General features: G+C 43.1%; 1 pseudogene; it reads left to right on the top strand.

Moving 5' to 3' along the window:
- Positions 1 to 76708: 76708 nt before the first annotated feature.
- Positions 76709 to 76826, top strand: LOC126299941 (5S ribosomal RNA; annotated as a pseudogene).
- Positions 76827 to 144179: the final 67353 nt, after the last annotated feature.

Genomic DNA, 144179 nt, shown 5'->3' with positions numbered 1-144179 from the left:
CTGTTCAGCGGAGGTAATCTTTAACATTAAAGTCCTGACACAGTACTTCAATGGCTCGTTGATGCATTTATGGTTGTACAAGGACGGGACACGAAGTCGATGGTACCATTATCCCAACAGCCACCTGAGGATCTGTGTTCAGTGATTTGGTGGACTCACAGAAAACATAAAAGCTGAATACCGGAGGGGGAGTTGGCCACTGCTGGTCTCGAATGCGAATCAAGAGCCTCACTTGGAGAGTATGCTTCCTTCACATTCACCGACACTTTTTCTTCTTTGTGTGTGAGTGATAAAGTGTATGAGTTTTAGTGTAGATAACTGCTGCAATGCATAAAAAAAAGAAGGTCGACCAAGCCATTAGAGACAGAGCACAAGCTTGATTTGGCAAGGCTGGGGAAGGAAATTTTTAATTATTTACTAGAGCCGGTGTTGTCCGTGGACGGTGTTGTCCGTCTACGTACCTCTTCCAGTCTTCTATTAGCCCATCTCCCCCTTTCCCGTCTCTCTATCCATTTGCACCATCCTCCCTCTCAGTCCATCTCCTGGAGTCATAGACTGCGAGGCTGGTCCCGGCGGAGGTTCGAGTCCTCCTCGGGGATGGGTGTGTGTGTTTGTCCTGCTCCTATCTGTGTTTATCTCTTCCTTACCTCTCGCAGTCCTCTTCTTTCCTGCTCTCTCCATGTTCTCACTTGCACCCCAGTAGAGGACTGGTGGATCTTACCCCTACAGTATGTCTTTCCAGATCGTAATTGATATGGGTACCAAATTTAACAGAAATCGTTCCAGGACTTTAGTATGAGATTTTTACCCGTGCCTTGACAGCATACGCACGTGTCAAATACATTTCCCACATATTTAACAAATTTCATGCGTATTTATACACGTATTTCACGTGTATATCTCGCTGATTACACCCTGTAGTTTCATTTTCACACAGCTCAATGTTTATGACGTCACATCTCCTGAACTATGCGCTGCACAATGATACAATTTTGCAGGTACATCCAGAGGTATATGTGCCTACTTTCTGCGAGACGTTTTGTGAACGGTATTAATAGTAAAGAAGTTATAAATAAAAATGTCATGCGCGATGCAACAGTTTCTCACGCACCTCATTGTTTACAACGTAATATGTCTCTTGAACTAGCAGTCGTACAATGATATATTTTCTAAGTACATTCAGCGCCATATGTGGGTACCGTCTGCGAAATGGATTGCAAATAGAGTTGGTAGTAAGGAAATAATAAATTTAAACGTCTTGCAAGATGCCTCAGTTTCTCACCTCTCATTGTTTATGACGTCATAGCTCCTAAGCTGTGTGTCGCAAATGATATTGTTCTTCTGGCACATTCAATGGTGTATGTAAATAGTGTGCCAAATTTGTTGCCAGTATATTTAGTGGAAGAGAAGTAATAAATTAAAACGTCATCCTTCATTTGATAGTTTTACTGCATGAACAACGAAAATGTAGTACGCGATAAACATTTTTCCTTTCATAATTTTATGGGGGTTGTCAGCGAGAAAAAATTTCGTAAAGATTTGAAAACATGTGTAAAGTTTCGTGCAAGCCTCTAAGTACTCAAATACTCGGTGACTATAGTATGAGTATTCTAGCGTCGTGGGCAACACTGCCTTCTCACCCCTACCCCTTTGATAGTTGGATGGATCTTACCCACAAGGTGAGTCTTTCCAGGTAGCATACGATATGTCCTTTGCTTTGCTGTCTCTGACAGAATTAAGGACATGGAAGAGCAGTTGAACGGAATGGACAGTGTCTTGAAAGGAGGATGTAAGATGAACCTTAACAAAAGCAAAACGAGGATAAAAGAACGTAGTCGAATTAAATCAGGTGATACTGCGGGAATTAGATTAGGAAATGAGACACTTAAAGTAGTAAAGGAGTTTTGCTATTTTGGGAGCAAAATGACTGATGATGGTCGAAGTAGAGAGGATATAAAACGTAGACTGGCAATGGCAAGGAAAGCGTTTCTGAAGAAGAGAAATTTGTTAACATCGAGTATAGATTTAAGTGTCAGGAAGTCGTTTTTGAAAGTATTTGTATGGAGTGTAGCTGTGTATGGAAGTGAAACACGGACGATAAATAGTTTGGACAAGAAGAGAATAGAAGCTTTCAAAATGTGGTGCTACAGAAGAATGCTGAAGATTAGATGGGTAGATCACATAACTAATGAGGAAGTATTGAATAGAATTGGGGAGAAGAAGAGTTTGTGGCACAACTTGACAAGAAGAAGGGATCGGTTGGTAGGACATGTTCTGAGGCATCAAGGGATCACAACTTTATCATTGGAGGGCAGCTTGGAGGGTAAAAATCGTAGAGGGAGACCAAGAGATGGATACACCAAGCAGATTCAGAACGATGTAGGTTGCAGTAAGTACTGGAAGATGAAGAAGCTTGCACAGGATAGTAACATGGAGAGCTGCATCAAACCAGTCTTAGGACTGAAGACCATGCCGGCCGTTGTGGCCGAGCGGTTCTAGGCGCTTCAGTCTGGAACCGCGCGACCGCTACGGTCGCAGGTTCGAATCCTGCCTCGGGCATGGATGTGTGTGATGTCCTTAGGTTAGTTAGGTTTAAGTAGTTCTAAGTTCTAGGGGACTGATGACCTCAGATATTAAGTCCCATAGTGCTCAGAGCCATTTGAACCTTTTTTTTAGCTCCATTGTAAATAGAACGAAAATCTGTTTCAGATGTCCCGATGACTTATTGTCTGACGGTTGCGACAGCCAATAGATCATCAACACATCTGAACTGGATTTTCATTTTCTTTTCTTTTAGAATCTTGCGTTGAGGTTTTCTCGAGGAGAAGGATATTTGGCTCTGAGAACTATGGGACCTAACATCTATGGTCATCAGTCCCCTAGAACTTAGAACTACTTAAGTCTAATTAACCTAAGGACATCACACAACACCCAGTCATCACGAGGCAGAGAAAATCCATGACCCCGCCGGGAATCGAACCCGGGAACCCGGAGAGAAGGATATTTAAAACTTGTATCTACTCTTACTTCATGACTGAATTTGGTGTTTGTTTTAATGAGAAGAGGCGAGAAAGCATTCAAAAATCTAATAATACAATCAAATTATCTAATAATATAATCCAATTTTTAAGAATCAACTTAAATCTTGTACACAATTTTTGTTATTTATCCTCTATCTAAACCAGTGTTTTCAGCGTGTGCGCTGTTAAATTATTTCATTCGGGAGTGATCAATGTCCATCGCCAAATTCATGATTCATGTATCACGTAAAAGTGAACTTACTTACGCATTATGAAAGCTAACGTCTCTCGGTCTCTCTGTCTGTCTGTTCTCGAGCTTATAACATGACAACCAGTTGTAAAATTAACGTATTTCTTCCTTAATTAATAAATACATCCCGTGGCCAGTTTTTAGTAGTTTGCTACTTTAGGTACGGTACAAAATGTCTAGAAGTGATAATAGTGAACAAGGTAATGAAAAAGTTTGCTGGCAATGTGCTTTTTTACAATATGCTGCCCTATCCTTACGAGCTACGCGAAATTGTAAAGTACTCAGAAAGACCTAACAAACAGTCTGCGAGACCGTATCTGTTACGGTTCGCCTACAATCACTATTTTTGTTCTTTGATTCGCTGCTTTAGTTGACGTCAGAAAATCGCAACGTTTATTGTTTTTTATTTTTTTGAATCTACAATTTAGAACCATACCAATTGGACGTAGCTGTTATGATTTGGGCAGTATATTTCAAATCAGTGGATTGTTAGCGAACTTTTTGCCGCCTTTTTTCATTAACATCGCATCTTCTTATTCTTTGATTTACTTAAAACAGAAACATATTTGTATGTACTAAATTTTAGGCAGAGAATGTATCTTTCGATTAAAAAAAAGAAATAAGTACGTGGAATGACTAGTTCGAGAGTAATAAGCGCCTATCACTAAATGAGGCTTGGACTGTCATTTAGATTCTTCCGTGACGAAATGAGTTTTATGGCGAATATAGGTTATTACAAGTTGTAACTGAGCGACATTCAAATAAAAACTAATGAAGGTAAAGTAATTAATGTCATCTAGAAATACTAACGAAGGAAAAATACACTGAAGTGCCAAGGAAACTGGTACACTTGCCTAATATCGTGTAGGGCCCCCGCGAGCACGCAGAAGTGCCGGAGCACTACATGGCATGCACTCGGCTAGAGTCTCAAGCAGTGCTAGAGGGAACTGACACCATGAATCCTGCACGGTTGTCCATAAATCCGTAAGAGTACGGAGGGGTGGGGATCTCTTCTGAACAGCACGTTGCATGGCATCCTAGATACGCTGAATAATGTTCATGTCTGGGGAGTTTGGTGGCCAGCGGAAGTGTTTAAGCTCAGGAGAGTGTCTCTGGAGCCACTCTGTAGCAATTCTGGAATTGTGGGATGTCCCACTGTCCTGCTGGAACCGCCCAAGTCCGTCAGAATACACAATGGACATGAATGGATGTAGGCGAGCAGGCAGGATGCTTACGTATGTGTCACCTGTCAGAGTCGTATCTGGACGTATCAGGAGTCCCATATCACTCTAATTGCACACGTGCCACACCATTACAGAGTTCCCATCAGCCTGAACAGCCCCCTGCTGACATGCAGGGTCCATGAATTCATGAAGTTGTCTTCATACCCGTACACGTCCATCGGTTCGATACAATCTGAAACTAGACTCGTCCGGCCATGCTACATGTTTCCAGCCATCAACAGTTCAACGTTGCAGGGCCCAGACGAAGCGTAAAACTTTGTGTCTTGCAGTCATCAAGGGTACACGAGTGCGCCCTCGGCTCCGAAAGTCCATATCGATTATGTTGTGTTGAATTGTTCGCACGTTGACACTTGTTGATGGCCCTGCATTAAAATTTGCAAAAATTTGCGGAAGAGTTGCACTTCTGTCACGCTGAACGATTCTCTTCAATCGTCGTTGATCCTTTTCTTGCAGGATATTTTTCCGGCAGCAGCGATGTCTGAGATTCGATGTTTTACCGGATTCCTGATGTTCCCGGTATACTCGTGAAATGGTCGTTCGGGAAAATCCCCACTTCATTGCTACCTCGGAGATGTTGTGTTCCATCGCTCGAGAGCCGACTATAACACCTTGTTCAGACTCATATAAATCTTGATAACCTGCCATTGTAGCAGCATTAAGCGATTTAGCAACAACGCCAGACATCTGTAGTCTTATATAGACGTTGCCGACCGCAGCGCCGTATTCTGCCTCTTTAAATATCTCTGTATTTGAATACGCATGCGTATACCCGTTTCTTTGGCACTTTAGTGTATCTTTGCTCGATCCTCCAGGAGGCATGAATAAAACATGCTTAAACAATTTATTCTTACCGAAAGTAAGATCTACCCTGAAACTGCTAAAACTTTCGCACTGACCAGTACTGCACCTACTGCTATGAAATGATTCCCAATTACTCACTTGTTTTACTAAATTCTCCTACGATTTTCTAATGAGATTACGTTTCTTTTTATCGTCCATTTGAGACAAAACTGAAATTTAAAACTAACATCATATTTTTAAATTGGTTGAATAGACACGTTTTTGAGATTTTTAACTAAAATTCAATGACGGTCAGGAAACAAATAACAATTGCAGAGTTAAACTCGATAATCCATATCTTTGCACTTGCATTTACCGTGAGTCTCTAGCCCAGCACTAAGTCCCAAGCGACTGGGAAGAAACGCAGGTGACTCCAGTATATAAGAAGGGCAAAAGAACGGTTTTGCAAAACTATAGACCGATATTCCTAACTTCGGTTTGCTACAGAATCTTTGAACATGTTCTTAGTTCAAATATAACAAAATTTCTTGAGACTAAGAAGCTTATGTCTAGGAATCAGCATGGTTTTAGACCGCATTGCTCGTGCGAAACTCAGCTTGTCCTTTATAGCATACTGAGAACAATGGGTGAAGGAGAACAGACAGACTCCATGTTTCTAGATTTCCGGAAAGCATTGGACACAGTGCTACATTTCAGGCTGTTAAAGAAGGTACAAGCATATGGAATACGTTCGTAGATATGTGTGTGGCTCAAAGACTTATTAAATAATAGAACCCAGTATGTTACCTTAGACGGCGAGTGTTCATCAGAGACAAGGCCATTGTCAGGAGTGCCTCAGGGAAGTGTGATAGGACCGCTGTTGTTCTCCATATACATAAATGATTTGGCGGTCAGGGTGGGTAGCAATCTGCGGTTGTTTGCTGATGATGATATGGTGTACGGTGAGGTGTCGAAGTTGAGTGACTGTAAGAAGACAGGTAAGACTAAATTTCTATTAGGTGTTATGAATGACAGATAGCGGTAAATGTGTAAAACTGTAAGTTAATGCGAACGAATAGGAAAAATAAATCTATTACTAGCGTCCAGCTTGACACAGTCAACTCGCTTAAATAACTGGGCCTAACGTTGCAAAGCGTCATGAGATGGAACGAGCATGTGATAACTGTGGTAGGGAAGGCGAATTGCTTCGGTTTATTGGTAGCATTTTGGGAACGAGTGGCTTACCTGTAAAGGAGAGTGCATAGACTGCATATAGGACGCTAATGCGACCTATTCTTGAGTACTACTCGAGTGTTTGGGATCCATGCCAGGTCGAATTGACGGAAGACATTGAAGCAATTCAGAGGAGAGCTGCTAGATTTGTTACCAGTAGGTTCGAACAACACACAAGTGTTACGGAGATGCTTCAGGAACTCTAATGGGAATCCCTGGAAAAAATGGTACTGAGAAAATTTAGAGAACCGGCATTTGAAACTGACTGCCAAAAGATTCTACTGCCACCTACATACATTGCGCTTAAGGACTACGTAGGCAATATTGGAGAAATTAGGGCTCATATGGAGGCATAGAGACAGTCGTTTTCCCCTTGCTCTATTTGCAAGTGGAACAGGAAAGGAAATGATTGGTAGTGGTACAGGGTACCCTCCACCACGTACCGTTCGTTAGCTTGCGGAGTATCGATGCAGATGTAGATGAATCAGTCGATAACATACCGTATCACTAGCTTATTTCAAAAGAGAGGACTATTATGTCACCTACTTACGAGACAGTAGTGAAAGTCAGTTCCTATATTCTTTCTACAATCCTTGAACGAACGGAACTATGATGTCTGTGGATTTCCACGAAAACGTGCGTTATCTGACACACGTTTTTAATTTTTTGCAATCTCCTAGTGGTACGAGGAATGTCACTTATTACATTACCAAAAAACCGTAAACAATCCAAGCTGTCTAAGAGAACAAGAGTGGTATTTTGGTTGAGGCGTACATTTTTGACTGGTTATAGAACAGAATTAATACCGCGAAATCTTATGATAGTCCCGTACATAGCTTTTGAATTTAAGTGGCAGTTCTCACAGAGGGTATCGTTGGATGTTACTATTAACAAGGCACCAGGTCAAACAACATGGAGGACAGCAGTAGGTTTTAGTACTGAGTGCATTTCACAGACGACTACATGTAGACCTCTAATGTCTGATCTCAGAAAATAGTTTCTTTTCAGGAAAAAAAGCACTCAACATTGCACACGGAATATTCTTCAGTTTCTGAAAGAAGTTACAATGTGGTGCTAGTGTAAGATAAAAAGAAGAAAAACGTATCAAGCTTGGGAATGATGAAACCCGCAGTCAGTAATTTCGCCCCGAGAAAAGACTGAATGAACAGTTCAGTGGTTGCTACCTCAAAGTCAACAAGGAAATCTTGGGTTCGAAACACATTCCTTTGAACAATCCTGTTCAGCGCAATCCAGAACACTAACGTAAGTTGCCATCTTCTTAGCCTTCAAAAGACAGAAAGCCCATCGCATATAAATTCTATCGCTATGCTATTGTAAACAAGCAAGAAAAATTTTGGAGCGTAATCAAACGTGCCGTGCTTCAAATCTATGTCCTTTTCACACAAGTAAGGATCATTGGATTCCGTTGAAAAAACTGTCGAACCTGTGTCAGGATCATTTTTCAGTAAAAATTCTTCATCTTTTTCGCTTTCGTCTTAGCAGACAAGTTGATTTCATATACTAATTTCGACAATTTCGAATAGCATATAAGTCTTGTGCTGTGAGCATTGTTCCTTACGTATCTTTTACCTCGATGAGTCAACACGCTGACCAAATCGCTCCGCTCCTGCAGCACCTTATTAATGATTTTTGCCTGGCGCTCGTCGATATCTTCGGTAGCTTTCTTTTTTATTTTATTCGTCATCGATTTTCTTCCTACGTATTGTACTAAATGTGGATAATGTGCATAATTTCCTTCGCACACAGATAAAACATGATCACTAACTACTGAAAAAATTTTGGCATGACGCTTCTTGTTAGAGCATCTCCAGCCCTGTTCGTCAGTAGATTTCACCTCTCTTTAATATCTTATATAAAAACGTTTTTATAAAGGAGGTGTGTCTGGCTCCTATTACTGTATATTACCTTCACGCTCACCTCCAACTTCAGTATCACTGTACAAGACGTTGTATCTGGCTCCTTTCACTGTATAGTACCTTCACGCTCACCTCCAAGTTCAGTATCACTGTACAAGACGTTTAACAAAACTTTTCAGAAAAAGTACCTTGGGACTAGGTTGATCACTTCTACGCTCTTCACTGCCACTGCCAGCAGATACAAGCTGTCGGTCGCACCTATTAGGCGAGAATGTGCTCTTCTACCTCAAGGGAAAGCTCCGGAATTCGTGTATGGGAATTAGTGATGCCGATCTCAACCTCATCTGACTTGCGAAGTTCGTGTCTGCTCGTCGCAGATTACACTGATAAACAAGCTGTAGATATCTAATGTGATTTTTCCTTATTATAATGCAACTTTTCATGCTGATATCTAACCTGCAAACCGTGAGGTTCTGCAGATATAGACAGACTTTTATTTTCCACGCAAGAACATTCCTTGGAAATTTTTTTCATCGTTTTCGACAATTTTTCAAGCAAGGGCATAAATCACCCTGGCTAGAATTCCAATGAAATTGTCCTTTCCTATATATTGAAACAAGAATGCTAAGGTAAGTCCTGTTTTGGAAAATAGTGCTAAGGCATGACGGTTGTTCGTGAACTCGTCTAAGACAGGTTTATTACACAACGGAAATATATTTACTTTAGTACCGGTTGGAAAGACACCTACGAAAGCATGTCTCTACTTCTTAAAAATACACACGGTCGAGACTGCAACTTGCCTGTCTCAAGTGGTTTGAAAGTAAGCACTTCTCATGTCAGTGCAGACAGTATACGGAAATACTGTTATTTTAGTTGCTAGTGGAACAGCTGAGATAGAAAACACAAATGCATGAAGAGGAAATGACCAATCAGAAATTGAATGAAGCGAGGAAGAATAAACGTCCTTCGTGCGCCGATGCTTAAGGTTGTAAAAATTATCATTCCGCCAGTTCATATACAGCTGTGGGTCATGAAAAATTGTGTAAAGGCATCGAAAAAGACACGGATACTTTTGAGTACCTGTGGAACAAGTTTCCGCAAATGAATTAAGTAAAAGTGAAAAGAGAGTGTTCGAAGAACCATAAATAAGGAATATCATTACCGACAGTAACTTCCAAGAGTTATTCAACTTATTTGGAAATGATAAATCTGCTGACTATGTGAATATTGTGCGGAAGTGTATAAGTGAGTAGTGAAAGCTGAGATGAATAATTATTTTATTTATTTACAAGTGACAGGGGCCTTATTGACTGCTCCACAGGCCTCTTCCATTTGCTTCTTTTGAGTGCTCTGTTTGTCCATGTCCATCCTAGTTTTGTCCTCCCGGATGTTGTCTCTCCACCTATTTCTGGGAAGAGGAGAGGAAGCCTCTTCCTCTCGTTCCATCTGTTGTCCTTCCGAATGCTATTTTAGGTAGTCTGTTTCCTGTGATTCCTGCTATATGGCCTGTGCAGTTCAACCTTCTCTTCTTTAGCACATCTACGATGTTATGGTGTTTGTACAGCTCTCTTAATTCCTCATTTTTTGTTATCCTCCATTCCATGTTATCTTCATCATATACTGGACAAAAAAAATGTCTTACTATTTTTCTTTCAAATATTAACAGTTTTTCATCTTCATCTTCATTTCTAAACATAATGAGGGAATTTGAATTACCATCAAAGAGAATCAGATTAATTAAACTCTGTACATATGAAACTTTATGCTGTATCAAGACACCTGTAGGAAAAACAGAAAAATTTAAGGTGTTCACTGGACTGAGACAAGGACACGCCATTTCACCTATTTTATTTAACCTTGTCTTAGAGAAGATCGAAGGAGAATTTAGTAAAACAAATCTACAAGGGGTCCAAATGCAGGAGATGATGTAGCATTAATAAGTAATTCCAAAACAGAATTAATCAAAATGATGCAAAATTATTACAAAATTGGTAAGAAAGTAGGATTACATGTTAATGAAGAAAAGACAGAATATCTGGCCATAAGTAAGAAAAACCAAAGTGATGCACCTTTGGCTGAAGATGGGTTCGCCTTCAAAACAGTTGACCATTTCAAGTGTTTAGGAACAATAATGGAATGGATACAGAAGTAGATGCCTGTCTAGCAACAAAGAACAAAACACTCTTTAGGTTTATCAAAATCTTATGGAAAAGATCACTTAGCACTAACTTTAAAATCCGCTTATAATAGTCGACCATTTACCTGTAACATTGTGCGGATGTGAAGCATTAATTCTTCAGTAATTGGGATCAGTCTGTTTAATAGGCAGGTCGATAGGGTTTCATAAGTAACATAAAGCAATTCCTCTATAGCGGTCGCACACAAGGGGATCATTCTTCTTAAATATGGGGCATGTAACTGCGGTTTTCCAGTCTGCAAGTATGGTTTCTGTATACCAAATTGTTTCTATTAAGGATTGTAGTTCCACTTCCAGTTGTGGCCTGCTGTTTTTTAATAACTCAGCGTATATCTGGTCTTCACCACGAGCCTTGTTATTCTTTAATTTCTTTATAGCTTGTTACATTTCATTTACTGATGGGATGGTAACTTGTACGTCAACTGCATCAGGTTCTTCAAATTTGAAGTAAGACTGTGGATCATTGCAGGTGAGTAATTATGAAAAGTATGTCTTCCCTATTTTTTGTATGTCATGGTTGTTGGTCAGTATTTTCCCACGCTGATCCTTTATAAACTGTTCTCTTTTAGTAAATTTACATTTTTTAATATTTTGATACATCTTCCTTGCTTTGTGGTGCTTGAAATCATCCTCTGCTTCTTTTATAATGTTGTTATAGGATTCCCTTTTCTCTTGTCTTAGGGTTCGTTGTGTTTCTTGATGGATTTTGTAATACCTTTCCTTCAGTGTCATATTGTTTCTTTCTTTAATCCACACTTTTCTCGAATTTATTCTCTTCAGAACTTTTTCTTGGAGCTTTTTGTTTAACTAAATTTTGTTAGGTCGTTTTCTTTTTCCTGTAACTTTGGAAGATACTTCCTGAATACTGTTCTTCAGGTGTCTCCATATGCTTTCCACATCTTGTTGTTGCCTGTTGGACAGTCTAGTTTTTGCTAGGTTGCTTTCCATTTATTTGGTAAAGTTTGTTTTGTAGTTTCTTTACCCAGATTTCATAAGTTATATCTAGCAATTTCCGCTCTATTTCAATTTATTTTTCTTTTTAATTTTATGTTCATTTTGGATATGATTAACATATGGTCTGTGTACAAATCGGAGCCTCTAAAGGCTCTAATATCTTTAATACTGTTCTGGAATCTTTTTTGGATAGCCACATGGTCAATCTGATTCACTGCTTCTCCATCTGGTGATATCCATGTCCCTAAGTGTTTGCGTTGAAATTTTAGCATGAGATCATTTGTTATTGCAAAGTTTATAAATCGAACCCCATTGTCCAAACTTTTTTCGTGTATTCTGAAACTGCCAGTGGTTGATTTGAAAATCCTCCTTTCTTACTGTGGCATTAAAATCTCCTAACACTCCCTTTACTGCGTTTAGAAATGTAATATCTAACCACTGAGTCTGAACTGCGATATATGATATTCGATTATTGACATGTTTGAATTCCTTTATTGAGTCGTTTATTGATTTATGAATATAGAATCCAACGCGAAATTCTTGGCATCGACCGCATACTCAATACATTATAGTGCCGTCTCCTATTTTCAGTGAGCCAGTTCCTTGTTATCTTACTTTTTGGAGATCTACCAGTTGTACCTTATATTTTTGTAGTTCATTTATTAGTATTTGGGCACTTCCAGGGCGCTACAGACTTCTGATATTCCAAGAACCAAAAGAAAAATCCTTGTAGATTTTCCAACTTTTGTTCCAGTATATTCTGTCCTGTTTCCGAGGCATAGCTGAATATCTTCTTTTTTTGTGGTTTTAGGGCGCACAACTACAATGGTCATTAGCACCCTAGCCGAATATATGACCGGTCACCATTCTTGCACAACCCCGAACCTGGAGGACCAGAAGTCTTGATTTCGGGGTGCTTCCTCCCTAGGAGAGTTGCCTTTACCACGGTTTGACAAGACTCATCTGCCCTTGCTAGTTTTGGTCCACCTCGGGTATTTTATTTCCCCAGTAACCTACATACCTGGAGAGCTTCCCCTATCCGCCACTTGGGGAGGCGTCCGATGGGGGAGTAGCAAACCCCACACGGGAAACTGAAACATGCGCCTTAAAATTCATCTTCGCGAATCACATCTTGACTTCTTGCCCGAGAACCAAGGTTCAAGCGGCTACGAACAGGATAAACGCTTACATCAGGACATCTCGTTGATGGAATCAGGGTCGATGCAGTGATGCGATGTTGGTTGCCTACCGTTGTGCGCTTCAGCGTGACATTCCAAATGTTGAGCACATATGCAGGACTACACCTAATAAAATCAGACCTAAACACCTTAAATTAAGTAAATTAATTACATACGTGTGTGTATGTGTTTCTGTGTGTACTATAATTGAGGCCACCATCATTAGTACTTTATCTAGTAATAAACGATCTAATGAAACTCAAGCCTGTATGTCGCTTGGCCTCATTCAGTGTTACATAGGGGGTGGTACGAAACAGCCTGAAAAGCTTGTAAGGGTGTTGAAAGGGTACGTTGTGCTGAGAAATAACTGTTGAGAAAAAATTCGGTACGTTGCACTGTTTCCGAGTTAATTAGAACTGAAGTTTGCCAATCAGGTCGTTGCGCCCGCAAGCGGCTAACCAGATACATTTAATATCAGTTGTTCTCATAGCGTAGATGATACCGCACGAGATTCCTCAGCTTTTGGCTCGGGTTCGAGCTTTTCCATTGTCCTATGTCCAAATTTTGTCTCCCTTTCTTATTTGCTTTTAACAAACCAAAAGAAGTACATATTTGGTGACACCGTCTCTGGCAGGGCGCTTCAGTTTATGCATGCACCGACCTGATTGTCTAACTTCAATGCTGATTAACTCGGATACGGTGCAACGTATCGAATTTTTTCCTTAACAGGTATTTCGTAGCACAACATATCCTGCAACACACTTACAAGCTTTTCGGACTGCTTCTGATCACCCAGTTTATAAGCACACCCAGCAAAAATAAGTTATACCTGGAAACGTGGCACTAATAATCTATAACAACCCCTCTTGTTTTGATAATGACTTTAATTCGGAGAGGAAGAAAATCCACTAATTCCATCACTTATGCCATAACAGCTGAATCCACTCGTTGGGTCCCGTATATCTATCAAACTGCGGGGATGTTGACTGCTACGTTTCACCCACTATTCCATGTAGTCGCAGACACTTTCTATTGGATTATGATCGGATGATTTAGCGGAAGAGTCGATGTGCGATTGGTTGCCACAATATTCGTCGAACATATGTTCGCAGGCCCGTGAACAAGACTGTCGTCATCTTGTAATTCGGGAATGCCCACAGTACACTAACCATGAAGATAAAGGAAGAAGAGCAACACCCAATTACCGAGAGTACTGAAATTAGTATCCTCGTTCACGCTCACGGTAACGTGAATGGGTGAGACCAAGTCATGGTACGAAAGAGATTTTGGTGCAATCCACTTCACGCATAATTTAAAAAGAGACGAAATCGCGACTGCATGCCTCCACTCAGCTACTGTCCAATTTCTGTGTTATTTGGCCAATTGGAAACGTGCCGATAAATGTGCCGCTACTAGTAAACGGCGATTTGCAAGGCAACCGACTGCAAATGTGCATTGCAATCCTTTCCCTTCGTACTGTTCGCTCGGAATCTGGTTGACATGGACCTTAAAACCCTGACACCAGCAATTCTTGTCAGACTTGAAACCGATTGTCGTTGAATCCTCTCCGGTCACTGTCGGTTACGATCTTTTTACTTTCACTCCCCTTACGCCGTGTTACACGGATTGGAGTTACGCTCCACTGCTTGAACATATTGGACAGTCGGCGTTGATATACCAATGAATCAGACAACTTCATTCAAGTTGTTGTCATGGGCACAGACAAGCGCGTGTCACGTCTCCATGTGGACCCATTTCATTGCGCTGTACATTGATGAGCCAAAACGTTATGACCATCGCCGATCGCGAGGTTGAATGCCTCCTGGTGGTGTTGTGGCCACGTGACGCGGTAAGGAAAGAATGTAAGAGAAAGAGATACGAAAGGGCAGTCATTATAGCGAAGATACGGGCCGCAAATGTGGAAATCCACTGATATAAGGAGTTTTGACAAATGACACATTGTTGTGTCACTGTCTCTAGAAACGAGAAGCTTTGAAACGGCGAAGCTGGTCGCCTGTTGGCGTACTTCTGTCGAGAGCACCTGTGGAAAGTGGTTGAAGGATGGTGAAATAACGAGTAGACCGTATCGTGTTGGACGACCACGTCTCATCACAAAACGTAGAGATCGGCGGATCTTCCACTTTGCAATCCAGGATAGGCAGCGATCTGTGGCAGATCTGACAACAGAGTACAATGCTGGTACAGGCACAAGTGTTTCGGAGCACTCCCTTCAAAGGCCATTTTTGAAGATGTAGCTCCACATCACACGACCCCTACGTGTTCCAATGTTGACCCAACGACATTGTCAGTTATGATTTCAGTAGACACATCATCACTTAGTTTTCACCTTGGACAAATAGAAACGTGTCGCCTGTCGAATGAATAGCATTTATTGTCACATCAGGTCAATGGAAGGGTCCTTACACGCTATCATACAGACGAATGGCTGCACGAAACGTACCCTGAGCCACAGATTCAGGGTCGTGAAGGCAGAATTATGCTATGGGGTACGTTCAGATCGGCTTCTATGAGATCTGTGGTGGCAATCGAAGGCATTATGACAGCAGTGAACTACGTGAACATTTTTGCGGGCCACCTGCATCGCTTCATGCTTGATATCTCCTTCCACGGCAATGACATCTGCGAGCAGAATAATTGTTCGTGTTGCAAGGTTAGAATCGTGCTACAGAGGGTTGAAGGACTTTACAGTGAACTCACATTGATGTCTTGGCTAGCAAATGTGCCTGATCTGTACCCATTGCAACACATTACAAGTTCCTAATCAGGGCCAATTATTTAGTTTCACCTGAGTGCTTCGGTAGTTAGGTTTTCGAATATCCGCGTATTACTAGACACAGTTCGTGCATTTTCGCCAGGGTCTGCAGTAGAGTTGCGCAGCACATGCCGATAGTCCGTGTATCTGCTGAGTTTAGTATTCCACGGTCTTTAGTATGGACAGCGACTGCGATTGTTGTGTGCGGATGCGAGCCGAGTTGGTTACACTGTGATGGCTTCGGTTACACAGCTTGAGGCTGCAATGGATGGGCACCATTGTTGTGGGCCGGCCGTGGGGATCCAACGGACGCCCAGCACGTCAGAGTCCTTCGATCGGTTCTCACCGGTGGCCAACCCAGTTACTGCTCCCCCTCAGGCTGACCCTCCACCTGTGGTCGAGTGAGAGGTCGCCCCGGGGCGAAGCAGGCGGCGAAAGACTTCCGAGGCTGCCGCACGTAAGGCCTCCCCGGTTTGTCTGACAAACAGGTTCCAGGTGCTGTCTGTGGCTGACACTGTCGCTGAGCCAGATGCTATCGCCTGTCCTGTTTCAGAGGAAACCACTCAGCCTGCAAGATCCGAGCAGTCGCAGAGGGTGGGATTATTGGTAGTTGGGAGCTCCAACGTTAGGCGCGTTATGGGGCCCCGTAGGGACTTGGATGACAAGAAGAGTAAGAAAACAAATGTGCACTCTGTGTGCATACCGGGTGGAGTCATTCCAGATGTGGAAAGGATCCTCCCGAATGCCATGAAGAGCACAGGGTGCAGCCAGCTGCCGGTGGTGGCTCACGTCCGTACCAATGATGTGTGTCACTTTGGATCAGAAGAGATTCTCTCTGGTTTCGAGCAGCTAACAAAAGTGGTAAAGGCTGCCAGTCTTGCTTGCAAGATGAAAGTAGAGCTGACCATTTGCAGCATAGTCGACAGGACCGATTGCGCACCTCTGATACAGAGCCGAGTGGAGAGTCTGAATCGGAGGCTCAGACGGTTCTGCGAACGTGTAGGCTGCAGATTCCTCGACTTGCGCCAAAGGGTGGTTGGGTTTCGAGTTCCGCTGAACAGGTCAGGTGTCCACTATACGCAGGAGGCGGCTACACGGGTAGCAGAGGCTGTGTGGCGGCTTTTTAGGTTAGAGGGTCTCGGGAAAACATAAGAAGGGCTTCGGTCACAAGGGGTGCAGGCTGAACACAGGAAAAACATAGATACAGGAAATATTGGTATAGCAGTTGTAAATTGTCGTAGCTGTGTTGGGAAAGTACCAGAGCTCCAACCGCTAATAGAAAGCAGTGATGCTCAAATTGTTATAGGCACTGAAAGCTGGCCAAAGCCGGATATAAGCTCAGCCGAAATTTTTGCGAAGAACCTAACAGTGTTCCGAAAGGATAGGCTAAACATGGTTGGCGGTGGCTTGTTTGTTGCTGTCAGAAGTAGTTTGACTTCTCGTGAAATTGAAGTAGAAACTTCCTGTGAGTTAGTATGAGCAGAGGTCATTGTTGGTTCAAAATGGTTCAAATGGCTCTGAGCACTAAGGGACTCAACTTCCGAGGTGATCAGTCCACTAGAACTTAGAAATGCTTAAACCTAACTAACCAAAGGACATCACACACATCCATGCCGAGGCAGGATTCGAACCTGCGACCGTAGCGTACTCGTGGTTCCAGACTGTAGCGCCTAGAACCACACGGCCACTCTGTCCGGCTCATTGTTGGTAACTGGAATAAATTTATAATTGGATAAAAAAAAATGGTTCAAATGGCTCTGAGCACTATGGGACTCAACATCTTAGGTCATAAGTCCCCTAGAACTTAGAACTACTTAAACCTAACTAACCTAAGGACATCACACACACCCATGCCCGAGGCAGGATTCGAACCTGCGACCGTAGCAGCCTCGCGGTTCCGGACTGCAGCGCCAGAACCGCACGTCCACCACGGCCGGCTTATAATTGGATCCTTTTACCGACCTCCAATTCAGATGATACAGTGCTGAAAGGGTCAAAGAAAACTTGAGTTTGATTTCAAACACGTACCTTACTCATACGATAATAGTTGGTGGTGACTTTAATTTACCCTCGATATGTTGGCGAAAATACATGTTTAATTCCGGAGGTACGCATAAAATATCATCCGAAATCGTTCTGAAGGCATTCTCTGAAAATTATTTCGCGCAGTTAGTTCATGTACCCACGCGAATAGTAAATGGTTGTAAAAACACTCGTGACCTCTTAGCAACAAATAATCCTGAGTTAATAACGAGCATCAAACCCGATTCAGGGATTAGTGAATACAGGGTTGTCGTAGCGAGACTGAATATCGTAATCCCCAAAGCTTCGATAAATAAGCGAAAAATTTACCTGTTCAAAAAAGCAGATAAAAATTCAGTTGACGCCTTCCTGTGAGACAATCTCCACTCCTTGGTTAAAATGGTTAAAATGGCTCTGAGCACTATGGGACTTAACTTCTAAGGTCATCAGTCCCCTAGAACAGAACTACTTAAACCTAACTAACCTAAGGACATCGCACACATCCATGCCTGAGGCAGGATTCGAACCTGCGACCGTGGCGGTTGCGCGGCTCCAGACTGTAGCGCCTAGAACCGCTCGGCCACCCAGGCCGGCTTCACTCATTCCAATTTAATAATATAAGTGTGGACCAGATGTGGTTTAAATAGTGTCGGCAGCAATTGAGAGATTTATACCAAATAAATTAACAAACGACGGAGCCGATCCTCCTTGGTACACAAAACGGGTTAGAACACTGTTGCAGAAACAACGAAACAATGTGCATGTCGGGATGTGGCTGAGGTGGAAGTGGGGTCTAAAAAAGAACAAGTGCTAATTTTTCAACTCCGGTCGGCAAACTGCCTCCCTTTTATTGAGAAAACATTTACTGATTGACCTAGCCGGGGTACATTATGTGAGTTTACGGCCCTAAGGCGCAAACAGATTGAGCCGGGGCTCGAAAAGTGCAGGAGGCAACCGGCCAATGCGTCTGATCCCGTCAGAGGCTTGTCAGTAAAAAAGAGCGATCCACACGCCTCGTCCGCGCAGCTGGGCGCGGTGGACGCTCACACGTGATCTCCAGGACCTTCCTGATTGGCTGCTGTAGGAGCTCTGCCTAGGCAAGCGACGCTTACCTAAGCGTCACCCCGTCAGCAGAAAGGTTGTTTGTCGAGCACGTGAACAAGCCGTGGGATAGCGGTATATACCGGAAAAATCTGATGTGTTGCCAACCCAGGGCCCGAGCACGGCTTTCTGAAGATCCATCGCCATCTATAGCTCACGCATTAAAAAAAAAAACCCTTTTCTTTTATTGAAAATAAAGGACTTCCGTACTCAATCTGTCAGCACCTGTACATCTCCTTCCCCTTCCGCGGGAGCGAGGTTTTATGGTGAAAATTAGTTGTTGCTCGTTGATAAAAGAAAACCTTGGTCGGGTGTGCTAATATTTGCAAAAATGGGGGTGGGGTGAATCTAAGTTTTACAAAAACATCTATGTATACTGGAGTGGTTTTACAACAACATAAAAAGAAAGTCCCTTAAAAAAAACGATATTATACAGGAAGATTGTTGTGAGTTTGGTGATCAAAATCATAAAACATTTAGAGTCATTGATCTTATCACACATAATTCAATACGATAATTTCCCATCATCATTACTGTATCAGAATGCAAATCTTAGCACAAAAAGTTAAAAGTATGTCAAAAGTTTCATAAGATTGGAATGAAGTATTACAGATTCTGTTAATCATATATACTTGCAACGCTAAACTCGGTGTAGCAGAAATGTAGATGCTGGCCGACTGAACCAACACTGATCTTTTGAAGATTACAGGCGCCTTTGGAAATGTTTAATTGTTTGTGTTGTTTGGCAAACGTTAAACTAGTTGCTACATAGTGGAATCAGTTCCAGAATATAAACTAAAATATGAAGATATTAATTGTAACAAATTAGGTAAGTCCATAAAATTAAAGTATTCAAATGACAAACATAGTTAATATAAACAGAATATGAAGATAGTAAATAATTAGATAAAACATGGAAATTCTCAAACTGAGAGGTAGTTTCTATGATCAATAGCTTCAAAATAATAATTAAAGACTTATTGAAACACTAACAGCCTAAACAATTGCTTCATATACAGATAACAGAAAGTTAAAACATGTTCATAATGTAACATAAAAGGCATTTCCTTCTGTGTAGGGACACTGATTGCAGTTGGTTAAACACAATAGAGTTAAAGTTCTAACTGTTGATGGTATATCTTCCACATATAATATAGACAATCATTGAAAAATAAACAGAATGAGAATCTTTGGGTCAGATGCAGCGCTGAGATGGGGTGGCCCATGTGCCACTGACGGAGAGCGAGGCAGCACAGGGCGCCGTGCAGCGTTGGATACACTGTCGTTCCCTCAGGTGGGGACGGCGGGAAGGAGGGACATGGTGGCAGCTGCTTATTGTGTAGGCAGGTGCTGAAACACTCCACCAGGGATTGTATCAGCAAAGTTCGCAGGGGTCGGCTTCGTAGCAAATAAACTAAGGTTTCCTACATTCAGTGGTCATCTCTAGTATCTTTACCCAAAATATTAGACCCCAAAAGATAATTACACTACTCCCTGAGAACAATGCTAGAACAGTAGCTATCTTTCCCAATAGTTTACACGATTAGATACATTGATACATGATAACAATAATAGTACATGACCATTAGACAATACAAACTTTATTTCAGTCAAAGAGTGTATTTCACTATGGTAGACCATGCCTGACATTACTCTTGTCGAAATTCACCCTCGGGCTGCTCCTCGGGGACAGCTGGTTGTGTTGACTTAATGTGTTTATAATATCCTTTCTTATACAGGCACCCAAGAACGGCTCCTGCGACAATCAGGGTTGGAACAGTCAGGGCACTAGGCAGAGTAACCGTATGCAAATGTTTGTGTGTCCGCCAGGTAGCTATGTGAGCAACAGCTCGATCCGGGGCGATTTGGCCCTTTTCGTGAGGTAGTAATTCGTCAATTGACTGAAGTAATCGAGCATCGAACTTGTTGGGTAGCCTGGGTACACTATCGGGTGATGGTAGTGCCACGGGTACCTCAGGTAAATAAAGAAAAAGCGGTCCGAGGCTCAAATTTTTCACTTGTGTTAGGTATGCTGACAGTTTGACAGCAGCTGTTATTAAACCACAAGTGGACATGTTGAACAGTAATCCACTGTCTTCTAGTGCGAAACGATACGTCCGAGACACGAAAACATGGTCATAGCATATTAAAACAATTGTAGATGTTTGAGGTACAAAATATAATAAAGTATTCCCTACTGGTTTAAACCAAGGTCGATAACAGGACAGGGGGCAGGGGTTGTTTCCTCTAAAAACAAGGCCACCTCACAGTCCTTAGTTCCAGTATGAATGGATAAGTTTGAACACATATACTAATTAGTGTGAAGGCACTGATGGAGGTCAGTCAACTGCATGACAGAATGTCTTTGGCGATCTTTGCTAATAGCTAATATATAATTAGTTTGAGAAGTCACTTGCTTTCGTAGGGCAACCCAAGTAACCGGAAAGGTGAGTAATCGGTAGCATTCAAACTCGCAGCTGGAGCATGTGATGGGTAGAGAAATAGTGCTCACAGTCCTTGAGAATTTGCCACAAGATGTACTGTAGCTGCCGCATAATAATGGGGTAGCGAAGATTCCCATACGGAGTAAAGCATTTGCATTGGCGATGCCAGATGAAACGAAACATTAGCCAGAGTTTGCAGGAACATTTCTGCAGGCACTAACGTATGGCTAAGCTTATGCTGTAGTCCTAGCATGGTAATAGTATGGAAGGTGCTAATATGTAACTGAATGGCATGGGTGTTGTATAGTAAGATCTGCAGCGCTCTCGTTATCTCCAAAGTGTAAGTCACATTAGTTATGGTATGATGTAAAAACTGAAGGTCCCGTTGGATAACATTCCTGAATGTTTCGTATGGGTACACAAGGTCAGTTGCCACGACACGAATTTGCCTAGTAGCAGCTAATAAACTATCTTCAATATGGGTGAGGCGTAATTGCTGGCGGACCAGTACGTCCAGTTTTTGGTTAGTAGTAAAAGTTACTTGGCGAAGGGTTTGGTCCCAGCGGTTAGCGTCAGCATGGTCGGGGTTACCAAAGATAGTTTTGAGTGTCGCACCTCCGGCATTGAACCAGGCTCTCTAAACCTGAGTTAGGGGCACAGTGTAGAAGATGCTTCGTAGTTGTTCTTGAGTGTTTAGCAGTGCCTGTTTTAAATCCCACAGAGTGCGTAAGGTGGAAGTCTGCCCTGATTGTTCAAGTAAAGGTTCACAGGCCAATAGGCGATTGATAAGTTGTTGTAAAGCTAGCTCTTCTTCCTTAATGCAGGTTAGTTGTATCGGCACGTATTACCGCTTGATGGGGGGTATATAGAAAGTTGTTCAAACGTTCAAACATGATGCCTGACGATGACGGATGATTACTAAAGGGTGGGAGACTGACAGCTCCAGTAAAAAGAATCAATAAAGCACAGCATCTCATGGTGTAATGTCTGATCGATATTCTCCTGGTAGTTATTCAACAACTCCAATGGATTATGACTGACACCGCCGAAGTGGCCGATGAAAGGACAGAGTGTAGTAGTGTCCTGCATTCAGAAGAGAGAGAAGGCGTGAGAATATCCCTCTGCGACTGTATGTAGCAATGACGACAAAATATGTCACAGCAGTGCGTAATAGTGTTTCGTTAATATTTACCGTGCAACGGAGTAGGAGAGTAGTATGTTCCGATGAGCCGGATGCAACTTCACTGTTAATACTGAACTGGCCAGTAAGTGAGCGCTCACGGGTCTTTCTATAATAGCAAGTAGCCAAAAGAGGGTTGCCAGCATTGCTGACAAGTACTTATAGTCAGCGATCACGTGTAGAAGACTGACACGGCAATTTCACAATGTGACCGAGTGAATTAGTCAGCGGAATAAGCCAGCGGCTATGTAAGAAGTGTGACTGAAAGGGGATCAGCAGCGCCTACGTGTTACATGGGTCTTCACCCAGAATATTGGTGCGATATCAGAGAGAGTCTTTCTGTTGAGGTGGAAGGTTTCTCAGCCACTAGATGCAGATAAACGGTTAAGCGTGTTGATGGAAGCATTTAACTATGCGATAAAGTACATGACTGCTTGTTTCCTTTACAGAGAAGCTTACACATAGGTAGAGAATGGCGGTAATTACATTTTGTAAGTGATAACAATTTACAGAAAATTCCGTAGGCTCTTTATCTACGGAGTTTTTATTTCTGGGATGACTGTTCAGATCGCTGCAGCTACCCTGACAGCACATTGCGCACTATGTTGAAAAGCGTTTTCTGCGCGAACTGTAACAGGTTTTCCCGGTGAGAAGTATTTAACGAATAATTCTCTCCAAATAAAGTGAGTAGATGCAAAAGCGATAACCAGATAGAGGGTTTAACCGCCAGAAATGCAAACAAAACAAGTGCAGCGGAACCCTTTTAATACATCTCCTGTAGTAGAGTTTATACTCTCCCTTTCAGGGTGGGGTGAGTATGACTGTGTATACGTATCATGTGGATGAGGTGTCTGTGAATGTGTAAGGAACGTTGTGCGGGTGTTCATGAAGCGATAACATGTAGGTCATACACTATGTCTGACAATATGTGGCTATTCTTCGCTATGGGTTGCCAAAGCGAGATGGGACTTCATCATCATAGAAGCACCAGAGGTAATGAGAGGAAAAACCGATGATAGCGGCCGTGAAAGAGATTCTGGTGTAGAAGGCTGCGATTGCCAGATGGGCTGAATAGTAACTAACTTGAAGAAGGACTTGCTACTGCTGTTATTGAATGGTCGAGATTTGAGGATTAAGCAAACCAGTGCATGTTTACGAGGATAACAAAATGTTTCCCGGCATCAGGTCAAAGTAAAGCAGAGCATGGCAGAAAAGGATGAAATGGCAAGCATTTGCGGGGAGATGGATACGTGAGAAGCATTGGCAACAACCAAGGACCACACTCGTTATGATATCAAGGCATTAAGCAATTAACAGCATGACTGAAGTGGTTACTACACCCCGACTGCTTCAGGCAAATTGGGAACAGCAACTTAACAAAACAGATACTTCGGCTCTTTACTCCTATGAAAACTCGAGATTCGCTGACGTGACTGTTGGAGAAGAAATGTGCCAACACGTGGCATAATACTCGGGTTCTAAGAAGGCAGCGAAATAGTGCAGTATGTAATGACCGTAATACAAGAAAAGGCGGATCAACATTGTAATAATGTATAGCATTTTAAAGGCCAGAGTGACTTACTGTCCATTCTGTGGATAAAGACTCTGAGAGGTGAAGCGTAGCTGAACAGTAAGGTTTACCGGTTACAATACGTACGCGCGTAGCTGCGGGAAACCTCATCAGGCCTAGACACTGGAAGGATTGACAGATTGATAGCTCTTTCTTGCTTCGGTGGGTGGTGGTGCATGGCCGTTCTTAGCCTGCTAACCAGTCGCGTGACATCCTTCGTGCTGTAATTTTCTTCTTAGAGGGACAGGCGGCTTCTAGCCGCACGAGATTGAGCAATAACATGTCAGTGATGTCGTTAGATGTTCCGGGCCGCACGTGCGCTACACTGAAGGAATCAGCGTGTCTTCCTAGGCCGAAAGGTGGGGGTAACCAGCTGAACCTCCTTCGTGCTAGGGATTGGGGCTTGCAATTGTTCCCCAAGAACGAGGAATTCCCAGTAAGCGCGAGACATAAGCTCGCGTTGATTACGTCCCTGCCCTTTGCACACACCGCCCGTCGTTACTACGACGCTATGTGATACGCGTGTCTACCGACCTGGCAGCTCGGGCCCGCACGCACACGTGTGTTGCGCGCTGCACTGCTTCACAGTAGTACGCTCGGGGAATAACACTTCCCTCTTACACGTCCGAGTATTGGCGTACTTAGTTTAGCGAGTTACGCTGAGAGATAATTTATGTCGGCACTAAGAACTGTGTGGTGGCTCTTCCAAGTACGTACCGTATCGTTGCTACGACGCAAATTACGCGTCGTATATGTGTTTAGTGTCACGAAACGTCACTAGCAGCAAGGAAAAGTGAAAATGCGAACACGATGATCGTATTTATGTACTTTTTTCCATTCAGGAAGTGGTTAGGAGCTCTTGCGACAACTTATCGTACTATTTGAGCAGATATCTCCTCATCGAATATAATTATACTGCCGTTCCAACCCATACATCCAGCACTTTGCTTGCTCGCTACTTACTCTACACTTTGCACTTACATATTGGTAAGCTACACTCAAGGCTACAGCAGCGCATGCAACTGAACAAGTATTACATGAACCTAAAATGAATATGAGTTAACAGCTACGCTTGATACACTACAAAACAAGATACAAACTTAGTCTCTTGACCTCAATGCGTAAGGATGCTTGTTCCGTAAGGAATATCTAGGTCTGACAGGTAAAGGTTTTACCTTCTTTTCCTTTAGTCACAGTAAGTCCTGGCATAGTTGATACACTATTAGGCGATGGATTAGGCAAAACTGTCGGAATGGAAGGTGCTTTTCCATAAAAGGGTTGCAGACGATCAAAATGTACTATCACTAATCGATCTGGCAACTGGATTTCAGCATTTACTGGAGAGGTTAACCGAATGATAGGGTATGGTCTCTTATAATGAGGTACAAACTTCTTTGTTCTTCCTCATCTTACTGTCGGGTTATGCAACAAGATTAAATCTCCAGGCTCGTAAAGGGGCATTACTGCATTCTTATTACTCCGCTGTAATTGTTTCTTGGTGGCTTTGGAATTACTGGTTTGAACTTTTTTCCAAATCGACTTGAAACGGCGAGCTAACCTCTTGACTTCAGTTATGTCCATACCTGGGGGCAATTTGTCCAATTGAAAAGATGAGTTCATAGGTTTGCCAAAAACTATCTCATAAGGACTATAGCCTGTTGACTCATGGACACGGCTATTATAGGCTGAAGCGACTATATTGATATAACAGTCCCAATCTGAATGCGTTCTGTTTACATAGTAACTTAACATTTACCTAATTGTCCTGTGGACACGGTCCAGGCGGCCATTTGCCTTTGGATGAAAGGGAGTGATTCTCCACTTTTTGATTCCTAGAAGCTTGCACACTTGAACGAATAAAGCAGACAAAAAGTTCGTCCCTTGGTGTGTTAGAACAACATCAGGCTGCCGAAAGGGAAAACTAAGTGATTGACAAATTCTCTAGCAACTGTCTCTGCTGTCATAACAACGAGAGGTACCAAAACAAGGTATCGAGAAAATGGACAGGATATATTTATTGTTTTGATTGCTTTGCGGAAAAGGACCGACCATATCGAGGGCAATATTCTGGAATGTTCTCGTCGCCTCTGGAAGGCTTTGTGAACGTATTTTGGTCCTAGGAGGGGGTGCTCTTTGAGCGCAAGGTAAACAATTTTGAATATACTTTTGAACATCTTTCTTTCTGTTTTTCCACCAATACCGTGCAGCTATCCTTGCATTTGTTGCTCTTCGCCAATTATGGCATGCTTGCGAACTATCATGACATTGAGCTATTATTCTGGACTGCAATTCCTTAGGAATTACAACTCTATTACCACCCGGAGTCTTTCGGTATAAAATACCATCTTCAGTAATGAAATCTACACTGGTAACATACCTATGCCATTCAACATCTCGGCTTTGCGCCTCTTACAGTTCTTCAATCAAAAAACCATTTGTTTGAACTACCCTTACTTTACGACTCAGGGAGTCAGCACTAGAATGCAGTCTACCAGGTTTATGCTTAACCTCGTAGTCATATTCGGAAAGTTTTAAAGCCCATCTAGTTAAACGACTGCCAGGATCTTTCAGATTCAACATCCAAGTTAATGCCGCGTGGTCTGTTATTACTGTGAACTTTCTACCATACAAATAACATTTAAAATAGTTTACCCCGAACATAAGTGCAAGCAATTCCTATTCAGTAGTACTATAATTTATTTCAGCCTGATTCATCTGGCGGGAGGCATTCCCAACAGGGCTTTCCTCTCCGTTATATTCTTAGCTAAGGACTGCACCCAGAGCAAAATCTGAGGCATCGGTTGCAAGAATAAAAGGTTTTCCAAAATCTGGATAGACTAACAGAGGTGATCTTGTTAGTGCTTCTTTAATCTTCTTTATAGCTACTTCACATTCTTGTGACCACTCGAAAACTGTACCTTTTTTCAACAACTTAGTTAATGGCTTAGTTATGGTGGCATAATCTTTCACAAACCGGCGATAGTAATTATATAGGCCAAGCAGTGACTGTAACTCTTTTACATTGGTTAGGGAGGGGAAAATCTCTCACAGCCTCAGCCAACCGAGCATCTGGTTTGACACCTTCAGCACTAATGACATGTCCCAAGTACTGAACTTGTGACTGTGCAAATGAACATTTTTCTATCTTCAGACTTAAATGGGCACTCTGCAAACGTAACAAACCACACCTCAACCTTACTGCATCTTCTTCAATAGTTCTAGAAAATACAATAATATCGTCTAAATAAACTAAACATATGGTGGGCTTTAAACCGCGTAACAATAAATCAGCAAATCTTTGAAAGGTTGCAGGAACATTCCTGAGACCAAATGGCATGCGTAAAAACTCACACAAACTCACAATAAAGGCGGTTTTAGGTCTGTCCTTGGGAGCTATAGGAATCTGATGATACCCTGATCGCATATCTAAAGTGGTGAAATACTTGCAGTTTCCTAATTGATCTAGGGTTTCGTCATTACGAGGCAAAGGATAAGTATCTGGTGATGTTACTTTATTCACCGCTCTCATATCAACACAGAGCCTATAACTCTTCTCGCCATTGATTGATTTCTTACGAACCAGAACGATTGGGGACGACCAGGGGCTGGCAGAGGGTTGAATAATCCCTGCTGCCAGCTGCTTTTTAACTGTGTCTTCCACTACTGGTTGTAGATGATAAGGGATCCTATATGCCTTTTGAGATATAGGTCTAGCATCCCCGGTGGGAATCTGGTGCTGTATGAGGTCAGTTGCAGGCAAATATTGCCTTTCCTCAGACAACCACGCAAATTCTTCCAATACGGGCCATATTAGCCTCTGCTCTGCTTTACTCAAATGCTCTAACTTGTCATTAAATTGCTTTTGCAAAGAGGGTATCAGGGTACGCACACTTCTAACAGGGAACTGATTCCTATTTTGACTCTTACCTTCATTTATCACTGAAAAATAATCATCTCATATTTCCTGACCACTTACTAAAACTGTTCCACGTGGAATCTCTGTCTTTCTCAAAACAAAATTATCGACAAATACACGGTCCGAACGCCGCCGAGAAAGTGAGTTTCCTCACCAAATCGGACGGTGTGCGTCTTATAATCGATTACCCCTTGGTACTCATTGAGGAAATCATTGCCTAGAATGATATCAAAGTCCCTTCTATGTTTCCGTACAACCTCCATATTAAAACCATATTTTTTTTTACTTAACTGAAAACTAACGAAAGATGACACGGCAGGAGTGGTCATTCCCTCACCCAATCCAGCAATATGATAGCGGGGCGGTTTCAATCTCCTTTTATCGTGATAGGGGACAAACAGCACGCCAATTTCTGCTCCCGTATCTACTAACACTCTAATTGTTCTACCCCTGAGTTTACCCTCTAGCAAAACATTTGCCACCTCACCTTTCTGCTGTTTTTTATACACCGGTTTCATTACTTTTATCGGGGGCGAGGTTCGGTGGCTGAGCCTGCCCCCCGACCATTTCCCTGTTGGTAACTACCCCGTTGCCTGTTTGTCTGTGGAACATTTTGCTGCCTTTGTCTAGTTACATTGTTTTGGGGGCATGTGGCATTACTATGCTCGATATTGTGGCATCTGCCACAACACGGTGCGTGGCAGCGCACGGCAGTATGATTAAAATTCGCGCAGTGCTGACATTTTGCATCATTAAGAAACACGTGCCGCGACTCATTGCTTCGCGATAGGTTAGAAACAAATCTCCCTGCTTCCTCACGTAGCAGTGCAATTCACACAGCTTAGTGCAATGTAGTAGGGGAAGCCATTTTCACTTCTGGCCCGGTTTGCGGGTTAATCCCTCGAATGAACACGTCTATAGCCCTTGCTTCTGCTTCTTCTATTTAAACTTTATTACGGGCCTGGCAGTTGCTAAGCACATAAGTGGGACACGATACCGTGCGGATTCTGTCAGCAAATACTTCTAAATCTTCATTGGTTTCTGTTCTAAGGTAAACAGCAAATCCCGATAACAACTGACACCTCTCTTATCGGAATAGCGCTCTGCTAACCCTTTAGCGAAGGCTTCAGAAGTGATAGCATCTCGCAGAGCGTCGACTGACTCAACATACACTCCTGGAAATTCAAATAAAAACACCGTGAATTCATTGTCCCAGGAAGGGGAAACTTTATTGACACATTCCTGGGGTCAGATACATCACATGATCACACTGACAGAACCACAGGCACATAGACACAGGCAACAGAGCATGCACTATGTCGGCACTAGTACAGTGTATATCCACCTTTCGCAGCAATGCAGGCTGCTATTCTCCCATGGAGACGATCGTAGAGATGCTGGATGTAGTCCTGTGGAACGGCTTGCCATGCCATTTCCACCTGGCGCCTCAGTTGGACCAGCGTTCCTGCTGGACGTGCAGACCGCGTGAGACGACGCTTCATCCAGTCCCAAACATGCTCAATGGGGGACAGATCCGGAGACCTTGCTGGCCAGGGTAGTTGACTTACACCTTCTAGAGCACGTTGGGTGGCACGGGATACATGCGGATGTGCATTGTCCTGTTGGAACAGCAAGTTCCCTTGCCGGTCTAGGAATGGTAGAACGATGGGTTCGATGACGGTTTGGATGTACCGTGCACTATTCAGTGTCCCCTCGACGATCACCAGAGGTGTACGGCCAGTGTAGGAGATCGCTCCCCACACCATGATGCCGGGTGTTGGCCCTGTGTACCTCGGTCGTATGCAGTCCTGATTGTGGCGCTCACCTGCACGGCGCCAAACACGCATACGACCATAATTGGCACCGAGCGACTCTCATCGCTGAAGACGACACGTCTCCATTCGTCACTCCATTCACGCCTGTCGCGACACCACTGGAGGTGGGCTGCACGATGTTGGGGCGTGAGCGGAAGACGGCCTAACGGTGTGCGGGACCGTAGCCCAGCTTCATGGAGACGGTTGCGAATGGTCCTCGCCGATACCCCAGGAGCAACAGTGTCCCTAATTTGCTGGGAAGTGGCGGTGCGGTCCCCTACGGCACTGCGTAAGATCCTACGGTCTTGGCGTGCATCCGTGCGTCGCTGCGGTCCGGTCCCAGGTCGACGGGCACGTGCACCTTCCGCCGACCACTGGCGACAACATCGATGTACTGTGGAGACCTCACGCCCCACGTGTTGAGCAATTCGGCGGTACGTCCACCCGGCCTCCCGCATGCCCACTATACGCCCTCGCTCAAAGTCCGTCAACTGCACATACGGTTCACGTCCACGCTGTCGCGGCATGCTACCAGTGTTAAAGACTGCGATGGAGCTCCGTATGCCACGGCAAACTGGCTGACACTGACGGCGGCGGTGCACAAATGCTGCGCAGCTAGCGCCATTCGACGGCCAACACCGCGGTTCCTGGTGTGTCCGCTGTGCCGTGCGTGTGATCATTGCTTGTACAGCCCTCTCGCAGTGTCCGGAGCAAGTATGGTGGGTCTGACACACCGGTGTCAATGCGTTCTTTTTTCCATTTCCAGGAGTGTATGTTCGAGCGTCTCCTGCTATTTCAGCTTCAGCACACTCAAAAGGAAACTATCAGGCCAGCCACAAGTCCTGCCTACATCTTTGACACACTGCAAAAATGTCGTTACATTTTCGTTAGCTGTACCCCCGAAAGTCGGGATGAAATTTACGGCAGGGAAACTGCCAACAAGAGTGGACATAGGCGGAACTGCAGAGGCACAACTAGCGCTTGCAGCTGCTTGTTCAATTGTAACTTTTTTGTTGCTCTCCGCCGCAAGCGTATTGCACTGCTCTTGCAATTCTATCTTTTGCACAGTTTAATGTCTTATCTGTTTTTCTAACATAGTGACAGGGTCTGCGCCAGGAATTTCGGCAGCAGCTCCTGCTTGCTTACTTGAATGAGTGTCAGGTACGTTTACAAAATGACTTCACAAATAATTCAAGGAATTGCTACAAAGATAGCGAGGCTAGGCTACTGCAATTGCTCGCGACGTACACTACTTCATTATGCTGGAGGCGACGACGTCGGCGGCGGCGGCGAAGGCGGCGTAGGCAGACGAAGCGGCAGCCGGGCGTTGACTGCAGGCTGCGCAGCGACGCTACAGCGGCGGTGCGAAGTGCTGCATCTCATACAGTGGCATCCGGCTGACTGCAGCTTGGATGGAGGCGTGATGGTCAACACGCGGCGATGTCGCTGTATCGCGTGTGTTAATGCTGGGAAAAAAAAGAAAAGAAAACGGGCCACCAGGGCTGACGCGACGGCAACATGGACAGCTGCATGCAATAATGCAGTGTCGTATCGGTGCTTCCAGCACCACAAGAAGTTAATTTACTTCATGGCCCTCAGGTCAAAGAAAACGTCCCGGCATCTAGCGGTAATTTCAATACTTGTAAGACCACATGGAGTGTCAGAACCCACTTCACTGACACCAGTTGTGTATGTCTGGATGTGGCTTTGTGAAGATCCATCGCCATCCATACATCACGCATTTAAAAAAAATTCCTTTTCTTTTATTGAAAATAAAGGACTCCCGTACTCAATCTGACAGCACCTGTACAACAAAGATGCCAAATTTAAAGAGACGCAAAATCCCCAAGATTGGCGATCTATTACACAAGCTTGAAATTTAGCGCGGACTTCAATGCGAGATGCTTATAACAGTTTCCACAACGAAACTTTGTCTCGAAACCTGGCAGAACACCCAAAGCGATTCTGGTCGTATGTGAAGTATGTTAGAGGCAAGAAACAATCAATGCCTTCTCTGCGCGATAGCAATGGAGATACTATCGAAGACAGTGCTGCCAAAGCAGAGTTACTAAACACAGTCTTCCGAAATGCCTTCACAGCAGAACACGAAGTAAATATTCCAGAATTCGAATCGATAACAGCTGCCAACATGACTAATGTAGAAGTAAATATCCTAGGAGTAGTGAAGCAACTTAAATCACTTAATAAAAGCAAGTCTTCTGGTCCAGACTGTATACCAATTAGGTTCCTTTCGGAGTATGCTGATAAATTAGCTCCATACTTAATAATGATATACAACCGATCGCTCGATGAAAGAGCCGTACCCAAAGACTGGAAAGTTGCACAGGTCACACCAATATTCAAGAAAGGTAGTAGGAGTAATCCACTAAATTTCAGGTCCATATCGTTAACGTCGATATGCAGCAGGATTTTAGAACATATATTGTGTTCGAATATTATGAATTACCTCGAAGAAAACGGTCGATTGACACACAGTCAACATGGGTTTAGAAAACATCGTTCCTGTGAAACACAGCTAGCTCTTTATTCACATGAAGTGTTGAGTGCTATTGACAAGGGATTTCAGGTAGATTCCGTATTCCTGGATTTCCGGAAGGCTTTTGACACTGTACAACACAAGTGGCTCATAGCGAAATTGAGTGCTTATGGAATATCGTCTCAGTTATGTGACTGGATTTGTGATTTCCTGTCAGAGAGGTCACAGTTCGTAGTAACTGACTGAAAGTCATCGAGTAAAACAGAAGTGATTTTTGGCGTTCCCCAAGGTAGTGTTATAAGTCCTTTACTGTTCCTTATCTATATAAACGATTTGGGGTACAATCTGAGCAGCCGTCTTCGGTTGTTTGCATATGACAATGTCGTTTATCGACTGATTAAATCATCAGAAGATCAAAACAAACTGCAAAACGATTTAGAAAAGATATCTGAATGGTGCCAAAATTGGCAGTTGACCCCAAATAAAGATAAATGTGGAGTCATCGACATGAGTGCTAAAAGGAACTCGTTAAACTTCGGTCACACGATAAATCAGTCTTATCTAAAAGCCGTAAATTGAACTAAATACCTAGGTATTACGATTAGGAACAACTTAAATTTGGAATGAACACATAGAAAATGTTGTGGTGAAGACTAACCAAAGACTGTGTTTTATTGGCAGGACACTTAGAAAAAGTAACAGACCTACTAAGGAGACTGCCTACACTAAGCTTGTCCGTCCTCTTTTAGAACACTGCTGCGCAGTGTGGGATCCTTACGAGATAGGACTGATAGAGTACATCGAAAAAGTTCGAAGAAAGGCAGCACGTTTTGTCTTATTGCGAAATATGGGAGAGAGTGTCACAGAAATGATACAGGATTTGGGCTGGAAATCAATAAAAGAAAGGCGGTTTTCGTTGCGGCGGAATCTTCTCACGAAATTCCAATCACCAACTTTCTCCTCCGAATCCGAAAATATTTTGTTGACATCGACCTACATAGGGAGGAACGATCACCGCGATAACATAAGGGATATCAGAGCTCGTACGGAAAAATATAGGTGTTCATTCTTTCCCCGCGCTATATGAAATTGGAATAATAGAGAATTGTTTTGAAGGTGGTTCGATGAACCCTCTCCCAGGCACTTAAATGTGATTTTCAGAGTATCCGTGTAGATGTAGATGTAGACATATCGGGCACCAGCTGCTTGCATGTAAACAACAGTCCCGTAATTTGTGGGAATTGCTTGGCCTGTGCCTAGACATCTGGTGCCACATACTGCTGGACTCCTGTGAAGGACCTATAGAATCCATGCCAAGCAGAATCTCTGTTGCAATGTGTTTGAAAACCGGAACAACTATGAAACGTCCCCTTAGAAAAATTATACATGACTGCGCTTAAACTGACACACAATATTTTTAGCACAACGCAATCTGACTTTCAAAAATCCCTGCAAGAGAATGGCCCTGGCTAAATTAACCTATATGTTTCACAAATCACTTACTCACAAAAACCTTCCTTACTCAAACTACTGCAATACAGCGAGCGCCACTACTGCCAGCTAAATAAAAGATTCAAACTACTGAAGGCACTAACTACTGATAGGCATAGTTAGCAAATGAAATATTTTGATAGAGAACAAACAATGTATTTAGCTCAATAGTGTTCAAAAGTCATAATGTATATAGCAGTTCATGACATCCAGTCTTACAAATTTCAAAACTCCGCCATCTTTCTTCCCACATCCACCACTTCTGGCGGCTCACCTCCAACTGCGCAAAGCTACGCGCTGTTCACATCCAGCTGCCCAACGCTACAATGGCGAGTATTACAACAATGCCAACTAGCCACTGACTGCACACAGCACAGCCAGTGATTTTTCAGAGTGCTACGTGGCGTTACCAATATAAAAACCTACTTACATAGCCCCCATGTTACCCACAAAAAATTTTACAAATTGTTTTGGACAGTGGCCAATACAGATTTGAAAATTTTTTTCATAACTACAATAACAAAGATATCAAATACACACACTTATTGATACAATGTTGGTCAAAAGGTAAAATTTTCTCACTGTCCCATAAAGACAGTCCTGATCATTCATCACAGTAAAATTACAGTGTTTTTTTTCGCAAAGTTTGAGCAGTAAAAGAAAATGCACACGGAAGTAGTGGATTTCCATGCAGTCTTGAAGAAGTAGTGTTGTCCTTCCAACTGAAAGACAGCGCTGACTCTTGAGATGCTGACAGGTAATCGGCCACAACAGAGCAAACCCACAGCAGAGTCAGTCGACGTTTTGAAGAATATTGGTAGGTTGGTCATCACAGACCAGACCCACTGTAGTCCTGGTAGAGATTATGTTATTGGTGGGCCACCAGAGGTGCAGACCCACTGCAGTCCTTGTAGAAATAATGGTATTGGTGGGCCATCGAAGGTGCAGACCCACTTCAGTTCTTGTTGAGATGGCCAGCAGCCGTCTGTTGCGACTGTGCAGGTGCACAATCACCATCGAAGAGTCTTGTGGAGAATATAGCAAGTCCATAAACTACCACTTGTGCATTCACAAAGTTTTGGAATTATCCTTAGAACCAGGAATGCTGTTAACCAGTCTCTTGCTGAATTATTAACACACGTGCAAACACTATCAGTCCCTACTTCTCACATATTGTCCATATACTATGACCAACAGAAACATGTGCAGTGAAATATAATTTACAAGTTACTTAATTTGATGAACTGGTGTCAATTACAATTTTATAACATGAGAATACAATAACAAAGGTACAAAATATATCATTAAAGAACATAATAGTACAAATAACATTTGCAGTAATAGGGGCTTTACAAAAGAATAGAAACATCAGTGTTACAAGAATTATGACATAAGTACATACATAAAAGATCAGAATAACTTTTGAAACATCAAATTCACACATGAGCATTAAAACAAAACACAACAAATAATTTCTAAACATATTTAGAAAAGAAACGACATATTATTAATGCAAATTATATTTGAGGATAACAGTATTCCTCATCATAGTGAATGTAGCTGAGTATTAGAAAATTCTACAACATAAGTCTTATCAGATCAACATATAAAGACAGGAAGAACATAAATACACAAGGGTACACAAACACATAGCGGGATAACACAAAAGGAAAGTACAGGGTTTGTTTTCAGGGTAACATTTGGTACTGCAGTCCAACCCAAAACTTCATTCCATAGATCGTCCCTCTTATTTCAACATTTGCTCCAGCCCAAAAAAAAAAAAAAATTCATATCCAAACATGCTTTCTGTATTCTGTTCACATCCTCTTTCAAAAATAGTTTTTCTCCACTGTACACTACTTTTTTGGCCAAACCATTTTCTTATGGCTTCTCAATGCATTTCTTCCAATTCATCATAGTTAGTTTCTTGTATAGTCTACCCCTCTTAAGCTAACTTAAATCTACTGAGCTCAGATGCTAAACTAAGGGACGAGGCAATGCAGCAGCACAAAACAATTAATACAAACAGCAATAAAAAAAATGGAAATTGTCAAAGCAAGCTACAGTAAATCTAAATTACCAAGCAATGCAACATTACAACTAATATGAGCCAATGTGCAACAACAAGAAAAATAAATTAGTACTAAAACTAGCTTAACAGAGTAATACAAAATCAAATTCAGTAACACTATGCCTGGCAAACAGCATCAGCAAATGCAATAACTTATATCTAAACATGACCAAGCTCAAGCAGAAAAAATATTACCGTAAAAATGGCCATGTTTAATATCTATATCACAACTTAACACTAAGGTGATGCATCACGAGAACTTAAGCTAGCAGATAAGTTACCAAATTGTAAAAAAATTATTTATGCAGTTCCTGTGAAGGGGAATGTCTATCTATGTTCCCTCGTTTTCTTGGAAGTAGATCATAATTACTTTTTTTTACTGGATCTGTAGGCATAAAATAACTATATTAGTACATCTATTCAATTTTATTTTAACCAATGTTGCAGTGCAGCTAGAAACTAGATATTAAACAAACTAGGCAAAGCAAGGCGTGAAACGCCATTCGCTAGCCATAAGGCATTTCATAATGCAGTAAACAACCTTCCAACTAGCAAGACAATAGACATGAAACGTTTCTCATCATTTCATTTCAGTAAATATCATAAATTAAGAACTCTACATTGTAATCATGTTTTCAAGTTTGAGGGTGTCGTATTTACGATGCTTTCTACAAAGGAATGTCAATAGCGAGCATAATGGCCTCTTTTTTTTTCTCTCCACCTGTGCCTCTGACAGGCACACACTAATGGCTTTTTTCAAGGCGTCTGTCGCGCAGCTGGGTGCCGACGACGCATTGCGTGCAGGTGGTCACTTAACTTTCTTACCGAAATATTTACGACAGCAGTTTCCGCTACAGTGACAGTCTCATATAAAAATATTTCACAGGTCAAGAATTTGCGTTACAAATCTGTAGAAACAAAATCCTTTAAATATAATAGTGTCCAAAAAATTTTCGCCAGCATAGTGATACATTCACACATAAACACACATTTCATAACTCTTAAAATACGATTCTCGGTTTCCAACATCCTTTTTCACAAACCAGAGTCCCTAACCACTACTCATTATTCCTTACCTTATTACACATATACATATTCGTCGACACTTCTTCAATATTTCATCATAACAGATACATAGCATAACCAAATTACTCATATAGCATCAGCTTAAACTTACCTCAGCAGCATAATTCACATCGTCGTCGTAATAATAACATCATAACACCTCAGTCAAATCTCAAAAACGTCATAGCTTTCTGCAATAATTTCAAAACCTAAAAAAATTCTCTGCTCATGTCAAAAGTGTCATCTACCTCAAACGTACTTTAAAAATCATGATCTCATACCAAATACATCATTCAGAGCTCTCATAGTATCACAATGGTTCCGAAAAAATATGAACATTTCACAAAGTACAGACAAAATACAATTTCATACGTGTGAAGTTATCCAACTGTGTAATTGCGTAAACATCTGTCACTGAAATAGCAAAAAAAAAAAAATGTTTCTCTGATAAATCATCAGATAGCTGTGTAATTCTGTGTTAGAGAAATATGGTACCGATGTGTAAAATTGTATAAGCAAATACTATATTAGCTAGGGCTCCTTGTGCTTGCCACACACACGGTACACAAAGTAAGCGTGTACCCCCCTGAGGATTAATGTAATTATTACAGATTACAGCAGTGGAATGAAATGTATCACGAAAAACCTTTGTATCATTGTACTTCAAATATCTTTAAAAATAAATGTTTTAAGTACAAAATTAATCACTCAAATACGTGTACTGTAGCGCTAAACTGTGCGTCTTGTTGTAAGATAATCTGTGTGGGAGTTTCGTAGTTATCGTCCTCCGAAAGCAAAGTTCTGCAGAAGTCAATGTACTTACCTCATGATAGACAAAAGTGAAATGCTTTGCGTATAGGTATCGTAGTTACTACGCTTATTCCGTGATGAAGTAAGTACTGTACTGTAATGTATTGTTGTGCTACAGAAAAGGCTGTCTCATTGTAGCTACACCACAAAGTTACTACTAAAACATGTTTTCCTTTCCAGAAGAATTCAGAAAAGCTGTGCAGATATAAAGCAGATACAGTACAAAAGCAACAATGTAAATTGTGTCACACATTAGTAGCGTCGTGATATAATCGTATAGCTGTCACATAAACTAACCACTGTGTCATCTGGTATCTCACAGACAGTACTTTAAATCCAGAATGTATTTTCAAGTAAACGAAAATGTTGCAGCAAAATTTCATTAGCAGTACTGGTAATTGTTCCAAGTATGTAAGCCTTACAGTAGTTACGTAATCGTGCAACTAACAAGCAAGAATTTACACACACAATAACACTGTGTCCTCTGTTCACTACAACAATGCACTCGTAATTTCTGTTTAAATAAGTTCTCTTGGTTCTTGACTGGATATTTAACTTCAAACATTGTTGCATGGTAACAGTTTCTTAGTGTGACAACGAGTACTAGTAGCGTGAAGTGAAAATTTTTATAGCAAAGACTAAGTTAAAAGCAGATTATCTTTCAATAAACGGTTTTACATGTGAAATGTGGTGCAAGCCTTTCTCTTGCTAGTGCTCAGAGTTAACTTCAAAGCAATTATCATGTTGTATACGTCGGTAAGGAATGCTAAAATTTTTCTCAAGGTTAGCGACTATGCTATTTTTCTCTGAGCCAGCCGGCGCACGGGGCTGCCTGCGGTGCGAGTCATTATCTGTCTCTTTGTTGGCGCGCGTCGTTATTGGGATTAGGAGACCTAACTTCTACAAATTCACCTTGTCGAGAGGGCCTTGCCCTGTTTGAAGCTCGCCAGTTCTGATGGAATCCAGGTCTGTCGTTTTGTCGGTAGTTTACATAGTTTCTTGTTTGTCGGTCATATGGTGGAGAATTTCTCTCTGAATCGTAACTGCGCGCTGGACCATTGCGTCTGAAGTTATTCTGTCTCCCTTGATAATAAGTGTTTTTGTTCTCATATTATCTGTTTCCATGGTTATCTCTGTCATATTCATTACTACGGAAATGCGATCTTTCTCTGTAACTATTATTATTCTGCCAACGGTTGTCATACGGTTGGTGTCTGTTTTGGTCACGATTTACGTTGTACGAATAGCCTGGTCGTGTATTATTTCTGTCATCGCGGAATTGTGACAGGTGTGACCCGTAATTGTTGTGTTCCTGTTTTCGCATTCCGCAATTGTCAGTGTCAATTTCCAGTTCTTGTAACAGTCCCTGAAAAGCTTCAATGTCGTCTTTGCATCGTCCTGCTAAAATAATCTGTCGTAAATGTTCAGGTAATTTGATTAAGCAAATGCGGGTGAGTTCTGAGGGTCCGTATGTGTTTGAAAGATACTGATTCTTATGTAACATGTCTTCGAAATATTTGACAAGACTGGAAAATTCAGATTGTTCGAAATGTTTCATCATTATGATGCCATGTTTTACTCGGTCTTGTGTGGCTTGAGACCAATATGCTGAGAGGAAGGCATGATAAAATTCTCCTTCACTGTGACAATCGTGAATGACCGATCGCATTCTTACAGCTGTTTCATTCTCCAAGTAGCCACACATAAATTCTAATCTGTGCTCTAATGACCAGTAGGGAGGAAAACAATGAGAGAATTGATGGAGCCACGCTTGTGGATGAATCTCGTTGCCAGAATTCTTAAATGTTTTGAATTTACGTGCAGTAATGAACAGCTTATAGTAAAAATCATCGTGTAGGCGAGTAGCATATTGGTCATTGTTACGTCGTGTCGGCGGTTCCATCTCAAAATTCGGTGCACCTTGCCAATTTCTTTCATGATTTCCGAAATGCCCTTTGTTATTATTTTGTGGATGTTCTGTATTGCTATGTCCCTCTTCCCGTGTTGGAGCGCGAGTGTCCTCTGAAATATGTAATTTTTGTATTACCTGCGTCAACTGATCTTGTACTTACCAGATTTCTCTATTGTACTGTGAATTGATTTGATTTTGATTTCATTTGAATTTTCTAATTTGTTCATACTCTTCTATGTCAGTGATGGCTACGGGTCCTGTGTCATTCAGATCACCATCTAACTTTGTAGATAAGTTAGTGAACTGATCCGAAAGTTCGGCTACTTTCTCCGATAGTGAACACATTTCCTCAGAGTGTTTTTCTGAACCAAGTTTCAGAGTGTCCATTTGTGTTGAAATAGAATCTACTATGTCCTTAAAGTTTTCCTGAGTTCTTGGAAGTTGCGTAACCGAATCGGTGGATGCAACTGAGTCCATTTTAGCTTGCAAGGTGTCCTGATTTTCACGAACAATAGTTTGCCGTTCTTTTATGGATGCTTCGTGATTCTGTATTGCAGTTTCATGCCGCGAAAAAATAGGTTGCAAATGCTCACAAATTTGTGTTTTTACGTAATTACAGATTTTTTGACATTTCGATTCAATGTTATGTAACTCAGTAGTTAAATCTTTACGTGTTTGTTCAAGTGTGGTGTCTAACTTTTGAAGCTTCTGCTTTGTTTGTCTCTGATTTTGTTCAATTGTGTCTAACTTTTGAAGCTTTTGCTGTGTTTGTCTCTGATTTTGTTCCATTGTGTCTAACTTTTGAAGATTTTGTTCCATTGTGTCTAACTGTTGCTGATTTTGTTTCATTTGTTGCATTAATTGCAATAATAATGTATTAGTGTCTGGAATCTGTTCCTCTATGCTTTTCGGCAGTGCATTTGCACCGGCAACATTCACATTTTGACAAGCAGAAAATGTGTCTTGACGTATTTGAGAAAACGGTGAGGACGGAAAACCTGAATGTACAGTATTTCCTAGATTGTGTCCTGTCATTTCGGATTCCTGACGCGAGCTGTTGCCGACCGATCGATCGATAATGCTTACCTGTTCACTAATTGTTTCACTGCCTACACCATTATTTGCAGCCCGCTCCATTTCCCTATGCACTATTACCAAATTACTACTTTGAACATTCGTTAATTCATTACATGGTGGCGCTAACACACTGATTTCGTCTTCACTGTCATGTCACAGTTTACTTTGGAGCCTAGTATTACGTTTTTCACACTCCATTATTGTCACAATATTTCACACGATAACACAGAAAAGCACAAATGGAAGAGTAAAATAAGAAAACACATTAACAAAGCACTGAAAATAATATCTCGTTAATTGCAAGCGCAGCTGCGAAATACTTGCTGCAAATCTACACGCATACCACAACTGTTTTACTGTACAACAATGAAAAACTACAACTACAAAGGAAATTCTCTCTATAATTACGCGCTAGCAATAAACAATGGCTACAATAATTACACAAACTACAAGAAAATATCAGAAGATTCCAGTGAGGTATACTCGGCTAAGAGTCGACATATGAAACGTCCTCTTAGAAAAATTATACATGACTGTGCTTAAACTGACACACAATATTTTTAGCGCAACGCAATCTGACTTTCAAAAATCCCTACAAAAGAATGGCCCTGACTAACATTAACCTATACGTTTCACAAATCGCTTACCTCACAAAAATCTTTGTTACCCGAACTATTGCAATACAGCGAGCGCCACTACAGCCAGCTAAATAAAAGATTCAAACTACTGAAGGCACTAACTACTGATAGGCATAGTTAGCAAATGAAAGATTTTGATAGAGAACAAACAATGTATTTACCTCAATAGTGTTCAAAAGTCATAATGTATATAGCAGTTCATGACATCCAGTCTTACAAATTTCAAAACTCCGCCAGCTCTCTCTCCACATCCACCACTTCTGGTGGCTCACCTCCAATTGCGCAACGCTACGCGCTGTTCACATCCAGCTGCCCAACGCTACAATGGCGAGTATTACAACAATGCCAACTAGCCACTGACTGCACACAGCACAGCCAGTGATTTTCAGAGCGCTACGTGGCGTTACCAATATAAAAACCTAAACAGCCTACTTACACAACATATTAATAGAAAGTCATAACGTTTTGTCTCATCGGTGTAAAGTGCATACCTTAAGGGCTATGAGCAGTTGTTCATCTTCGCTGCTGTGAAACCATCTCTTCTACTGAAGACGTGCTCATAGCTCGTATGGCACGCATTTTAGATTTCATGTTTACTAGATGTTTTTGCGTCAAATGATCGGTTTCTCATAGCGCTGAATACTGATTATTCCTCCTGGGACACCCTGTATACGCCACTCCACTGTGAAGATGTACATAAGTTGTGGAGAGTCACATGCTTGCCTTCTATCAGTTCTATATCATCTACAGCGCTCCGAAGACATAATCGTGCCCTTTCACAGGGATGGCCGATATTTTGTCCGGTGAGCTTATAAATGGTGTCTCAAGTTTCACTCAGAGAGATCACTGCAGCTACACTACCAGGGGCTGAAATAACGCTTATTAGCCGTTTCCATTTGAGATGGTGCTTGCTGCAGCGCGCCCAGCCCGCAGCGAGCAGAGTACAAGTCACGCTCACCGTAGCTTGTGTTTTGTGCTAGCTGTTGGACTGTGGTTCGTATGCAGTTACAGACAGTGCCTGGCTCCCCAAGGTGTTTGCGAGGATAACCAATGGTTAACTGGTATTGACATTAAGTCATGTCCCTTCTCTCTTCGTGGGCTTGAATTTCGGGGAAAATCCTAAACTAAACATTTGATGTACCCATCCAGCGCCCGTTTCCTGACATGCCGTCTCTGTTGCAGATGAAGCATTCGGTTTGTCCATGAATGTGACATCTATTTTTCATGAAACAATGTTATCTTGGGGAGAAAGAGTGTTTAATTACCTCTGTCCAGAGCGAGGCGTCTTACTAAATTTACGTTTGGAAAATTATCCAGTGAGTGACGATTTATTCACCAGCCTTTCAGTGACTATTTCAAGTTTGCAGAATAAACAGTAAAATGTTGCACTGTGCTTCACAGTTTTATCAGCGTTCGATACGGTGTAAAACTTCAAGGCACGGTAAACTGTGATAGTTTGCAAAGATACTGAATCTGGCTCGATTACAAACTGCATGTCGATAGCGGCGAAAACTATTCGCAGTACTTTATTAGACTGCTTCTTCAGCACAGCTGGAGAACGTGGGGGGAACTACTGTTGAATTTCAGCCTTAACAATTATACAGGTGAAGGATGATAATTTGTAACTTGGTATTATCACTTCGCAGGGAAAGAACAACCGTAAGACGTATAGGTCATATCTATTTATGCTTTAAATATCTTCCAATAGAGTAATAACATTTACCTGTGCTTTTCTACTGCTGAGATGACAAAGCGTCAAAATCCCTGTCATACATTCTACATATATGATTCCACGCCTCGGACATTTTGATTTGTTTGAATAGTCAAGTGTGGAACGACTACTCCTGTCTGCCTTTCTGCCTACTCTTTCATTCCTTCTCCCTAGTCCTTTTTTGCCTACTATTTTTTCCTTCTCTTCCTTTTCCTACTACCGAATTCCTCTTTCCATTGCAATAAAACTTTTGTCTCCTTTTACGTAGCAAACAACTTATTTTGTGTCAGGATACATTTTCACAATTTCTTCATCATCTACAGACGAAGTAGGGATATACCGGTATACATGTACTGGCAGATCTTGATTGTGTGTATATCTTGGCTACGATAATGAATTAAGTATGCTATACCTAGTAGTCCACTCTCATTTCTGTTTTCTTATTCGTTATTAATCCTACTTTTGGGTTGCTCCTAACCTTAAATCGCATAATTCCTGTCAACACACTTCACAAATTCCCAGTATATTTAATTTCAATCTGTACTGTAACCTACCTACCCAATTAAAGGGCGTAACATTTGACTCTTCGACACGCGCCTTTCCTGATGGCAACATCCTTCTCAGTAGTCCCCTCCCGGAGATCCGAATGGGGACCTCGTTTATCTCCATAACGCTTTAGTCAAAAGGATTCCATCGTCTTGAACCATACAATAGACATGCATGTCCTCTGGAAGTATAAAGGTTGTAGTTACTACTTTTTTTCAGCCATGCTGCAGTACTACCCACAACTGGTCCTCTTGGCTCACGTTACAAAGCCATGTCCACTATCAACAACGAAAAGACTGCTGCTCCTCTTTAGGACCGACATGTTCGTCTTACATCTCGTCATATACCTTTTCGATGAGGTTGGACCTAAGGTACGATTATTTGTATCATTGAGGCATGCAAGCCACACTACCGAGGCAAGCTTCGTCTGGGGGTGGTGGAAGGGGGGAAGGGGTAGGGAGGAGGGGGCTGGGACGAGAAGATAGCTGGGAAACGTGAGGGGGGAGGGGGAGGGGGGGAGGGGGGAGTGAGAAGGGGGAGAGAGAGGACGCTGCATAGGCAGACAATATGCACGACCCTATTTTCCATTAAATTACTCGTACATTATTTTAAACTGAATCATCCAAAATTCCAAGGGAACAATGGTCGCATCCTTAGAGCTGCAACAAGGACAAATTTACGTTAAGAACATCCATAAGCAGTCACAAATCTGAACTGATCGATTACAATATAATTAAAATCTTTTGGGCTCACCTGGAACAGATCTCAAGCGCCAGTGACAGTGAGTGTGTGATGTGGCCGACCCGCGAAGGCTGTGGCGGTGTTGCCTCACTGCTGTCTCCTACAATCAGAACCCTGTGCAGTCGATGCCACAACGAATTGCACCTTTTATCGATGGGCGTATACAAAGGGAATGTAATACGGCCATTATTGTTCGCGATATTTATAAATTATGTGGTGAATAATGTCGAAAGCTTCAGGAAATCGCGGATGAGGAATCATACTGTGTCATCTATGTATAGTTCAGTATAGATTCCGAGTACTGAAGAACCAATATCTCTTCGAATATCTACATAATATGCCACATATTCATCTACTTATAGTTACACAGCGTGAAAATGTTATTTAGTTTTACTGGGTTCGATGGTTAGTTCTTAGGATAGTTTAGAACTACTATAGAAATTCAAAATTTAGTAATAATTTAATGAAATCAAGTCTTGTTATGATTACTATTTGTGTGGTACAAACTGCATTACGTTACAAGTCTGTAAGCTTACTTTACAATAACAATAAATGAATAAACAGATAATCTTTGTTCGCAGGTGTTTCTGTTGTACGTAAGGACTTCAGAAAGCAAGTTACACATATCCTCCTACGTTAAGACCATTGCTTAAAAACAGCAGTGTTTTGTCAGGAAACAATTCATATTCTACATTTCCTGCAGAGGCAGTTCTGCTGGGGTACGGATAACAGATGCATCACAGTGAGCGATTGAAATGGCGTGTGAACTAGAAACGTTGAGTTGCCAAAGTTGAGTGTGCGGGACAGTACGACTTTTGTTGGCAAGATGTCTGATTGCACACAGGTCCACCTTATAATTATGGCGGTGTATGGACAAACTATAATGTTTTCTTCACTCGTAGTGAAATGTTGCCAAAAATTTGACCAGGGCAGCAAAGACGTAGGCGATGCTGATTGGCATGTCCAGATCTTGCACCTTGAGAGGTCTTTTCAGCAAGCTGGGAGATCATCTGACAGGAAAGAGATTTTCCAACGACGAGGACGTTCAAATAGCAATTCGCGAATCGCTTCGTGACCAGTAAAAGGATTTACGAGTATATTTTTGAACGACTAGTAGAATGTTCTGATGGTTGTTTACGGAGGCCTGGTGACTATGCTGAAAAATGGCATCATGTGTCCGTGTCACTTTGAAGTGTAATAATAATGTGTAACTAATTTCTTGATGTCCCCTCAGATACAGAAAAATCAGAACGCCAGAGAACTGTAATTTAATGAAGGACGATCCACAAAGGATTGACGTTTGGTGCAGGGACTATCCGTTAACAGTAGGGAAAATCGGGAACGAGATCACTTTTGGTATCAAATTGATATCAAACTAATTATTAAAATTAATTACCCCCATACCCTGATCACGTCATGGGTTTTCCCTGGCTGACACGTGGACCTCCCCCCCCCCCCCCCCCACACACACACACACACCTCTGGGATGTCCTCCCTCCCCCTGGAAATGGCGGGAAATTGATATTTTGGAGGGAAATTCGAAAGGTGGTGGGAAATTTACTGGCGAGAATATCAAATTTTGTGAGTTCACCTTGAGTTCCGGAGGCCAACTGACATACTTCACACTACACCACCACCAGAGGACCCTGTTGGTCGTCCACCACTCGCCACTCGCCACCTGGAAATTGGTGACAAAAGGACTCAGTCTGTGCTGGGCTGCTGGATAGGATGGATGTAAGTCTTTATTTTTTATACAGTGTGGTATATTGTTTATTTAAACAATTTGAGTTGCCATTGATCAAGAACTAGATAGTAGCTCCATCGAGTTTCGTCAATAAGTGCTAGAGGTGGAGTGGATATTTTCGTTATTAGTCTAGGACTAGAGAGTTGTTCCAGCCAGTCTAGCCAATAGCTCTATATGGGAAGGATGGGTAATAATAATAGGACAGCAAGCTATCACTGAAGTGCAGAGGAGTAGCTTCCTGCCAATCTACAAGTCAATAACTGCTGTTGGGAGGAACATAAGGGGCATAATAATCATAATAATATTAATACAGCAAGCCACGGTGCCTTTTCGTGGTAGGTTAAGGTACAGTGTCACAGACTGATCTCGGTCTTACTGTCTTGATGAAACTGTAAAATTGTTCTATCGTACAATGACATCATTCTGATGACATCATTGGAGTGTACATCATTAAAGGTGTGGTGGTGGGAAATGAGGTCCTGTGCTACGCTCCAGTGGTGGCAGTCCAACGTAACACGCAATAAGGGACACAGCTAGATATATACTGATACTGGTGGTCGTATCATGGTACACAGAGACTGCCATGTGGGACAGTTAACAAAAAGAATACATAAAAAATACAGTGTGCAATGGGCGTAGCACATAAAAAGAACTGAACTCACATGCATAAGTTAACGTTGGCCACAGAATTAAAACACTCCAGAACGATAACACTTAAAAACCACTGTACCAGATGGAGCACACACGGCGAAGAGTAAAATCTGTCTGAACTGGCCACTGTAACCGAGCGGTTGTAGGTGCTTCAGCCTGGAACGCCACTGCTGCTACGGTCGCAGGTTCGAATCCTGCCATAGGCATGGATGTGTGTGATGTCCTTAGGTTAGTTAGGTTTAATTAGTTATAACTCTAGGAGACTGATGACCTCAGATGTTAAGTTCCATAGTGCTTAGGGCCATTTGAGCCATTTGAAAACCTGCCTGAAGAGACCTGCTGAGGGAGGTGAGGCCTGAGAGGAGGCAAAAGGAGGGGAAGGGAAGGAAAGCGGGGGAGTGGGGCTGGAGGGGGTGGGATGAAAAGAAAGGAGATCAGGAGGTGCACCAACGGGCGGGAAATTGGCGGGACGGGAGATGGAGAGGGTGAGGTGGTTGTTGTACAGGAGTCAGCATTGGCAGCGGTATGATTGAAGAGGGGAACAGGAGTGGTCAACAGGGTGGCGACGATTGAAAATAAGGATCTCTGAGTGAGGAGGTGATCTATAGAGGAGGCAGACTCTGTAAACACATGCATCAGGAAAGTAGAGTGGGAATTCGTGTAAACACGTCAGGCCGAGCAGATTTTACTTCCACCAACACCTCTGGCTCCATGTCCACAGGGCTGAGTTTTGTGATCATGGTGGTGAGGGTTGGCAGATGACAAAGGGGGTTGGGCTGACAGGGAGAGGTGGAGGTGAAGAAAGGTGTGAGGGGTGTATCTGAGCCAAAGGTGATGCAGGGGAGTTTCCAGAGGAGATCAATGTGGAAAGAGGGAGAGGGGGATAAAGAGTCTCTGCAGGGGATAAGTTGAGCAGTGGGGGCACTGTCGATATACTAGCAGATTTTGAGGGAGAGGATGTGAGCATCAAGGAATTTAGGATTGGGATTAGAAAGGATGAAGGTATTCAGGGTGGGGACTGGGGATGCAGGTGGAGGGGTGGTGTCCATGGGATGATCAGAAGGCAGAGGGGCAGGCAGTAGTTTCTTGGAGGAGGGGGTGGGGGCGAGGTCACTAATTGGGCACTTGGTGTTTTTTTGTGGGGCTGGCCTGAGAGGAGAGGTCAGGGACAGATTTGATTGGGAGCTTCCAGGAGGCAGGCACCTTGTGTGAGGAGGAAGCACTTTGACAGTTGGGTGGCTGCCCTGTGTGGTGGCGACTGTGGCACAGTGGGTGGTGACTCAGGTGGGGGAATCGGTCGTAGCAGGGTGAGTGGGGAGTGGGGAAAAGTCTTCCTGACAGGTGGTGGCGGAAGGAGCAGGAGCAGGTGCATACAGGTGGGGATACACGTAGAGATACAGGCTTGGGGAGGACACTGTGAGGAGGGAAGGTGGAGTAGATGAGGAAAGCACGGAGGAGGCACTCCAGGAGGTAATGGTGGGTGCAGAGGAAGGGGAGGTGTATATGGTGGTGGTGGTGGTGGTGGTGGTGGTGGTGGTGGGGTTGTCCATGGTGTCGCCAGAGTAGGGAAAGAGAAGAAATGCTGGGAGTGTCAGGCTCAGTTAGTAGCATAACAGTGGCCGGGATGTATACAGTAGTTCCATCCCTGACATACACTCCTCCGTCGAAAAAAAAAATTCAAGGTAGATATGTTGTTGACCATACACTTCAAATATCTCAGATGAACTATAGATTTCTCCCTTTCATACGATTCATTTTCAAAGATAGAAGAAATCGGTCCATACACCCGTTAGCACATCGCTAAAGTATCGTTACTTGTTCTGAAAATCCTGTAGAACACTATGGCATGGGCTGTATTTCGTAGGTATTTCGAGAGTGCACCTGAACCTATACGCAAAAGCGCGCGAGATCCACGGCTGGCAGACCAGCACCAACTTGTCCTGTGTGCTCAGACCAGCGACTGGGGAGGAATGCCGTACTCCTATTGGCTCCCTGGGTGAAATAGTGGGTTGAGAGGGTAGAGGTTATACAAACCCTCGTCGTGGTGCAGTAGCTCTTATTCTACCATCGTCAGTTCGCCTTTGTATTTGCTTCGTCAGTTCTTTTTTTTTTCGGGAAAAATGAATGGCTCAGATTCCAATAACAGCATCAACAGCGGTAGCAGCAGCAACGCTTTCGCCAGGACAGCCTGCCATGTAACTTAATTGTTCTAATTGAGCTAAGGAAAACGATTTTCTGATTGTATTTCACTATGATTTTCTGTGTATGTCTCTAACATTTTCGAGGAATAATTACGTTCAATATCTTATTGTAGTAGGCAGAGTCAGCGAGCTAGACAGACGGCGCCAAGGAGAAGGCGAAATACAAGAAGGGGTACATGAGATAGTTGGAAGGTATCGCCATCTCGCCCTTTTGGAGGATGAGAAAGTGTCGGATAGTGTGAGAGAACTACTGGAAAGCCCGACTGAACTGGTCAGTCCTTGGACCCATAGTGTAAAAGGTGATTATACAGCAACCGTTTTCATTACAGCATATAATTTTTATTCTGGAATTTTGGTCTACTCAGTTTTTGTTGTTATTTGTTTACAGCATATACACTCCCGGAAATTGAAATAAGAACACCGTGAATTCATTGTCCCAGAAAGGGGAAACTTTATTGACACATTCCTGGGGTCAGATACATCACATGATCACACTGACAGAACCACAGGCACATAGACACAGGCAACAGAGCATTCACAATGTCGGCACTAGTACAGTGTATATCCACCTTTCGCAGCAATGCAGGCTGCTATTCTCCCATGGAGACGATCGTAGAGATGCTGGATGTAGTCCTGTGGAACGGCTTGCCATGCCATTTCCACCTGGCGCCTCATTTGGACCAGCGTTCGTGCTGGACGTGCAGACCGCGTGAGACGACGCTTCATCCTGTCCCAAACATGCTCAATGGGGGACAGATCCGGAGATCTTGCTGGCCACGGTAGTTGACTTACACCTTCTAGAGCACGTTGGGTGGCACGGGATACATGCGGACGTGCATTGTCCTGTTGGAACAGCAAGTTCCCTTGCCGGTCTAGGAATGGTATAACGATGGGTTCGATGACGGTTTGGATGTACCGTGCACTATTCAGTGTTCCCTCGACGATCACCAGAGGTGTACGGCCAGTGTAGGAGATTGCTCCCCACACCATGACGCCGGGTGTTGGCCCTGTGTGCCTCGGTCGTATGCAGTCCTGATTGTGGCGCTCACATGCACGGCGCCAAACACGCATACGACCATTATTGGCACCAAGGCAGAAGCGACTCTCATCGCTGAAGACGACACGTCTCCATTCGTCTCTGCATTCACGCCTGTCGCGACACCACTGGAGGCGGGCTGCACGATGTTGGGGCGTGAGCGGAAGACGGCCTAACGGTGTGCGGGACCGTAGCCCAGCTTCATGGAGACGGTTGCGAATGGTCCTCGCCGATACCCCAGGAGCAACAGTGTCCCTAATTTGCTGGGAAGTGGCGGTGCGGTCCCCTACGGCACTGCGTAGGATCCTACGGTCTTGGCGTGCATCCGTGCGTCGCTGCGGTCCGGTCCCAGGTCGACGGGCACGTGCACCTTCCGCCGACCACTGGCGACAACATCGATGTACTGTGGAGACCTCACGCCCCACGTGTTGAGCATTTCGGCGGTACGACCACCCGGCCTCCCGCATGCCCACTATACGCCCTCGCTCAAGGCCCGTTAACTGCACATACGGTTCACGTCCACGCTGTCGCGGCATGCTACCAGTGTTAAAGACTGCGCTGAAGCTCCGTATGCCACGGCAAACTGGCTGACACTGACGGCGGCGGTGCACAAATGCTGCGCAGCTAGCGCCATTCGACGGCCAACACCGCGGTTCCTGGTGTGTCCGCTGTGCCGTGCGTGTGATCATTGCTTGTACAGCCCTCTCGCAGTGTCCGGAGAAAGTATGGTGGGTCTGACACACCGGTGTCAATGTGTTCTTTTTTCCATTTCCAGGAGTGTATTTTTAAAAAATCTTGAGCGTAGTACATAATTTTATCCATTATTCGTCTGTTACAGAGGCGTCACTAACACCGCCACCGCAACGGCTATCTGTGGTACGGGTGCCTTGAGCGGTGGTTGCGGGGACAGGAATCAAACACGCACCCGAGCGGCGTGCACCGCTGTGCAAGGCACCGCGATCGCCGCGTCCTCCCCCTAAACAACACGCTCCCGCACCAGAGCATACTCTCTGGCGTCCGTGTATGGCTCAGTTGGTGGGAGAAGAAGAACAACGATCTCTCATCGCTCAGGATGGCGGTGGTGGAGGCTCCAGGATGCAACAGCAGTAGCATCAACCTGGGTACTCCCACTTCCTATTCCAGCTGAGAATGATCGCCCACGCTGACGAGAGGTGTGTCAACCCCTCACCCCAGCACGTGCCTCCTCCCCAGCGCCCTCATCCACCGGATGGACTCAGTCGTCGGCTTTATGTCCTAGACGTAGTATTAACGATGGTGTTAATGATAATGACCATGAGGCTAGCGGCAGTTCCTTCTCCCGTCCTTTTAGTGGTTGACATCAGGTCAGAGACACCATACCGATTGTGGACGTCTTTGAGGAGTGAACTTCGTTCACGAGAATCGAGAATCCAACAGGAGGGTACCGTGACCTCTTTGGATTTCTAAGAGCATGCCTTCCTGTCGTGATCTGTGGTATCCCGCCATTAAATGCGATGCAGTGATCTGCACTGAATTGGCGATCCCCCCCCCCCCCCCCCCTTCCCAACGCACCTGTGGTATTAAAGTGACAAGTCTTCATTATCTTTGGGGTGATAATGGCTTGATAACTTGGAGCATCAATCTACGAGTGGTTTCGTGAGCTCATCTTGGGAGCTACACTGGCTTGGTTTTCCGAGATCGAAGTTAGGGAGTTAGCTAAAGCACTCAGCTGAATACTACTCATTGATACCAAGCACATGACTATTACCCGGTAATTGGAGGGTCTAGCTACATAGAGCTACCTATATAAGGTTTTTCACCACTGACAAGGAATGTTTTGTCTATCCTAGTGTCACTGTGATGGTTAATGAAACCGGCAATAGCATCATTGTCATCGTTATGTAGCTTACTGAGTGTTCATCGAGAGATTCAGTAACTCTTTTAAATGCTTCTCGCGGTGTCTGTTCTCGGTCGAAATATCCCAACCTCAGCAACCGTAACGTCTCTTAAACGGGCTTCCGTGCAGCGATGATCTTATGCTTACTCGACATCTTACTATATACTAAGCGGGCTGCTTCACAGGCTACACCTTATACATATTTCGCTCAACCTTTACAGTTAAATCATGTGCTTTCTTTTCAATTGCATCAACTTTTAGACAAAGTCGTCTACTTTCTTTCTCAGAATGATATGGATGTACGTCTCTAGTTCCTTAATTCTAGCATCTAATTAGTTTATCAGTCGCAGAAGGGTCTGGGCATATGTCTCTAGCTCCTTAATTCTACGTTCGAGGGACTGAAATTTTCCATCTATGTACAGACAGAAGCATTCTTTGTCTGTACACACCTATCCTCTCGGGATGAGTGCCTGACGTACGTAAGAACTTCTCCATGGTGAGATATACACTAACATACTCATCACTTTTATATATATATATATATATACTCATGGAAGTCTATCTACGTCTACTGTCTTTCAGTTTTCGTGATTTATCAATAACAAGAACCTGTACCGTGTGTGATTCCAGCAATCTGCAAATATCTTTACAAAATTACTGAATGACATGCCAGTTCGTACATGTGCCTCGTTAAAGTGTTTTAGATTTAGACTGTCTTGTCTTAAAGGTATGACGAGATTTATATTCACAGACTGTTTCGAGATTCTGGAATATGTCTGACTCAAATAGAACACGCCAGTATTTATATGACGACCAAAACAGAAATATTGTATAATTTCATCTTGGTTTTTCACACCAGCATCGTCAAATACGAACACTGTGTTTGGCTTTACTTTTTCTAGTGGGGGGGGGGGGGGGTGATGTGACTACTTTGACTTAATATCGTGTGTGTTACTCCATCAAGTTCAAAGCGGACTACACCCGGATGAGTTAGTAGTAACATGAGGACATTTGTGTTTCCACAGTTCGACAGCCCTACAGTGATCACTCTTATGTTATTGGATAGGAGTATCCCACGTTTCTTCTCCTTCGAGTCTTCTTCCGCACCATCACAGAACAAGTCACTCACTAGAAAGTCCTGATGCTTCACCCTCCTGGCCATGATACCGACTACATCAGGTTTGGGTGGGCGATGGGCTATTATAGAAAATAGAATGCTTGTTATAATAATAATATAATAATAATATATTTAGCCACTCTAGCACAATCATCTTACCGACTGAACTGCATATCACATTAAATAATGATGGGATAGTTCAATGAGAAAAAAACAACAGAGATTTGCGATTATATATATTTTATTCACATTTGAGCAATGATACAAATGGTTCAAATGGCTCTGAGCACTATGGGACTTAACATCTGTGGTCATCAGTCCCCTAGAACTTAGAAATACGTAAACCTAACTAACCTAAGGCCATCACACACATCCATGCCCGAGGCAGGAGTCGAACCTGCGACCGTAGCGGTCACGCGGTTCCAGACTGAAGCGCCTAGAACCGCACGGCCACACCGGCCGGCAGCAATGATACATAGACTGCGTTACATCAACGATAAAACAACTGATTCATTTTTTTTGCAGTATCTCCCAAATAGCAGTTTCTTGTATGCAGCAAATTCCGCATATATTTCTCTTGAACTGATGGGTGTTCCTTTAGCTTCTCTTTTTGATACCGTATTAATACACTGTTCTAAATTATCTGTACGTGCGCTTTACGAACGGAGAGAGTTCACAATGTCTTTATACACAGTTTGAACACACGTGAACCCACTGTCAGTCTTTTCAGCACAAGCGACAGCACCGTCCATAGGCCGAACGAGTTTGTGATGGTGGAGTGTTGCAGGTAAATGGATCGACCTACAGATCTCACCAGGTGTGTCACACCATCGCACAATGATGTCATAGAATGCGTCAGACCAGCACAGTTAATTTCCGAAGATGGAGAATTCTCGGAGGTGATCTGTTGATTGATGCAGTGTTCTGCACGACTGAGTTCATCCCATTCCAACTCTGTAAACCTCACTTTAACGCTTCTCGATTCATTTTCAATCTCTAACACAATACGCCAGTCACTGTCCACTGATGTTTCTGTACCAGTATTTAAGCACTTTGAACCACTAGCTATTAAACTATAAGTTGAAGTGATACCAGCAGAACACTGGGATGAATCGGCAGCTTCTGTGGTGTAGAGCCCCCAGCACACAGTTCTGCTGAGACTTCGGAACTTTCTGTGTGTCTCCAATACACGAATCAGTGAGCACGATGGATAATAGCATATCATTGTCCTGCTACAACATGCTGGTAAGGTGCACTACAGGATCCCACGTTGCTGGCACTGACAAGCCAGAGTTCACTGCAGGTCCCAACGAGCTGATGGTAGCTCCTGCTGGTCCAGACACGCCTGATGTTACTGCCAGTCCGGACACACCATAGGCCGCTGAGTAAGAAGAAGAAGAAACAACAAGCACTCATGACGTGGATTCGAGGAACGAAAGGAAACTTGACAGAGAAGAGGAGGAGCCACCACTACATGTGGAAGTAGTAGCAACAATATGTAATGAGTAGTTACTTTTACGCTTCTTCTGCGATAGAGAGGCAAATGAGGATCTCAGCTCTTGTTGAAGCTTCATGGTTCTTCTTCTTCCAGAGACTGACTACGACTAAGACCGGTGAGTTACCATGTCCGCCTTATATCCCTTACATCACGATCACGTGACCAGACATTAATTAGTCAATCGATTTATTGACTTCAGCAGTATTTTTGGATCGATCCCCAGTCAGGCATTTGCCGTGGAAGGAATTCTTGCGTGCACCGGTATCACACAGGGGAAGGCGGGGGGGGGGGGGGGGGGGGGGGTCCCATGCAACAGGAAGTGCTTAGTGCATCCCTGTGGTTGCCGCGTCTCGGACCCTGGCCAGTGACGGGAGCCCACTGCATCGCTCCTTCCAGCGACCATGAAAAGTTCTTCAGATACGTTGAGAGCAATCTGTGACTGTGTAATTACGTGGTTTCTTCCGCTGTCAGAATAAAAGAAAAGTACAGCAGTTGTTCAACATTGTCTAAATTTTTAAACAGTATTCCACACTGCAATTAAACAATAACAATATTCCAACACCAGCGTCAGTATCGAGATGTATAGTGATTTCAGAAATAAATAAACAATATTTTTAAATAAATGATTCAAACAATGCCTTATACATGCTATATTAGCCTACCGTCATGAGGTCCTCCAGTCCAACACCATAACACAGACATAGCGAGTTTTCTCGTCATTTCCTGGGGAAAGGGGGGTGGTGATGGTGGTGGTGGGGGGATGATGGCATAGGAGGGGGATTTCCCAGAGGAGTGACAGGAGGAAGGGACACATACCAACTGGGGAAAACCCATGACGTCATCAGGGGGTCGGAGTAATTAATTTATTTGCATAATTCATTTGATATCATAACTGGCCTAATTCCCACTGTGCCCTTCACTTCCATTGACCTTCAACGTATAGAAATATATTGCATTGTGCATAAATAGGTGAGAAGACCAATCATTGGCCGCGCGGGATTAGCTGAGCGGTCTACAGCGCTGCAGTCGTGGACTGTGCGGCTGGTCCCGGCGGAGGTTCGAGTCCTCCCTCGGGCATGGGTGTGCGTATTTTTCGTTAGGATAATTTAGGCTAAGCAGTGTGTACGTTTAGGGACTGATGACCTTAGTAGTTAAGTCCCATAAGATTTCACACACATTTGAACATTTGAACCAATCATTGATCGAGTACACTATTGGTGATTAATCATCGAAAACAGGAAATACCGGAAAATATTTAGGAGTATGCGGTCGAAGAGACCTAAAGTGGAACAGTCACATAAAGCTAGTGCTAAGAAAATCAGACACGAGACTGAGGTTTAGGCAGCTTATAAAGAGTTCATTCAATCCAGTCCTTGAGTATTGCGTTAGCTTGAGACTACTTTGAGCTAGGATCGTTTAGTAGGTACGAGAGTTTCGCGGAGATGTGTGGCAGATCTCTAGTACGTGCTACAAGAGAGGCATTTTGGATCACTTGGTGGTTTGGTATTAAAATTCCGAGAGCGTACGTCACAAGAAAAGACAGGTGACATGCTGCTTTCTCCACAATTACCAAGACAGCAAAATGAGAGAAATTAGAGCTCATACGTAGTCTTGCCGACCAATGAATGGAACGGGAAAAAGCATAAATGATACGGGTAATCGAATTACTTTCTGCCTCACGCCATTAGGAGGATTGTGGAGCTTAGTTGTAAATGCAGAAATTAAGTCACTGATTGTGAAGACACATTATATGGAGAGAGCTAATAATAGCGACGTATCTTTCGATGTGTCGAACTAAAATTTGATTTCAATACTGAAGTGTGTTTGCTTTTGGCCGCTTTGTATGTGCAGGTTGCCATCATTCTATACTTGCCTGCAGCTGTCTCATCAAGCTACACTGTAGCCAGGAGTTTATCAACATGACTAATTACTCATTATTGTAGGTAGTAGGGTATATCTGAACATTCGCGAAACTGTTGCTAGATGAAGGTCCTGTGGCTTTTTAACAGAAAGTCCGGTGTAACAAACCCAAATACACTCCTGGAAATGGAAAAAAGAAAACATTGACACCGGTGTGTCAGACCCACCATACTTGCTCCGGACACTGCGAGAGGGCTGGACAAGCAATGATCACACGCATGGCACAGCGGACACACCATGAACCGCGGTGTTGGCCGTTGAATGGCGCTAGCTGCGCAGCATATGTGCACCGCCGCCGTCAGTGTCAGCCAGTTTGCCGTGGCATACGGAGCTCCATCGCAGTCTTTAACACTGGTAGCATGCCGCGACAGCGTGGACGTGAACCGTATGTGCAGTTGACGGACTTTGAGCGAGGGCGTATAGTGGGCATGCGGGAGGCCGGGTGGACGTACCGCCGAATTGCTCAACACGTGGGGCGTGAGGTCTCCACAGTACATCGATGTTGTCGCCAGTGGTCGGCGGAAGGTGCACGTGCCCGTCGACCTGGGACCAGACCGCAGCGACGCACGGATGCACGCCAAGACCGTAGGATCCTACGCAGTGCCGTAGGGGACCGCACCGCCACTTCCCAGCAAATTAGGGACACTGTTGCTCCTGGGGTATCGGCGAGGACCATTCGCAACCGTCTCCATGAAGCTGGGCTACGGTCCCGCACACCGTTAGGCCGCCTTCCGCTCACGCCCCAACATCGTGCAGCCCGCCTCCAGTGGTGTCGCGACAGGCGTGAATGGAGGGACGAATGGAGACGTGTCGTCTTCAGCGATGAGAGTCACTTCTGCCTTTGTGCCAATGATGGTCGTATGCGTGTTTGGCGCCGTGCAGGTGAGCGCCACAATCAGGACTGCATACGACCGTGGCACACAGGGCCAACACCCGGCATCATGGTGTGGGGAGCGATCTCCTACACTGGCCGTACACCTCTGGTGATCGTCGAGGGGACACTGAATAGTGCACGGTACATCCAAAGCGTCATCGAACCCATCGTTCTACCATTCCTAGACCGGCAAGGGAACTTGCTGTTCCATCAGGACAGTGCACGTCCGCATGTATCCCGTGCCACCCAACGTGCTCTAGAAGGTGTAAGTCAACTACCCTGGTCAGCAAGATCTCCGGATCTGTCCCCCATTGAGCATGTTTGGGACTGGATGAAGCATCGTCTCACGCGGTCTGCACGTCCAGTACGAACGGTGGTCCAACTGAGGCGCCAGGTGGAAATGGCATGGCAAGCCGTTCCACAGGACTACATCCAGCATCTCTACGATCGTCTCCATGGGAGAATAGCAGCCTGCATTGCTGCGAAAGGTGGATATACACTGTACTAGTGCCGACATTGTGAATGCTCTGTTGCCTGTGTCTATGTGCCTGTGGTTCTGTCAGTGTGATCATGTGATGTATCTGACCCCAGGAATGTGTCAATAAAGTTTCCCCTTCCTGGGACAATGAATTCACGGTGTTCTTATTTCAATTTCCAGGAGTGTATTTCATCGTACCATTCATATGGCTAGAAATAAAAAAAAGTCTCTAAAGCCACTTCATAATCGGTAGCGACTGCGGAATAAATTGTCTTTGTCTTCATGTGAAATTCATGAAGGACTGCTCAAAACTCATTTAGTAGTACACAACTTTAGTTTCTTGCTATGTTTATTTCCTGGAACGCTGTGTCTGTTAACATGACAATCGTCAGCTAACCCCTCAACTTTTCTGCTACTGTATATCGTAACCTAATCCGCTGTATTACTGAGATCTTAAGATATTAATGTGTTGACTTTTTAATGCATTATAATTCAAATTTCAGTTACATAAATACTTCTATACATATCAGCGCAGTTTTGATTCAGGTTCAACTAAGCTACCTTCTAGCCTGCTTCCACCCGATGAAGCTGCATCTACGTATGTTGAAGCTGGGATGCGTTGTAACTTACGACGACATTCGACTGTGCCAGGATAAAAAAATTAGAGGACCTAAGGAGCAATTATTTTTATGTATATCTCTAACACTTCGTTGTAAAAAAGGCGAGCAATATGAAAAAGAGGAGAACTGTAGAAGGTGACAGTTGCAAAGAACGTAGTGTAGTAAAAAGAAGAAGTCATAGAAACGTCAGCATCATTTGTGGTGAACAAGGAATAAACGATTCATGGTTCCACTGTATTATGTGAAAGCAATGGGCTCATGTCACACGTTCTGGCTGGGATGATTTTTAAGGTAAACACCGTCTATGGACATGCGATTATTGCGACTGAGTTTATGACTGAATATCAAAGGATTTTTTAGTGACAGGGGTACTATAACAGAAATGGTGCAGTCACAAAACAGTTCATAGCGGAGAAATAGTGATGGAGCACTACCAAGGTATTCCTACTTCACAGTCACCATACTTTTTATTTAGTTTTCTCCATCGTGAAAATTGACTTTCCTAAAACAGTACTGTAATGTATTGTTGATGTAGATTGTTCATCATCTCATATTGTATTGTAGGTTAACCTGGGGCCTAGAAACGACGGAGAGGCTCCGTCCCCGTCACAGCCGCAGTGTTCCAAAACCCCACGACGACTACCTCAGTCCACTTCACTCCTCTGCCGACCCACACCGAACCACTCTTTCAGGGTTATTGTGTGGAATACAAGGTGGCGTATGGAATATTATTTATTTATTTATGTAAAGAATTTTGTGGGAAATCGGTTGCAGTGTATGAAATATTGTTTAAACAATTTAAACAATTTGTGGAATATTGTTTATTGAAACAATTTATGGGATACAAGGCAGTGTCTGGAATACAGTTTATTCATTTATTCAAAGAATTTGTAGAGAAATTGACTGCAGTGTATGGAATACTATTTATTTAAACAATTTATGGGATACAAGGTGGTGTATGGAATATAGTTTATTTAAAGAATTTGTCAAGAAATCGATTGCAGTGTGCGGAATATTTAAACAATTGCGGTGCTTTTTCAGTCCAATCGCATAAGGAAACACATAATTACACTGTCACAGATTGCTTTAACATATATGAAAATGTCCATCACGTCTCGCCTCCCGAACAGGCTGCCCGAGTCGGGGCGCGCCGCAGGGACTTCGAAATGCCAGCGGGCTTGCCGCACTCCTGTCGGCTGCTCCACAGTTATGTGAATTACCGCGCTAATCCCTGAGCAAAGGCGTCAGGTGGCGGCAACCCTTTGATATTGATACCTGCGAAATTCCTGTGGAAACACATGCTCGCTCTCTCTCTCTTTCAACGGCCCACGCCATGTCACGCGTCACTCCCAGGCCTGCAGGCGCCGTCGGTTGCGGTCGGACTGAACTGTGAACAAAGCAGCCTTTACCTGGTATACCCCCTGCGGTGGATGTCTTGATTGACTAATTAATTAAATCGATACCCTTTGTGTGAGACAGTTTTTCCTTGCTTCCTATTGGTAGATACTAGGATTGGAATATTTGGCGGGATTCGATCCTGTAACCACCTGGTTTCTAAACGCTACTGGATTTTTTGGATTAGCTGAAAATTTCAAATTTCAGCTCAGTTGCATGCTATGTCCTTGAACAACTAGCAGGAAGTGCTGGACAGATGCGTGATCGTAGTACAACTATCAGAAACAATAAATTGATCAATCAGGAATTTGACTTCGCCATTGAGTTTTTAAGGAACTGTAGCATTCCTAAACTGGTTCTCTCCACTACATTTGGAAGGAAGAGGAGGGGTCTACCACTTGATGAGAAAGTAACAACAACAACAAATACCTCTAAAAGACGGAGTCCACTGCGGTGTATCGAGAAGTACTAAACACAACACTCCTAACCACCTTCCAACCAGTAGCAGTAGTTGTCATGGCTAGATGTCGGAGATCGCTGAAACACTCGCACATCCCTCGCGCTCATGCCAACAGGTCCACATGCAGTATAAACCGCCGGCGCCAACGCTCAGAGGTCGGTAAAACTAACGTCGTGGCTACTACCGCGGATGTGGAAGTGCGTGTATGCCAGAATGGGCCACCCCCGGCCATGTAGGGCATCGGCAATGGAGTGTTAGGAATTTGGATGTTATCAGTATATCCAGTGCAGATACCTGTCATCTTGACTCTCCTCTCGTGCAACACATGTCCACTTCCATCCCCGCTCATCCAGCACACTGGTTACTTCGTTAGCCTCCATTACCACAGACAAAGCCGGTGCATTCTTTGTATCCAACCGTCCGTCACAAGCTGAACTGATCCGTTACCTCTGGTTGCTGACTCGTCGTGACCACCCTCGGTGGTGTATTGCAAAACGAGCAGCTGCGGCTTGGATGTATTCAGTACTTCTAATCAGTTCCATCCTGCAATAGACCCCTGTTTGAAAAAAAAATTCGCTTTATCCAATCCGTGACAGTGATGTTATTTACCATACAGCTCGAATTTCTCACGTGAAAAGTAGATTTTTCCCTTTTATACAAGTTATTTTCGAAGACAGAAGAAATCAGGTCATACACGCTTTTTCACGTCTGCGCAGGTATTGTTACTTGTTGTGAAAATGCTGTAACAGTTTAGTATAGGCTACATTTCCCCTAAGTATTTTCTCATCAAGTAGAAACAAATCTGTTGTAATCAGCTTAATATCTGTTATGTCATTGTAATGGTACTTGAATTACGTAACCATTAGGGCACCTCAACTCAACCTCTCGATACCAGTAATATTCTACTGTGTTTCTGTTAACTACTTAACATATTTCTGAGACAACATTCAGATTTGATTTCATTAGTGATACATCGATATGTTTATATTGCAATGATATTATTTTTATGTGTATTCTTTCTTTCGTCACTATGATCTTTGACGTACTTGTAACTCTGATTTTTGGGCACGTAAGCGATTATGAGTTAGTTGTTAGAGAGTAGGACCTTGAGAAAGTCAAGTATTGGACGTGATGTTGGAAAGACGTATATTGTAATCAGCTTATAAAATGTGAACTTTAACAGTGAGGAAGATGTTTTCAAGTATGCCTTGTATTGTGAAGTGATGTTTTGTGTGTTACGTGATATTGCAATAAAAGCAATTAAAAGGAAGTGTAACTTAAATTCGGAGTGCTGATTACTTTTTTTTACATCACTATTGTGCTAACTTTGAAAGGTGATTAAACCTTTCAAAATTAGCACAATAGTGATGTAAAAAAAAGTAATCAGCACTCCGAATGGTTTGTGAAGTGCATCTACAAAACTTTTGAATATAGCAGAATAAAATCTAGGCCTCTTTGCATCCGAGCTTGGAATCATCACCAACTAGATTTTCGACGATTGAGCCATGATTTTACAACGAGACCAGCGTGGGAAACACGAAAAGGTGAGTGCCTAGTTTATTCATTATTATATGAAATGACTTTATTAACTATGCTCTAATGACACCTTCCACATAATAACTTTGTTATTGCCCGAAAATGCAGCATTTATCAGCGTGAGCAACACCACAATCATTATTAAATTTTGACTTTTGTTGTGGTAGGGTTGTTAGAGTCATGCATCACAGACTAGAATATTAAATTCATTTTTGGCTCATGACGGAATGCTAAGATCTACCTCCTCAATTTCGAACTCGCTTAAAGTAACCAAATGCCTCCCCACGTACGAAGACTCTCCAGGTAACAGCACAAAGAAGTTGTAAATATCAGGTTCATACAACGTATCAGTTTCTAAATTCGGTAATACATGTGATTTTATTACGATGGTCGTCTCTCCCCGTGTATGTGGCAGATTGAAATTTCGTTAAGAGAAATTGCCACAACGAAAAAAAAAGAAAAAACCCTGATTACCGCTCCAAATCAAGAATCATATCCATGTTACCCTACCCAACGCTTCCACCCATCAGGTGGCACGTCATTGATATCAAATTGATAGACTAATTAATTAAATTAATCGTGAGAGTCACTTTGCATGGTGTGTAATTTTTTAAGCAGTCTAATTACACTCGTCAGGTAGTTCAAATGGAAATCCCTGGAGGGAAGACGATGTTCTTTTCGAGGGACACTACTGAGAACCGACATTTGAAGCTGACTACAGAAGGATTCTACCACCGGCAACATGCATTTCATGTTAGCACGGCGCTATTAAAAACACTATCACAATGACTATGTTACCGTCACCTCACATAAAAAGCGGTCTTGGTTCTACATGCACACACAAGAATCGCTAATAGCTCAATGCTTTCTGACAGAAATGCTACCTGCAATTTGGAATCAAGTCTATCCATTCAACCACTTATTTGCGGTGGATCCTATGGAGACGTCTCTTAATGATTATGACCACTGGTGAATCATATTCGTGTCACTCTCGTATCAGGAAAGGGGTCACCTTTTTCGAACGTATCTGCTAAGGATCCCATGCAGCAAAAACTCCAGCGTGGTTGTGTAGATGGTCCTCTGCATCTTGTAACTGCTCCTCAGTCACTGCCCCACCCTCCCTGCAGCTTTGTCCATATGATCGTTCCAATTTAAGTCGGAACTTAAAGTCAGAGACCGCTATATATAAGACTGAGTTAATGCGACAGGAGAGTGTTTTGACCACTCGGTGGAAATGGGAACCTGTTGTCGTAGCTCCCCCAGCCGTGTACAATGTGTAAGGCCAGCGACAAACCAAGTTTTCTCATGCAACATGAGGTAGTAGAATAGTAGAAAGATAGTGCAAGGAGTTACGGTGGTGTTCCTTATTGAGAAAATTATGAAGATGCCACATCATACAGGAATTGGAAGATGGTTAAGAATTTGCTACTGCATTGTGGTACATCCCCAAACTACATATGTGCACTGCACTTGGAAGGAGATCTGCATCTCTCAGGGTGTATTCATGTCTGTCACCCAAAAATTCTCTCCTTCCTCGTTGTTTTGTACCATGCGACAGAGAAAAATTACGAATTATAAAATCTCCGCAAACGCCACATGTTAGAGAACTTGGTTAGGTACTATCGTGTTCCTGTCTTCCAATATTTTGGAAACAAATACCGTCTGCGTGTTGGCATCGATCATATGTGGCGATCCTATTAAATATACAGGCATTGGTACACTGGAGTATGTTGCTCGTGATCGAAGTTGCTTCCACAGGCCAGTGTAAAGTTATATCACCTGCATAACACGTGGCAGATCCACCTTCAAACCCTATACTGAAGCCGGTCGGTGTAGCCGAGCGGTTCCGGGCGCTTCAGTCTGGAACCGCGCGACCGCTACGGTCGCTGGTTCGAATACTGCCTCGGGCATGGATGTGTGTGGTGTCCTTAGGTGAGTTAGGTTTAATTAGTTCTCAGTTCTAGGGGACTGATGACCTCAGATGTTAAGTCCCATAGTGCTCAGAGCCATTTGAACCAACCTTATCCTGGACGTGGCTCATCGTAGATCCACATCCTAACATCGATCGGGATATAACGTATGGCGGATCCACACTTGAACATTAACTCAGGTCTACTCTGGGTCATGGGAGATGTCCACGACACATGCAAAGACACAGATATACAAAAAACGGAGCAAACGCACTGCAACTGTAGAATATGTGGTTGGAGGTGACTAAATGCTTTCGAGTAAAGTGCTTTATTACGCGGTCCGGCCAGAAAAATAGTGCATTTGCGCTAGGTGTTGACAACTTTACTATGTTTACAAGCAATTTTAGAATACGGAACGAGAAATTATGTCATGATAGCATGGGCAGAAGTGACATAAAACCGATGAAATTACGAAAAATGACGGAAATTACGTATAAACTGAGGGAAAATACGTAAAAATACGAGGAAATTGAGGGGCATGAGGGAGCACTTGCATGACTTCTGCCTGGTGCAGGAAAATTCTTGTACATGCAAACGAGTATATGACAGAAAGAGGAATACGAGAAAAAGTTGACATGGAAGCACCAAGAACTTGGAAAACAGTCAGTTTTCGTCGACAGCGATAAGACGGTTGGAACAGAGTGTTTAACGTTGATGACCACCAAACGTAGAGTACTAAATTTATGTATGTCGGATCACAAGCCTAAGTGTCATCCCAAAGTTCAACAGAATGGATCGCGTGTTTGAGCCCGTGCAGGACTGATTAGGTGTTTTAAACCCCTACAAGCAGAGTGCTTCTCTGTGCTCTCGGCCAATCACAGTCATGCGGTGTCATCTAACAAACAGTTGCTATGTGTGGTTTTTTTTAACAACATTCTACTTCATGTCTCTTGATGTGATAGTGATGCATGCAAGTTTATTGATGCCTTTGCTGATTTCCTGGAAAAGAGAGCCATATGCCTTTAAACTGACATGGATCTGCGTTAAAGGACGATAGAAAGCAGATGGAGTCATCGGTTGTGAGGGAGAGAGTGAGATGTTGCTGCAGACTATTTATCACGCATTTATCCATTTTTTCCGTTGTTCTTTTGGGTTGTATCAGTTGTGTGGCATAACCTGTGATCGACTCGTATGCAACTGTGTGTTCTGTGTGTGACTTATAGCACTGTCTACCTGTGATCACTAACATCAGACTTCTCCATACCACAGTCATCAGAGGACTTTTAACTCATGTGTGATGAAACATGTCCATCGATGGAAAACCTGTTTCGGTACCCTCCTCTAGACGAACGAAGATGTATGCGAAGCAGTCCATTTCTCGACCAAGTCTTTGACGTAAATCGAGTCTTCAGTTTCATATAGACACGAAGCGACTGCTACTGCACTTTTCATGCTCGTCCTATCCTAAATTCATGCAAGTACATTATCGGTGAGAGGGCAATTCTTACAATTTTTTAGTAGGTTGGTGTATAAGATGCGCAGATATTTTCGTAGAAAATCAAGGAGCACATAGATGTGTCAGCAATATGACCAATGCAAATGGAAAACTGTGGAAAATATGTGGAAAATTCGAGGAAAACCTGGTATGATCACGAAAAATTGATGTGAGATACGTAAAAATTGAGGGAAATACCAAGAAATATGTAAAATGGCGAAAACCAAGTAAAATTACAGAAATTGACTGATACTACATAAAATTAGGGACAAATACCATTAAATGAGTAGTGCACAAAATCAATAACATTGTGTGTTGGGGAGGAGGAGAGTTGATTGATGCTACATATGCACACCTTAATAGTGGAGAGAGGAGGAATTCTGGAGACGTGGCGTCAAGGCGAAGCGGCAATATTACCCCGCACATGAGCAATACAATCTAACATTGGATCACAAGTTCTGTGTGCAAGAGGAAGGCTATCAGGGGCGGTGGTAAACTGCGATAAGACTGTTACATCTCCTCTGGCTACTGATCGTCGTGTTTATTTCCTCGCAAGAAGTCACTGTTTCTTAGTGAGCATTTTCTGCTGTCGACGATCATTTTATAGGACTGTTGTGAACATATCATAATTTTTGAACCTTAATCAAGCTTGAACTTCGTAAACAGCAGGCGTCATGCACCTCTGGAAACCTATGTAGTGTATGTGTTACAAAAAATCGCTCTTTTCTTTGGCGTGTAAGGTAGAAGTTTAATCACTTTACAGTTTTCACCATAGTTTATCGTAGAGAAACTTGCAGTGAGAATGTATCATGCGCTGGGAATATATTTCTTACATTGGAATATTAACAGCGTTGCATTCCACACGACTAATAGATCGGAAACCGCACCGTTCTAGCGTTATAGCTTGTTTAAGAGCAGAACTGTGTAGTCTTGGGAATGCATGTGTATGTTTCTGTCTTACCAATACCTTCTTGGTACTGACCCCAGACACTGGAACAATACTTCTGAATTGATAGCGCAGTTGGTTTACGTAAAATGTTTCAAACTACGTCTGTCTGGATCTCCATCATGCATAAAACACACGTTTCTTCTTCGTAACCATCTGTTATATCATCACAACACTCTCATATCTACTATACACCTATAAGTGGCGCTAATCTCCACGACATGCGCGCATCTGGAGAGATCTGTGCTCTTGGATGGTCGCCGGGAGTAAGATTGGTGCGTAACAGTTTCTGCTGAACAGCGGTTACGGAATCGGCTCGCTCTGTTTCTTCACGAGAAGTTGAATATAGCTCGTATAGTAACCTCCTACTTCTGGCCAACTGCATATTAAATCCCTCATTCAACCGTAAATTATTTTTTTGAAAGACTATTCCTCCAGAATCGGACGGATCTTGCTGAGGTCGCATGTACTTTTTCCTAATGCGATGTTGTCACTTTTTCGCACATCTATGCACTGGTAAAGATGTTATTAAGTCGTAGCCTCGATTGAAGCCTTACTTCTTTAACGTACATTGATGAAATTTTAGAATCTGTTTCTTTTGCACGGTTTTTGTTCCACTTGTGCCTTCGAACTTCATTTGCTGCTTCATGTGGAATACAAATATAGTTACCCTAGTCTAAAACTGTATTTTTAGTGGATAGTCGTCCTGTGCATATATTCTTTATAACGTTTACACAATGCCAGTGAGTTACAGCTTCTTTGGAGGTATACATAACAATTTCCGTTGTAAATCAATGAAGGCTTCCCTTTAGTGGTCTCCGTGAACATCTTCACAATTCTTAGAATACGCGACGCTGTCCTGTAAACTGCACTCAGTGAAATTAGCACCGAGAAAAGGTCCCCGTCCGATCTCCGTAACTTGTCTTGCAGGTAGAAGAGCCGAGGGCTCTTAAAGTTCGTTGACAAAGGCTTTGCTTTATGGCAATATAGCCGCAGTACGTTCCTTCACGTGGTGTACCTATGAAGAGGACTGGGTATGCCCGAACATGAACTGTAGTGCCAAAATTATTACTATCGGAAATGATAATATATTTTCTGTTTGACAATTTTACTTATTTCCATATCTTCAGAGACTGCAATGGAAAACATAAAAACCAAATTACAAACACCGATTTTAAAATTGGTATCCCTACTACGTGAAAAATAATACTTTGAATAAACATAAAACTAAATATAGTCCTCACCCGTGGATTAATGTATGGTACATGTAATGTACGTAAGATGCATTGCGATACTGACTAGAATTCCAGGAATATGCACGTCTGTGTAGGTGAAATATATAGCTGCTCGTATCACTCCTAGCGCTACATGTGTGCATGCCATATACAGGGTGAACATTAATACAAACTGCAGGAACAGATTCCTCACTGGAAATGGAGGAAAAAAGGTCCTATGAACATGTGTCCGGGAACGGACGGCGTGCATGGAACGACGACAAATCATCCTGGAAACACTACAGAGCTGCATCGCATCCACGTCACAACATATATTCAAAGTAGTGTCCATGTGATGCAATGCATGTGTTCACACGTCGCATCATGGATTGCCGCATTCTTTCGCACGTTCCGGCCTCTCTCCGAATAGCGTCACACGCGTCGTGAGCACGCTGTTGAAGGGTCTGCACATCAGGAACTGGTTCATCATACACAACGCTTTTCAGATGCCTCCATGTGTAAAAAATCCAGGGGATTTAAGTCCGGTGATCTAGCAGGTCATGGTACAGGCCCTACGCGTCCGATCCAATGTCTGGGGAACATGATGTCGAGGTGTTACTGAACTCTAACGCGGGAGTGTAGTGCTGCTTCGTTACGCAGAAAACACATAACCTGTCGTATTCCCTAAGGCACATTCTCAGGCATCCCAGGTAGAGAGTTCGGCAGGCCTCCATCGAGGCGTTGTGGAATAATAACCGGTCCCAGTATGTGGTACAAGTTGCTTTGTCGATAAAGAGGACTGATGACAGTAATCCCACAATTTTGATGGTCTGGTGCAAAAACCACAGATAAAATCCTATCCTCATAGAGGAAAGTCCGCTGCTGATAATCCTTGCACTTGTTGTAAGTGATAGGGACAGTAGCGGTTGTCATGCAGAGTACACATTATCGTACTTTGTCTTATGCCATGGTGGCGGGCCACTTGCCTGAAGCATATACTATCGTTCGTCCCAATATCCTGTAGAACTCAGTCCTCCAGGTCAGGTGTACGCACAGTCCACCGCCTCCGTGCACGTTTGTCTGTCTGAAAGGACACGTGGCCACACAAACACCCAAAAAGGGCTTGTATGATGTGATGTGATGGGATTTGTGTCTGTGAGGGTAATCGTTCTGGTGTAGCCGTGCTGCCTTGCGACCGTTTCCATCTGCTTGGCCGTACACAAACACCATCTCGGCTTATTCCCGACATGAATACCCGACGATTCTGCTGCTTGCAGTACGTTGCGTCAATCTCACAGCCTGCAACCCTCAAGGAGCACACGGCACGTGGTCAGAGGAACTTCCATTCGTCAGCGTAATCACCGGGACAAAGATGCATTTTGGGACATATGTTCAAAGGACCTTTTTTCCTCCATTTCCAGTCAGGAATCTGTCCCTGCAGTTTGGCGGTTTTATTCACGTTCAACACGTATTTGACTTCGAAAACTATTTTGTTGGTAGTTATAATTCTGCATATCAGTCAGTATTGCCAAATAGAAGATATACGAGCACTATAAAATTGTGCATGATGTAAGATATACATTAAAAGGACTGAGTATGTATCATAAAATAACTTGCGTAATAACAAATAAACAATTTTTTTAAGGTGGCAACGCGTGACATGGTTTTCCATATTAGGACAAAGGATGAACTTTTAAAGTAGAAGTGGCAAGATTCAAAAGTGAAAAGAACTAGATCCAGGGTAATACGCTATGAAAGAGGGTATAGTGCAGAACGTTATGATAACAATTGATAGCTTTCTTTTTCCTGCAGCAGGATGTTTAAGTTGCTGGCCATTCGCATGACGGCATCGACGCGTCTCGGACTGGGCGGTCAGCACCTCACTGCTGGCACCAGCTAACTCCAGCAGAAATTAACCACAGCACCTGGCTTAGCCGAGCAGATCATCATAAGTCTTAAAGTAACGATGAAAAGCAAATTAATTTTGTTTCTTTCTTTTTGCAACGTAGATCTCCAACGTCGAGTCGCTTTCGTTTCCTGTTTTGTGCATCACATCCATTTTCTTTTCAGTATTACTTATGCTAAGTCGCTCGGTGCCCTGATGCAAACCTAATGCAGTTTTGTTACTACCGTGTTGAAGTACCTTCCTGTCTGGCCAGTGTAGGTCTTGTTCCAATCACGACAGATTATTTAATGAACCCCGGGATTTGCATATTTGTCTTTCATTTACGCGGGACTGTGACGCATTCGCACTTCTACACCTACATCTCCATACATACTCCGCAAGCTTCTTCATCTCCCAGTACCTACTGCAACCTACATCCTTCTGAATCTGCTTAGTGTAGTGATCTCGTGGTCTCCCTCTACGATTTTTACCCTCCACGCTGCCCTCCAATACTAAATTGGTGATCCCTCGAAGTCTCAGAACATGTCCTACCAACCGATCCCTTCTTCTTGTCAAGTTGTGCCACGAGCTCCTCATCTCCCCAATTCTATTCAGTACCTCCTCATTAGTTATGTGATCTACCCATCTAATCTTCAGCATTCTTCTGTAGCACCACATATCGAAAGCTTCTATTCTCTTCTTGTCCAAACTATTTATCGTCCATGTTTCACTTCCATACCTAGCTACACTCCATACAAATACTTTCAGACCTGATATTTAAAGCTATACTCGATGTTAACAAATTTTTCTTCTTCAGAAACGCTTTCCTTCCCATTGCCAGTCTACATTTTATACCCTCTCTACTTCGACCATCACCAGCTATTTTGCTCCCCAAATAGCAAAACTCCTTTACTGCTTTAAGCGTCTCATTTCCTAATGACCGAGCGAGGTGGCGCGGTGGTTAGCACACTGGACTCGCATTCGGGATTTAGGTTTTCCGTGATTTCCCTAAATCGCTCCAGGCAAATGCCGGGATGGTTCCTTTGAACGGGCACGGTCGACTTCCTTCCCCATCCTTCCCTAATTCGATGAGACCGATGACCTTGCTGTTTGGTCTCTTCCCCCAAACAACCCCAACCTCATTTCCTAATTTAATTCCCTCAGCATCACCCGACTTAATTCGACTACATTCCATTATCCTCGTTTTGCTTTTGTTGATGTTCATCTTATACCCTCCTTTCAAGACACTGTCCATTCCGTTCAACTGCTCTTCCGAGTCCTTTGCTGTGTCTTAGGATAAGACGACAAAAACAATTTTTTAAGTCAAAATCTTGGGGGAAAAGAAGATTACAGTTAGCTGGACAGCTGTAAGAGGAGTGTGTCAACATTTTAGCTTCCAGCAACAATAATATTAACATCAGAAAATATATCCGAAGCATAAATTCGCACTTTAGCTGAACTGCCCCTATTTCCGTGCGATCGTGACAGCGCGTAGCGGTGTCAATGCAGCGGATGACATTTTTGTGGGAAGTGCGCAGGGTGCTGTCTCGACGGCCGGCGGCGGTACTGGCTGCCGTCCCTCCTGGGGCAGATGTGCGCCCCCTCCCACCCCTCCCGCACTACCCCCACGCCTCGGCACTACCCCCACGCTGCTCCTCCCCCCTCCCCCTCCCCCTCCCCCTCCATAGCCCGCACGCGACTCCCCCCACCACCGACACCCCGACGGGGCGTGCGCGAGTCGGCAGCGAGAGCGGGAGCGCGCGCTGCCAGAGAGAGAGCGTATCAATCGATAATTGGGTTGTGTGTGCGGATTGTGGGCGGCAGGCGGTAGCAGCGGCAGCGGCAGTCTGGTGGTGGCGGCCGAGCCGAACCGACGAGCTGCGACCCGCGGCATGACCATCGCTGCTCCTGACGTGAGTACACGCAGCCCGGCGCCTGCCGCCTGCCACGCTCGCCGTAGCTAATGCTGCTGCGATGCCCACGCTGCCGCTACACGCGTGTAGCTGAGGCCGTAACCAGGTCGCACTTCATTTCTATCATATTTCGGCAATTGCGATTCGCGTGAGAATATGAGGCTGGCTTTTGATAATGTGACTGTGTTTTGCTCGCCCGTCTGAGGTCTGCGCGTTACTGTGGCTGATAGTCGCTGTTAGGCAGCAGCTGCCAGAAACTGGAAATGCACTATAACGGACACTTGACACACACTTACTATTAGACCGCTCCAGGCCGTAGACTGTGCAATGAGAAGTTCTGACGCGCCCACGAATCGTGCCAAATACGGCTATTGCTCGGAATCAGCCAAAATCAGAAATAAAACAATATCGTGACAAAATTTCGAAATCCAAAAAACTGGGGCTACAGTGAGATACCCGAAGCGCTTAAGAACTTTGTCAGATACGGCTGCTGCTCAAAATCGGCCAAAATCAGTTTAATATGTAAAGCTGAAAGAAAAAACAGCCTCGTGAAAAAAATTTAAAATCCAAACAGAGTAATATATTGTATCTGCGACGGATGTGAGTGAAATGGGAAATTTTATGGTCAAGGAAAAAACCAATGTTTATAGTTGAGTGTTTAGTACACCGCACTTTATGAAGTCTTCCTTTAACTGGGGTATCCAACTCAATTTTTTGGATTTCTTTAGAAAATATAAATTACAAGAAGGTTGTGGAAAGAGTGCTGCTTTCGAGTCTTACAGAGCCCGGCGCAGTATCTTCGGCGAAGTCCTCTATACTCAATACATCTTATGGTACAATTGTAGGATTTATTATTTTGTATCTCATTTTTAATCATACATTACTTTTTTCTAGATTTTTGTTATTATTATTATTATTGTTACTGTTGTTCTTGTTGATGACGATATTGCATCAAGATGAAAATGATCATTAATTTAAGAATTCTTTGACTACTGTGTTTTGTGAAATGTGTTTACACAATCTTTCATAGGCTGCTAGATAATAAGCTATATAAATTGATAGCTTCAATAATTGTAAAAATAAAATTCTGCTCAAGGTATGACACAAGGATGCCAAATTAGAAAATACACGCTGGCAGTCGATAGCTTAAGTTGAAAGAATTTTAAGAAGGTTTGGGTCTCAACAATTGGAAAGCCCATTCTTCTGAAGCGTTGGTGTTGACGGAAGTGAAGCCGTCTGTTAAGTACTGATAATTTACTGGAGAGGCAGCAATACCTGTGGGCAGGCGCCACGTTTGTTTACTGGCGATGCGGCGCCGGCAGCGCTTCGCAGCGCCTCGCCAACTCAAAGACAGTGTGCACCGTTGCTAGCACGCCAAGCGCGCGTTTCCAGCCTTCAGCGGCTTTCAATCCACGCATGCAGAAGATTTAATACTCACGAAAGTCTTAGTATTACTGAATACATTTTTTTAAATGTCTCCATGTAAGAATACTGTCAGAAACACTGTTCGTTCCACGCGTATACGACGATGTAGGGGCCATTTTACATTGTTGCCAGTTGACTAACAGACAGCAACAAACTGAAGAGGCAAATCTAAAGACTATACCAGGTCTACGCAAGAGGCAGCCATTATGTCGGCACTTTAATAATGAGTTCAGTCGAAATTTCAAATGTTTTTGTTTTTTAGTTTTCGATCGTTTTTCATCAGATTTATCAAAATGAAAAAAGTTATTGTTACGGTATATTGCAGTTTTATAATTTATCTCAGATACTACCAGTAAATATTGTTAAGTTTTGACAGATCTAGTTATGTGTGAAGTATAAAGAAATAAAAACATTTGCGATCCACACTGAAATATTAATAAAAGTAAGAAAAAATAATTTTCTATACAGCAAATGCTTTTCTAAAACGCAATACACCCTTGACACCACTCGAAAAATTAATATTCCTCACTATCAATATAAAATAAAATAACGTTTTGCGAGATGGATCCCACATCTTTTGCGAAGTTCCTCTTGGAATTTATTATGTTATGTAATAGTATCACAGAAATGTATCACATACTAATTCAATGACTTATGCTTTTACAATAAGTGAAACATTCATATGTGATCAATTCATCCTTAACTTATTTGTGTTTTTTTTTTTAACATCGAATATGAATATAGCTGAAACTTCCCTGGGAGATTAAAACTGTGTGCCGGACCAAGACTCGAACTCGGGACCTTTGTCTTTCGCAGACAAGTGCTCTTCCCTGAACTTCCCCGTGAAAGATAAAGGTCCCGAGTTAGAGTCTCGGTCCGGCACACAGTTTTAATCTGCCACGAAAGTTTCATATCAGCGCACACTCCGCTGCAGAGTGAAAATCTTTTCTAAAAGCATTTATGTGGAGTGTAGCCTTACATAGAAGTGAAACGTGGGCAATAAACAGCGCAGACAGGAAAAATATATAAACTTTCTAAAGGCTACCTACATTTATAGCATTTGGAGACTTAATAAAGTTGACAGGAATATACTCATTGAAATTCTGGAGGTAGCAGGGATAAAATACAAGGAGCTAAAGGTTATCAGCAACGTGCGCTGAAACGAAGCTGCAGTGCAAGAGTCGAAGGGCATAAAAAGGAAGCAGTGGTCGAGAAGGAATTGAGGCAGGTTGCAGCCAACCCCCGAAGCTGTTCGACGCATACGTTGAGCAAGCAGCAAAGGTAACCTGCAAGAAATCTAGAGCTAAGATTAAAGTTCAGACAGAAGAAATTAAAGCCTTGAGCTTAGTCGATAACATTGCAACTGTCAGATCAGAGACGCCAAAGAACTTGAAAGATCAGTGGAACGAAATGAATGTCTTGAAAATAGGACGTTATGGGAATATCAAGAAAACAAAGGGGAACAGGATGTAGTCGAATTAAATCAGGCGATGCTAAGGGAATTAGATTATCAAATGAAACAGAATAATTAGTAGATGAGTTTTGCTATTTCTGCAGCAAAATAATTGACGATGGTTGAAGCAGAGAGAGTGTAAAATACAGCGTGATAATAGTAAGAAAAGTGTGTCGGCAAAATGTAAGTTCTGAAGGTATTTCTCTAGAGTGTAATTTTTTACGGAAGTGAAACGTGCGCAGTAAACAGTTCAGACAAGAAGAGTCTAGAAATGTGCTGCTACAGAAGGCTGCAGAAGAATTGACGAGTGTATTTCGTAATTAACGAAGAAGGGCTAAGTTGAACTGGGGAGAAAAAGATTCGTGGCACAGCTTGACTAAACGAAGGGGTTGGTGGGTATAGGAATTGTTTATTTGCTAATGGGATTTCATTTATATATTGTAAAGGGAGCCAAGCCTAGAATATAGTAATAATTTTCAAGTGAATACAGGCTGCAGTAGTTATATAGAGATGAAGATAGTAGCGCGGGATTGACTAGCGTGGTGAGTTGCATAAGACCGTTTTCACATAGAAGACTACAATAACGATGGATTTTTTAAGGTGTTTCTATCATTCCGTCCACTGTTAATAAAAATGAAACTTATTCTGAAGTAATATTCACCTAAAGAGTTTTTTGACTGGTGGGTATAAAGCAAACTTGACGCTGAATCAAGCGTTCTATTGCTGTGAGGTAGATGATACCTGAGGTCTCGATTAATTTACGCCTTGTCACACGATACCACATTTCTTGCGTATTCACTTGATGTTGGATACTTCAAGTTTAGTTGATTCCATCGTGCAGTTGCTGTCCAGTCAGCGGAAATACTGACCATGCTTGATTCGTACCATACAGCACTTTCAAAATGAGAATAATAACTGAACAGGAGGAGGATATCTATATCATCTGTTCTCAGAAAGCTATCGCATGAAAATTTAGCAGCGAGTTTGAACGTAATAAAAATCATTATACTAGTCAACAACTGAACTTCATAGCACTGTTGTCCTTATAGCTGATGAACACTGTATCAAAACATCATTGGACTGTCTGTCAGGCTAGGGAAGTAGGCAGAATTTAACTGAATCAAATTCAGGATGCTTCATTCTTGCAGAAAAATTTTCCCCTGACAATACATTTCGGTTGAACCACTTTCTAAATTTCTATAATAATTTCGTTTGACAACGTCTTATTAATTACGTCGATGTTGGTTTCATATTTCCTTATGTTACAGGAATGCATTGCAGTCAACACTGTGGCTAATATCTATACACGATGCTTTAGGGGTGACTAAGGGACAATGAAAAAATGCAAATAAGCCAGATAAACATACGAAGGAGTGCTGAAAAGCAATGCCTCTGCATTTTTATGTGAAAACCCTCAAATCTTTTTAAATAAAACAAACGTCATTGACATTCTACATATTTATTCTTCTTGTCTACGTATTTACTTCTCAACGTAATCACATTGGCGACGAATACATTTATCCCAATGTGAGACCAGTTTGTTGATACCATCACGTTAGAACGGTTGACTTTGTTGACGGAGCCAAAACCTCACCTCCGCTTGCTCCGCTTCATCACTATTAAAGTGAAGTCCTCGAAGGTGTTCTTTAAGTTTTGGAAACGATGAAAGCCGGTTGGGCCAAATTGGGACTGTATGGAGGATGATCGATGACTGTGAAACCAAGCCGTCGGATTGATGCAGATGTCGCAGCGCTCCTGTGTGGTCTGGCTTTATCACGCTGACGGAAATTATGCTTCATGTGTGGACGAACTCTTCGAATCCGAAACTTGATTGCAGAATGCTATTTTTCATGCACTGACGTAGTTTCGTTATATACCGCCATGTTGCACGCTACAATTCGGTGTCCTCTAGCGGCAGAGGGCGTCAAACACGCAGGCATGAAGAATAAAGGTTTAGAATGTTATTAAAGTTTGTCTTATTTCAAAAGCTTTAAGAGTTTTCATACAAAAATTAGGAGGCTTTACTTTTCAGCACGCCCTCGTAGGTCCGGGAACAAATGGTTTGCTAATACGATGTAATGCAGCTGACGAGAACACCTTATAACAGATTTGCCGTAGGATCAAAACTGCAGATATGCACTTTAGCACGATCACATTATAACAAATGTTACACAAGGCCACAGTTCCTGTGCAGGCAGACTTCCGCACGTCCCCTCATGGATGCCGGTGCCCGTTCAGAATTCTCAGGAGTATTCCGATTAAACTGATAACCATCCACGATGCGTTCCCGGAGTTCATCACACTATCAACAGTGATGGAATACATCAAATCTTTTAAATACGCCCACACAAAAAAATCCAAAGGATAGAAGTCGGGGGATTCCATGGTATTGGCGAGCAACGCCCGATACACTTGTTGTCGAAGATTGGTGCAACGTATTTTCGAACACCCACATGCAAGTGCTCCGGTGCACCATCACTCATATACCGAGCAAGCACCCTTTCACCATAGGGAACTCCAAAGAGACGATAGCAGCGTTCTAGCATTGGCATGTCTGTACTTGCTTATTTAGGACTGAAGAAACTATTGGTTTCCAGACCTGCGCTTATTTGGATTATGTGCTTGTTTTACGGTTCCCTGGTCACCCCTTTGTACATATAAGTCAAACACCCATCATATTTGAGATATTTCACGATCTTTGAATTTTTTTAATTATTGAGCAGACTAGAAATTAATTTCGCGTAAAGATGCCATTATTGGCTGCAAACCTAATAGACGAAATCCAGGCTTCTGGATATAGTGATAAATTCTTCCTTTCGGCGTACTGCAGCACTAAGACTTCTCGGTATGACATGGACAAAAGTACTGGAAAAGAAAAGCTGCTCACTGAAACCAGATATTTTATAAAACTTATCTTAGGGTTGAAATTGCTCTGACTAATAATCAGGAATCAACGGCCTTGCCGCAGTGGTAACACTGGTTCCCGTCAGATCGCCGAAGTTAAGCGCTGTCGGGCTGGGCTGGCACTTGGATGGGTGACCATCCGGTCTGCCGAGCGCTGTTGGCAAGCAGGGTGCACTCAGCCCTTGTTGGGCAAACTGAGGAGCTACTTGATTGAGAAGTAGCGGCTCCGGTCTCGGAAACTGACCTACGGCCGGGAGAGCGGTGTGCTGACCACATGCCCCTCCATATCCGCATCCAGTGACGCCTATGAGCTGAGGATGACACGGCGGCCGGTCAGTACCGTTGGGCCTTCATGAGCTGTTCGGAAGGAGGAGACTAATAATGCAGAAAAATACCACGCAACACGTGATAGTCTAAAAGACTTTTACATCTTTATTTCAGTACTTAAAATTACACTACTTAAATTGAAGACCGCTATTGATGAACTTACAATCCATTTGTTTAGGTTCTACTTATTGTTAACGTACGTCTAAATTAAACTCAAGTGGCATCCATGTTATGAGTTACTGTTGATTCAAGAGTGTGAAGCGAAACTTGAGACAGAGTGTTAAAAGATTGTAAACCGCTATCACGGAGACTGGAAACTGACAAAAACCACCTCTGAGAGTTGGCAAGCATGGGCGTGGCCAGCCTAGTCAGTCTTCTCAACCGGAAATTCAAAAGTGTTGCAGATTTTCCAAATGAAAAGAACCACAGGCATACCCAAACGCAGGACTGACAGACTAAAAACAGCAAACAAAGCTTTTGTAGTAGTACAGACCGACGTTTTTCCGAAAGCGTTTTTGTCACGTTCGTAAACAAATTCTTACCATCTTCCTGCGCTACAGGGTTATTCATTAGGTCTGATACCGTTCGTCAAGTACATATCCCGTCGAATAAAAGTGCCACCTACAGCGTTTGTATCTTTTGCATTGTTTCTCTCCTTTTACCAACAGTGTCATTGATCAGCACTACAAACAAATATTTTAAAGTTGAGATGAACTGTGTCGTGGACTATAAATACGAGTGTTGGCATAGCAGCTGTACTTTACCTGGGGCGAATATACTTTTAGATGCCACTCTGACATAGTTTTTGACCATATGTGCTACCTACTAAGCAATAAACGTATCTAGATGTGCAGATCGAGGCTACAAAACCCCCAAACTGTTTGTTGGAGAGAGTGTTTAACGCTTTCCTGCCCGACGGGACTGAAGCTGCGCCACTTTCCACAGCCACAAAACAGCATAGAGTTTAATTCATGAAATTGCAATCTGTCTAGACTTTTTTTATAGCTCTTCTGTAGCACGAGAAATTCTTTGGCTTTGATAGTTCAATATCTCTCTCTCACATACAGGACAGGAAACGACGACAGACTGTCGTGCCGCTGCGTCCTTAATTTTGTCGTAGGAAAGTATGGACCCTGTTGACGAGAAATTACGTTACTGCGAGTGTACTGATGTTTATAATCTGGTTTCGTGTTGTTTTAGTTAATGTAAACTGATATTACTAAAACTGTAAGTAAATATCTCGATCAGATAGGATGGAAATATCCTGACGGGCTCAGGAGTTCTACTTGTGCTTCAGACAAATTAAAACAAACACATACATGTATTTCAATCCATAATTGGCGTTGGAGGGGGGATTGGGGAGGCGTGATCTTGCAATGTAATCTTTATTTTAAAATTACCGCGTTTTCAAACCGCGACTATTGGCAATGTGTCGTGGTACGCGAGGGGAGTACGGCAGCGATGAGCCAGCGTTGGCGACAATATTGGCACCAATGTGTGGACTGGTCCTGAAAGGAATGAGGTTCTTCTGAAGTCGTGGAAAGTCCGGGTAGCTCTGTCCCCGTGTGAAGGCTACCCTGAGGCTCGACGCAGTGAGAGAACATTTGCTCATACGGCATCAGCTTTGGACTACCGACGTCGTCGTGCTTCCTTGGAACGGCGGAAATTGTAGTTATTACTGCAGTAAATATTTTTTAAAGTTTGTTTTCAGTAATGTTCCGTAGGAGAGAGGAACAGATAGTGTGCACAATATGATAATCTCTTTGGTTTTTACATTTTGCTTTTCTACATTTACGTAATAGATGCAGTACCACATAACTGACCACTTTGAGATAAAATTGTATAAAAGAGAATTTGTAGAGCCTCATAGTGGGTTTCCAAAAAGTAATAAAGTGAAGAAAAACATAGCTGGTCAGTAAGTATCACCATTTATTAATTTAATAGGAACCACTTACATAATAATAGTTTTGAAAACGATGAAATCAACAGAATAATATTACACGAAGGACAAAAAGTTTTACACGTGTACTGGTTATGTTTGTTATTAATTTTGTCAAGATGGACGTCCACATTGTTGAACGGAAACTGGATAAAAGTATTGTCTTTAGAGTTTGTATGGCTTTTTTAAACTGGATACTTCAAACTGTCTGATATCATTGTAGGGTTAGTTCAAAAGTTGACACTACATCCAAAAGATCTCTTCATCCATATTTTTATGTACACTTAATCAACACTTAGTTGTGAATTAGGAACAAAGGATCTCGGTCTTGCAGCTGGAATAAAAGAATGTGAAAGATAGTTGTCTTTAGCTTCGAATAGCCTTTCTTCTTTGGGCAAATTATCATTCTAAGAAGTAATTTCAGTGACTCTGGACGTCTCTTTCAATTTAATCCAAGAGCGAGTCTGAATGAAGATACGTCCCCATTTCATAAACTCCCTTTGTAATGTCCTCCAGAATTACAGCGACAGTCTCAACCATTAAGTTCGTTTCTCTTGTTGGTCTTTGATTCTGGCCTCATATGACCTATCAAATAATACAGAATATCCTGTGTTTCGAAAACATATCATGATTTTCTTGCGCACCTTTATTTTTCTAACGAATGAGGAATTTGATAGAACTTTTAGAACAGGAATTTTTGTTTCGACTCGATGTTTGGGAAGTGTCCATTATAATTCTTCGGATTGTCTTAAGAGTGCGAACTGTCATTCATCTTCATTCTCTTCCAAATCCTCACAAATCAAATTCACCTTGACAAATACCTCATCAAAACTACTGTGAATTTCAACATCAGTTTGAAACGCCTTTTTGCACAATCACCATGGCATCTACTTTCAACAACAGAATAATCTTTAATATGTCCTACTCGAAATTTTACTTGACTGTCGCAACCGTTATATCGTTTTGTCACCATTTACATTATCGATTTTGAAGATGTCTTTGCAATGTCACGAAGAATATATTTTTTTAAAAAAATCTTGTTCTTCATCTACATCTACATGGATACTCTGCAAATCACACTCAAGTGCCTGGCAGAGGAAGTGTGATTTTTATGTAATCCGTGATGCGTCTTCCCCACGGAATAAATAGTTTGTTTTAAGGTAAAATTTTCGAACTGAAGATCGATAAACGTGAGATTCATTTCTCACTGTATCCTTTCTAGCATAATGATCCTTCTTGTAACATTTCCTGCCCTTCTAATGAAAACCATAACGGTACAGTTCACCAAAACAACATGTTTACCACACTTTCTCGTCTTACTCCTCTCAATAAACGTTTGTATGCATTTTTCCTTCACCACGTCAGAGCTACCCCGTCCATAAACTTTCACCACAAATTAAACATTCAGACGTTGCACTAATTTCCAACTACGGGTGAAAATAACGGTCAGTTGACGGAAGATGCCTACTCTACTGTCAAATTAAGCAGTGGTCATGTTTTCGACAGCGGAGCAATAAAATCCAGAGAATGATTGTACTGATAAATAAATGAAACAACGAGAGTGAATGCTGGAAAAACCATTGAATGCAAAATAAAAAATTGACTGTCATTGACCATGCGATTTCCATAAAACTGATAAATGGTGATATTTACTAAACAACAAGGCTTTTCGACACTTTCCTTGACTTTTTGAAAACATATTTTAAATGCTCCAGAACTTCTTTTCTAGAATGTTTTGTCGAATTAGCTATTTCTCATACGGTGCACGTTTTAAGACAACGGAAAAAGTGCTTATCGACAGGTTTTTCTGACGTATCGTCAAAGGTATGGAAGTAAGAATGGTTCATGAAAGCTCATTACAGCTACGTTCACATTCGACGTGGTGCTTATTTGAAGTAATGGGGATGAAACTGCATTAATCCTGTTGTAACACAATTTTTCAGTTAATGGCTAAGGTTGACAAGGACCGCAAGCAGTACATAAACGGAATTACATCTATCGACAAGTTCCAATCAGAAAAATGGGCCGAAACTGCCAAGAAAGCTTTTACAAGCTGTAGTTGAAGTCAGTCGGCCTATGTGTCGGCAAAAGTCGGAAAACCTCGTGCAGTAGCCACCAATTACCAATCTTAGCGACCCAGCATTATTACAACGTGCTGAATTTCATTTTACAACTATTAAAATTAATGAGCACCACATTTGAACATAAACGTACCTATGCTGTGCTTTCCTGATACCTTACAGCTTCGTTTGTCATTCCTGCCATAGCACTAAGAGAGAAGGCGCTGTGGCTAACGCACTAGATTCGCACTGGGGAGATCCAAGTTCAACAACAGAGTCAGCCATCGAGATTTGGGTTTTCCATAATTTTCCTGTTCACTCTACTTGAATTCCGAGACAGTTCCTTGTAAAGGCCACGCCGCTTCCTTCGCCTCCTGTAACAAAAAATCCAGTAATAAGAAATTGGGGCAAAGCTCCGTCTCTAATGACCTTGGTTATCGAAGGTACATAAAAGTCTGAACTTATTTGCGTACTTCTACCATAGCATACGATCGATGGCCCCACGATGTGGAAACCGTGCATGTGTTTTCGGGATTGAGCAATATGGAAATACTTTTCAGTGTACTTGTCTCCTCTTCGTGACGGTCATTGTGCAGCTTTCCCCGTTGACTAACTGATTATTTGTTAAAATTTAAATTTTTCTACGAAGATCTTAATGCCTAGATAGTATTTACATAAGGAAACTAAAGTATGATGACTAGTTAGTTTTATTTGTAACAACCGTCTTCAGGTCATTATCATATTAAATGTAGGTTGAATACAAACATGACGTAGAGGTAATAATCGTCATGCAGTGACATGCATTTATGTGGAAAACGACATGAATTAGAAATCTGGTGCTGACAGTAACAACAAAAGTAAGCCTGGGCTGTGCACTCAAGTCGAACAAATGAGTTGTACCATTACAAATCACATTGTATGAAATGCAAGTACAGCGAAAAACCTTCATACAGTTGCAAGTTAATGATTGATCTGTTCTACACTGGTTTAAACAGTTTGTCTGTTGTATAGCCAAGCGCAGTTTTGTTACTACTGTTAGCAAATTTCTTATTGATGTTGCTTTGGACACAAATGCACGTCGCTGCGTGATGATTAATACTAAGCTGCATTTAATCTGATTTTGATCTACAAATGGGTGTTATTTACATCCTGAAGTAGCTAGTCATTGTATTTTTTTCTTTTGTAAATGCAGTCTACGCATTAAAAATTCTCTACATTTTTAAAAAAAATTTACAAATTACATAAGTATAGCTTCCTGGATTCATGATAATGTGATATATATATATATATATATATATATATATATATATATATATATATATATATATATATATATGATGAGTCTGTAGTATATATATATATGCACTACAGACTCATCATCATTTGAAATTATACCACTTGCTGGGAAGACATTGATGGCTCTCTTATATATTATATATGTAGTCTTCTATTACACTTGTTCGTTGAAACCCCCCCCCCCCCCCCCCCAGCAGAAATAAAATTCTGTCTGTGCCTATGTAATCCGCTGGATGGTTACTAGCCAATAAATTAGCTAATAAATTATTAACCTACTCATCAGTAACAGAATAACATGGGCGCAAACTTTGGCCGAGCCTAGAAAATCTGATGAATTAGTTTCCGTACAGAATGAATCCTGTTTGACTGCGGTAAAGGATCCATTTCCCACATGCTCCACTAATAATAGTTTACCTATTGTTATACACAGGGTGAACTCAAGAAAACAAGCAAAAACCTTCATTTTTTACAGAAATTAAAAATAAATGTTTTAGAATTACCCTAAAACCCATGTAGTTTAATGACTTATTCTATTTTTTTATGTATTTCACCTTACAAGTTTACGCTCATCAAATCCTCTCCACGCATTTTTTGGAAGTTATCTTTACGCGTATAGTTACATTGTGAACAGAAAATTCTATTTTAGTAATGTGAAATAATAATAATAATAATAATAATATGTTATAAAATAGAAAAAATACCAACGCAATAAGACTACATACGACGAATGATTGACTCCAAATTATTGAAATACATCTTCAACATCTTTAACTCGACGCCGTAAACAAATATATCCCGATACATGGGTGTTAAAAAAGTCCGAAGACCCGCAAAAGCGAAATATGTCGTACCGACTTTCCCGGACGGCGGACGATCAAGTGGTGCCAAATCGTCAAATAAAACATGCTGGACATTCTGAAATGAAAAACTTCTAACGTATAAGAATAGACAATAAATGAAAACAGGCTGTGTAACATATCATTTGCTAGCCGCTCATGCCTGCTGGCCGTTCGGTATCGTAGTTGCCTGCGGCAGTATCCGGCTAGAAGGGAAGGGGGTTTACTTCAGGCTGGAGCCGGCGGCACTTCCCTAATCCTTCTAAATGGGTCCTCCGGAGCCTGCATGGCGGGTTTACAGGGACACCATATTTCCCATTGACGGCTGTTACAGAAAGGGTTCTTGATGTCCCTCAGGGCAACGCATTACAGGAACGTTGTATGTGGGAGCAGTGGTATGGCCAAAGACAACCACTACTTTTTCCTGCTGATTTGTGATTGATGTTTTAAAGAATTTAGTGGAGCGGTGGGTTGCTAGCGAAATAGGAGACATTGGCCCGCGAGTCTCGCGCGGCATGCGGGTGGTGTCCCCTCTGGGACGTCATTGGTGTCTTAATGGTGTGTATCACAAAACAGGAGGAGGTGATTTTTCCTGATCAACCAAGTAAATTACAAGGAGACAACGCGCACAGAGTGGTAATCTGGGGGTCATCGTTTCGAGCAACTATCCTGAAACTATTCATTTTCAATTTTTAGGTTACTCACTGCAAATAAACCGAAATAATGCTCAATATATTGTATTTATTAATATTTCCATGAAAGACACGAAAAGGAGAGGCACAGGAAAATCTGGGGTTGCAAATCAATTTCCAGGGGAGGATTAGAAAGCGTACACGATAACTTCGTATCTGAAATTAGGTAGATTTATTATTTGACAGTTGATTTCCTTGTGGTGGGACGATATCCATCATAAAAACAAGGACAGCAGAAACTTTTACGCCATCTTGCACACGTTATAAACGCCACATTGCTACAGTTACATGGTCTTCTAAAATGTCTATAGGAAAAACTTGGTTTGCATTCCTGAAATGTTTTTCCTCATTGCACAGGTTGGCAGTAAAATACGCGTAACGCATCATTTCACTAAATATTGGGAACAATAGTTGGTGATGTACAATGGAATGTACTTTAACGCAGTCTTCTCTGGATGTGATTTCTTTTCTCTCTCAGTGCGAAAAGAGATACCTGACGATAAAGAGAGACATCGCAGGGTTGTGTTAGCTGCCGAAGGCTGCTCGAAGGCCCAAATCAAACTAACGGAGCACGAACTCCTTTACGCTTTCATTACCATCCCGTTTTGAAATGTTATTTGCAGAGCCCTCATGGACTCTTAAGTACAATCCTTTCTCGGACATTTATTTGCAATCCCATGGTATTCTTTGCCTTTCCTTTCCGTACCTTTTACGAAAGTATTAATAAATGCATTACATTGAGCATTATTTCGATTTATTTGCAGTGTGAGTAACGTAAAAACTGAAAATAAAAATTAGTTTCAGGATAGTGACTAGAACCCACCACCCTTGAACTACCAGTCTGTACTCTCTCCGCTTCTGCCTGGAAACAACGTTAAAATAAATTGGTCATGCCTAACCCGACCCGCACCTAAACGCTTGGCCTTTTGGTGCTCCCACTTTTCTCACTTTAATTTCTAGTCAAGACGTGCATATACCATAAATTTGGACGAAATCGGTGATGACGAGTGGGCGTGGGCCCCTTTTTAGTACAATACGGAAAACAGAAATCGAAGGGCGGTTTCCACTTAGGCATTTTCCAGTTGTCATCGGTGTGCACTTGAACGGTACGCAAGGGGTAGCTGAAAGTAGTGGTTACAGCAAAAGTGACGGACAGGTTTATACGATACTAATAAACTTCATTTGTATCCCTGGAAATCATAAAGCGATGTTTCTTGAGTGACCTTTTCCATATTCACATGAAACTATGTTCCCGTTCGGTTGGTACGATAATTATCAACGGCAGTTGCTAGCAGCCAGTTGAAAGAGATTTATTCAACTGTTAGCGGCAAATCTTTCCACTTCAGTGGTCATATGTATGATTCTTATCTGAATGTAGTCTGGTAACAATAGGGTTTTTAATTTGTGACTGTTGAGTTGTGAAATTTAACCCTGTCTTGTTAGTCAAAGCGAGACTGGCGACCATTATGTTATCTGATTGGATACTGTGGCACAGTAAACAATCTGAGTCCGCCAAAAACCTTTCCGATTAAATCCGCGAAGCAGTACGTCACGTCATTGGTCTCATCCGCTGCCAACTGCCAAGAGTACGTGCATTCATACTGCGGCCGCGGGCTTAACTTCACGCGACGCCATGGAAGCTTCGGGGCCGGACGAAAGGAACGTTTCACCTGTCATAATGGTTGTACGTTTTTCGTGATCCTTAGATGGCCTGATAACGAAACAAATAATATTAGTGCCTACTAATATACTAAATCTACTACTACTACTACTACTACTACTACCAGTACTAATACTCACAATAATAGATACAGTGGATACGGTTATAGTAACACAAATAATACCTTAATGTTAGTAAGACTAACATTGCCATCAGTTCATTACTCGCGAATCCCATGTTTATGGCAGATGTAAGTAAATATATCATTACAGAAAGCATGGTAACAGTAAGGAAAAATGAAGAACAATTTTGGAAACTTGATAAAAATTTTCTCCAGGCAGCCACTATAAAAGTATTTAAGACTTAATTAGTTTTGAAGGTTCAACTCTTTTTCGAATGTCAGAAAGTACATTAGAAACATTTAATCTAAGCAGGTCATGTGAACGGTACACATGACTGTACATGTTGAAATCAAAACATACGAACCAGACCGAGTCTGTATGTTCGACTGTTTGGCATCTCAACCGCATATTTACCACATTTGATAGAGTTGGACCTTTAATGCCAATATAGTTTACGTTTCGTTTAGATGATATTTCAAAATGAGAGAAGAAAATTTATATCACTTTCACAAATTTAATCGTATGCGCGACCCACCGCCAGGTTTATCATGTTGAGGAATAAGAACCTGCAAGAAAAATTTTAGTGAACTTATGTTAAAAGAGCTGTATGACGTGAAGGTCATCTGTGCTTTAGACGAGTATCCAGAAGATTGAATATTGATGATGTATGACTTCTAGTTATGGTTTCACAATTGCCGCGCGGGGTAGCCGTTCGGTCTATGGCGTCTTGTCACGGCACGGGCGGCTCCCACCGTCGGAGGTTCGAGTCCTCCCTCGGGGATGTGTGTGCGTGTGTGTAAGATTAAGTAGTGCGTAAGCTTAGGGACCGATGACTTCAGCAGCTTGGTCCCATAAGACCTTACCACTAATTTCCAAATTTTGTTTTCACAATCAAGCTCTTTGTGCTATTCACGTCAATTATATGTCTTCGACTGGAAATCCTCGATACGGCAGAAATTTATAGAACATATATGGATCTTACCATGGCAGGTGATTCATTAGTTAAGGGGCGTAATTTTTGCTGAATACTTTCTAGGGATTTCTGGAGCACATGCTTTCGAAATTTTGTGGTAGTGAGTAAAAAGGGCCCAACAATGTTATCACATACTAATGCGTTGAATTATGGAAATCAGTTATTAAAACCGGTGGCTATCGAGAATCTAAATTCTTCGCCCTCACTCTGGACTTCATCGTCTTCTTGTGGCAGTATTTGGAAACAGTACTTAAAAGGCACTCCTGAAAGTAGTTTAAAATATTACTAAGTAGGCTACATATAGCTGTTGCGAGATTTTATCGTGGAACTTTGCAGATAATAAAATATTGTCTCTTTATTTATATGTTGTGTGATGTATCACGGCGAGTCAAACTAAAATCTTCCGAACTGATGAATAACCCACATTATAAAGCGTCACAACGACTCATTACCGGAACCCAGATTTTCAAACAATAAATTTGTTAATCAGTTTGTGAAAAATCACAGCCATATCGTCAATATTTTCGGTAATTCTTTACTGCGTATTTAATAGATGACACACACAGTGGTTACGGTTACTACAAGCTACACCACAAGGTGGGAAACGGGTCCAAATTTCTAGTAGTTTACTGTCGAGTTGAGATTTTCACACACAAATGTTTTATTCATGTCTTACAGAAACTAGCAGTACGGCAATAAACTGCCTTTTAAAACATGCCGCTAACGGCAATCAAGTCATTTATAGCAATACAACAGTTTAAATTTAAAAAAAAAAAACACAGAAGCTAACAGTACGGCAATAACAGCCGTTCAAAACACGTCTCTAACGGCAATACCACAATTTAAAAAAAATATATTTTTAAAAGAACACACAGCAGCTAGCAGTACGGCAATAACAGCCTTTCGAAACACGCCGCTAACGGCAATCAAACAATTTATAGCAATACAGTTTAAAAAGTTTAAAGAACATTAGTAAACGGGCTACAAAAGTAAATACAGAATTTTGTTAATAAACTACGGTGAGGTAGTGAAGCTACCAAAACCGCCATTAAAAAAAATCAAAGGTCTCAGCAAACACAAGATTAACGGCAATAAAGTAATGGAGGAATTTAAAAAAAGTTTTTAAACAAAAGTGTCCTGGAATACCATTAGAACAAAACAGATATGACGGACCCGTGTAAGGCGGCCACAAATCACCCGCTCAGGGATGCTCAGGCTAAGCAGAATACTGACCAATTTAAATACGCCCGTAAACACAATTGCCACTCTCAGGCTGGTCACTGCACCGACTTTTAGCCAGCGAAAACTAGTAATAAGTTGGCTTAACTTGCTGACAGAATTAGAGCTAACCTCGTGCAAGGAAACATTACACCACACAGTCCTGAATGAGCGGCCACATGATCAACCAACGAAAAGCATGAATTTACTCATAACACGACAGAATAGCGAAACAAAGTGCCAAAACTACACCTCCCATCGGGCAGTAACGAGAGGAGGAGGAAAGATCACTGTCTTCAATTACACCGGTGTCGGGGACAGGAAACCCGATCGCCGGACGCCACAAGGCAGAAGAGACACTGGTTACGCAAACTTATTACTTAATGATTAAACCTTCCACTAACTTAACTTGCAATTATGCTCGAACAGGCAGTACACGACCTCCGGTAGCAAGGATCAACGCATCCGACCGCGCACAAGTCACCAGTGTACCCAACACGCCACGGTCACGCGACAACACGCTCTGTCACCGGAGTTCACATCTTATCTGCAACGTTGACGGGTAGTGACCGCCCCTTTATGTTAGGTGTCTCCTTTTTAAACTCCAGTGTTGAAACGGAGGACTTAAAGAAGCTTGTTAACGTCCCACCAAGGTGAAATGAACAGGAACTACTCGTGGGGCGATTCTGTATACAACCAACTCGCGGGGAGCTCTTTCGTCAACTCGCCCACTCTTTACACACAACCGACATACAACACGTCGCGGCTCGGTGCAACCGGCCACGCCTGGTCCGCGCTGGCGAACCACATCTACATCTACATCTACATCTACATCCGTACTCCGCAAGCCACCTGACGCTGTGTGGCGGAGGCTACCTTGAGTACCTGTGTTGGTTCTCCCTTCTATTCCAGTCTCGTATTGTTCGTGGAAAGAAGGATTGTCGGTATGCCTCTGTGTGGGCTCTAATCTCTCTGATTTTATCCTCATGGTCTCTTCGCGAGATATACGTAGGAGGGAGCAATATACTGCTTGACTCCTCGGTGAAAGTATGTTCTCGAAACTTCAACAAAAGCCCGTACCGTGCTACTGAGCGTCTCTCCTGCAGAGTATTCTATGTTTTCTATCAACCCTATCTGGTACGGATCCCACACCGCTGAGCAATATTCAAGCAGTGGGCGGACAAGCGTACTGTAACCTACCTCCTTTGTTTTCGGATTGCATTTCCTTAGGATTCTTCCAATGACTCTCAGTCTGGCATCTGCTTTACCGACGATCAACTTTATATGATCATTCCATTTTAAATCACTCCTAATGCGTACCCCCAGTTAATTTATGGAATTAACTGATTCCAGTTGCTGCCTGCTATATTGTAGCTAAATGATAAGAGATCTTTCTTTCTATGTGTTCGCAGTACATTACGCTTGTCTACATTGAGATTCAATTGCCATTCCTTGCACCATGCGTCAATTCGCTGCAGATCCTCCTGCATCTCAGTACAATTTTCCATTATTACAACCTCTCGTTATACCACATCATCATCCGCAAAAAGCCTCAGTGAACTTGCGATGTCATCCACAAGGTCATTTATGTATATTGTGAGTAGCAACGGTCCTACGACACTCCCCTGCGGCATACCTGAAATCACTCTTACTGCGGAAGACTTCTCTCCATTGAGAATGACATGCTGCGTTCTGTTATCTAGGAACTCTTCAATAGAATCACACAATTGGTCTGGTAGTCCATATGCTCTTATTTTGTTCATTAAACGACTGTGGGGAACAGTATCGAACGCCTTGCGGAAGTCAAGAAACACGGCATCTACTTGTGAACCCGTGTCTATGGCCCTCTGAGTCTCGTGGACGAATAGCGGGAGTTGGGTTTCACACGATCGTCTTTTTCGAAACCCATGCTGAGTCCTTCAGAGTAGATTTCAAGTCTCCAGATAAGTCATCAGATAAGTCATTACACTCGAACATAATACGTGTTCCAAAATTCTACATCACTGCTCTCCTGTGTCCACCAGACTCTCTGAGTGCACGCCCCTATTCCGCGCCACAACACGAAGTTACCACCGGTCGAAGATCTCACTTCCTCCATAGCAGTATTCAGTCAAGAGTGTTATGATGGGATATTATCTTGACAAGTTATTCCAGTACTTAGTATGCAAGTCTAGCACGGAGCGAGGCGCCGCAAGCACTGAATTCGATTTCTGGAGGAGGAGGGCTCAAATCACTGTCCTGACATCCAGGTCTGAATTTCATGTCGTTTCCCCAAAATACTTAATGCAAGCATGTTTCCTTTGAGTAAGCTATTGTTGATTTCCTCTTCCATCACCGAGCGAGATGGCGCTCACTGGACTTGCGTTCGGGAGGACGATGGCTCAACCCCGCGTCCGGCCATCCTAATTTAGGTTTTCCATGATTTTTCTCAATTGCTTTAGGCAAATGCCGAAATGATTCTTCAGAAACGGCACGGCCGACTTCCTTGTTTGTCCTTCCCTAATCCGATGATATCGATGACCGTTCTGTTTGGCCCGCTTCCCCAAATCAACCAACCAACCTCTTCCATCCATGCTCAATCTGACTGTGTATTAAACTCTAAACTTTCTCGATAATCTTCTCCATTTTTTTCTGAGTGTATGTAGTCTGACTATAGAATAATGAGGAGAGATTAGATCGTTTGCAGATGATACAGTCATTTACTGTCGAGCAAAGTCATTAGAAGATCAAAACCAATTGCAGAATGACTTAGACGCGATATCTGTATGGTGTGAAAAGCGGCAGTTGTCTCGGAATAAGAAAAAGTGTGACGTCATCCACAAGAGTACGGAAAGAAATCCGCGAAATTTCGGTTACATGATGTGTCCCAAATTTAAAGGCTGTCAATTCAACTAAATACTTGGGAATCACAATTACGAACAACTTAAATTTGGGCTCCGCTAGGGTGTTGTTATGTGGTATTGGTATTCTTACCAGATAGCACTGGTGGAGGATATCTAAAAATTTCATAAAAGCGCAGCTCGTTTTGTGTTATCGCGAAATAGGGGAGAGTGTGTCACGGATATGACAAGCGAGTTCGGGTGGCAGTCATTAAAACAAAGGCATTTTCGTTGCCGCGAGATCTTTTCACGAAATATCAGGCACAAACTTTCTCCTCTGCATGTGAAAATATTTTTTGTCGCCGGCCTACATAGGGAGCAATGATCATCGTAATAAAATAATACAAATCAGTGCTTGTACTAAAAGATTAAGTGTTCATTTTCCCCACTCGCTGTTAGAGAGTAGAACGGTAGAGAAATACGTAGTGTGAAAGTGGTCCGAAGCACTCTCTGTCAGGCACTTAATTACTGAATAGTCATGTAGATGTAGGAGTATGCGGGGTAACAGATTGTCTGCACCACCAGCGTGAGAGGCTGATAATCAGGTTTCGGCCTTGAAACTAGTTGTGACTAAGTTAATAAAGAGGTCAGTGTAGCTGTGAAAGAGCTAGTTTATGATCTTTCTTTCTTTAGTTTCAACTCGAAAGAAACTATCTGCAAGAATGCGTAGTTAGATTGAACTTCTTAATACGGATCCATCTCGTCAGAAGCAAAGATAGCGTGTGGTGCACGTCGATATAGTGGTATTCATGATATGCATAAATGAAATGGAGAACAGCGTATGTAGATGTAGAAGGCTGTTCGCAGACGACGGACTTCTGTACGGGAATGTGACATCTTTAGACTTTCATATGATCAGCGACTGGTGCGATGATTGGCACCTGACTCTGAACAGAAAGTAACGTAATGTAATGCGCGTAAATAGACGATAATATACCATATCGTTTGCCTATGCGTGCGGCGATAAGTTACTAGAATCAGTTCCAATCTAGCAATCTAGGAGTTTCTCTCCGGAGCTATCTAAGGAGTGACAAATCTAGCAATGGGAAAAGTCTAAGGATTGAAATAGGTGGCTTACAAAACCCCAATTCTTGAGCATTGTTCCTCAGTTTGGGATCCTCCCAACTCTGATTTGCGGGAAGAAAGGAGGATTCCTAGAACAGGGGCACAATTCGTCATTAATTTGTTTAGACAGTGTAAGTGTGTCACAGAAATACTCAACAAATTGCAGTGGGAAATGTTAAAAAAATAGGTGGAGATTGTCAAGTAACAGCATTCACTGGTGACCACTTGCAATCCCTGCATGCCACCAAAAAGGCGGCATGCGTCTGCAGTTGTGATTCCGTATATTTTGTGGTTTTACATATTTTTATATCTATTCTTTTTTCTTTTGACCTGAGTGTTTTATATCAGTACTTAATGTTTGTACTGTAGCCTATTTATGTGTAATTGATTCATGTGATACTCTGCCATACGATAAATGAAAATAAAAATAAATTTCTCACAAAATTCCAAGACCCCGTTTCAGCATGAGTCAACAAATGCATTATTTCCTGCAATATACACCTGTCATAATGACCGCGATGGTAAAATTATAGAATTGTAGGAACATTCAGACGACTGCTGAGAATTCTTCCCGCATTCCATCCGCTTAGAATAAATGGAATAAGATACTTTGGACGCGGGGGTGGGGGGGGGGGGGGGGAAGTAGCGCTGGTACATTACATACGGTCCGCCACATACTATACTGTGATTTGTGGAATACAAATGAACATTTTCCAGTTACCAGTGCCATTTGGTAGGACATTATAGTTATCGTGTATGGTCGGACATTCCATAGAGCTCGGTCCTTTTATTGTAATCAGTGCGTACCCAATGAAGACGTGAGACAATTGACATTTCTTTGTAGGATGACATTCTCAGAATTCTCTGCTTACGCCGCAGCTGGACGTGTTCTGCGACGCACTGTTTACTCGACCGTCGCTAAAGCGCGTACTGGTGCAACAAGTTTCAACGCGTGTTCTGGAAGAATACTTCACAGCAGCTTGGGAGGTGTTTTCCCAGCCGTACCTAAGTACACAGTCGCTTTGCTGCAAAGCTAGCTGTTGTTAATAATTCAACTTGTAAATCGAAGTACCTATTTGTCGAAGATAAACAGAAAAACCAACGTAATTCTTTGCTGTTCGCGGGAGATTTTCGACAGTTGAGTGGACGAAATGTGGGCTGCGAGTGGAACACAGTTGTTCATTGGATAACCCAACAGCACAATTCTTCTGCGGTCGACTTTGGCCGTATGGGAACCGAGTGAAACTTAATGTTTGTTTGGCCGCTCTCGTTATTCTTCCCCAAATTTCTTCTTCATTCATTTCTTATTTTGCTCTACTCGGATTATGATGATATGTGACTGAAATTCCGTGATGTCAGTTGTTTCTGCTTCATTGTGTTAGACTCATTTCTGATGTTACACTAACCTCTTGTACGTCTTTCTGAGGCTGCCATAATTTCTCTGTGTTTACTTTTAATCCCAAGAAGATCTTTCGTTAAACATATTTTTCATATTATGCATATTCTCACTAAAACCCTTCAAATTACGTTCCTGTATGGAATCAATAATATCATTGGTATTCTCCTATAGTTCGACATTTTTTCCTTCCCGATATCTCATACATAGCTTTCTATGTTCCTAACATATTCCTCAAATTTTCTTCTTTCTTTTTTCTGGCTGAGATGCCACTATCTGAAGGCCCAGAGCTCCTCTGCAACTGTAGATAGCATTGTTTCTGGCCACTGAGGTGTGTGATTTAAACTAAGTTGCTTTTTTGTTTTTGAACGCAATGCTACTACATTAAATTTCATCTATATTTGTTAGGATAGAGGCTTCTAGTCTCTCCAAAAGTTTGTTGCAGTTTATCAGCGACGCGAATTACTCCACCAGCGGCTAATAGTTGTCTTTTGTTGCACAGTTTTACGCTACCATCTTTTTGGTTGATGCATGACGGAGGCGACTGGTGTTATTGCATCACTTCTTCCCTTTTGTTAATTAGAAATATTAAATTACGTTGTGGTAATATTGATGATGTATACATACGAACGTGGCATTAATTTAAACAGGAATATCACTCTGAAAGCAAACTAGAAGACTCTAAGTACACCTTACTTTACGAGTGATACCTTCTAGATCGTGAAAGGTTTTTCTAGTAGAATATTTCGTTAAAAATTTAAGTACTAGAATCTTATTTCCTTTATTAATACATGCATCTTAATTAGAGTTGTTTGAGTTGAAAATAACATCCCTTGAAGGAAGGAAGATTAGGGTTTAACGTACTGTCAAATGGTTCAAATGGCTCTGAGCACTATGGGACTTAACAGCTGTGGTCATCAGTCCGCTAGAACTTAGAACTACTTAAACCGAACTAACCTAAGGACATCACACACATCCATGCCCTAGGCAGGATTCGAACCTGCGACCGTAGCAGTCGCGCGGTTCCTGACTGAGCGCCTAGAACCGCTAGACCACCGCGGCCGGCTAACGTACTGTCAACATCAAGGTTGGTGTTGGGGTTATTTTGGGGGAAGAGACCAAACAGCAAGGTGATCAGTCTCATCGGATTAGGGAAGGACGGGGTAGGAAGTCGGCCGTGCCATTTCAAAGGAACCATCCCGGCATTTGCCTGAATCGATTTACAGAAATCACGGAAAACGTAAATCAGGATGGCCGAACTCGGGTTTGAACCGTCGTCCTCCCGTCGCGAGTCCAGTGTGCCAACCACCGCGCCACCTCTCTCGGCGACATCAAGGTCTTTAGAGACTGAGCACAAGCTCGCATTTTTTCGAGGATGTGGAAGGAAATCGGCTGTGTTCTTTCAAACGTAACATGACGGTATTTGCCTGAGGTGATTTAGGGAAATCACAGCAAACGTAAATCAGGATGACCGGACACGGGGGTTGAACCTTCGTCCTCCCGATAGCGAGTCCAGTGTGCTAACCACTGCGCCACCTCGCTTGGCAACATCCAATGAATTTTACTCTCACAAGCAAAAATAAGGTATGCTTCGTAATGTGGAAGATTATCTGGAGGGTACCGAATTCCGTGCTGATAATGCGTGTTATATGTTAGAGAGACCACCGAAGCAGTAGAGAAGAAGTGCAAGGAACAAGAACGACACATAGACTTAAACAGCTAACCAAATGAGCTTTCGAAGAAGGTCACCTGGAATAGAAACAAGAAATGAGATAGGGCAAGACCGCTACCCTAGCGCAGACTCGAAATTCCAGGGACAGAATAATCAGGGAGTCTGCCAAAACAAGGCTATCTACGTTTGCATCTAGAGTCACATTGTAGTAGGTGGCAGAGGGCACTTCGTACAATGTTATCAATTTTCCGTCCCACTCTATTCGGGGACTAAGCGAGAAGAATGACTCTGTATGCTGACTAATCCTACCTACCATATTCTCCTGAACAATGGGTGCGGTATACGATGATTGCAACAGAATTGTGTCACTACCAGTTTTCTAATTTACCCAACAGGTTACGCGAGAACAACGCGATCTCCTGTCACAGCTTGTCATTTAAGTTCCCGTAGCATCTGTGGTACAGTTTCATACGATGTACACCGACCTGTTACGATACTTCCGAAGCGTACACACATTCGTTCGATATGCTCTGTCACGCCTACTTAATGAGGGCTCCAAACGTTCGAACAATATTCAAGAATTGGTCATCATAACGTCTTGTATGCTGTTTCCTTTGCAGACGTACTGCACTTTCCCAGGTTCCTTAAAGGAAATCGTCTCCCATTCAATTTTCGTATTACGGGAGCCGCCTTTTAATTTTGATATGGAAAAACTTTTTTCGTGCAGCTCATTTACTGTTACTCAAAATATTCAACTTTAAATTTTATGCACTTGCATGTGTTCGAACCAGTTTCAAAAATACCAGTAAACCCGCTGCCCGCGATTATTTATAGAATCGAACACCATGTATAAAACCTCGTATCGCCCAAATTATGAGTCGTATAATGATATAATGTTGCAGGTACAGTCAGTAGCATATGCGGATACGTTCTGCAAGATATGTTTCGAATAGAGTTTGTGCTAAAAGGGTAATAAATTAAAAAATAATATCTGATGCCGCAGTTTTTTTGCATAGACAACATGTTTCATCATTTTTCGCGGAGTTCAGTGGGAAAAGTTTCGTAAAGATTTGAAATTATGTGTAAAGTTGCTGAATGCTCTCATTCTCAAATAATGGATGGACACAGGATGGGCAATTTGCGCGCTGTGTGTTACTCTACCTCAACACATAAACTGCCTGTTGGCTTCTGTCCCAAGTTCTCCGGCCGAAGTTTGTTCAATGATTTTTCTGACGTTCCGCCAGCACGAGTGGCTGGCATCGTCAAATCTTCACTCTTCATTGTTGGTGGTGGACTGGAGCTGATCTCGCGGCTGCAAATTATTTGTACCTGGCGCACCAACGCACAAGGACTTTTCAGTGGTCATTTCCGGTGCGGTTCTTCTCTTGCTACGTGCAAGGATCGTTCGCTGCAGCACGGGAATCCAGGATCTGTTCACCATGAGGCTTTCTTCTGTCTTTTTGAAGCTGTTCTCGTGTTTGTGTACTTCTATAGTTCCTCTGAACAAGAGGATGTGATAGCTCTTCCCTACAGCCAGAACTTCTGTATCGGCTAATTTTACTATGTTGTCGGCCTCACACAGCGCGTGCTCTGCCATGGCCTGCTTCTCCATCTGCCCCAACCTGCAATGCCAGTTTTGTTCTGTGATCCTGGTGTTCATTGATCGTCCAGGCATTCCAACATAAACTTTTCCTATGTTTCCAGGGGTCTTCCAGTAGTCCACAGAAAGTTGGACATGGCATGGCGTGAGGTCAGCGTCACTATAGGACCAAATGAGGCTAGCCCCTCAACAACAGACAGTTGAAGGAACGGGAAAGGACATTGTGTATCAATCAGCGACCGGTTACGATCAACTGTGGAGGTGTTCTTCATTACAGTATGACCCGGAGACAGCATTCGGATGACTTCACGCGGGGAAGAAGTATCGGGAAACTGAAAGAAGAATGAAGTGTGACGATTGTAGCCTAGGAGTTTGGTATTGCTCACAACATTGTTTCACATGCGCTGAGAGTGTTCCTAACCACAGGCACTACTGCCCGAAGGGGAAGAGGTGGTCGACCACGGTCAACTGCAATAGCAGATGGCAGCTAAATGTACCGCAGGCAAAAAGGCAATCACACTAAACAGTGGGTGTAATTGCAACCACATTTAACGGGACTGCAATACACGAAATTTCACTCCACGTGGCACGGCAACAGCATGTGGGTGGTCACTGTGGCCGATGTTCAGTACGCCGTGTTCCGTTGACAAACGCACAACGGCGGCACTGTTTGCGATGGTGCCAACAGCATAGGGACCGGGCCAAAAGTGAGTGCTATTCTCGGATGACAGCAGATTCAGTCTGAGTGGTGATTCTATGCGTACCCTCATATGGCGAAAGATTGATAAACGTAATGCGCCTATGAACGTTCTCGAATACGACCGTTTTGATGGTCCAGATCATGTGGTACAGGGAGGCATAATGTTGCACCAGCGTACTGTTCTCCAAACGTATATTTCAGTTTTATCAAAGATAAGGGAAATTAGAGCTCGTACTGAGGCGTTCAGACAGTCGTTTTTCCCTCTCGCGATCGGCGAGTGGAACTGGGGGAGGGTGGGGGTGGGGGGGGGGGGGGAGGGGAAATTGGCGTGAATAGTGCCCTCCGCCACACACCGCTTGGTGGCTAGCGGAGTATATATATGTAGATGTAGACATCTTTGAACACGGTACACTCACCGGTCAACGTTATTGTGATGCGTCTTTTCACGAGTGCATTCGGCCCCGATTTCATTTTAATGGATGACAATACGAGACTGCACACAACATTTTAGATGGAGCAGCTCTTGGAAAGAGAAGATATTCAGCGAATGGACTGGGCTGTCCGTTCCCTGACTGTAGCCCCATTGACCGTTGGGGAGATGTATAACAGCAAGTTCGCAAGCAACAACGACATCCAGCAGTTGTCAGATGCGCTGTTCTCTAATGGAGTAATGGAGCACACTACCGACGGAACCGGTTATCAACCTTGTGGCCAGCATGGGAGCACATTGCAGAGCATGCACTGCCGTCCGTGGTGGTCACACGCCCTAATAAGAGACATGTACCACCTTTTCAATATCCAATGGACCATCGTGAATTGTGGTGACTTCAGTGTAATTATCTTCTTTGAACAAAGGGTCTCATCTGTTATCTTTCATTGCGTATTTCTTTGTCACCTTCTGTACTATAGGTATACTGTAGCCGCTCTTTCTAAGTGTGGTCCAGATTTCATCGTGCTGTATTACTTTCAGTGACACATAACGCAAAAGTTACTTTCCTTCCTAAGTTTTGCACCCCATTGCATTTATGTGCAAACCTTCTTTTACCCTTTTAATAAACAGGAGTCCTCTGTGCTCCTTTCCAGTGACGCGGGACTGTTCGCTGCCTAAATCCGCAGAGTATTCTCTGTAAAATATGGCATGAATACCGTAAGGGTTGATACCTTTACGAAATATCTTAATCCAAGACGTATATTTCAGTTTTATCAAGGTTTTGGATCGGGCACTATTTTGTTAAGATCTCGCATGTCATCTTCTCCGTCAGAGCCAGAAAATGCGGATATGTCCGTTTTATGGAATAACGACACCAGGGGAAGAAATGATCCACCTTGAAAGTGCATAGCTCTGCTGTAAACACTGGCACAATACCAGTAGTACCTCACAGCAAGGTTGGTGCCCAGGCAGCGAGCACACATAATCTCACACCTCCGAGAACATCAGCCTTCTAAATATACAAAATAGTCAGGTTGGCACATGATAACAAGAAACATACGGTGAACTCGTATGAATTAGAAGCTTAGACTGAACACACATCTACGGTACTGTGGCTTAGTGGGTTTTATAACGTCGTGAGAGGTTACCGTATTGCACCAAGCGAAATCCAGTAAACTGTGGATAGACGCCATGAATGAGGAGAATCCTCTCGACAAGAGGGACATTTATTTCCTTTAATTTATAACTGATAGGCAGAAATGAATAATTAAATACAAGTTGGTATGTGCCAGTCTACAAATTCAGATGTCCGGGACTCACTCAGAGAATAGAGGAAGGCAAGGGTATACCACCTCCAACAGAATCATGCCTAGTAATGTACAGTGATGTTAAGACCCAAATACATGTTGTCAATAAATCAGCCGAGAACACCTCAGAATTCATATACTTCACCTCGCAGCTAACAAGAAGTTGTATTTACTTATTCATGATGACCGAAAAAAAAAAACTTGTAGGTCGGGATATTTGCTTTCTGCCGTGACTATGAGGTTTCACACTGGTACCGTTGTTATCTACTGAGAACATACCAGAACACAGGATTATGAGATTATTTGAGGTGATGAAGTGTATCTTAGAGCACAGTTAATTTTACTTAATTTTCTCCATCTCCATGAAGGTAACTTCAAAATCTTGAATGTGAAGAACAATCCTTCCTCGATACCTCTACTCCGTTTTCTCTGTCCTTACACCACGACAGGATTCGAAACACACAATAATTTCTTTTTCTTGTGTTAATTGTGGTCAAAATTTTACGTAAAGTATACTGCTATAAAATACATAAATGACACCTATGTCGGAAATTTGCGCAAAAAATGTACTCGAATCACATAACGAAAATCAGCGGTTGCAGTGACCCTCTTACACGCTTTTATTTCGCACTGGTGCCCTGAAGGTACCCAAACATGAAGCAATAAATGAAACTGTTTTTCAGGCTTTGCTTTATAGCCTGGATATAAGGTTACATCGCGATATTGCGATGGGTGTAAGAAAAAAAAGTTTTCCATAATTCATAGTTGGACTTCCTTAAGAAGTCATCTAAGATGAAAGTTCCGAATTCCTGTCGCTAATTCCTTTTCACTCTTGAATGGGAATCACATTAGTGAACTTCCATGCCTTTGGTCCAGCGAATTACCCAACTTGACCATTAGAGTAACCTATTTCAGAGCTGAGAACTCAGCATAGTAGAAGAACCGACACCCATGAGACACTGAACTGGAGGCAGCTACAGTGTTGCAGTGGCAGCTCTCTTGCCGCCTTGGGAAATGAAGTGGTTGGGCTTTCTACGTGTCTGGGGCGTCGTCAGACCTGTTTTCGGTCACTAATGTGACAGCGAGGAGCAGGACGAGCGAGATGCACAGTTGTGGCGCGTTTGTAACGGTCAGGTAGCAACAGCCCGAGTCATGGGACGTTCATTCTCCGAAAGCGTCAAGGCGCTGGGCTTATTGCGTACCACCATCTCAGGAAAGTAACGTGACAACCTCTATTCCGAGAAAAGTTCCCCTGCCCGTCTCATTTGCTGTGCGCAACAGCGAGTTCATGACGTGCTCGCAGTCAACTGCGGCGACCTGTAGCTGCCATAGCATAGGGCCATAGCGCACCAGATAACTCATTCTATCAGTGCTATAAAACAATACCATCCAGTGAGAAAACAAACTATCCAGAACCATTTCCACGCGGAGGGGTACACAACCTCGAGCACCACATGTGTGTTTATATCCACACAGACATACACTATACGATCAGAAGTATCCGGACACCTATTAGTGGATATTAATATGCAGTGTGTCCACACTGCACCTTTGTGATGTCTTGAACTCCGCTGGGGACACTTTCAATACGGCGCAAAATGTATGGGCAGGAATGGCAGATTTTTCTCCCTCCAGAGCTTGGTTTAAATGTGATTGTTCCTTCACATTTCTGTTTCACAATTGTGTCATCAACAGACGACTTGTGCACCTCGAGAAGGGTTTAAACGTTCCTGAAGAATTCGTTACTCCATCGAAATTCAATGACTAGTTCATGTTCGAAACAACTGAGCTCTCCTGACCCACCCATTTTGCTGTTACTGCCTCTTCTGACAACACATTATTTCCTGATTGGTTTTATACTAGCAAATGGGTCTCTCGTGCCATTTAGTTATCAATTACGCATTACAAAGAAGTGTCCGATTCCTTCTGATCAGGTAGCCACCATACAGTGCAGTAGTATCATTTTGCTCCATACCTGTTCTACTCACTGATGGAGGTAAAACCTCTTCATCTGTAAGTATGAGCCCAAACGTCTGGTCATAAAGCTACATGTACGCCATCTCATCAGACGTACCGGGCACCACTATGTTGTGCAGAACTGACCACGACATGTCACAGGAGGCAAAATGACGAGTATAAAAGGAGGCGGAGAGTATTGTATTGTCACTAGAGAATAGATTGGTCAGGATAGATCAGTGACCTCGAACGTGGACTAGTCATTGGTGGGTTGGTTGGTTGATTTGGGAGAGAGGACCAGCCAGCGAGGTTGTCGGTCCCATCGGATTATGGAAGGATGAGGAAGGAATTGGGCCGTGCCGTTTCAAAGGAACCATCCAGGCATTTGCCTGAAGCTGTTTAGGGAAATCACGTAAAACCTAAATCAAGATCGTCAGACGCAGATTTGAATCGTTGTCCTCCCGAAGGCGAGTTCTGTGTGCTGACCACTGCGCCACTTTGCTCGGTGACTAGGCATTCGACGACGAATAAGTAACAAATACATCACACACATTTCAGCCCTTCTAAAGCTGCCCAGTTCAGTTGTTGTTGATACGACTGCGAAATGTAAATGCGAAGGAAGAATCACAACTAAACAAAGACCAGGCAGACCTCATCTACTGACGGACAGGGGGCTTCGAGCCTTACGGAGGGTGGTTGTACAAAACCGCATGAAATCAGAGGAGGGAATCACTCGTGAACTCCAATGTGATACTGGGAGTACAACTAGTACAGTGACTGTACGTAGGGAGTTAAAAGCATAGGGACCGCTCGCAATAAGCGGCAAATCCGGGTTCGAGTCCCAGTCCGGCACAAATTTTCACATATCGCTAGGAGGTAGTACATCTATACCTAATACAACAGATATTAAAGAGTTCGCAGGTAGCGAATAAATTTCGACTTATGCTAATCTGCGGGAATTTTTCTTGAGCGTAGACATATTTTAAATAAACAAAGTTAGGCTCGTGTTTCACAAATTTCAAGATACAAATCTCATTTAGGTTTAAGAAATCTCCGCACACATCTTGGAATGTTTCCTTTACACCGAAGTGAGAATACACTAGTTTGAAATCAAAGAAGTCGCTTCATCCCATTTCCCGAAAGTTGTAATTACTCCTTCGTTGCTTACGATTAATTTATAGGCAAAAAAGAAAACGAAACCCCGTAATAGCACGATAACAAGAAAGTGCTCGAGACGAAATTTGGCTTGAAAAACTAACATCTCATGGAAATTGTGGGAAATCAAGTGCAGTAGTGTTACAGCTCGAAATGGTACCAAAGAAAGTAGGATCAATGAGGTTAAGAAAAAAAATCATTGCAGTCCTATTTCAAAATACGACGTTGTATGTGTATAATGAAAATACAGCAGTATTTCTCAATAGGAAAAACGTTCAATTTGGAGACGATACACTATTGTACACAAAATTAACTGCAACACTGAAGAAATTGTGGCTACAATTAGAGTTAGCACGCTAGCGCACAAGAAAGTGTAACTAATTTCGATGGTTCAAAATGGCTCTGAGCACTATGACACTTAACTTCGGGGTCATCAGTCCCCTAGAACTTAGACTACTTAAACCTAACTAACCTAAGGACATCACACATATCCATGCCCGAGGCAGGATTCGAACCTGTGACCGTAGCGGTGGCGCGGTTCCAGACTGTAGCGCCTAGAACCGCTCGGTCACCTTGGCCGGCTAATTTCGATGAAGATCAGTAACAAACTAAACTGAGACATGCTGAAGCTTATCAAGGAATAAATCAGTTGCGACAATTGTCACCAATGCTGCCCAGCGGTGATTGAAATAGTTTGACTTGAGCCAATGCTGATCTGCAAAAATACCCAGTGTTATGAGTTAGTACAAAAGAAATAATAAAAAATGGAATTTTTGATACTTGACTACTGTTCCAAGATAGATGCACGTAGGACAACCTTACATGTGTCGTGGTACGGCGTACCTCCGCAGCTCGCGACGAACACAGGCTAATCTCGCGTCCGAAGATTATTTCTGCTACGCTTACGAAGACTACGAAATTTTAAACTGTCTGTATTCTACTGATACTGGGGCAATGCTAACTCCTCTGAAAATCGCGCTTATGGCATTCTCCGCCAATCCGATAAATGTCAAAGCAAATACTGCTTCCTGAGAAGACAATAAACAAGCCGGTCAGTTCATACGATGTAGACGTTCCAGTTCTTTCTGTCCTAGCATGTTCAGCGCTTAAGCTCAGTTATTATATCACTCAGCGTGTACCTTTGGGTACAAAGTAAATAGTAGACATTGTGAGCGTGTGGGTGTTATTCTGTCATTCAGGGCAACGGATTAATCTGGGATGTACCCTTTACCCTATGGCTCCTGCAAGGTGCAATTTCCACCCTCAGACTACTACCGAGGCCAGACAGACGCTCCTAACGTTCTAAAGAGAAATGCCTGAAAAACTTTCAGCAATACATATCTTCTGGTGTCGTCCGCTCTAAGGAAATGACACAAAAATTCACAAAATTTCTTACTTAACTAGTGGGGTACTTGGGTACTGGAGTAGTGCTAGTGAGTGTAAGAAAAACATGAAACTAACGAAAATTATCATTCTTTTGCAAAAATCCTGAGAAATCACAATGGCACTTTTAGTTATGAACTGAACAAGTTATTTCCGGGTTCTTTTCGGAATGTGAAGTTACCTCTCAAGGATAGGATTCGCTAATGAAATTTCTGTACAAAGTTTAAGATTGTTATTGACTTGGCAGAATGGCTGAGAGCCGCACCTACTCAACTTGAATAGTTATCCGTTAGAATGTTGCTAGGTATGGTGAAGGCTGTCGCATGTGAAATGCAGTGAAGTGTACTGTTGTGGAGGAAATATGGGGCTCGCAAGAGCTGTAGCGCACAATACCGCAAGCTGCAATGACTGCTGCCTGCGCTGCTCGCTGCTGACAAATAAGATAACTCTCGTTCTGTCTGGATTGACCTTCGCCAATCAAACTCTCCCTACGCCCTGATGAAGTCAAGGACTCCTATTCGCCCCTAGTCTAACTATTGGCGTGGAACACCGGTCAGATAACCAGTCCACGGCGATGCCACTCAAAAATTCGCTCGCAGGCGTTTAACTATAACTCTGTCAGTTCACACTACACAATAAGTGTGGCGGCCAACACAGTGAACAACGTTTAATCGCAAGGACTCAATATAGAGTCGCACTCCGATTCGCTCTCGACAGAGGTGCTCTCTCAGTGAAGTACTGAGGAGAGACTTGTTACTCGCTCTTTGAGTACACATACGAGCGCACACGCTCTCGTTAGGTGTTCTAGCTTCAAGAGCGACAACGGAACGACCCCTCTCCACGCCAGACATGAAGGGGTATATCTTTCGGTCTCTTCCATTACCTCGAATCCTGCCTTGGGCATGGATGTGTGTGATGTCCTTAGGTTAGTTAGGTTTAAGTAGTTCTAAGTTCTAGGGGACTGATGAGCACAGCAGTTGAGTCCCATAGTGCTCAGAGCCATTTGAACCATCTTCCATTACTCCTTCAGTTCAAGGCGTCAGGAATATTGTCTGCCAATCAGCATTGCTCTTCTAAAACGGGAGATCTGTAGCATTGGAATTTGGCGTTTGCTGTCTCCCTGTGAAAACCTCTGAAACTGTTGTTTTTAAAGAATGCGTTGGCTGGGTACTCCCACAAAATGTAGCGTAATTTGCTTTTAAGCCGAACACGGGGTCGTTCTCCCTTTCACTCGGGCAAACGCTGTCTGCTTTATGGGTGGTCTCCGGCTGACGTAAATTGGTTGATTCGTCCTCTGAAGGGACCGGCCTCCTCTAAAAGCTTTTCTGACCATCGTGTCTTGAATGTGTGTGTGTACGCCAGCCTCGAGCATTTCAACCACGGTGCGCACTTGCAATTTACTAGTTATTTGCATATCGTTTACATGAATTTATACAAAATTGACTATATTCTCGAGCCGGCCGCGGTGGTCTCGTGGTTCTAGTCGCTCAGTCCAGAACCGCGCGACTGCTACGGTCGCAGGGTCGAATCCTGCCGCGGGCATGGATGTGTGTGGTGTCGTTAGGTTTAAGAAGTTCTGAGTTCTAGGGGACTGATGACCATAGATGTTAAGTCCCATACTGCTCAGAGCCATTTCTATCTTATCGAGTTGGGTTCGAATGAAGCGTCTTGATGTGTGGAATATGATTGTGAGGGCAGAATATGTAAGCAATGAAGGTCAGGAGACCACGACGTCTTACAACATACATAAAAAGTAGTTATTGCATTATAACTACTTGTCCCAGCGGAAGTCTTTATGTTTTGACTTTGCTGTAAATTGAAAACAAAACAGTTACCAGCACGTACTCCCAAAATAAAAAACCGTTAAGGTAGTTACTATCTCCAAATAAACTTCACGTTATTGAGTAAGTCGGTAAATGTGAAATTACTTAATACGAATTTATTTTATTTATCGTACGGTTTTTAAGCATAGTATTTAATGCGGCTTAAGTTTCATGAAACAACAGAAAGTGCAGGTCTAAATCACTTTTAGCAACAGAATGAATGGGTGTCAAACGTTTGCTGAACGGTTTATGGGGGACAACCAGTTTTTAACACTCAGTCACCTGGTGCGAGTACAGTGTTGTTACAGCTTACTCCCTTTTCGTGTATGCTGGCGCTGCATGGAGCTAGGAAACAATTTCTGTCTTTGTGTGATATAGCACTTGTCTAACCACGATTAAGGCGTAGTTGCAGATAGACAACTGAAATATCAGCTGTGGTATATTCCAAAGAATGCGATTAATTTATTTCAAAAATTAAACATTTATTTAATTTTAATCGTTTGTTGTTTCTATTTAGATTGGCTAAATGAAGGCCATAGGGCGTTCTCTTACACCGGATCAGGAACTATACATTTCAGAAACTATCACAAGACTTTCTCAAATTGTTTGCACACTTAAGGTTGAGTTATGTTCTCCTTAGAAGTTAATATGTTTATAATTACTAACATAAATAATAATAATAACAGTAACAAAATGTTCAAATGTGTGTGAAATCTTATGGGACTTAACTGCTAAGGTCATCAGTCCCTAAGCTTACACACTACTTAACCTAAATTATCCTAAGGACAAACACACACACCCATGCCTGAGGCAGCACTCGAACCTCCGCCGGGACCAGCCACACAGCCCATGACAACAGTAACACTAATTCATAAAAATAACAGCAGACATTATTAATAACTTTAATATTAATTAGGAGGACTTGCTGATAGTATTGCCTCCACATTCTTATGTGAGAACTCTTAAGGTTTTTTAAATAAAACAAACGTTATAAACATTCTAAATCTTTATTCTTCGTGTCTACATATTTGCAGCCGTCTACACTAGAGGGCTCCAAATTGTAGAGTGTTTCAAATTCGAAGAGTTCGTCCACACGCAGAGCACACACTCCTTCGGCATGACAATGCCAGACCACACACGAGAGCTGTGACGCCTGCGACAATCGGACACCATGGGTTCACTTTCATCGAGCAACCTCCATACGGCCCCGACTTGGCTCCATCCGATTTTCATCTGTTTACAGAACTTAAAGAACACCTTAGATGACTTCAATTTGATAATGACAGGTTGAAGCAGATGTGAGATTGGGTCTCCACCAGCAAAGTAAAACATTCTACAGTGTCGGTATCGATAAACTGGTCTCTCGTTGGGAGAAATCTTTTCGTCGTCAGGGTGACTATGTTGAGAAAAAAATGTGTAGACATGAAGAATGAAGATGCAGAATGCCAATGACGTTTGTTTACTTAAAAAATTCAGCGGCATTTCTTATCAGCACACCCTCACAATTGAACAGTTTTGGTGTCACGTTTAATATCATTAGAAACAAAAGGGATAGTGACAGATGAGACTATTTAAATAACAGTGACAATGACGTTAACCATTACTAAAGAGAAGACTCTTTTAACAGAGGACTCTGTTGGGGAGGGAAGAGGGGGGAGACAGGAAGATGGAGAGAGAGAGAGAGAGAGAGAGAGAGAGAGAGAGAGAGAAGCGAAAGGATGCTGGGTTAACCACAGTGTACTGCAGATAAGTATGTGGAAGAGACAGCTATTGTGGCAGGAGGTCTTTTGAAGTTGGAAAGGACTAAAATTTTCTGAAATTTTGAGGACGGTCGTTCCAGAGTCGGGTTACAGGTACAGAAAATGAGTTTTAAAACAATGTTGTGTTACGTAGTTGCACAGATATGATTTTTATGTGTTGAGAGCGACGTTTTCTCTTATACTGTCCAGCCACGTCATTAGTTGAAATACAAGATATGCACAATTCGAAATACACTGCTTGACAAGAAAATGAAGCATCCAGTAGACATGGTCAGATATCGGTATAACTTCGTACACGTGCACACCATCGCCGGCTATATCAATGATTAGTTACAGTTGTCTCTGACAGGTAGAATTGCCACCAGAGTGCATTACTGCTGTTACTAGGCCCGATAGAGTATGTAATGGGTGCTTAGCTTTTTGTCAGGCAGTGTATCTTCAGGCAAATGCCATACTCTATAGGTACACCTGATTCCGCAGGCGACTTATACGTTGTTTGGCGGATGGACTAGAGTACACCAGTTCTGTCCTCCACCCCCCACATCCCCTCTCTTGCGTATCGTATTCCAACCGCGGACGGTACACGAGAGGATAGGTTGTCGGTACACCTCCCTATGATCCGGAGATCTGGCCTTTGTTTAGTTGGGATTTCTCCTTCGTATTTACAGTTCACAGACACATCAACAACAGTCGAACTGGGCAGCTTTAGAAGGGCTGAAATGTCCCTGATGTATCTGTTACTAAGGTGACGTCCAATGAGTAGTCCACTTTCGAGGTCACTGCTTTTAGCGCCGTGTTATTACACGATACACGTGATGGGCCAAGTAGTGTTTCGTGACTCATAAGGGGACCATGCATATTCTTCATCACTGATTTCATCCAAATTTATGGCATGTGCAAGTATTTGTCAAAAATGTAAGTTACACATGTGGTAGCTCCAGATGGGCAAACGGAATGGGCGCGGATTAGGCGAGATGGAAGTGTACAGAACAGTAATACAATGGTCGTGGGCTCGAGTTTGTTGATCAAATACCTTATCTGACGATACAAATATACATAGCAGGGCAGCTTTAGCTTAGTGCATTTGTGGGGAATCATTTTAAAACTGCACGATGCCAACCCCAAATTTTCTATTTTTTCCTTTTCATGCATTGTAATAAAATATTAATGAACACAGTATACTGACCATTATTTCGGTTTATTTTCAGTGCCTGTAACGTATAAAATTGAAAATAAAATAAGTTTCTGGATAGTGACTTGAACCTACTATTCTCAGATTACCATTGTGCACTCTTTCCTCTATGCCAACAGATGGCTGGAAACAACGCTTACGTAAATGACTCGTGCCTCGCCCGACCAGCGCCACAAATTATATTTTTTATAAACTGGAGCGTGGACGCCCAGAAGATTGTGAATAAAGGCTCTCTTGTAATGTCTCCCGCTGTAGTTCCTTATGCGTCTGTCTACCGACTAAAAAAGAAAACCATAACGAAGCGTGCAGCTCTCCTTTGAATCTTTCTTTTATGCCTTATTTTAATAAAACTTGATAAGGATCTGAAACTGACGAACAATACTCAAGGACGGGTCTAAGGGGGATTTATAAACTCTTTCGTTCGTGAATTATTGTTGACTAAGATTCATCCAGTAAAGATGAGTAGATGTATGTGGTCGTTCGACATGCATTTTACCCTCCAAAAAAACCGGGATCCTTGAAGCTTATGACTGAAATCACTGACTGATTGCCGATTTCGGAAAACAAGCGACATAGGATCTTTTCGTCTGTTTACGAGTATTATGTTGCATTTTTTAAGTTTGGGGTTAGCTGCCTAACTACACTCCTGGAAACTGAAATAAGAACACCGTGAATTCATTGTCCCAGGAATGGGAAACTTTATTGACACATTCCTGGGGTCAGATACATCACATGATCAAACTGACAAAACCACAGGCACATAGACACAGGCAACAGAGCATGCACAATGTCGGCACTAGTACAGTGTATATCCACCTTTCGCAGCAATGCAGGCTGCTATTCTCCCATGGAGACGATCGTAGAGATGCTGGATGTAGTCCTGTGGAACGGCTTGCCATGCCATTTCCACCTGGCGCCTATGTTGGACCAGCGTTCGTGCTGGACGTGCAGACCGCGTGAGACGACGCTTCATCCAGTCCCAAACATGCTCAATGGGGGGACAGATCCGGAGATCTTGCTGGCCAGGGTAGTTGACTTACACCTTCTAGAGCACGTTTGGTGGCACGGGATACATGCGGACGTGCAATGTCCTGTTGGAACAGCAAGTTCCCTTGCCGGTCTAGGAATGGTAGAACGATGGGTTCGATGACCTTTGGATGTACCTTGCACTATTCAGTGTCCCCTCGACCATCACCAGAGGTGTACGGCCAGTGTAGGAGATCGCTCCCCACACCATGATGCCGGGTGTTGGCCCTGTGTGCCTCGGTCGTATGCAGTCCTGATTGTGGCGCTCACCTGCACGGCGCCAAACACGCATACGACCATCATTGGCACCAAGGCAGAAGCGACTCTCATCGCTGAAGACGACACGTCTCCATTCGTCCCTCCATTCACGCCTGTCGCGACACCACTGGAGGCGGGCTGCACGATGTTGGGGCGTGAGCGGAAGACGGCCTAACGGTGTGCGGGACCGTAGCCCAGCTTCATGGAGACGGTTGCGAATGGTCTTCGCCGATACCCCAGGAGCAACAGTGTCCTTAATTTGCTGGGAAGTGGCGGTGCGGTCCCCTACGGCACTGCGTAGGATCCTACGGTCTTGTCGTGCATCCGTGCGTCGCTGCGGTCCGGTCCCAGGTCGACGGGCACGTGCACCTTCCGCCGACCACTGGCGACAACATCGATGTACTGTGGAGACCTCACGCCCCACGTGTTGAGCAATTCGGCGGTACGTCCACCCGGCCTCCCGCATGCCCACTATATGCCCTCGCTCAAAGTCCGTCAACTGCACATACGGTTCACGTCCACGCTGTCGCGGCATGCTACCAGTGTTAAAGACTGCGATGGAGCTCCGTATGCCACGGCAAACTGGCTGACACTGACGGCGGCGGTGCACAAATGCTGCGCAGCTAGCGCCATTCGACGGCCAACGCCGCTGTTCCTGGTGTGTCCGCTGTGCCGTGCGTGTGATCATTGCTTGTACAGCCCTCTCGCAGTGTCCGGAGCAAGTACGGTGGGTCTGACACACCGGTGTCAATGTGTTCTTTTTTCTATTTCCATTAGTGTATTTACTTTAAAAAAATACATGAATTTGGAAGTAGGTCGCCTGTATTTCCTTCATATGCAAGTTGTTTTCCTTCTTTATTGATAATGCTTAGGTTGCTCATACTTAGTGTGTCGTTAACTATCTGACATCGGTCATCAGTCCGACTACAGTACCACAAGGTGGATCTGGCATTTATGTCGGCTGCAATGATCAAGTTCTTCCCTCTTTATTACAGTGCTATATGTTGAATAATGTCTGTGTATGGCTGAATCGATTGGGAGTTCTAGGCATACTAGCTAGGGGAGTTCGGTACTCATAATTATACTCTCATAGCATTGAGCAGCGAGATCTTCACTCCAATGATTCGTAGCACGTCATGTTCATCTGCTGTGCGTCAAAGTAAACTCTCCCGTGAGCCTTAACAAGGTCTTTGCACATTTTATCAATATCGCGAACTTTTAGGTAGGCAAACTCATTCCTATCAGTGGGCAAGTTTTTCTTCCAAAGGATGATCCTACCCGTCTGCTCCGTTGTAGGGAAGGAAATGGAATAATGCTCCTCATGTGATAGTCGTATAACTAATCTTTGTGCAGTTTGCAGGATACCCCTTTGCTCCGGCGTACTGAGCTTTGAGTTCAATTCAAGCTTTCTGTTAAAAAATGGTTCAAATGGCTCTGAGCACTATGGGACTTAACATCTGAGATCATCAGTCCCCTAGAACTTAGAACTACGTAAACCTAACTAACCTAAGGACATCACACACATCCATGCCCGAGGCAGGATTCGAACCTGCGACCGTAGCAGTCGCGAGGTTCCGGACTGAAGCGCCTAGATCTGCTCGGCCACGCGGCCGGCCAAGCTATCTGTTATTTGCTGCTTCTCAATTACGATTATGTACTCGTTCATCCTGTATGTTGTTCAGTTCAGTCTTATTATAATTTGTTACTTCCTGCCTGTGGTTATATATCTGTCTGTCCTTTATATTATCCGTGGTTTGTTTATGCACCTCTACCTCTTTTTCTCGATTAAAGTTATTGTTTTGAGACGGGACGTCAAACACGTGTTCCTCTTCTTCCCTATTGAGGACCAGCCGTCTGTGTTTGGAGTAAGCATTACTCATCTGATTATTTTCCTGTGTATCACAATAATTTCTTAAGATGTGGTTTCATGCAATATCTGCATTATCTGCGAATACCACCAGGGAAATGCCGGCGTTACCTACTAGGTGACTTAAAAGGGAGTTCCACGATTTTCTATTACAGGCTTCTAGAAGTTGTAGAGGAAACTTAGTAGATAAAGTTTTGGCAGGGAAACCATATTCGGAAATGCACCATTTGGCTGTAAAATAAGTTTGAAGATTGGATCACTTTCAAGTCTCCCGCTTCACGATAAGCACTCGCCGGAGACAATGTGCTCTGACCTATGTGCCCTGCAGGAGACCATGGCATGTGCAATGTTTCGAACACTCGTCGTCGGGTTCTCTTCTGCGGGACGAGGGACTCCCCTACAAAGCTGAAAGTGTGGTGCGTCCGTGGAGCAGTTGCGAACGTATAGGTTTCTAGCAACCTGTACTCAGACGAAAATGGTACGTGAAGTCATAATTACAACAGGGAGTGATGACAGCGTCCTCTTCTGATTTTGTGTGCGTACTGTGAAGCAGGATATTTGAAAATAAGCCGATCTTCAAACTTATTTTATTTCTTGGCTATACATTTCCGGACATCGCTTCCTTATCAAAACTGTATTAAGTCCCACCTGCAATCCCTGGACGCATGTAATAGGAACTGTGAAACATCCAGTATGTAGATAGGGAAAAAGTAAAGGCTGCTTCTTACTTGTCTGCGGGCCATGCACGCTGCGACTTACTTCTCACGATCCCGCAGCTGAAAGTACTTATTGATTGTGAGTTATATTTGATACGAAGTCTTCATTCTTCATAATTCGACAACAAATTGAGGCTTGTAGTTGCGCTCACCCGTTCTCGACCTAGCTGTAGTCATGTGCGCCTTTATCCAACTATTTGGGTTTCCGCTGAGAGCTACAGTAAACTAATACTACGAGGGGGGAGGGGGGGGGGGGCGGCACGATGCGACGTACTGCGCTCGTTATTCACATACTTCTTTCGACAATTTCCACCTTCGTAGCTCAGTGGTCAGCGTGTCTGGAATTATATGCGGAGGATCCGGGTTCGATTCCGGTATTGCTAGGGATTTTTCCTTGGTGGATGGACTGGTATCGTGAGCACTACGTCTACCTACATTTACATACACCGATGAGCCAAAACACTATGATCACCTGTTTAAAAGCGAGTTGTTCTACTTTGCAGACATAGAACAATAGAGATTCTGCTTGGGCTGGTCAGTATTACGGAAGTATGTGGCACTAAATGTCTTAGCTCAGGTCTAGCAAATTACGGGATGGTGGTTTACGGGCAAACAGCTGGCGCCCGATATGTGTTCCAGTGGGTACAGATCAAGCACATTTACTAACCAAGATATCAATGAGAGTTCGCTATAATGGTCCTCAAACCATTGTAGCACGCTTCTGACGTTGCAACACGGACAGCTATCCTGCTGGAAGATATCATCGCCGTAGGGAGAGACTTCAAGCATGGAGCGATGCAGGCCGTCCGCAACAATGTTCAAGTGGTTCGCTGCTGTCGTAATGCCTTCGATCACCACCACAGATCCCATGGAATATCAACTCAGTGTACCCATAGCATAATTCTGCCCTCACCGATCTGCATTGTGTAGCCATACTCCCGGATGACTGCGTGTAAGGAGGCAGCCATCAACCTTTTGTAACAAGGAATGCGGTTCATTCGAGAGGCGACACGTTTCTATGGATCCACGATGAAAACTCAATGAGGCTGCGCCCACTGCAATCGTAAATGACGATGTCTTTGAGTCTACTATGGGTCGTGTGATGTGGAGCTACATATTCAACAACGGCCTTTGAACATTGTGCGCCGAAACACTTGTGTCTGCACCAGGACTGTACTCTGCCGTCAGATCTGTCACAGATCGCTGCCTATCCACGATTACACAGTGTGGGACCCTCAGACCTCTACGTTTGATGATGAGACGTGGTCGTCCAATACCATACAGCCTACTCGTTATTTCACCACCCTTCAACCACTTTCCATAGGTGATCACGACAGTAGTACTCCAACAGGCAACCAGCTTCGCCGTTTCAGAGCTTCTCGTTTCCAGCTGTGGTGTCACCGCCGGACACCACACTTGCTAGGTGGTAGCCTTTAAATCGGCCGCGGCCCGTTAGTATACGTCGGACCCGCGTGTCGCCACTATCAGTGATTGCAGACCGAGCGCCGCCACACGGCAGGTCTAGAGAGAATTTCCTAACACTCGCCCCAGTTGTACAGCCGACTTTGCTAGCGATGGTTCACTGACTTCTACGCTCTCATTTGCAGAGACGACAGTTTAGCATAGCCTTCAGCTACGTCATTTGTTACGACCTGGCAAGCCGCCATATTCAGTTACAAGAATGTATCCTGAACAGGTAATATTGTGAATCATGTACCGTCAAGAGCGACGTTCATCATTAATGGATTAAAGTTAAGTATCAAACTAATTACGTCCGCTTTCTAAATTCTAATTCCTTGTCATGTGCCAGACCTCGCGTCAGTATAGTCCTTCCTTCCTCACGCCAGCCTGCGTGAGCTAAAACGCGTGCATTTCGGCTCCTCTCGTAACACGGTGTTGGCTCTTCTGCCAACACAACACCAGCCGCAGTGCCACGGCGATGTGCCCTTTGACAAAATCGCTTCTATCAGTGGATTTCCGAAACTGTGGCCCTTATTTTCTCTATAATGACTGCCCATTCGTCTTTATTTCGATTTCATTCTTTCCTTACTGTGTCACGTGACCACAACACCATCAGGAGGAATTCAGCGTCGGGGTAGGCAGTGGTGATAATGTTTTGCTCATCAGAATACACACTTGAAATGGTTCATATGGCTCTAAGTACTATGAGACTTACCATCTGAGGTCATTTGTCCCCTAGACTTAGAACTACTTAATCCTAACTGACCTAAGGACATTATAAACATTCATGCCCGAGGCAGGATTCTAAACTGCGCCCGTAGCAGTAGCGCGGTTCCGGACTGAAGCGCCTAGAACCGCTCGACCACAGCTGCCGGCTACACACTCGATAAGCCACTCTATGTTACATGGCGAGGTGGAACACTCAGCCACGTGGGGCCGACTGAAGAGTTAATTGAATGAGAGATTGCGGCTCAAAGGTAAAAAAAGCCGGGAGAGAGGTGTGCTGACACCACGCAGCTCCATACCGCATCCAATGTCGCTCTTGGCAGAGGATGATAGACGGTGAGTCGGTCCTTATTGGCCCATCAGGGCAAGGACGCCGAACTTTTATTTCCTTTTCCATTCGCGAGTATATAAAGCTATGGTGAATACAGTGGTCTGGTATGTGGAGATATACATACAGAGATTAGACATCTGGCTCTGCCTTCTACACAACGTTTATGTCCGCGTCCTGTCTCTTCAGTCTTTCTGTGCGTAGTTCAATATCTTCTTGGGATATCTTTTTTCTCTCATTCTAATATGTATTCAATTATTCTCTCGTCATTAACATGTACACCTAACTCATTAAGAATGCTTTCATTTCTGGCCGGCTGCGGTGGTCTAGCGGTTCTAGGCGCTCAGTCCGGAACCGCGCGACTGCTACGGTCGCAGGTTCGAATCCTGCCTCGTGCATGGATGTGTGTGATGTCCTTAAGTTAGTTAGGTTTAAGTAGTTCTAAGTTCTAGGGGCTGGTGACCACAGATGTTAAGTCCCATACTGCTCAGAGCCTTTTGAACTTTCATTTCTAATTCGATCTCTTTTTGTGGAACGCGTCAGGAATATCATCTCTTGTGATTCGGTAATGCAGTCGTCTTTCTTTTTATATATCCAAATCTCGGTTCCGTACCTTAGTGACGGCATCGAGAAAGTTATAGAGTTTAATATTTGCATCTTTTCGGTTTTAATAGTTTAGTGTTTTGGGTATCGTCCCACATAATCCTTTACATTGGAGTACTTTTCCATCTATATCATTATGGTAGTCATTACGCGTGTCATAGCCCATATGTTTGTGGTAAAAAAATGGTTCAAATGGCTCTGAGCACTATGGGACTAAACATCTGATGTCATCGATCCCCTAGAACTTAGAACTACTTAAACCTAACTAACCTAAGGACATCACACACATCCATGCCCGAAGCAGGATTCGAACCTGCGACAGTAGGGGTCGCGCGGTTCCAGACTGAAGCGCCTAGAACCGCTCGGCCACTTATGTGGTAAGTTCCTATGGGACCAAACTGCTGAGGTCATCGGCCCTTAGGCTTACACAGTGCTTAATCTAACTTAAACTAATGTACGCTAAGGACAACACACACACTCGTGCCCGAGGGAGGACTCGAACCTTCGACGGAGGAAACCATGCGAACCGTGACAAGGCGCAACAGACCGCGCGGCTACCACGCGCGGCCGCAGCCCATATACAGGGTGCGTCACCTAATACTTACACCGAAAATATTGCAGAAACCGAATGTGCTATTGACGTTCGGTTTTCGCAGAATGGATTGGTAGATGCGGTCTCGTATAGTTAGCCAATAGACAGATCGTAATAATATTTAGAAAGTGCTTATACAGGGTGTTACAAAAAGGTACGGCCAAACTTTCAGGAAACATTCCTCACACACAAATAAAGAAAATATGTTATGTGGACATGTGTCCGGAAACGCTTATTTTCCGTGTTAGAGCTCATTTCAGTTTCGTCAGTATGTACTGTACTTCCTCGATTCACAGCCATGATTTCATACGGGATCCTCTACCTGTGCTGCTAGAACATGTGCCTTTACAAGTACGGCACAACATGTGGTTCATGCACGATGGAGCCCCTGCACATTTCAGTCGAAGTGTTCGTACGCTTCTCAACAACAGATTCGGTGACCGATGGATTGTTAGAGGCGGACCAATTCCATGGCCTCCACGCCCTCCTGACCTCAACCCTCTTGACTTTCATTTATGGGAGCATTTTGAAGCTCTTGTCTACGTAACCCCGGTACCAAATATAGAGACTCTTCGTGCTCGTATTGTGGGCGGCTGTGATACAATATGCCATTCTCCAGGGCTGCATCAGCGCATCAAGGATTCCATGCGACGGAGGGTGGATGCATGTATCCTCGCTAACGGAGGACATTTTGAACATTTCCTGTAACAAAGTGTTTGAAGTCAATCTGGTACGTTCTGTTGCTGTGTGTTTCCATTCCATGATTAATGTGATTTGAAGAGAAGTGATAAAATGAGCTCTAACATGGAAAGTAAGCGTTTCCGGACACATGTCCACATAACATATTTTCTTTCTTTCTGTGTGAGAAATGTTTCCTGAAAGTTTGGCCGTACCTTTTTGTAACACCCTGTATTGTGCAAACACACACTTTTTAAACGGAACAATGCCTATTGACATTAACAGTCTAAAAGTAGGGCAAATTACAATATCAGGGTTTTAGTGCGATTCGCTTACGAGATATAGTATTCCGAAAAGTTTCCATACCGACCCTTGTACAATTTTTGTGTTAGCACACACTGAAGAACAACACAAATGCACACAGTAGTTATGTGGATTATAAGCAGTAACAAGACAGTTAACCATCGCAGGTCGTGGTCAAAATAACCGCCGGCAGTGGCAACACACGCTTCCAGTCTGGTATGGAACGACTGCTGCACACGTGCTGGCATTTCAGGCGAGATGTCCGAGCAGGCTGCAGTGATACGTCGTTGCATATCGTCGGATGTAGTTGGAATGTCATTGCAGACACCGTTTCTCAGCTTACCCCACAGATAAAAGTCTACAGGCGTCACATCTGGGGAACACGCCGGCAAAGGTACAGGTCCTCTGAGTCCAATACGACGATTTGGATACGTTGGTACCACAGTTTCCTCCTAGTCTGCAGGGGAACGTCTGCTAGCATCTGTCGACGATGGTCTGATAGAAGGCTGCGATACTAGCGCGCGTTCAGTGTTGCGTGTTTGAAAAAACGGGCCTATGAGATGATGGTTCGCTATCTCGCGCCACACGTTTAGACTCCATGGACGCTGATGTTCCACCTGACGAAGCCAACGGACCAAAAGTGCGTGTTTGGCGGTTTACCTGGCCAAGATTGGTAAATGTGGCATCATCATTAAACGAGACATATGATACATCTGGAGTGTTCTATATTAATGTCCATGTACAGAAGTTAAGACGACTGTCATAATCGTTTCCGTGCAGCTGTTGATGGAGAGAGATGTGACAGGGATGGAATCTGTGTCGACGGAGAATGCGTGGGACACTTTCCTGACTCATGCCACTTCCTCGTGTGATTGCGCTGGAGCTAACGTGCGGATCAAGTGCAACAGCAGCAAGAATGTTAATTTCCCTCCCTTCTGTCGTCACTTGCTAGTTGTCTGGGTGTCACACTACCACCTTCATGTAACTGATGGAAGAGGTTGATAAATAACTGCTGATGTGGTTGACCTCTATTGGGACATCTTGCAGCATTCACCATACAAGAACAAACTGCATTCTTCCTACCTCTCCGTACACCAAATGCATGTCGGCATTTTCTGTACTGGTAAATCCCATCGTCCACTCACGGCCTACTGCTTGGGCTGTAACACACTAAGTGACTAACAAGTCGCAGTGCACTCACGGAACACACAAGCACACTGTAAGCAAACATAAGAAGATCCAACCTAGCAACTACGCAGGTTGAGTGGCACAGCCAAGTGTCGGTGTGGAAGCTTTTCGAAATACGATATCTCGTAAACGACTCGCAGTAGCATCCCACAGAAAACACCACTGACATTGTAACTCACCCTACTTTTAGTTTGTTAACGTCAATAGGCTTTTTCCATTTTAAAAAGTTTATGTTCGCACAAAAAATACACTAAGTATTATTACAATCTGTTTATTGTCTAATAATAAAAGTCCCTCACTATCTATCCATTCTGTTAAAACTGCACATCAGTAGCTCTTTCCATTTCCGCAGTATTCGGGGTGAAAGTTTTACGGCGAATCGCCCTTTATGTTTAAGATGACACATCTTGAAGTATTAAATTCTTAGTTACAACCTTTGACATTGATAGCCATAATTTTCGTATTATGTTTTAAGACTGTATTCTGTACATATTTGGCCTAGACGATGTAGTGCTACTTGAAAATTGTCATCAATTTCTTTTGTTATTACGTGATCATTTGCAAAATTTAGTGATCTCAGACTTGTGCAATTTAGTTTGTTTTTCAAAATCATTTCAGACGATGGTGAGATAGATCCTTGGATAAGTCGACGGATTATTTTCTTTCGCCTTCTGTTACCACTTAGTGTAGAAGTACAAACCCTCTAGCTAGTGCTCGACCTAAAATATCCTCGTCATCAATAACACGCAAAGCTAACCTTCTTCTTTCTTTGCGCCGCTTGGGAATAACACTATACAACGCCTCGCGAAGTGCTCGTGCAGGCATAGACGCAGCAGGTGCAGCAGGGGATATCCACTTGAAAACGCAGTCGCGGCGGCAGCGGCAGCGGCCGGCGGCCATGTTCGCGCGCCTACGCCTCCCTTCGATCTGTCCGGCCACAGCGGCTGGACCCGCGACACACTCCACGCTCGCCGATCGCCGCTCGCCGATCGCCGCCGGCACCCTCGCCCCCGCCTCCCCCGCACGCCACACCTAACGCCCATTCGGCGAACCAAACCTCAGCAGCCGATTCTCTTGGTACCGTCCTCACGTCGCTCTACTGTTTCACGCGGCCTTATTTCCACCCTCAAGATGTTCTCCGCAAACCCGTACGTACCCCTATCGGCGACTTGTCATTCAGGCCCCTCGCGTAGCGGGGGTCGCTAGCCCGAGCTTGTGTAGGGAGAGAACCACTTGGCACGCGTCTAGCACAGTCTAATCTGTGCCGCCACGTGACGCAGAAAGGTACAATTGGCCGCAACTTCCTCAATTTCATTACTGAACAGTCTCGCAGCACTGTTTCGGCGAACTGAAAAGAGAACAACTACTAGCGTGGGTTTTAGATCATCGTCGTTTATACATTTGAATAAGAAACAGAGAAGAGAGGTTTGACCCAATTAATTTCAAAACGATCGAATGCGGAAGGCCGAAGAATATCAGCAAATAATGTGAGAAACATTACGAGGGACTACTTCTTCACGTCATCTTTTCACTTTTGAAAAATATAGTTTTTGGAAAGACAGTTGTTACTTTATTTAATCCTTTCTAAAATTGTGCAATAAAATACACCATCCAGTCACATTAATGTGACCACCTGTCAAAAGCCTGAATAACGACCTACTGGAGTGCGGACCGTTGCGAGACGTGCAGGAAAAAGAGTCAGTGAGGTTCTGAAAGGTACCCAGAGGGATTTCCAGTCGTGCTGACTCCAATGTTGTGGCCAGCTGTGCTATATTTCTCGGTTGAGGATTCATGGCGCCAATAGCTGGCGCGAGGCGGTCCCCCAGGTTCTCCATTGATTTTAAATCCGGGGAGTTTGGGGGAAAGTTATGTATGGCATACTCATCGTGGTGTTCTTCGAACCAGACACATACACTGTGTGCTATATGCCACGTTGCATTGTCGTGCTGGTAGATGTCATTGTGCCGAGGAAAACACTGCGTAACCGGCCGCTGTGGACGAGCGGTTATAGGCGCTTCAGTCCGGAACCGCGCTGCTGCTACGGTCTCAGGTTCGAATCCTAAAAATGGTTCAAATGGCTCTGAGCACTATGGAACTTAACATCTATGGTCATCAGTCCCCTAGAACTTAGAACTACTTAAACGTAACTAACCTAAGGACAGCACACAACACCCAGCCATCACGAGGCAGAGAAAATCCCTGACCCCGCCGGGAATCGAACCCGGGAACCCGGGCGTGGGAAGCGAGAACGCTACCGCACGACCACGAGATGCGGGTGGTTCGAATCCTGCATCGGTCACGGATGTGTGTGGCTTCCTTAGGTTAGTTCGGTTTAAGTAGTTCTAAGTCCAGGGGACTGATGATCTCAGCTGTTAACTCCCATAGTGCTTAGAGCCATTTGAACCAAAACACTGAAAGTGGGGGTAAACATAGTCTCCAAGGACAGATATAAAGACGCGACCAAGCAGGGAACCAATTGTGTGATTGGACTGAAGAGTTGCTAGATAACAGAACGCAGCATGTCATTCTCAATGGAGAGAAGTCTTCCGAAGTAAGAGTGATTTCAGGTGTGCCGCAGGGTAGTGTCGTAGGACCGGTGCTATTCACAAGATACATAAATGACCTTGTGGATGACATCGGAAGTTCACTGAGACTTTTTGCGGATGATGCTGTCGTATATCGAGAGGTTGTAAAAATGGAAAATTGTACTGAAATGTAGGAGGATCTGCAGCGAATTGACGCATGGTGCAGGGAAAGGCAACTGAATCTCAATGTAGACAAGTGTAATGTGCTGCGAATACACAGAAAGCTACATTTAGCTACAATACAGAAGGTCAGCAACTGGAAGCAGTTAATTCCATATATTATCTGGGAGTACGCATTAGAAGTGATTTAAAATGGAATGATCATATAAAGCTGATCGTCGGTAAAGCAGATGCCACACTGAGATTCATTGGAAGAATCCTAAGGAAATGCAATCCGAAAACAAAGGAAGTAGGTTACAGTACGCGTGTTCGCCCACTGCTTGAATACTGCTCAGCAGTGTGGGATCCGTACCAGATAGGGTTGATAGAAGAGATAGAGAATATCCAACGAAGAGCAGCGCGCTTCCTTACAGGAGCATTTAGTAATCGCGAAAGCGTTACGGAGGTGATAGATAAACTGCAGTTGAAGACTCTGCAGGAGAGACGCTCAGTAGCTCGGTACGGGCTTTTGTTGAAGTTTAGAGAACATACCTTCACCGAGGAGTCAAGCAGTATATAGCTCCCTCCTACGTATATCTCACGAAGAGACCATGAGGAAAAATCAGAGAGATTAGAGTCCACAAGGAGGCATACCGACAATCCTTCTTTCCACGAACAATACGAGATTGGAATAGAAGGGAGGACCAATAGAGGTACTCAAGGTACCCTGTGCCACACACAGTCAGGTGGCCTGCGGAGTATTGATGTAGATGTAGATGTAGATGGAATGCCGTGAAAACATTTCTCAGACCATAGCGCTCCGTTGTGAAGCCTGGACCCTTCTGATAGTACTTGCAATGTGTTTGCTTTCAGACGTTTCATGCCAGACAGGACAGGCCAACGGCTATCTCTCCGACGGAGTATAGAAGGCCATTCATCTGTAAAGGTTACCTATCGCCAGTCAGTGGACGCCCAGTTGCAGTACTGGAGTGCAAATCCCAGTCTTCGTCGCCAATGAACAGCAGTGATCGTGGCTGTATGAACCAGGCACGTGCTGCGGAGGCCCATACGCACCAACATTCGCTGAACGATCATTGAGGAGACACTGTTCGTAGCACCTTAGTTCATCTGTGCGGTCAGTTCGCCCGTATACATCTTCGCACCCTTCGTCCACCCGTGTCATCTACGGCCCGTGGTGCATTGCGTCGGATTGGATAACGGTGTTTTGCCATGCACAGTATCCTTTAACACGGTGGTACGCGATCGGTTTACAGACTTTGCCATTTCGGAAAGCCTTTCATCTTTGGCCTGAAAGCCAATGATTACGACATTTTGGATGCCAGATAAATCGCTCCGTTTCCGCAATATGACAACAACTGCACGGTTTGCCGTGTCCCTCGAGACACTTTATACGCCCTCCATTGCTAGTGCATCCACCTGACATCTTTGAGTTGTTATTGGACCTTGACATCGAGCATAGGATGTGGTCACATTATGTGTCTGGCCCGTGGATTTTAAACGACTGAACAACTTTCCAACCCCCTGACGTCGATCTCTTGTGGAATTATGGTACACGTTTATGTTCGTGAATTCTGACCTACTTGGGAACGGAAATCTACTCTATAAAGATCGGCACGGATTGCGCAAAAATAGGTCGTGAGAAACCCAAAACGCTCTGCTCGTTTACGTGATACATAGCACCGTAACCAACGGCGTCCAGGTTGACGCCGTGTTCCTTGACTGCCGGCAGGCATTCGATGTAATTTCGCATTGTCTCTTAGTGGATAAAATACAAGCTTTCGGGAGTACCCCAAGTGTTTAGGGTCGCTACTGTTTTCAAAATATATAAATGATCTAGTGGATAACATCGGAAGCTCCCAAAACTGTTCGCGGCCGTTGCTCTTGGCTGTATGAAGTTTGCGACACTAACAGACCGAAGTGAAATGCAAATAAAACCTGCAGACAATTGGCGCCTCGTGCAGGGACTGAACTTAAACAAATGTAACGTGATGCGCATAAAAGACCGAAGAGATCCATTGGTGTTCAGTAGTACAATTGATCATGAATTTCTGGAAACAATAACTACCGTAAAATGACTACGATTAACCGTTATGAGCGACCAAAGGCATTGCGACCACATCAAACCAGGGGTAGAAACAGCAAAATGGTTCAAATGGCTCTGAACACTATGGAACGTAACTGCTATGGTCATCAGATCCCTAGAACTTAGAACTACTTAAATCTAACTAACATAAGGACATCACACACATCCATGCCCGGGGCAGGATTCGAACCTGCGACCGTAGCAGTCACGCGGTTCCAGGCTGTAGCGCCTAGAACCGCACGGCCACTTCGGCCGGCTTAGAAACAGCAGATGCCAGGAAGAGCGGTACGTTCCTTGTGAGATCATAGGCGTGAGAGCGTTACGCTGATCTTCAACAAACTCAAACGACAGGCGCGGACCCAGGACTAGCGGTGCATGCTCAAAAGCACAGAAGACACAGCGACCCATTTCAGCTGCTGCGACTGTGTCTCACGCGAAATACGTTGCAAAGCGCGACGATTTTAGGCATTATTGACTTGTAATACATTTTCGGATTTTGAAAATCGTAAACTCATATGTATAATTGAGAGGACGTTAGTATATGTGATAATAGGAAGAAACATCGAGTAGTCGCCGGCAGTTTCTGCGCTATGTACTCTTATACATTGATGGAAAAAAAATTGCAACACCAAAAAATAATTAATGAAGTAGTGGTAGTAGTATGGTATTCTGCCTCTTCCACTTTTGTCTGTCCATAGCCAGTCTTTTCATTTCTGAATATTTGCCTCCTTTGATATTGACCAGCATTTGATATCTTCTTTTTGGACTTCCTTTTTTCCCTCCACCATTAATTCTATTCCTTCCTTCAATAAACAGTTCCTCCTCAAACAATGTCCAATCCAGTTCCGTTTTCTCTTTCTGATGACTTTCAGCATGTTTCTTTCTCCTCCAGCTCTTCTTAATACTTCTTCATTCCTTACTCGGTCTTCCCGTTTCACTTGTTCCATTCTTCTCTATATCCACATCTCTAGTGCCTCCGATCTTCTTTCATCTTCCTTTCTCAATGTCCAGGTCTCCGCACCATCTGTCAGAAGCCTGGATAACGACCTACTGATCATAATGAAAGGACACGAAACGGAATGCACAGAAGGAAGATGAGATCGTTTTCAAAATGGGATAAAAAAAGGCAGCTAAGGAAACGCTTGGAGTCAAGGAGAGGAAAAAAGTAAAGAAAGAATGGGTAACACCAGATATGATAACCAAGATGGATGATCGCAGGAAATGGAAACTGCAAACACAGAAGAAGGGAAGCGCAACTACAGGAGATTGAATAATGAATTAAGCAGGGAGACAGAAAGAGCAAAGGAGAAATGGCTGACGGAAAAGTGTGACAAGACAGATAAATTAGAGAAAGAAGGAAAATATGATTTGATGTACAAAGAAGCAATGGATTTGACTTCAGGGAAAAGAGAAACAACAATGAACTAAAGGAAGTAGACGTAGCAGACGGTAAAATGGTCAGTGAACCCCAAGAAATAATGAGAAGATGGGAAGAATATATAGAATGGTTGTACTCTGCAGACAACCGACCAAGTGAAGAAGACCTAGGGATAAAAGATGATGACAAAGGAAATGCAGTACTAACTAGTGGGATTGAAGAATGTATGAAGGAAATAAAAAATGGAAAGGCAGTGGGAATTGATGAGATTCCTGCGGAACTGTTAAAGTCAATGGAGAAAGAAGGGAAAAGGGTGTTGATTGAATAGTATAATCAAATATACATTAGTGAAGAATAAAGAATTTCGGGTATATATTTATCTACGTAACATATATAAGTGATTGACATTGCAAGATTTCAGATTAATTTAAGCGCAGAAAAGGCTACTGATAATGTGGAATACTGGTACGTTAATAACCGGCGTAACGCCCACAATATTTAATGCAGACATGCAAATGTGCATAAATTGTGTTGTACAGGCGCCGCGACAGTTTGTGGGACAGAGTTCTATGTCTGTTCCACTTGGTCGGTCAATACAGGGACGGTGAATGCTGTTTATGGATGAGGCTGGAGTTGTCGCCCGATGATATGTGCTCTACTGGAGACATATCTTGTGATCGAGAAGGCCAAGGCAGCATGTCGACACTTTGTAGAGCATGTTGGGTTACAACAGCGGTATGTGAACAAGCATTATCCTGTTGGAAAACATCCCTTGGAATGCTGTTCTACATCTACATCCATACTAAGCAAACCACAGTGAGGTGCATGGCAGAGGGTACGTTCCACTGTACCGGTTATTAGGGTTTCTTTCCATTCCATTCAAGTATGGAGGGCGGGGAGAGTGATTGTCGGAATGCCTCTGTGCGTGTAGTAATTATTCTAATCTTATCCGCACGATCCCTATGTAAGCGATACGTAGGGTATTGTAGTATATTCATAGAGTCGTCATTTAAAGCCGGTTCATGAAACTTTGTTGTCCGCAGCTCGTGGTCGTGCGGTAGCGTTCTCGCTTCCCGCGCCCGGGCTCCCGGGTTCGATTCCCGGCGGGGTCAGGGATTTTCTCTGCCTCGTGATGACTGGGTGTTGTGTGATGACTTTAGGTTAGTTAGGTTTAAGTAGTTCTAAGTTCTAGGGGACTGATGACCATAGATGTTAAGTCCCATAGTGCTCAGAGCCATTTGAACCATTTTGAAACTTTGTCAATAGACTTTCTCGGGATAGTTCACGTCTATCAGCATGAGTCTTCCAGTTCAGTTCCTTTAGTATCTCTGTGACTCTCTCCCACAGATCAGACAAACCCGTGACCACTCATGCTGTTCTTCTCTGTATATGTTCAGTATCGCCTGTTAGTGCTGTTTGGTACTGGTCCCATACACCTGTGCAATATACTTGAACCGGTAGCACGAGTGATTTGTAAACCATCTTCTTTATAGACTGATTGCAGTTGCCCAGTATTCCACTAATAAAACGAAGTTTACCACCAGCATTACTCACGACTGAGCCTGTGTGGTCGTTCCATTTCATATTCCTACAAAGTGTTACACCCAGGTATTTGATTGAGTTGTCCCAATCCGTCAGTCACTCATTGATACTATAGTCACAGGTTCTACGATTTTTCATTTGTGAAGTGCACAGTTTAACATTTCTGAACGTTTAAAGCAAGTTGCCAGTCTTTGTACCACTCTGAAATCTTATCAAGAGCTGACTGAGTATTTATGCAGCTTATTTCACATAGGATTTCATTACAGATAACTGCATCATCTGCAGAAGTCTGAGGCTACTATTAATATTGTTTGCAAGGTCACTAATGTACAACATGAACAACTAGGGTCCCGCCGGCTGGGGTGGCCGTGCGGTTCTAGGCGCTTCAGTCTGGAACCGCGTGACCGCTACGGTCGCAGGTTCGAATCCTGCCTCGGGCATGGATGTGTGAGATGTCCTTAGGTTAGTTAGGTTTAAGTAATTCTAAGTTCTAGGGGACTGATGACCACAGATGTTAAGTCCGATAGTGCTCAGAGCCATTTGAACCATTTTTGAACTAGGGTCCCAACACGCCAAAAGTTACTTCTACATCCGACGATGACACTATATCCAAGACAACATGCTGCGTTCTCCCTACCAAAATGTCATCAATCGAATCACGGAAATCACTTGATACCCCATGTGATACTTTTGACAATATCAGTAGGCGTGACGCTGTGCCAAATGCTTTTCGGAAATCAAGAAATACTGCAGCTACCTGACTGCCATCATCCAAAGCTTTTCGTTTGTCACGTCAGAAAAGTGCGAGTTGGGTTTCACATTATCGATGTTTTCGGAATCCCTGCTGGCTGGCATTGAGGGGATTATTTTGTTCAAGATACCTTATCATATTTGAGCTTAGAATATCTTCTAAGATTCTACAAGAAATCGATGTCAACCATACTGGACGGCAGTTTTGTGGATAACTTCTACTACACTTCTTGTAGATAGGTGTGATCTGTGCTTTTCTCCAAGGACTGGGCACGGTTTTTTGGTTGACGCATCTACGATATATTATACACTCCTGGAAATGGAAAAAAGAACACATTGACACCGGTGTGTCAGACCCACCATACTTGCTCCGGACACTGCGAAAGGGCTGTACAAGCAATGATCACACGCACGGCACAGCGGACACACCAGGAACCGCGGTGTTGGCCGTCGAATGGCGCTAGCTGCGCAGCATTTGTGCACCGCCGCCGTCAGTGTCAGCCAGATTGCCGTGGCATACGGAGCTCCATCGCAGTCTTTAACACTGGTAGCATGCCGCGACAGCGTGGACGTGAACCGTATGTGCAGTTGACGGACTTTGAGAGAGGGCGTATAGTGGGCATGCGGGAGGCCGGGTGGACGTACCGCCGAATTGCTCAACACGTGGGGCGTGAGGTCTCCACAGTACATCGATGTTGTCGCTAGTGGTCGGCGGAAGGTGCACGTGCCCGTCGACCTGGGACCGGACCGCAGCGACGCACGGATGCACGCCAAGACCGTAGGATCCTACGCAGTGCCGTAGGGGACCGCACTGCCACTTCCCAGCATATTAGGGACACTGTTGCTCCTGGGGTATCGGCGAGGACCATTCGCAACCGTCTCCATGAAGCTGGGCTACGGTCCCGCATACCGTTAGGCCGTCTTCCGCTCACGCCCCAACATCGTGCAGACCGCCTCCAGTGGTGTCGCGACAGGCGTGAATGGAGGGACGAATGGAGACGTGTCGTCTTCAGCGATGAGAGTCGCTTCTGCCTTGGTGCCAATGATGGTCGTATGCGTATTTGGCACCGTGCAGGTGAGCGCCACAATCAGGATTGCATACGACCGAGGCACACAGGGCCAACACCAGGCATCATGGTGTGGGGAGCGATCTCCTACACTGGCCGTACACCTCTGGTGATCGTCGAGGGGACACTGAATAGTGCACGGTACATCCAAACCGTCATCGAACCCATCGTTCTACCATTCCTAGACCGGCAAGGGAACTTGCTGTTCCAACAGGACAATGCACGTCCGCATGTATCCCGTGCCACCCAACGTGCTCTAGAAGGTGTAAGTCAACTACCCAGGCCAGCAAGATCTCCGGATCTGTCCCCCATTGAGCATGTTTGGGACTGGATGAAGCGTCGTCTCACGCGGTCTGCACGTCCAGCACGAACGCTGGTCCAACTGAGGCGCTAGGTGGAAATGGCATGGCAAGCCGTTCCACAGGACTACATCCAGCATCTCTACGATCGTCTCCATGGGAGAATAGCAGCCTGCATTGCTGCGAAAGGTGGATATACACTGTACTAGTGCCGACATTGTGCATGCTCTGTTGCCTGTGTCTATGTGCCTGTGGTTCTGTCAGTGTGATCATGTGATGTATCTGACCCCAGGAATGTGTCAATAAAGTTTCCCCTTCCTGGGACAATGAATTCACGGTGTTCTTATTTCAATTTCCAGGAGTGTAGTTATAGCTGCAAATTCAGCATTGAATGACAGCGCAACAGATCGAATCACCAGACTAATGTACGAATTTGCAGTCAGGTTGCGTGAAATAACCACGAGAGTGCTTTTGCTGTCATACGGACTCGCACTTCAGACCATACCTCCAAGTGTAGATCCAGTGTGTTCAGTAAGCAGACAGGTTGGTTGCAGGTCCTCAGCTGGTCTCCTCGTAACCAACAGACGGCCATTACTGGCACCGAGGCACAACCAGCTTTCCTCAATAAACACAATAGACCTCCACCCTGAGTGACACCACTGAAGTCGCAAATGGCGGTGGTTTGGGATCAATGGAATGCAAGCTACAGGGCGTCTCGCTTGTAGCTGTCCTTGAAGTATCCGATTTGTAACAGTCAGTTGTGTCATTGTGATGTCAACTGCTGTGCAGATCACTGCTGCAGATGCAGTACGAAGCGCCAGAGGCATACGTCGAGTACGACGGTATTCACTGTCGGTAGTGCCACGTCGCCGTTGGAGCCCGGTCTTCTTACGACTGTACATCCTCGTCACCGCTGCTAGCAATCATTTACAGTCCTTCTGCGATGTCGCAGAGTGAACATTAGTTTCTTGAAATCCTTTTACGCGATCTCGTTGAAACTCAGTGAGGTGTTGATAAAGGCGTCTTTATCGCCTTAAAGGCAGTCATGACAAGCATCAACTCACTACGTCCAATCTCACAAGTAACTAACGCTCACAACCGTTACAGCGTTTATTTAAAGCAAACCTGATTTTTCATCCCTATAGTACCCTACTAGCGCTAGTCTTATGCGACTGACGTGAAATCTGAACAAACATCATTTTTCAGATGTAGAAACACGTCTACCAACTTCCGTTTACGTCGTACAACTCATTCTTCGTGTTGCGATTTTTTTCCTGTCAATGAATTTATCGAAGGAAAAATGACACAAAATGAATTAAAAAGCTATTGCCGAAATACAACCTTAAAGATATATGTGTCTTATTGAGTATGAGATACTGAACCTGACAACAAGAACTAGTTAACAATGAGTCCGTGTAATTTCGACGGACATTTGAGTGAGTTGGCCTACATTTCATTGTTGTTAGCACTCTGTAAAGCATCTGGTATAGAAAACTGTCTTTTATTCATTAATGGTGTGCTTCCTGGTGTTCTACCCAGTTTTAAACAAGACACATTAATACGTGAAGGCGTTTCACCACGACAGGGATCTGATATCCAAATTTTCGGCTCTCGACTGAGAAACGTGAAGATTTAATATCCTAGGAAGAGATTCCTTATGAAGAAAAATGAGTGGTAATACTTGTAAAACAATGGCATTTACACAGTAATGCGTAATATAATAATGAACAAAGCACAACAAACCTTTAAATGGTTTACACAAGTGATCCCTTCCTTTTTCTGTTTCTCTCCAAGTCCTGCATCTTTCTGAGTTCTTTCCTGAAATTTTCACTCACATATTGTAGCTTAGTTTTCATTACACTATGGTCTACAATTAGAATATCGTCTAGAAATGTCTGAACCAACTCTTCGGACGCCCAATTTTTTGCAGTCTTGTTCGTGTAACGTACATGGGTAATTTTCCATGTTGTCTTTCGCGCTACAGTTTATTCAGTGTGATCATACTGCAAGGAAGAAGAACTTGCTGCGCCCCTGAGAATCGCAGGGATACTCAGAGACTCCCTTATCGTGACCCGTCGCAGAAATGCGCACGTGTGCGCTCCTCCACGTAGGGAGGCTGGATCACCGGCTCCGAGAACTGCACTGCGCGGAACGGTCTGAAGGTAGTGTCTCCACTGACGCATTGGCGGAGGCTGCAAGTGTTCAACAATTCGTGGGAAATATCAGCAGCCCGTCGCTAAAATCCACTCGCGTGTCCTACTTTTAAAACAAGCTTTGTGCATCGAGGTTGAAATTCCAAGAGCGTACGTACGAAGAACAGTCGGACAACGTATTACAGTGCTTCCTGCAGCATACGTCTCGCGCAATGACAATGACGAGAAGGTCAGAGGAATTAGAGATATGTACCAACAACAGTTCTTTCCACGCTCCATTTTCGAATTGACAGGGAAAAGACGGTAGACGGATGATAGTGGTCAAAAGTATCCGGACATTCGTATGCAATAAGGAATTGACTACTGGACACGGAGGCAGATCCGCCAGTATAAAACGAGGAGGTGTGTACTGTGCTGTCAGTACAGAAGCAGTAATAGCACAATGGGTCGGTCGGAAGAGCTTAGTGACTTCTAAACTGGACTAGTCGCTGGATGTCACCTGACTAATAACTTCATAAGGAACATTTAAACCCTCCTGAAGCTGCCCAAGTCGACCGTTGATGATGTGATTGTGAAGAGGAAACGCGAAGGAGCAAACACAGCTAAACCACGATAGGCAGTCACCGCGTCCTGACGGATAGGGACCATCGAGCATTGCAGTGTTGTAAAAAAGTGCATGAAATCAACGGAAGGAATAACTCATGAGTTCCAGAGTGTTACCAGTAGTACAGTTAACACAATGACTGAGAGTAGGGAATTTAAGAAAAAAGGGGGAACAATGCTCGAGCAGCTCCGCAAACGAGTAGTTTGGAGTGACGAATCACGATACAGCCTGTGACGCCTCGATGGAAGGACTTGGTTTTGCAGAATGTCTGGAGAACATTACCTGCCATCATGTACAGTATCGACAGTGAAGTAAGGAGGAGATGGTATTACGATGTGTGGGAGTTTTTCGAGGTTAAGGTGTGGCCTCCTCCTCGCGTTCAAGAAAACGCTAAATGCAGAAACATATGAGAACGGTTTACAGTACAGTGTACTACATAAGGAGAGGATCAGTTCGGGGATGATGACTGATTGTATCAGCATGACAATGCACCCAGTCATAAAGCAGCGTCTGTGACGCGGTAGGTTAGAGACTATAACATCCCTGACCTGCCCAGAGTTCCAACCTGATCCCAATGGAGCGCTTTTTGGATGAATCAGAACGTCGACTGTTCTCCAGGCTACAGCATCCAACATCACTGCCTTCCCTGATTTCGGTTCTTCAGGAAAAATGAGCGCCGGCCGCTGTGGCCGAGCGATTCTAGGATCTTCAGTCTGGAACCGCTCGACCGCTACGGTTTAAATAGTTCTAAGTTCTAGGGGGCTGATGACCTCCCATGTTAAGTCCCATAGTGCTCAGAGCCATTTTTTGAAGTATGAGCTGCCGTTCACCACAGATATTGTCACCTCATTGAAAGTCTCCGCTGCAAAGTTCAAGCCATCATAAAGGTGAAGTGTGGACGCGTCCCATATTAATGTCCACAAATACGGTGTCTGGGGACTTCTGATCAGATACTGTATGCAGACGTAGATGTATTCATTTGTTTCCTTCTAGTTCATACAATGAAACAGTTCATTCAGTTCCTTGGACATAGAGATCCATGTCTTGTTCATATGAATCTTGTCCTCGTAATTTTCCGAAGTTTTTATCCACTAAAAGGCCGGCCAGAGTGGCCGAGCGGTTCTAGGCGCTACAGTTTGGAACCGCGCGAGCGTTACGGTCGCAGGTTCGAATCCTGCGTCGGGCATGAATGTGTGTCATGTTCTTAGGTCAGTTACGTTTAAGTAGTTCTAGGTTCCAGGAGACTGATGACCTCAGAAGTTAAGTCCTATAGTGCTCAGAACCATTTGAACCATTTTTTATCCACTAACATGGCCACTCTTTCACTAGAGACATTAATCTCGTAATGTCACGTGGAGAACTGCAGCAACAAATTACGAAAGAAAAAAAAATGAGAGGAACAGAAAACTGGAGCGAATGATTCAAACTACTTGCTGTGAAAGCTGAGCCGTTGCATTCCTGAAAGACGTGAGGCGGCAATGTTTACATAATCCACACGGCACGGCAGTCTTCCATTGCAGAGGCAACGCCCGACAAGTCCCGAACTGCCGTCTGCCCTTGGAGGGGCAGTTCTGACAGCCGCCGTATTGCTTTCCACATCACGGCCGTGTACACGTACTGTCATTTCCATACACGGGAAGCAGTTATGGACCTAAAACTGAGCTTCGTGGAATTCCATTAAGAATTCTCACCAGCCGAGATAAATCCCCTTTATACATGAATTTAATGCTGTAACATAACTATCTGTATTTTCTTTATCAAATTGTTTTCAAAGATATGTGGCATATTACGACTATGTATCGGTACAGAACTACAGGCATAATGTATCTCTTGAAGAAGTTCCGAACAACTAAATCGTATATTACTTTGTATTCAGAAATTAAAAGTAAATTAATGTATAAGCCAAAAACATCGTACATGTGAGTAAGGGCACAGTCTACTGTTATATGAAAAGTTAACCTCTTAATCACACTCACCAATTTGTCCCTATAACAGTAGTCTGTGCCATTACTCACGTATACAACGTTTTGGGTTATACATTCTTTTACTTTTAATCTTTGAGTATAAAGTAATATATGATTTATTTGTTGAAATTTTCTTTGCGAATTACATAATGCTTGTGATTTTGTATCGATATACAGTTTTAAAATATCACAAGCCACTGAAAATCAATCTTTGTACAGCTATGAACTCTCGCTGATGTTGTGTGGGTCTGTTTAGTATTAAGTTATCTGAAGATGGCCTAGAAATACGAAAGCCGGTTCATAACGAGTTGTTCAATAAATATTATTGTGCAACATCAATATCGTGTATTCATGTTTTTAGTTTTTTCATGATTTCTTATGTATGTGGAGAAAAAGAAATTTATTTAAAGCGTAACGTTGTCTATGTTGAAATGCTGTGCTTGTAAAAAGGAAGTCTAATTACAGTAGTCGAGTCATATCTGTCGGACAAGACTGAAGTATCCGATATAGCCAATCAGTACAACGCTTGGGTGCACGTAGTTTCCTAAACTTTTTACGTTCTTGCGAAATTGTCAATACGGCATGTATTTCAATTGATTTGTGTAGTACAGGGCGGCTAAATGACTATTCTTGTCTGTTATGGTCTTTCGTCATAAAGAGGACAGTTCTTCTGTATAGCTTAGCTTTGAGTTTTCAGGGAATGTTGACCGGCTATTCATAAACACGTATTTCCCCTTGAGACCTCCTTTCACTCAAACTTAGTACACTGATGGCGTACAGCACAGAATTAGGACATTCTCTCCGCTTCTATTCCAGAAATAACAACGTCGATTTAGATGTTGAGTTATTAATGCAGTCTGCTTTTGAACCAAAATGCATACGCACGATGGTACGACTCCGAAAATATCTTCTCAACTCCTGTGAAGCACGGTAATTATATTCCGGTCGATGCTAAGGCTGTAGCAGCGTTCCAGATTTCGTTGTAAACGTTAGCAGTACAAAGAAGAAGCCGTAAGAAAATGAAAAGCCGTAATAATAGGATTAAGAATGGTAGATTAACAAAATTACGGTATAAATGCAAATCTACAGGACCAAATTGTACAGGACGTTTAAACATCAGATGAAATTATTGAAGCTAATATTTATTAGTAAGTATCACAGGCAAGGCTTAGTACGAAGGTTAGAATAGGAAGAGGAATAAATATGGTAGCAGAAAACATCAATAGAATTAAAAGAACGAAAATTTTCCGGGAGTGAGATTCTGAGTAATTCTATTTACCCTGAATGTGATGCAGTGGAATGCGTCACTGATTTCTGCATTCAGAAAGATCCATCGACCGGGGGTCTATAAAATCGTGACGATTTCAATACCGGAAGCTGGCAGTCTAGTCCCTAACTGATCGGTGCGTCACATTTAATAGAGAAATTTATCCGGAAGAACTTCAGTCTTAAAGCTCATGTAGAATGTAAATGCCATATACTCAAAATTTTCTCCGTTTTATTTCGTGAACAGCTAAAGATACCAAAAGGATGTTTCCGGCAAATGACATCGTGCAGATGGGCACGTATTTTGTTGTGTGCATAATATATTAACTCATACATCATCCGAAATGCTGAAGATTTATTTTAAAAACGGAATGTTACATTTTTAATGGCATTAGAAAACAGTGATATTGCGCTAGTTAATGTTAGCATTCAATGTTTTCGCAGAAATATGCGAGAAATATACTAAATTTAAAGACAATGCAGCTGGGATCCGCTATTGTAGCGTAAACAGGCCCTTTCTTTGTTCAAATGGTTCAAATGGCTCTGAGCACTATGGGACTCAACTGCGGTGGTCATTAGTCCCCTAGAACTTAGAACTACTTAAACCTAACTAACCTAAGGACATCACACACATCCATGCCCGAGGCAGGATTCGAACCTGCGACCGTAGCAGTCGCACGGTTCCGGACTGCGCGCCTAGAACCGCGAGACCACCGCGGCCGCCTCTTTCTTTGTATCAACGCTCTTAATTGTTTGTTTGACAAAAGCTGTTCACTTAAACATGAGCATATACATATATCTGAAGTAGTTTTTCCAAGCCCCTTCTGATACGCTGTAAGTTCCCTTTACAAAAATTGTGGCGGATCCTGTATCTGAGTCGTGTCAAGTAGGGCCATGAAGAAATACGTTTCAGCTCAGTAGCGTGGACCTATTTGTTGCAGCACCTAACGACGAAGCCTGACGTGAGAGCCTGCTCTGGCGCAATTTACCGTGCATACGATGATTCCATCTGTCTTCCCTTTTAATCACAGTGCATTTCTCTCGTATTTTTGCGAAAAGTTTCAACGCCATCATTAATGAGTGTTATATTACTTTAATCGTTGTTTCAGGAGTTCTCGAATGCCGTTTGAAGTACGTATAGAGTTCAGTTAAAAAATAAAAAAAATAGTAAAAATTATATACTTGCGTCAATATCTCGTCTCATGCAAGAGATGGTAGTAGTACCCATACAACAAAATTACGTGCTCCTCTGCCTTCTATCATTTGACAAAACTTTTTTTTGACATATTGAACCGTTCACGAAACAAAAGGAGTGAAAATCTTTGTCACTCACCCATGTGTAGTTGGCTGAACTGCCCCGGAAGAATTCAGCCTCCTAAACCGGTAAGAGTATCTTTACTCGCTTTATTGCCAAGGGCAGTAGTTGTGTTTTAAACGAAACTGTTTACGTCTACATATGCACTCTGTGAATCACTGTAGCAAAGAGCACTTTTTATCATACAACTTATTAAGTTCTACTAAAATTCCATTCACGTATAGAGAGTGGGGAGAATGACTGCTTTTATGCCTGTATATGAACTGTTATTTGACAACTTTTTCTGCATGTTCTCTAGGAGGTGGTTACGGAGGGGGCTGAACAAGATTAATAGTTTCCCCTGCAAAAAAGAACACTACAGCTGTTTGAAGGATGCTCTCGTGAGATGTACAATACAACAGTTTTCCTCGAATTTTTGACTGTTAATTTTTATCGATATTTCTATTACACTCTCTTGCCAGGAAAAATGCCTCTGACCTTTCTCCCTTGTTTCTGAACGCTCAGTATCCCTTGATAAGCCGATTAGTACAGGGCCCATAAACTTGAGCAGTATACAAGCGTGGGCCGTAAAAATATTTGGAACGCCATCTCATCTTTCCAGTGAATCGTTGCCTGCCATCTGATTCGTCAGCAATAGAATCTATGTGATCGTTTCGCTTCATATCTCTACACAATATTTCTCCCAAACATTTGTACGACATGACTGACTAGTTGTGATTCATTAACTCGGTAATCAAGGGATACCGGACTTTTATGTTTCATGAAGTGTACACTTTTACATATTAAGACTCGCAACAGCCAGATATTGTGTTGACATCAACCGTGTAAACCTGAGGTTGCCATTAATACTCCCTACTTAGTAATTAATGAATAAAACGAGCTAGTTGGGGTACCCGGCTTCGCTCATGGAGTTGATATGAGATTTTGTGGTAGTTGGAACAAAAGGATAAACTTTAAAGTATAAGAAATAAAAAATTATTGAAAACGCAGTGTCCTTTTTTGCAGGGAAAACTATTAATCTTGTTCAGCCCCCCTCCGTAACCACCTCCTAGACAACATGCAGAAAAAGTAGTCAAATAACAGTTCATACACAGACATAAAAGCAGCCATTCTCCCCACTCTCTATACGTGAATGGAATTTTAGTGGAACTTAATAAAATGTATGATAAAAAGTGCTCTTTGCCAGAGTGATTCACAGAGTGCACATGTGGACGTAAACGATGACGTTTAAAACACAACTTCTGTCCTTGACAATAACGCGAATAAAGATACTCTTACCGATTTAGAAGACTGAATTCTTCCGGGACAGTTAAAGGGTATAGCGCCACTGCATACTCGTGCATGACCAACATCTGATACGGAGACACGTTCAAGTTTGATAACAGTCTAAGCTACATTTCCGCCTAGCACTCAGGACTGGATCTTATTCTTGGGCACTGCACCTTCAAACTGAGTTTCCCGATCACACTTCGCAAATTAAGGTGAAATTGCATTTGTCGCTAACTCTCTCCTCTTCTTTCTTTTCCACAAACGCTCTCTTGCCAATTTAAAAGGAACAGCACATCTAGAACAAGGAATGTGGTGGAGGGTATGGCTTATAAGGCCTTTAGGATCAAAGTACGCAGGTGGTATAAGATCCTAGGTTGATTGTTTGGAGATAAAAAAAACTAGTGGTCGAAAATGAATAAACGACTTAAGTAGATAGCAATTGTTCGAAATGGCATTACAAGGGCGCATAAAGTTTTGCCGCATATTCACAAATACCCCTATTGTCTGTTGTACTATGGAATAGGTAGTTAAAAGCATACCAACCAGTCTTCATCAGTTTCTTTCGGGGTGTCATACACCAACTGCACTAAGTATCTGAGCTAATAAAAAAAAATCTAACGGAGTGAGGTCCGCCTGTGGCGATGACCGTGAAACATGTAATATTCCGAGTGTGTCGGCGAGTTATTCGTACACCTAGGGTTGTTATTGAGGTGAGGTGAATTTGCTTGTGCGGCTGAGGACTAACTGCGCCCCAGGGCCGATGGCGCGTCGCGTCCGACTAGCCAGCCAGGTGCAGAGAGGAGTAGCGTCGATGGAAATTGATAAATTCCAAGGCTGGGAAATTGGGCGGCTGTAGCTCGCATGGCGCTTGTGCAGGAGAAAGGCCGCAAGAAATAGTGTCAGACAAGCTGAAAGATGGCATCTTACAGCTCTTTGGCATTCGACAATAACTCACAGGCAAATATTAATACAAATCTAAATATATCTGCGATCTCAGAAAAATGAGGGGCAACCAGTAACAACAATATTTTCAATATCTTTAAAATTACAGTGAATAAACATTTTGACAATCGACCTTTGAATTAACAACTTTTAATCGCTACATGCGGTGTCAACATACAATATCTCAGATAATGGCAATGCACTATAGCTATCATCCCTGAAAGCTAGGTATCTGTATCTATTTTATTTATTGATTTACGACGTTTTTTATATCTTTTTCATTACGCAAATGTTGGCCAGAACATCGTATACTCCACAATTACACAGCAAATGAACTTAGCTTTAAAACTTCATATTTTGTCATACTTGTGTTTTTATTTAAGGGACAGTGTGTTATTTTGCCACTAATTTCATTTAAATGTTGGTTGCTGGTGCAATTAAAAACTGTGCTAATTTAAAAGTGGTAAATTGCATGTGTTATTAGACACCACAATTGGAAAGAGAACCAACAGCTGCTTCAGTCAAGGAGGCACTAATTATTGTTTAAACAATATTTGATCACAGAATGTTGTCATTTATTGCGAGCACATTTGTGCAAGAATGCTGGCTTATTTATTTATGAACCAGCTATTAATTATATTTATTATAAATTATCTGAGTGTAATAAAATGTTTAGGACATTTCTTCATTTAAACATTATTGTAATATATTAGTTCAGTCAGGGAAGCGGTCAAGTTCAATCAAATCATGAGTGTAGAGTTTAAGAATACGGTATTTTTGGTGGGGACAGCCTTCAGTCAATGGAAAAGCAGACAGTAGCAGAATAGTACGGAGTCAAGTGGAGACTAGGAATTTTTCGAGAGAAGATAACAAGGGAGCGATTCTGGGCACTTTTAAGCAATTTCTGGAAGGAAGCAGATCTGCCTGTGGTAAGGAGTGGTATTTGATCGTGGAAATGTTTGAATGTGTGTGGTGAACGGCCGCTACCGTACTTTAACTTCTGAAGAGACTTTATATTTCAAGAGGTTTGAATGTGTTCCAGAGGGGGACTAACTTTTCCGCTTGTATTACGGAACTGGGGATATGAAGAGTTACTATTCTTTGCGTCATGTGTGATAATTTATAAATCGTCGTGTTTAACTTTGAACTGTCTTGAATTGGTGAATATTTCGTGTATTGGACTGTGAAATGGACTTAGTTTTCACGTATCATTGATTACAGTTTAGTTTGGGAATTTACCTGCCATCATCACAACACTCTCAGCGTAACTCTAATGCATTTGATGATGTCCTTTCTTGAAGAATCATTATTCAACATAATTCTCTGTCTTCTACCTCAATTAAATACATCATAATAGAATCCTTATTGTTAAATTATTCATTCAACTTTTATTAGTAACTATGAGTATTTTATTAGCTCTCAATTCTAGGCAATGCATACACTGTTTGACTGCAAGATCATAGCTACAGATTATTATTTGCAGGGCATGAAAGACGTACGCCTCTCGACCCTATGACTACATTGAGAGATTCTTTTCTAAACAGAGCCGTGCATAGCCCAACTATCCGAAGTACGAGTAATTGCAGGTAAAGCGCAAGTTGTGTGCTCCTTTGGGATGCTGTTTAAAAGAACAACTACACTAGCAGTACCCTTTAGGTACTGTCGCAAACAGAATCTCAATTTCTAATCCAATGATAAGAGTCCATGTTTTCTGATGCTCACGAACGTCAGTATCGAGTTGCGATTGCGTATCATCGTGGTAAAACGATGTCATCTAGTGTACCAACAGATCACAGTCTCCAGCAACTGTGGCGGCACATCTCTAGTTTAACATGTACCATTCAAACTGGATATCATCAAATTAAGGGTAAATTAGTTTCTCTCGTACTTGGAGACGCAAATTGATGGAGAATCGTTGCTGAAGAATTAATGCGAGCGCAGCATATGTTTCATCAGACCCAGACATGAATATGTGCGGAAGTTCAAAGGCTTATTACGGTTGCAAGACGCTTTTGAAGACAGTAAAAACTGCAGGAAATTGGAAACTGCAGTACTGCGCAAGGTAATCAACGAACAGAACTGATCTTAGGATTAAAAGTAATTTGGCTCCATTACTTGCACAAATAGTTTATAACATGGATGAACCACTGAAACACGACATGACCGCCAAAGTTATTACAGACCCTCCACCGTGATTGGCAGATAGAGCAAGACAGTCTGGAGTTACTATTTCCTCGCTCCTCATCAATAAAATCATCTTCCGTAGTAGCAGACAGTGCGGAAGTAAACTTGATGGGCCACATACCATTTTTCATCTCATTGATGGTCTTGGTTTGTGTGTTCTTTGCGCCAATGAAACATTTTATTTGCATTAAATGGTTTATAAAAGGTTTTACAAAAACAGTACTACCATATGGTGTGGCCACAAATGAACGACACGATCGACTCTGTGTGCAGAAAACTGGGTAGATGTTGCTTTAACAGACTTTTGTAGGCCTGTATCTGATGGTCTGGCAGCTGAGAACTATAAGGCACCTTCAAAGAGAAACGATCTTGAGAATGTAAAATGAAAACCTCTGAAGAGATCGTAATGACACTGGCTATGGAAGAAGGTGTGGTCCCTATAAGAGAATTGAGGCCCCAACCTCGACGTAAGAGAGTCACAGGCGCACACCCACTTGACTACAGAACGAACAAATGCACGCGTCGACCGTCCACTGCATCCAGTTGTGCTGAAAGTAGAGAAATGGAGGATTCAGAGGAAAGAGGTATTCTGCGTTTCCTTCAGCTAAATCTACATTTATACTCCGCAAGCCACCCAACGGTGTGGCGGAGGGCACTTTACGTGCCACTGTCATTATCTCAGTTTTGTGTTCAAGTCGCGTATGGTTCGCGGGTAGAACGACTGCCAGAAAGCCTCCGTGCGCGCTCGAATCCCTAGAATTTTACATTCGTGATTTCCTCTGGAGGTATAAGTAGGGGGAAGCAATATATTCGATACCTCATCCAGAAACGCACCCTCTCGAAACCTGGACAGCAAGCTACATCGCGATGCAGAGCACCTCTCTTGCAGAGTCTGCCACTTGAGTTTGCTAAACATCTCCGTAACGCTATCACGCTCACCAAATAACCCTGTGACGAAACGCGCCGCTCTTCTTCTGATCTTCTCTATCTCCTCTATCAACCCGACCTGGTACGGATCCCATACTGATGAGCAGTACTCAAGTATAGGTCGAACAAGTGTTTTGTAAGCCACCTCCTTTGTTGATGGACTACATTTTCTAAGGACTCTCCCAATGAATCTCAACCTGGCACCCGCCTTACCAACAATTAATTTTATATGATCATTCCACTTCTAATCGTTCCGCACGCATACTCCCAGGTATTTTACAGTCATACAATAAAGGATCCTCCCTTATAGCGGAAGGGGTGCGAGGAAAGGAAGTTCATAGAAGAATGGCACTTCCGTTGCAATTACGATAGCTCAATCCGACCTCTAGGAAAATGGCAGGACAATGTATCGGTAATGCTGTGTGGCGTTCTAGATAGTGCGTCTTCGAACCTCGACCCCGGTCCTTTCTTGCATCGCTTATGCCACGCTTTGACCCTTGCAAACGGAAATACAGCGCTCTCCGAACACTTGTGCTGTTATTCAATGAATTTCCGTTCTTCACACTCCTTCAGCTGTAAGTACACACACTACAGCTCTTTGCTTTTCCTCTGCATCCTCAATTTCTCTGTTGTTAGCACAATTGAGTGTATTGGAATGTCGACACTTGCAAGTGCTCACTATGTCGCTTTCCAAAACAGGCACTGGTGCAACTGTGGTGTACTATAGCCAACAGTGGGTAACGACGGCTGTGGAAATGTGTACCGCCGAATAGACGTGCAACTGTTGAGCAGCTGACCACCCTGGTGAACCAAGGGACTACCCACACTGTTTCCTCAACGACCGTTCAGCGAACGTTGCTGCGTATGGACTAGGCAGCAGGCACCAGCTTCACCCATCCGTGCTTCATCAGCGACGAAGGCTGGAATTTCCACGCCAGGCACCCAACTGTACGTCCGCTGAGAGGTGACAGGTGGCCTTTTCAGATCATTAACGTTTGGTGCTTCATCAACGTGAAACATCTGAAAGGAAACACCCTGAGACAATCGTCGGAAGGGTACAGGGCGGAGAGAGGGAGGTTTATGGCCTGAGGAATGTTTTAGTGGCAGTTACTGGGTGATCCCGTAATTCTGGAAAATATAACAGATCAACACGAGTAAGCATCAATCCTTGAGGACTATGTCTACCACTACATGCAGTTTGTTTGCCCTAGGCACAATAGCATCTACCAGCAGAACAAATCCAACGTTTCTCAGAGCTCGCAGAATATGTACGTCGTTTGAAGAGCACCAGAATGAGTTTACCGTACTGCCCTGGCTACCAAACACCCCGGATTAAAACCCAATCGAGAATCTGCGATACCATCTACATCAGATTATAGGCTCCATGGGTCTTCAACCGAGAAACCTAGCACAGCTAGCCACGGCACTGCAGAAGGCATCTCTATCGGTACCTTCCACACTGACTCTTTTCCTGCTCATCCGCGCTGCAAAAGGTAGTTATTCAGGTTTTTCACAGGTGCTCACATTAATGTGTAGTACTGTCATTCGTAGCTAAATGTAATGCTACGATCTATGATAACTATACCTCTTCTGCATTCCGCTAGTTACTGTACCAAGACCGATGGCTTCCTTTACGTTTCACTTCGATGCACCGTCCACTGCAACTATTTTATAAATTCCTTAAATATAAACATGCTGACCTGCTCGTAGAGCGCAACGCGTAGCGCAGGAGCTTGCGACACAGGGAGGTGAGTGAGACCTGTGCGCTCACAGGCTAGCCTGAATGTGGTTTTTAGGTGGTTTCCCATGCTCCTTTAGGCAAATGCTGTGCGGTTTATCAAGTTACGCATCAGAGAATATGATACATAAGCACTTAAAATACGATAACACGGAGAACCATGTTTACACGACTCAGAAACAGATAGCGCACGCGACTTCCTTCCCTTGGGTTTCCTTGACGACTGTGGCGTCAGGAAGAGCATCGAGCCACAAAGTAAAACAATAAATAAATTGCCAAATCCTGAAAAAGTAGACACCATAGTAGACGAGGATAGCTGCCAGCAAAAGGAAAGCATGATTAAATCGAAGCAACTTCTCTTACTTTCTCATTAGTAAAGCTCTATTCAAATTCATATATCTAAATATAGCACCTTTTAATGCCGAATTACGACAGTACTTTTAATGTATCACAATGTACCTTTTTTATAATGATGACACAACCATTTTCCCCACGATATTATTGGGCACGTCACTTTGAAATCTATCCTACTTAATTTCGCAATTATCTGTCGTTGCTTCACCACAGCACAATATATTCAATATTTTTCGTTTTTTTTCTTTATCTTTTCATTATTCTATGCTTATAATGTACGTGCGTAAACTTCAAGTCTTTAATGTTATGCTATGTAAAGGGCTTAAATATCCATAGTATATGCATTTCAAATATCAATTTCAGGTCAACTAAAAATAGTTCGGCACCGGTCTTGAAGTAAAATAAACAGCATCTTAGGTACTGATGCGTGTATCCATTAATTTATTCATGTTCCGGCTGGACGGCAGTTTTGTGAGTGACGTGCTTCGATGAACGATAACTTTTCCCTTTAAATTCGTCCAACACACCTCAGTTTGTCATCTGACTTCTCCACAACTACATTTATGTTGTAGCTGTTTGACCATAAGTTGTTCTGAGCTTACTTCGCAGAAACTCGAGTTAACATCGTGATGTTGGTGGTACACGTATCTGTTTCGTGCGATATATAAATGGAGATATTTTACTGCGGATACGTTGCTCCAGAGGTACTGACTGGCATTCCAGAAAACAGCAAAATATTGATATTCTAGTTTCTTCCTGCTCTGAAAACCAAACTATCTTCCCTTTTTACTGTCGTCTTAAGCCACGGTAAACTGGCCGATACTATAATATTTTTAACTCGCTCTTTAACAAAATTAATAGTTTTATGTTCCCTATTTCTGCCGTCAATACAATGAAAGACTATTTTAGGTGGACACAACATGCTTTTCTGATAATAGGACCTTACTATGTATTATTCTAAGAAAATCGTCTCTACTTCTACTTTCTAAATGTGAACTTGGCTGTTTGGATGAAAATTCCCTGTGCTACTTTAAGTAACACATGCACACATACACACACACACACACACACACACACACACACACACACACACACACAGAGAGAGAGAGAGAGAGAGAGAGAGAGAGAGAGAGAGAGAGAGTCATATCGCGACATAAAACAATGTTGTTCAGCAGCTGCCCGTAGACTTTGAGTTACCTTACTATGTATTATTCTAAGAAAATCGTCTCTACTTCTACTTTCTAAATGTGAACTTGGCTGTTTGGATGAAACTTCCCTGTGCTACTTTAAGTAACACATGCACACACACACACACACACACACACACACACACACACACACACACACAGAGAGAGAGAGAGAGAGAGAGAGAGAGAGAGAGAGAGAGTCATATCGCGACATAAAACAATGTTGTTCAGCAGCTGCCCGTAGACTTTGAGTTACGCTGTATATCTCGTTGATATTCTCATGACGAGAAGGTTCTGGAGATGGGTTTACTCGGTCCCGATACTCCAAATGGCGTTATTTCGCCCGCACTTTTGCAACAATGAAAATCACAAGTAACACGAAACGATGACTAAATCTCATGAAACTTCTGCTGCGAAAGTTGTTTTTGATTTAAAATACACGGAAATAACGTGAGAAAACGTAACATAGTGACATATATGTAACTACTACATAATGCGTTAATTGTATACATAAAAATAAACCTGTGTTACAGGCAACTGACGATGCTTCATAAATAAAAGACCCGAAATGCGTGTGGCAAAAAACAAACTGCCTCCATGAA

This window comes from Schistocerca gregaria, chromosome X (assembly GCF_023897955.1).
Source record: "Schistocerca gregaria isolate iqSchGreg1 chromosome X, iqSchGreg1.2, whole genome shotgun sequence".
Lineage (NCBI taxonomy): Eukaryota > Metazoa > Arthropoda > Insecta > Orthoptera > Acrididae > Schistocerca > Schistocerca gregaria.
The sequence above is the reverse complement of the archived record's forward strand: the minus strand, read 5'-3'. Positions and strand labels throughout refer to the sequence as shown.